Source organism: Phoenix dactylifera, chromosome 7, assembly GCF_009389715.1.
Source record: "Phoenix dactylifera cultivar Barhee BC4 chromosome 7, palm_55x_up_171113_PBpolish2nd_filt_p, whole genome shotgun sequence".
Taxonomy (NCBI): Eukaryota; Viridiplantae; Streptophyta; class Magnoliopsida; order Arecales; family Arecaceae; genus Phoenix; species Phoenix dactylifera.
Window position 1 is genome coordinate 4480946 of NC_052398.1, and position 108277 is coordinate 4589222.

The window sequence follows — 108277 nt, forward strand, 5'->3', positions numbered from 1 at the left end:
AGGGCAGCATGGGGGTAGCAGTGGTGTTCACCTGCTGGCCTAGGATATCATCTGCTAGCCGACCAACAATGGTGGGCTAGGGGTCCACTATCTGATCGAGCGATGGGAGATCCTCGCGACTAGATTGATAGTTAAGTTTCTTCTAGAGCTGGAGAGTCTCTAGGGCTCTTTGATAAGGGTTAAGTTTGGGTATTCGGCCAACTCGGCAGTCTTTCGCACTGATCGGCACAACTTCTTCATTTGGAGAGAGATCTACATCTGCGCCTCGATGGTTCTCTTGGCGATTAGATAGGAGATCAAAGACGGATGTGTTATCGATGTCTTGGAGGGCAGATGACTCTTTAAGGTACCACTGCGTGGTTGGCCTACCTTGCTCGGCCCTGGTTGGCTGGAGGGGCGCAGAGTTTGCGATCTGTTTGTACCAGGAGAGCAGAAATGGAACGAGGACCTCGTTTGACGGGACTTACTCAGGGTGGTCAGAAGGTTTTTGGTTTGGCAAATTGATGGGGACTGAATTTGGAGGCTGCGCATCCACCCTCAAGTGGCCTTATTTGTCTGAAAGGTGGCATGGGGGTGCTTGCCTACCAGAGGCGTGCTGGCTTGGCGAGGGATGAGTATCCCCACAGCGTGTGTGGTTTGCCTGGAGGTAGAGGAGTCTCTATTCCATGTCCTCATCGGATGTCTGTGGGTTGCTCAGATCTGGGGGTGCGCCTCAAGCTCCCTCGACCTTCAGCAAGGGTGGACGTCGACTGAGGATTTTCTAGACTTTCTAGAGGTTTCTTCACGGAGGCCCAACCTTGAGGAACCGGGGAACAAGGCTGCCTATCTGGCTTACCATTGTTTGCTAGATAGGAATACCCGGATCTTCAAGGATTGTAGAGCATTTTCAAGGATGGTGGCAGACAGAGCTCTACTTCATGTGGTGAAGACTATTGGTACTATTGTTGGCGAGGGAGGGTACAGTGGTGGTGTGAGATTTGTCATCAGAGACTATGATGCCAGACTGATGGCGGCCGGGGTTCGGCGGATCTTCGACACGACTGTCGTCGGTGCCGAGCTCAAAGCAGCATTGGAGAGCATCACCTATGCGAGGCGTGTGTTGGGTGCAGACCACATTTTTCTCGAAAGAGATTCGGCCACGATGAGAGTGAGTTCGGGGTTGTGGTTGCGCTGTTGGCGGAAGGCCGTTGCTCCACGACATCTGTAGACTTTTGGGAGAGTGTGGCTTTCTATTGGGCCACACATATCTACAAGGAGGCGAATAATATTGCTGACTGAGTCACATTCTTTGCGGCTTACTACTCTGAAGGCTTCATCTGAGAGAACGACATGTCCACGCCTTATCCTTTATGCTTTTTTTTTTAATTTTATTGGTTGTACCCATACTTATTTTGTGTTAGCCTCCATTGTATCGAAAAAAGAAAAGGTAAGAAAATGACTCAGGAGTTTGTTGTCTTGACTCGTCGATGCGGGGAAACTGGCGTTCGTTCGGTGCCAGGTTTGTCGTCTTGGAAGGAGACAGCCTTTGCTTGAATCACAAGCATGGAGCTTCCTCCAATACTTACCGCTGTACACATGGATTGGCTCACTTGGCATTTGCTCATCCCTCTTTTTACGTCAAGTGTAGAAAAGAAAATCCTAGGTTTAAAATTTAGTAGGACTGAAGATAAAGAATATAGGCCAGATATTTTTGGTATCTTCTATAAGCCAGATTGTTTTGGTATTTTCATCTTCTTACTAGCTGCTGAAAATATCCATGACTTCACTACAATTTCTTGTGGAAAATAAATGGGTCAACGCGGATACTTTCAATAAGAAATTGACACTAAATGGTACCCTCTTGAAGCTAAAATTTTGTGTGTGTTTTTGAATTGTAAATATAAAATATCTTGCTATTGTTATCCAAACTTGTAGGAACGACTATAGCTTATTCTTAGCTCCTAACTTGAATAATGATTTTATTTTAAAAGACCTGAATAATGATTTTATTTTAAAAGACCTGAATAATGATTTTTCTAGTTTGTCTTTCTACATATAGCTGATAAAGACGAGAGGAAAGACACTGCTTCATTTATATGAACATGTTATAGTAGTGTAGAAACTTAAAAAAAATAGTCCCTTCAAAGATAATCTTGAAGAGATGCTAGCATGAATGCTAAGAAGAGAACAGCCTCAAGTTTTAGATTGCGAAGTAATTAAAATGTAAGAGAGACATGCATTTCCTCGAAACTTCATGTTACAGACTTACAGATCAGGAGTTATACCTTGCCAATGTGATTTACTTGCCTCGAGAGGTCGTTCTCGACTCACATGAGCAGGGGCGCCACATACAATTGAACAGAAATAAAAAGGCAGAGTTTATAAAACTATCACAAAGAAAATAATTTAACAGGCATCAGATTTATTCGAGTATCTTTCATCTCTAGTTGACACCTTTCTTCCACCAGCGGCAATCCAAGACGAGTCATTCCCCAAAAAACAATAGCTAACAAGTTGGCTGATTTGCATGGAAACAAAAGCCTCGGCATGCAGTGATCTCAATTAGCCAACAAATATGTACCCCTACGTTCCGATCAGAGCGATATCTCACATTAATCGTTATGAAAGATGAAACTACGACGACATCCTCATAATAATTTCATAGAATCACAAAGTAATATTGAAAATAGAGTGCGCACCTACTAATTCATAATGGTAACACACACAGAAAGCAAGAGAAGTCAAAACAAAGTCGTTGAAGGCCATTACAGATGGAGGGTCAAGTCCAGCTCCATTTGTTTATCCTCATCTGCAGTGTCAACACCTGTACTCTCCGCCGGTGCCTTCCGCTCGGTAGATAGAAGCTTGACGCAACCCACAGGAACAGCTACCTTGTTGCCGTCGCTGTTTCCTCCAGCAACATTTAGAGGCTTCCAGCTGCTTTTCTCAGGATTCGCGTCAGGTTGACGCGCCGACTTCCCCTGCTCATGGCTGGGAGCAGTCAGACGTCGTAAAAATCTCTCCATACATATAAGATTGTTAAGGTTAGACAGATGCGTCAACTTGCTCTGAAACATCTTTTTGGCCTTGCAAAGCTACATGAACACTCCGGGTTTGGAACAGGTTGCTTAGCGGCACCATATATGTATGTGCCTTCTCTTAAAGAGGTCCCTCTTCAGAGATGATGGTCTAGGCTTTGCTTCATCAAAAACAAAACAAAAGCCATGTGTCTAGGCTTTTTGCACATCCCCAAACCCCAAGAGACATCTCATCGACACGATTCGAGCCCCTCAGAGGGATGGATTCACTACGTGCAGGCTGTGATGGGGTCATGGAAACATCCTACGTCCCTTTCGCTAAATGTGAACGGATCATGCAACTGGCTCATGCCCCTACCACTATTGTTCATACGGCCAGGAGGCCCGAAGTCTCTCTCTGTGACTGGGGTAAGGCTGCGGTATCGAGTTATCATGCAAGCAAGACTGGCTATGGTTTCAGATGTGATCCGTGCATTGGGTGGATGCAGCACTCACCATGAATAGAGGTGTAGGAAGGACTGGAGTAGCAGTGGGAGGTGCTGATTGCTGGTGTTGGCTCGAGCTCTGCCCGAGATCTTTGACCGCAGAACTCCTTTCCCAGATGTGGGAATAGTGATGCTCGCTCAAGCCCTTCACCGTGGGAAACCTTCTGCTGCATTTTGAGCACGCAATGGGATTGGCTGCTTCATACATGGCGCGGGTTTTGGCTCGGGCTTCTTCCTTCATGCTCCGAAATCCAGACTTCATCTCAGCGGGGAAGAGAAAGAAGAAGTTTCGGAGACGAAGAGCTTGGAGAGGAAAGGAGAGTTGGTATGAAACGAGGTGGCATGAGGTAGGCTTTTGTACAAGAGGAGGTGGTCCACAGGAGAGAGAAGAGTGAAAAGTGGTGCTGGGGAAAGAGCATGGGACGCCTCGTGGCATTCATGGTTCTAAACTTCGTTTTGGCATTTTGGTGAACCAGTCCAATGCGTTATCCTACTCAAAAGATAAAAAAGTGTGATAATTAATTGTTATGTTTCTAACTTTGGCATTATATGCTCTGCACCATAACAAAAAAAATAAAGTGAAAAACCGATGGGCAGATGCATGAACCTCAAGCTAACTTAGCATCTAATTAATTCTTTCTCAAGAATAAAAAAAGAGAGAATTTAATTAGCAATATAAATGGAGATTGGTATAAATTTCAGAGCTAGGCAGAGGATTTTCTTTTCTTTCTTAAAACGAAACTTCTATAGTTTGAGTTAAAAATGTAAATGTTCTGTTAGCAGATATATTTGTATTGTGGTACAACTTTTTTAGAAAAAGAACAATATACTCAAGCTATAAGACTATTTGAAATAGAAAATTGAAAATATGTTCCTGAACAGAGAGTCTTTTTTTGAGGGTAAAGAAGCATCAGTTAGAAAATTGCCATCTGCCAAATAGTCAGGGATTGAGACAGCAAATCGTTAGTCTTTTGTGTAATAAAATTGCTATTTTTTGAAAATAATGGTGAATTTACACCAGTCATTTTAAGAGCTGACAAATATATGTTAGTTTGTGAATATAAGAAAAGGTTATTACATTTAATTTAATAGAAAAATTACAACCAACTTTGTCTATAAACCATAAAGAGGAACTTGCTCTAATGGTTGCACCCCTTCGTTTAGCAATTACAGACCTAGCGTTTGAGCCTCGAATAGTGTGTTCGGGATATTTATTTGGACTTGGATAATTATAGGGCTCGTTTGGTTCGCGAAAAAAGAAGGGGGGAAAGTGTGGTCAATGGAAAAGTAATGAGATGTCTCTTGTTTGGTTGGAGTTTTCAAAGGAGAGAGATGGAAAAGTTGTATTCCCATGAGAATATGATTCCCACATTTCATGGGAAAGTCTTTCCCATGAGAAACATGAAAAAATAACTTTTCCATGAGGCGGAAATCACTTTATTTTTATTTTTTTCCAAAAAGGCCCTTCAGCATTAAACAAGCATTAAAGAGGCATTAAATACTTAATTTTTATTAAGGACATAATAGGAATTATACATAACTTTCCCAGGAAAGTGGATGACCAACCAAACATAAGCATTTTGGAAATTTGTCACTTTCCCATAGTCAACTAAACATGCCAAAAGTACTTTCGTAGGCATCCTCTTCCTAGGAATTTGTTTTCCAGAAATCATATTCCTAGAAAGAAAAATGCTTCCCGCGAACCAAACGAGTCCATAGTGTAGGTAGGCCTCTCTCTGTTTTCTTAAAAAAAATTTAGTCTACCGGCCACTTGGTTGGCCAAGAGGAACACTACTACTCTAGAATCTAAGAGTCAGGATGAAAATATTTTCAGGATTTGAAGAAGAAACCAAGAAGAATTTTGCAACTAGTTTATAACCAACCCGCCATTTCATCCACAGTTTGGTTTGTTGCTTTTGTTGGATGTTTTCCTACTGGGTTGGTTTTAATTTGCTAAGGACCCTGCTTCGGTTGCCTATTAATTTTCTTCTTCTTTGTTTGCTTCGGTTACCATGTTAATTTCCCTTGTGTAAGTGGAAGTAACAGCTCCATCTTGGGAGGTTGAAGGCATTTTTCTGCGAGTTGTCTGCTGGTTTCTATCCTGGAGGATGATCTTTATCTCTTTATGATGCTTGAGGGGGCTTTCGCTTAGAAAAGTATAGGTTTGACAAATGATGCATTATGTACGTGTTTCAGGAATATAGAAGTAATAAATCGAAATAGAGTTTAATTTGGACATGAAATTTTATTGTTATCATGATACTTTTCAGTACTAAGAGAAGTAGGACATTAGTTTTACGTGGAAACCCAAAGCTTCCGCATCAGAAGAATGTAAGACCTTCAATTTCCAGATCCTCATATGATATATACTACCAAAGCAAAGTGTACCTTTCATTGCACATTAATAGCTCTTTCTGATATTTGCATGGAAAAATAAAAACGAACACTCAGATGGTAGCTATACATTGAGCTGGTTTTGGCTTTATTTGTCATAAGTGCAAAAGGTGCACAAGTGAGATTGGCCTTGACGTCCTAGCATCCAATGTGATTTTGTGCGGAAATTAAAGCCATGTTACCGAATTTCATTTTCAATATATTGGCCTAAATCAACCACTACAGAAAAAATAGTTTTTTCCGACTGTGATCTGCCGATACTAAAAAAAGCGTCGACAATTTAGCCACCATGTCATAATTTGCCGACGCTACTAAAAAGCATCTGTATATGACGATGCTTATAAGCGTCGGTATATGACGACGCCTAGCGTCGTCGGAAGCTAAGGTTGGTGGAGGCTGGATTAAGATGACGTTTATAAGCGTTGTCGGAAGCCACATTAAGATGATGCTTATAAGCATTGTTGGAGGTCAATTTTACCCTAAATTCCTACCCCGCCGCCCGACCCAACATCCCTATCCCCATTGTAGCCCCCTTTTTCCTTTTCAGCGCCCAAATTGCTAAGCTCTACCTCCGGCCTGCGCTGAGCCCTTGGTCCTCTCCGGCTTTCTCCTCCTCTCCCTCTCTAGAGCCCCAACTTCCTCCTCCTTCCTGCCCGTATCCATCACCGATCCGCGGTCTTCTTCGAAGTTCCGGCCGACCACCCTCTTCCGGTCAATTGCCTCCTCCTCCATTGCGGATCTCAGCTGGCCTTCTTTCGAGGTAATATTCCCCTTTTGATACTTGGATTTTGTCCTAAAATCTTAGAAAACCTAGAATTTCTGAAAGAATGCTCCATTACTAACTAGAACTAATATCTGACTTGCCTCATAAAGCCAATCAATCTATACTAGCCAAGGTAGTGAAGTAGAACTGACATCTAACTTGCCTTATAAAGACCATGAATATTTACTAGCCAAAGAAGGTACAAGATCAATCAGATTAACTTAGTTCATATATATTGAGCATCCCAGTAAAAATATTGTTTTTTTACAAAAAAAATTGTTGGTTGTAAGAGGTATCAACCAACCCTTTCCTTTAAGAAACTCTTAATACAAGTTGTATGATCTTCAATATTAGTAGGTAACCTGCAAATAATTGTATAAACTGAGTTTTTGAACAACTGTATAAATAGTTAAATTTTTTTAAAATATTTTTTTAAAAAAAAAATAATTCTAGCAACGCTTTAAAGTGTCATTAAAAGCAGTATTGCTGAATAGCTCGATGCTTAAAAGTGTCGCTGTGTGCCGATGTTTATTAGCGTTGGCAATTAGTGACGCTTAAAAGCGTCAGCAGTTGCTCACTCTTTTTCGAAGCATCAGCAAGTAAAATTTCGATGCTTATATTGCCGACGCTTTAAAAAACGACGGCAATAAAAATACCGACGCTTATAAGCATTGGCATATGCATTAAAAAAATGTCGAAAATTTTTCTTTTTCCAGAACCAAGATTTGTTAAATATTCCTTGTGGTTCTACTATGTAATCCAACCTAGGTACATGTTTTAGCATTGAAGTATTATTTAATGCATGAAATTGCAAGCACCAACAATTGTTCAATTTTTTGTGTGGACTCTCATGTCAATTGCTGGGCCACTGGGGACAATATCAATATAAGTCTTTGAAATATAGACGGATCAAATCTATAATCTATTCTTTCCCAATATTTTGAAGATATACAAAATCAAAAAAAATTGGAAGTTTGAATATCATATTTTGAATTTGTAATAACCTAATGAATTTTGCTGGAAGAGAATCCTAAATGATAGAGAGATTTGAAGAAAACAGCAAATGAGATTGCAAGTTCTCTGGATGCAAATATAAGTTACTCCTTTTTAAGCTTGAGTTGATTCCATCTAACTCAATGATGAGCTAATTTATCTTCCAAGATCATGTCTGATTTTCCAAGTAGTAGTTATCAGGATGTCTTAGATCCTCATTGCCACATATATTCTACTTGCTTTAATCATTCCATAATTACATGAACTATTGTATATGGCCATCGAACAATGTCTGATGCATGCATGGTACACTAATCTGCAATCTAAAATACTTTGGAGTACTTTAAGATCTGTGCAAGATGTGATCCAATGGCCGACGTCATAAGAGGTTAATCGTTCCTTCTTTCGCGCGAAAGATACAATGAAACCATAGCAAAAAAAAAAAAAAAAGATACAATGAATAGCATGAGCTACATGCATCCCTATCCACTGTAATGACAGATAATTATGGAAATTTAGTGATCCACTAAAGTAAATATTTGAAAGTTCGGTGTTCAATATACCATAGTTGTAACAAGAGCTCATAGAAAGCTTTTAACAACGTGCTTACTACCCTTGCCTCCTTGCCCATAAACTCCTACCTAGCCCTTCAACAATTAACCCAACCAATCTTCCATTGCCTCTCCCTTCCTATTCCCAATCCTTAGACCCCTCCTCTTCTCAAGATGAACTGCAGCGACCATGGGCGCCGTTTCCCTTACCATGACTTCCTTGGCGGCGACATGCAATACCTCCACTTTGGTGCTCGCGATGAGCCACAAGTCTCGGCACCTCCGGCAGCTTACCGTTGTGCCTACTGTGATCGCTCCTTTGTGAGATTCCAAGCCTTGGGCGGACACCATGCCGCCCATGCAAGGGAGATGAAGAGGCAGTGGCAGCAAGAGGAGAAGGCTGCCGCCTCATCAGATTGCCCAGGCTCAGTTCCGAGACCATTAAATCACAAGGGGCGGGTCGCTGCTGGTGGTCGCGAGCAAGGGAACAACCTTGCTGCTTGCAACGCGACGCCTGCCGTACCACTGAAAGCAATGGCTTGGGAGTCATCCATCAGCGTTGGGTCGCAGCACTCCCAGTTGGTGGATTACATGGGGGTGCAGAGCCAACGCATCAGGGTGGCACTGTGGGATATAAAAACCACGGATGGCTCTTCTGAGGAAACGCTCATCGATCCAGAGGCCAACTTAAGTGAGGAGAATAATACCGGGAGTCGGGAGGTCGCCTTGGGCTGCTCAGAAGAAATAGATCTCACCCTGAGGCTGTGACTAATTATTTTTTTTAAAGAAAAAATAAACTTCTAAAAGAAAATTTTTGTGATCTTTTTAAGCAGTGGTGGAATCTTTGTTTCTGCAGTTCGCGAACTCAAATTATATGTAACAGCGCAAATATCTGTTCATCTTAGTTTTTGTGTCTTTTTATTTTCTTAATGGAAGTGGGTTGGGCTCTGCTTAAACTCTTTTCTCCAAAAGATTCTTGTCTTCTGTACCAAAAAAAAAAATAAAAAAATAAAAAAATCTTGTCTGAATCCTTTACCTGTGTTATCTTATGTTAATAAACCCCTAATTTCTCTTCTAGGAATTTCATGTACTCTAATAGTTTGATAACATCTAACGGCATTACTCTATTTTCTTGCACTTTCCTTCTCTCCTCTTCCTATTAGGCTAATTCCGTTGAAGGAAGATGAATGATGAGCCCAAGCTTTCATTGCTAGAGAGTAAGTTTTGATCTATGGCAACCCTACTTGTCGGTGTGGATGTTCAGGAACTCTCACTGGTCTTCAATAGTCTTGTTTATGCTTTCATCTAGTTGACTGCTTTGCGCTTCTTTTTCTATGAGGAACTTTTTATGGGGAACTGGTACTATCTCATGTTGAGTTCTCAAGTGTCACTCTTATTACATTTCGATAACAACTTCGTTCTGAACTTGTTGAGATGATGCATGCTTTTATATTTAAGGAAGACGAGCGTTCGCTCAGTTCACTTCATATCAAACAGCGAAAGGAAATGCTGATAGTAGAACTCTTCCCACTAAAATGCATCCAGTTCGAAATTTTGAAATCCAACAAATATTGAACTGATGCATGGTATCTTGCCAAGAAGACGATCACTATTACCAATGAGGTACGAGTTGGTGACTGAGAATTGAACCCTGAAAAAAATGCAATCAGATCTCCAGAAGAACTGATAGAATTAGTTCAAAAAAAAGAAGAAAATGATGAGGATTGGGGTCAGAGGTAAAGGCCGAACATTCTCGGCCTTAAAAGAATAGTTCGAGTGGAAGCTTTTCCCGATCCAAGCCTATCGGATCTCGTTACCATCTCCATTCCCCCCCTTCTTCCGAGACTTCCAAGGGTTCTATCATGTCGAGAATCCGCTGGGAAGGTAATCTGAACGATTTCTGTTTGTATCGACGTCAGACTTTCTCTGCCTTGAAGAGAGGTGGGTTTTGCGCGTTCCGTATCGCCTTAAAAGAATAGAATATTAGAAATTTCTGCGTATTTTGCCGCAAAATCGATTGTTTAACGGTAGGATGATTCAGAAAGCGGGAAACCGGTTGGTCTTGAGAAGGAAAGTGGATCGCAGATAAGATAAACTGGCTTATTTTGGGTCATTGTGGTTAAAATGGGTATGAAGATTAGTTCTCCCCCAGCCCTCCTTTTTTTGCTTAGTAAAATATTCTTTCATCAAGATTTGAGTTCATCATGAGTTTTGATAGAAATTTAAGGATGCAATCCGATATTCTCTTGATTTTGTTAAAAATAATTTGGAGGATCCACATATTTGGATAATTGTGGGAAAGAAAAATATGGGGTGGCTTGCTTTAATTTTCCGATGTGATTTGGATTTGGTAGTGTTTGCACGAGGACTTGTGCATACGTATGTTTACTCCTATATCGGCTATACAATAGATAGAATCCATATATTTATATAGAACCATGAAACTCAGATAATATCTTGTGGTTGTACTTTTTGAATAAGGCTTTGGATCGTTACAAATACTATTAAATAACTTATTTCTCATATGCTGATCCAATATTAATCTAGAGCTCGCATCCACCTATTCATTTAAAGAATATATATTAATTATACTAAGTTATATTCGGCTTTGGACCGAGCTAAGGTCATGTTTCCCCTATTTTATCTTTTATTTCATATAGAAGTTCAAGTTCTACCAGATATTCTCAATCAAGTTCTATAGAATGTTACTGACTATTTCAAGAGTTTTAGTAAATGTAAGGGCCTATTTGGATGACTGAGCTAAAATTTTTATGGAATTTATGAGTTGGGTTAGTACAACTAGCAAAATTATAGGATTACAAGTTGGATCAGACCTATATTCATAGATATTCTGAATCTTATGGGATTCAGGAACAATGCTTGGTAAATAGGGCTCCAGTATTACTGTCAACGAGCTTTTTCCATAGTTTTTATTTTGGATTTGATAGTACTCTTGATTCAAAAGACCTTTCTATGGTCCAAGATCGCTTTCTTCCCTCCTAATTATATCAAATCAAAGAAACCGATAGTCATTTTTTAGTATCGAAATACTTGAGGGTGTAGATAAGTATATTTACACTCACAATATACTTTTATGCAGCCCACCTAGTTGGACCGTAATGGACTAGTGTATTCCTCCATTAGAGGAGAAGACAGAGAGGCCTAACAGTTGAGGTCTTTTTTTTCTCCCTATGAGATTCGGGTTGGCTTACTCCAAAGCTACCTCTAGGTATTTATGAATATAAGCCTAGCTCAGCTTATAATTCTATGATTTTGATGGTTGTACTGATCCAACCTATAAATTCTATAGAATTTTCAACCCAATCATCCAAATAGGCTTTAAATGTTATGCTATCAATTTCACCTTAGTTAAATTAAACTAAGTTGCTAGGATATGAAATATTAGTAGCCCAATATGCATAATTAAAAGTTTTAGTGTAAGGATCCAAGAATACAAAAAATAAATAACTTAGAAATCGAGTGGTTTGCAGCTAGACACAATATTGAAGCTTCCCCTAGAAGCATATTGGGATTTGATGGGTAATTAATGCTGATTACTGTGTATAATAAGATGTACAAACCTACCCATGTACAATTTTTGTGCAGTATTATTTCTACCCACTAAAATGGAGTTGAAGGGTTAGACTACACGAGATGCAAGTGGATAAAATAGGTCGAAAAATCAATCCAACTTACATTAGAATCTTATATTATCGACCACTTATCCAAGAAAAAATATATGATATTTTGCCAACCATGTGATCAAGATGATTAGAAGACTCGATATAGATCATCCTAGTTATTTCAAGTAGTTTTGAACATGTTGGAAGAAGATTCTCTATATCGGAAACTAAATTGCACATCAAAATTTTTGGAGACCGTGTCTTTCTCTCACAATCTAAATGATTTGATGTATGCGGTGATCGAGGGCATATGAAGATACCAAATTCCAATTGAATTGAAATCTTTAGGAGGAATCAATGAAACGACATCAATTCAAATCCTGGATCTTCGAATTGAGAGAGATATTGAGAGAGATCAAGAATTCTCACTATTTCTTAGATTCATGGATCAAAATAAAAATTTACATTTTGGAAAAGATCTTGATGGGGTATAATTCACCATTCAAGAAAAATTAAATAAAACAGTTGAAGACAAAGTTGATATAAATGTTGAGATCTAACACTAAAAAGATTCTAACAAACTGTGAGCTCTTCCAAGTAAGATTTTACTAATATAAATAGAAAAATTATGATTAATTTTATTATTAAATTAATAAAAGAGATCTAAAACTCTATTTATATATATATTTTTATTTTTGTTTATTCTTTATAAAATGCAAGTTGAGCAGGTTGAATTTTTTTTTTTTTTTTTACCCCATCAGATAACTATGTACCCTCTTATATAATTCTTCAGACATTTTTGTTTTTATTCATCTTTCCGTTCAAATGTTCTTATCCTACTGTATGGTTTCCAGGATAGGTTTCTTAGATATTGCTATGTGAAGATCCCTGAGACCGGTCCATTTCCATTAAGGTCCGCTACGGCTGCATACTGGTCCGGCACGCGGTTGTACCTTTCGCGCCAAAAAAAAAAAAAAAAATCCTCTTCCTTCGCGCCCTTCCACCGTTTGATCACCCATTGCACAGATCTCAAATTGAACAGTATATGATCCAATGGTGGATGGGCGCGAAGGAATGAATCCTTCTTTCGCGGAAAAAAACATACTTTGTATGTTTTGTGTTTCACGATGTACAGCCGATGTGGCCCTGATTTTATAGCAATAATATATACTTAGATTTCCATCGAGGATTCGACGATTCGTCGGTGCGGTGGGACTGAAAAGGAGTGGGAAGCCCAGCGAGCCGTGAAGAAAAGGAAGAGAGAGCCCTCAGATCCCTTCGCCCTTTCCCTCCGCACTCGACGAGAGATGGAGTACCGAAAAACCAAAGATCAGGTAAAAGAAATAGATATCTCTCCCTCCTTCTTCTCAGTTTCTTTTCTTATATTTTGGCATCAAATATCAAGAATGCGATTCAAGAAAGTGTCTCGGAGGCCCTATTTTTCCTTTTCCTTTCTTGTTTTCGATCCGTCAGGGGCCAAGAGACGGTTTCTTGGGTAAAGAATTGGCGCTTCTTAGGCTCCTGTTGTTGGAACTTCTTGAATTGCCATCAGGGTTTCTTGTCGGGGTTCTTTATGAGCATTGGAGTTGCTTTGGTGTGTTGATGTGAGGCACTTATTAGGCAACTAGAGAGCTGGAATTTGTTTAGTTGTGGTTTTTTTGAGTTTCTTGTTTTTGATAGTTTGCAGATCTAGGGGTTGTGTTTGACTTCGTTTTCTCCGATTGGAGTGCACGTCTACATTCTTTGGTTGGATGGCCTTTGCTTTGATTAACTAGGGACAAATTCGAAATTCTATTCTGTTTATTTGCCTGAATGATGCATTCGGTTTGTTTATTAGTTATTCCTTTGTTTATTTGTTGGTCATTATATGTCGTTTGGTGTTAGTTGTTTATTTGAAGCCTTTTTCTGGGGATAATTCAGACTGCATGCTCTTTTTTTGATGTCACCTTTGATTTATTCAAATAAAATCTAAGTAATACTTGAATCCTATGATGTATTTTACTTGAATATAGGTATTTTCCTACTTTGTTTTTTTTTCCTGAAAATTTGCAGTCTATGTAGATTTTAGGTTGAGCTGTCAGTCTTTCACTTGTACACGCACAGTCTAGTTTGTTGTTCTGACGTTCTTGGAATAGTTGTAGAATTATGTACCTGTCTTGGTTAAAGCTTCATTATCCTTTTGTAGTGATTTTCTTTTAATCACATCTTCTTGTCTTCTTATGTTCTCAGATTCAAATCTCACCTTTTTTTTTTCTTTTTTAACACACTAATTCACCTATTGGTTAAATTCAAGTCCAATGATTTTTGCAGCAATTGTTCCTTATTTCTATCATCTAGGCATGTTTTTTGTGTAAAGGATATAGATTAGTGATATCTGTTTTTATTTTTAAGAGATAGATTTAGGGGAATCAGATAGACGAGTGGAGAGAGATAGGTGGAAAAATAAATTTTTGGTAATGGAGGGGGAAATAGAGGGAGGCATGATGGAGAAATAACTAGGGTAAGAAGGTACTGGTGCTAGTTCATGATATGTAGATTTGTGTGTTCTTTTGAGCTGTTCTTGTAAGAAAGATCACGATGATTATTATAAATCCTATCCTCTAGTAACCACAAGCCATGATTTTTTATCAAACTGAAGCTTTTTCATTTTCTGCTATATAGTTTTGAGGGCTTTACTAGTGATTTTTGGTTGATCCTGAACATAAAAAATTTGTGGTATGATATTTATAGGAAAACTATGAGGATGCATCTCAAAAGGATATAGAGAGTCTACGTTGGACGCCTCTTTCTGGTGGTATTGTTTTGTTCAAGCTATATTTCTGAAGCCATACCTGATAAGTTAATGCCCTGTTTTGGTTTCCAGCTGCATGTCCTTATTATTTTGAACCATGCAATTGCCTTTGTTTCTGCAGTGGTAACTAACAGCATGCCTAGCTCTGTAGGTGGCTCAAACAAGTCTAGTTGGAAGCTAAAGTAAGACCACTTCAGAATGTTTAAATTATATGATGAGAGAAATAAAGTGACCATCTAATATGATTTTCTTGTTGTACTCATTTCTTTGGCAGGTCAATTGTTACACTTGCATTAACATTGCTGACGAGTTCACAGGCAATACTGATTGTGTGGTCCAAAAGAGCTGGAAAGTATGAATACAGTGTGACAACAGCAAACTTTTCGGTGCGAATAGCAGTGCAGTTAAATGAATAAAGTTGCAACTCCTAGTTGACTAGTTCTTTCGAAATGAAGAGATGTTGGATGATAATTATATCTGCTTTTTTGTATGCACGCGCCCGTGTGGTGAGAGAGAGTAGTGAACTTGGAAGTTTTTACAGCTCTTTGTGACTGCTGTATTCATTTCTGTTCTTGTTGACTAGGTGGAGGCTTTAAAATGTGCATTGTCACTTTCAGCCCTTGCTAGAATCTGGAAAAGTCAAGGTGTCACGGAAGACAACAAGTAAGCTCGTCCATTACTGAAAGTTGTGGTCCTTTTCCTGATTACATGTTCATTTTCTTTAAAAATTTAAGATCAAAGAAAAAAACATTGCATAGAAACCACCTATAAGAATGAAACATCTTACTATTTTATTTAGTCTTTGGGCCTCAACATTTTTTATATATTAACAGGTAGCAATCGAGGTTTATCAAGTTTATTAAACCTTGTATAACTTACTAAAGCATCTTATGATTTTTTTTTTTAAGTTTTATATGAAACTTAAAATTCTTACAATATGCTACAAGTGGCAATCAATTGTTTTGTCCATAGTATTTTTTTTGTTTAGTTGAATGAAGTGATAAGAGAAACAAACTGATGGTGATGTGCCATGCTCCCTAAGAATGTAGCATTGTAAGCACAGAAGCAGCATTCAGGTTTTACCATAAAGCATACTTAATCTATCCTATTAAATTGTAGCATTCTCATTAAGCTCTATCGAGACAATTAAGTACTTTCATAAGCAAGATTTCAATACATCTCATTTTGAAATCAATTGACCTGTTTTAACTGTTATGATCGAGGCTAGTTGAATCAGTACCATGATCCAAACTGGTTGTGTACCAGGTTGGTACATTATGGTACAACACCATATTGTACCAACACATGATATGCAGTTGCATACTGGTCAGGTTAACATGGCTACCCGGTGCTTTTTGGTTGGGGAAAAACAAAAAAAGAGGAGAGCAGCGAGGCCGATAGCTAGGCCAGAGGGTGTCAATGATGGTGACAACATGGAAGAGGAGAGCAGCAAGACTTGAGGTGAGGTGAGTGTCGATGGCATCAACTATGCAGGAGAGGAGAGCTGCGAGGCTGAGGACATCAAAGGAGAAGAGGTAAGGGATGCCAAAGTCATCAGTGATGGGGTCGGGCAATAGTGGGGTCGAGGTCGGGAGGCAATCATTGACTAGAGAGGTGGCAGCACAATGCAGCGGCCATTGAAGTGCAGGAGGTGGGGGCTAGGGTTTTGAAAAGGAGAGGGGACGAAGCACTAGGACGAGGATTCTGGATAGCCTGGAACCTTCCTTTATAAGGAGGGGTTGGTTTGGCTAGGTGAATTGAGTTAGAATCGCCTGAAACCTTGCAAAACTGATTGGTTGGCCTGGTTCTAACCGGTTCGCCCCTTGCCCCATTTCAAGAGCCTAAACTATCCTTGTTCTTGGCCAGTCCAGTTCGATATACCTTGAATCGCTCAACTTGGGATGGTTCAACTAACCTTAGCTATGATTCTACTTTTTTTTATTTTTATAAACATGTGGTATCTATAGGCCTCCTTTTTTGTGTGTGTGTGCGCGTTGGGGGAGGGGGGGAGTGGAAAAATTATTGTATTCATCATATAGGTTCATGTGTTTATGTGTCCACCAACAACTGTATGGTTGATCATCTTTGGTTTAAATGAAAATTTGGAATCAGAGTTGCAGTTATGTGAGATGATGAAAATTTATATCATAGACCTCTCCTTTGGTCCATTAAAGTTGTCTTTACTTGATATGTTGGTCTGCTTGCTAATATTTTACTGGATTCTTTATACATATTAAAACCTTACAAGTTAACATTCTTATCCAAGTGTCCAACTGTGGATTTTTAGTTTAGAAGTTAGATTAAATGTAATGTGATGTTAGTTTATCAATTAATCATCTTGGATTTATGTTTACCATCTTGTAATTTTCAGGTTAAGTACATCTTTTGACGAAGTTAGTGTTTATCCTATTCCTGCAATACTTTACCTCATTAAGAACTTACTACAGGTAAACTATTTTACAGATGCTTCTGATGATTAAAAAAGAAATAATTTGCAGTAATGAACACCATGACCCATTCATATTTTATTGCTACCAGTATTACATCTTTGCATATGTGGACGCCCCTGCTTACCAGATATTGAAGAACCTAAACATTATCAGCACCGGTGTGTTATACCGAATCATCCTAAAGAAGAAGTAAGAACTTTATTGTCTAGCGGGATGCAGTTATTTATTTCTCTGATGAGTGACTGCAGTTGCGTGTCTCTTGGGGGGGAGTTGTAACTCGGGCTACTTAATAGTTTCTGCATATTATGCATAGAAGTGTTTTTATTTTTATTTTTTATTTTTGTTGTTGATAGCACTGATACCATCTGGTTGCTCTGAACTTTCATTTACTGCAGTGTGGAAATTGAAGCCCCTTCCACAAGCATTTCTATGTGATAAACATAAATCGTGATTTATTTCTTTGAACATACTGTTATGAGAGTATCTGCATTATAAGTATAACTTGTGGGAAGGTTGACATTAGGTCAGCCTTAGTGTCGAGGGTTGAAGTATTAATTTCGAATCGCTCTATACTGGGCAGCGTACTGGCAGAGAACCAATTCTCGATACACCTCTTGATGCCATATTGTACCGACATATGGTAGTTGGTGTCACCTTTGTTATGTTAGCACCAAGTAGCATACCATGCATCAGTATAGTACATTATGTGTTGGAATCATGTTGCACCGATCCCCAACCAGTATGGGTATTGGTATTTCGACCCTTGATCGTTATATTTATTGTTGTTATCATCAATAGTGATATAGCATCCTCCATTTTATATATTGTTACTGCTCTCTTACAAAAGCCTTGGTTAAGTTATTAGCTGTACATGCATTCTTGTATATTTGTTTAACCCCCATTTTGGATTCAGGAAGGCTGAAAACTTTTAAAAATTTATGAAGTTTTGATTGAGGTATCAGGGGAGACCAATCTGATGACGAAGTTAATGTAGTTTCTTGTACGCTGAGTAATTTCTACACATCAAGATGAGGATTTGAACTGATAAAACGAAATCTCATGCGCTTACCCTGTACACAATCTTGATTAGTAGGGCTTGATTATAAAACTTCTTATTTTCTCTCACATTTGAGGAATATGCAGAACTTTTAATAAATGAGCTTTCCTTTTTTTAAAAAAATAAATTCTCTTCCGATTTGTGTTGATCAATTATTTTCCTTTACTTTTGTTGCTTCTTACATCCTTTCTGTCCTGTTACCAGGTGATCTGTTTTCTGACCAACTGTTAAACCTTAAGTTCTAAAATTGCTAAGTGTGCTCCATTTATTAATTGTTTTATTTCAGGTTAAGTGAAATCCAGTGGGCAGCTTTTATTCTTTTATGTGCAGGGTGCACAACAGCTCAACTCAACCCTTCGTAAGCATAATATCTTATTTATTCATATGCTGGGGTTTGTTGTGATCCATAGGTCCTCTAGCTACTCTTATACTTAAATGATAGTTGTAGCCAGTCGCAAAAGCTCTCTCTCTCTTTCATTGACTATAATATCCTTGTGAGTAGCATTCTTCAAATTTTGGGTTTGTTAACTCCATAACCTCAGACATTATCTTTCATGCAGTTCTGATCATGTTCTTCAGACTCCTTTACCAGGTTGGGTGATGGCCATTGTGAGTTATAGATATTATGGAGCACTTTTTTTCTACTTGAAGAATTCTCTTACCTAATTATTTGGACTTTATAATAGTAATATCTAAAATTTCATTACCAGGTCATGGCACTTCTAAGTGGCTTTGCTGGGGTATACACAGAGGTATGCTTAATAAGGTGGATGTGAGATATTGCATCTTTGCTTCTCGTCATATTGTTTGAAAAACTGTATGCAATCTCCATCATTGGCCAGTTACGATATATTAATTTTCTGCTATGCAGGCTATTATTAAAAAGCGCCCTTCAAGAAATATTAATGTGCAGAACTTCTGGCTGTACATCTTTGGAATGGTTTTTAATCTGATTGCAATTTGCATTCAGGATTATGATGAAGTCATGAACAAGTGAGCATTCAAAAACATTTCCTCTATTTTTATAATTCATCATTAAATCTTAACATGCACACAATTATCTTGAATTTGCTAGACCTGACTTATGCCTTGCCATACAGAGGTTTCTTTCATGGCTATTCATTTATCACAGTTTGCATGATCGTCAATCACGCACTCAGGTATCTTGTATCAAAAGACGAAAAATGTAGTTTCTATATTTTGCAGTTATCTGAGTTCTATCGGTTTATGTGCAGTGGCATTGCTGTATCAATGGTTATGAAGTATGCCGATAACATTGTTAAGGTAAAAAACATTGGAAGCTGCTTTCTATTATGTATCAGGTAAAACTATTATATTAATTATGTTGGCTTGTAGAGCTTTGCATCCCAAACACATGGAAGATGCCATCTTCTTATAGTTGATTCACTAGCTTATCAATTTAAAGGATGGATTGAGGGCTTCCTTGCCCTCATAAAAACATGACCTTGACCTTCCAGCCAGTGGCTTGCTTTTTGTTGTGCAGAATGAATAATGGATTATGCTATGTGCTTAATGACAAGATTTGGACTGTTTGGCTTTATTTCATTGATAAAAATCCTTTGCATACTTGCAAAAACAATGCTGTATATGGTTTGCGGAGTTCCACTCACATACTTAAAGATTGGTGCACCATTGCTTCTCACAATCAAGCTAGCAATCCTCTGCTAGTATTGTACAACATTAGTTTTCACTTTTCATGAAATCTCGTGATGCAAAGTTTCAATTTTCATTTAAGATATTACAAATTATACCTGATCTGTGGCCCAAATATTTTCTCATAGGTATATATAAGTTTGAATGCTTCTCTCTTTTTAGTTCTTAATAGTTCTTAATGCGTGAAATTAGAAAACAAGGATAATTGCAGAAGCGTAAGCTTCTTTCAATTGGAAAGAAACAAAAAGTGGTTTCAACAGAAAATGTCATCCCTCAAACTTCTTCCTCTCCCAGCAAGCTAGTCCGCCATTTTGTCAGCACAATGGTGAACATAATTAAACCTTATGCCTGTAAGTGCAAGAGGTGATATACCTGCAATTCAGCTAGCATTAACCATCTGAGTTAGACCATCATCTTACTCACTTTTGAACTGCAGAAGAAGCTATTCGAAGGAGGGAATATGAGCCAATTATGTATCTCTGCTTGAACTTTGTGGTGTCGTTTTTCCTGACTGCTATATGCTTGCATTATTTACAGGTCTATTCAACTTCAGTAGCAATGCTTCTGACAGCTGTTGTATCAGTGTTTCTTTTTGGCTTCCATCTTTCCCTTGCCTTCTTTCTTGGATCTACGTAAGCATCTGAACTCCAGATCCACATTTTGATTAATGGTACACTTGTTTTTCATTTTGACTGGGGGGAGAGATTCTGTAAACCTCAAGGTGCAAAATGTTCAGAAAGTATCTCCACCCTTGTTATTGGACCCAAATCCAAAATCTACACTTGATGTTAGTGGTTGAAGTTAATTGCATGTTTTCTTTCAGGGTTGTTTCGATCTCAATATATCTACACTCTATTGGGAAGCCACAACCACAAAAATGAGGTTTTTTGCACAGATTTTGGTGGTTGAACGGAACTCTTTCTACCTCATCCTAAATATCCTTATCTTGGTAGAACTGGGATTTGTTTCAGAAGGCCAAACAAGCATTACAGAAGCTGTTGATGCTAATGGAAGTGTCATCACACCCATATAATCAATTCTAGACCTCCCTTTGTATCAATTCTTAATGCATCAAAGTAATCGGTACAAGTGGTCTGGAAGAAAGCTGGACTTTTAAGTCCTTATATTCTTGCAAATGTGCTGCCTAAGTGCTGGTTCGTTTCAGGCTCTTGGCCCTTGATATTCCTCCGCTGTTTCATGACACTCAGAACCACTGTCTTGGAAATTTAATTAGACAAAAGAAGGCAATGCCTGCATAGTCCTGTATATGGATTCTTTAAGTGCTGTGTGATTGTGTCAAAATTTACTGTACTCAGAATATAATGACGCTCATTCTTTTGGACCCCAACGTGGTGAGTGCAAATGAATTCACCATATTTTACCATATAGAAATTGTTACGACTCTCAAATGAAAGTGATGGGCTGCTATACTCCACTGGGTCATTTACAGGATGAAACACTCAATAAATGCTCATCCTTATAATGATATTTTTCCAGAACTGTTTTCACAGGTACATCTGAACACAAATGTAGTCTGGTCTCTCAAAGGCCACGAATCAAATACAAATTTCTACTGAATATTTTTAATTATAAATGAGAGGGTGGATCTTGGTGCAACGGTACGGGGAGGTTATGTATAACTATTTCCAGTCGCATGCACTGGGCTATCCTAAATAAAATTAGATGTGGGAGTTAAAACTGTTATTTTACTGTTTAGACCTAATGAGCATTTGATGTACTGTTTGGTGTGATGTGACAAGACTTTTTCAGAGTTATAGACCGTAAGCAAATAACAGCTTGATAGCTAATGCACTATTTTTTTTTCCTGGATCAAAATTTCCCGTGAAAAAATTTTCTTGTTTATGCGAACAAATTATCTACCAATGGTTCCCGATGCATTGTTTCAAATGCAATTTTTTTGGATGATACTGCCATATCAATTTCTTTTTTTTTTAAAATAAAAGGTTGATGATACTGCCATATCAATGACTAGTATTTATGATGCATTTTTGTAGCTGAACTGCCAATGACAGCTGGAAATTGAAGGTTCAATTGATCCAAATCAATGCCAACTTTGTGATGCATAAAGTTGAAGAAAACATCTAGTTTTTATGTGTCAAAAATGTCTATTGCTTATCGTCAAAATAGAGGTCTATCGCTAAAGTACTTCAGTGCGTAGGGAACAGAAGCTGTTACGAATTGATCCAATAAGAGGATTGTGAGGCAATCAAATGGCCAGCATTTTTCTTACCCCCCCCCCCCCCCCCCCCCCCCCAGCAAAAAAAAGACCAGCCTTTTCTTTTCTTCTGGTATGAAAGATTTTCCAGGAGTATTAAATGTTAGTCATCTTTAACAGATATATTTCAAAGACCAAACAAGAATATCCCCCTCTCCATGCTCCACTCGTGGCTCAATGATTTCACTGAATTGCAACTTGCAAGTGAGTGCACTTTGCTCAAGATAGAGAGAGAGAAAAAAAAAAGAGAGAGACGGCAATGGATTGTTCTTCAAATTTCTTCTTATACCGAGGATATTTACGCTGCTGCTTCATCTTTGGTTGATAAAACCACAGGGTTTGTTGGATCAAAGGCGAAATTATTGAAACCCTGAGGCTTTGGCATGGACCTGTTGATCTTGACAGCTAGATTGCAGTACAATTGCCTTCAACACCTGGCATAAGTAACTGGACAAGACACGTTATTTTGCTTGGCATGCTTGAAAGTAAAGCCTCACCGAACCAGGCCTCACCGAACCAGGCTTCAAGCATTGGCATTCTTGACCACAACTGCTCCAGCAATTTCAAGAACTTTGCTTGGAAGCAACATGGGAGACAAAACCAATATATAGATGCCCCTACTCTCTCCATTTCTCAAGACAAGAAGAAACAATACTTTCGCGACCTCCTGACCTCGTAGTAATGGCCGCCTCCACCATCAAGCTCTCCCTTCTCCTTTCGATGTGCCTTATTACATGCTTGGCTCTCCCTCGAGACTTCTCCATCATCAGCTACACGGAAGATGACTTGAACTCCCATGACAAGCTGATCGAGCTTTTTGAGTCCTGGATGTCGAAGCACAGCAAGGTCTATAAGAGCTTTGAAGAGAAGCTGAGGAGGTTTGAGGTCTTCAAGGATAACTTGAAGCACATTGATGAGACAAACAAGAAGAGGAGCAGCTACTGGCTTGGGCTCAATGAGTTTGCGGACCTAAGCCATGGGGAATTCAAGGCAACGTACCTTGGACTGACGACTGACTTGCCAGAGAAGAGGGATGCCGGTTCCAACTTCAGGTATGAAGATTCTACGGACTTGCCCAAGTCAGTGGATTGGAGGAAAAAAGGAGCAGTGACCCCTGTGAAGAACCAAGGCCAATGCGGTACGGGCTCATCACAAAACAACCATCTCTTATAAATCCAGAACCTGTCGGCAATTGAGCTTCTGTATCATTTAATTCATTTGTTATCTCCAACCAGCCGCTGCTTTGGTTGCTAATACGCGAACAAGATTTAATTTGTTCCAATAGATCAGGGCAAATTTGAAGGCATTGGAATGTACTTGGATATGGATTGGTTGCAGGTAGCTGCTGGGCATTCTCAACAGTGGCAGCCGTGGAGGGCATAAACCAGATCGTGACAGGGAACCTGACATCACTATCCGAGCAGGAACTGATCGACTGCAGCACAGACAACAATGGCTGCAACGGAGGGTTGATGGATTATGCATTCTCATTCATAGTCTCCAATGGTGGACTTCACACGGAAGAGGCCTACCCTTATCTCATGAAAGAAGGCACTTGTGAAGAGAAAAGGGTAAACAAGTGCAAGCTTAGACCTAACCACACCCATCAACTTTTGACTGAGTAGTTTGGTTGGTCAGCTTAGAATCTATATTTAACTAAAAATAAGGGTTAATTATCACCAGTGTTGCGACCAGCCTTTTCAAATCCTCTCTCACTTTCATTCATGTTAGCTTTAATTAGATCTTGACCTCCATTTTTTGTAACTACGTTTTGAAACATCTCCTTCAATATATCTTATTCTTGGAAGAATACAGTACTCCAAAGAGCCTAATTGTTATTGGTTCTTCCTTCTCTAATATTTCGTTTTTAGGCTGAAGTTGAGGTTGTCACCATTGCTGGCTACGAAGATGTACCAGAGAACAGTGAAGAGAGCCTCTTGAAGGCATTAGCCCACCAGCCCGTCAGTGTTGCTATTGAGGCTTCGGGCAGAGACTTCCAGTTCTACAGTGGGGTGAGTCTTGCCTCCTTTGCTTGTGATCATACGCAACTTTCCTTTCGTGGGAGCTAAGAAGAGATCGAGTTATGGTTTTCAGGGGGTTTTTGATGGGCCTTGCGGAGATGCGCTGGATCATGGGGTGGCAGCCGTCGGGTACGGAACATCCAAGGGTCAGGATTACATCATCGTGAGGAACTCGTGGGGGCCGAGATGGGGTGAGAAGGGATATATAAGGATGAAGAGGAATACTGGGAAGCCTGAAGGTCCCTGTGGAATAAACAAAATGGCTTCTTACCCTACTAAAGATTAGTGAGGGATGTCCTCCTCATGTGATCCCCTGAAAATGTCTGATTTTATCTGGTCTACTTCATATTTGTTCTAAATTCTTTTTTTCTTTTCCCTTTCCATGGATGTAATTCTCAATTGTTGTTCTCCTTCATGAATAAAACAGGCTAAGCCATTAATTGAAATGGAGAAATTGCTTGTGATGTTTGAGAATAGATGGAATTTTCATTTGTTTTTCATTTTGAGAAAAAATGGCTAAGGTATCGTTAACTAAATGTAGGAAAGTGAAAGGCGTCATTTTATCCTTGCTTAAACTAATATTTAGCGATGCCAATGAAGGTTGTGATTAATATACTTAGAAAAATAGGCCTCGGTCCCATCATCTAGTTGTTGCGAAATTGAATTCTGAACCTAGTAATCCGTGTTCAAAATTTATTTCGTATTCATTCAGAATTTAGTTTTTAATTCAAAATTTCATTTTTATGAAAAGTTGATTTAAATTGAAATTTGTTTGGATGTGCTAGAAGGAGAGAAACGCCAGACTATTCCTTGACAAAAGAAGATCTTCAGTTGTGCTGGAAGGATTGTATTTTTTAAATGATTGATCCACTTCCTATGACCATAACCTCCTCCTGGATTTTGGAAAAATATGGTTAAGAGTTAGAAAGACAATATCTAGCCTTTTTGTTACTCGATGTTTTGCCTATGTGCTTTCTTATACTGTTTTTTTTCCTTCTATGCGCTGTCAAGCATTCTACTACTAAGATTATCAAAAATATAAAATTGTTTTTTTCTCGATTCAAAACATAGACGGCGAAAAAATATAAAAGTTAAGAATCCAAACTTGATAATAACCTAGTCAAAGAAACCCAAATCCAAATCTAGATACACTAATCTTTTATGAGTATTGATCTTCCTTGGATTGGATCCTAAATGGATACTGTTGCACCCCTAGCAGGCTAGAAAGCTTTTCATCTCAACAAGACACGGGCACCAACTAATATAAACATATAAAATATCTGCTTTTCTTAACCAATATTAACTGCTCTATTCAGGATTTCAGGCAACATTCTTAATATATCTATGAAGACCCGTGGTGTTTAGTCCCACATCGGTTATTCGTTGGGTAGATCTTGAGTACACTCAAATAATACCTTCCAATTAGCCATTTTGGGTGAGGTCTTGAATTGTTACAAATGGTATCGGAGCGGATCCGGCCCATAACTTATGTAGATTAGGGGATACTGTAGCACGGATCTATTGGGGCGACTCTTCAGGGTTTGAACGGGGAGAGTATGTGAGGATCCGTACGGATGTGTGTTTAGTCTCACATCGGTTATTCGCTGGATAGATCTTGGGTCCTTATACAGGATCAAGGAACCCAAATAATACCTTCCAGCTAGCCATTTTGGGTAAGGTTCTGGGTTGTTACACAATATCAATGGAGACATTCTAATATATTTTATCAATGCATAGACTGTGCATGTAATCTTGTTATTTTCAGTATTTCGGATGATATTATAATATATCAGTCGCTATATATTAACTGCGGACTTCCATACCGGTCTTCTTAAGAACCGGATATCGGCGTATCGCGGCTCATCTCGATATCGGCAGTGGCTCACGTGCGAGTCCCGGCCGGATTCGGGTTCATGGACTCGTCTCCGGATTGAGTTTTTTTTTTTTTTTTTGCCCTTTTGACCGGATCCAGAATCTCATCCGGCCCAAGCCACCCCTACTAAAAGTCTAAAACCCTAATTCTCTTCCATGCCTCCCCCCCCTTTCGCGCTTCCGAGGCGGCGATAACTCCCATCGGTTCCGTTCGCGGAGTCCGAGTCAGGGCGGTGGCGGGTAGTTTTTATTGGTCCAGCGGCGATTTGCTGCGCAGTGATCCACCTAAGCCTTCCAAGTAATTCACCTTTCTTTGTTCGCCAATTTTTCCTTTTCTAAGCTTTAATCTGAATCATAATATATTGGTCTTTCTATCTCTGCAAGCTACCTGGAAAAGTTTCACCTTCTGCTTGTTAATATCTTAAATTTGATTTTTTACTTCCAATATTTGGAAATCTTGAATATATATATATATATATATATATATATATATATATATATATATATATATATATATATATATATATATGGAAGAATTCTGGTTGCTAAACCTCCGTGCACAAGCAGGGAGGACTGAAGAAACTCTAACGAATTCGAAAGTGAGGATATGGGGGTGGAATTGATGAGCAACAACGACATGGCTGTTTCTGAGATGGACGACGGCTACCTCAGTGATACCGAGGCCTTTTCCTCTGTCATACAAGCCCTCGACGGTGTTCGGATGGTAAGAGGATTGGAGAATCTTGAAGGCTGCGAACTTGATGAACAGTCATGCCTTAATTTGTTTTAAAAAAACCCGCAATGAACTTCTATGCAATTGTTGATTCTGTACTGAGCACCGAGAACTTTGTTTGTTTTTTACGATAGTGAGAGATATCATTCATATAGAGTACGGGAAAAAAGAAGTAACACTAACCTCTACCTCAATGAGGTGGTAATTTGATGACTTCTAAGAAAGGGACAAAATCAAGGTCTCAGTTTCCTTTTTTTTCTGAAGGAAGATGCTGAATATCCTACAATGTGAACAATGCACTTTTAGGAACAAATTTCCAGCTACATGGCATATGGTAACATGTTTTGACCTGCATATGTCATCGAGGATACGGCTATAATAGTTTCGTGTGATCATTTGTTTTCCAGTTCTTTTTCCCATTATACTTATAGAAGTAAGATGCATCATTGCCTGGTTTATGTAGTTATGGAGAATGGTTGCATGATTTATGTTTTGTTGCTTATAGTGTTATCATCTGAGAATGCTGTTTACTGCTGATTGACCTGTCCGCATCATCAATATCATGGATCTTTATTTTTTTCATAGAAGCAGATTAAGTTGCATTCACATAACAGCTTTATTATGGTGGAATTGCATCTGTAAAACATTAATAACTGTGCATGTTTTTTTTTATGGTTGCTCTAGGCTCCAAATTTGATAGCCGAAAGTGACAGAGATCAGTATGACAACCTGCTTGGCATTGTGGCTCCAGTTAAGAAAATGGGTCCTGATGAGGAGGCTTTGCTAGTGGTAGGTCATTTATGTCTGAGCAATTCTTTTCATGATTCATCTAAAGTTTATTTTTCTTTCTTGCTTTCTCTCTTTCTTCTTGTTGTTCTCCTCCTTTTTGTACCTGACTTTCTTCCCTGGTGATTTTCCAGCTGGCTTTGAAGGCACTTTCAGGAGCTGTCTCCAAGATAGACTGTGTGTTCCACGGCTCTCTATTGAATAATGTATGTCCTGGGGTGTACAAATGGAGATTCTTTTTATTTCACTCACCTATATGAACCTCTAAACTCATAAGAGATGTTTTCCAGATTTTCTCGATGTGCATTTGGAACTATGGCTTGGATGCTAGAAATGCACTTTTAGAATTAATCACTACCTTGGTATGCACCTTGATGGCAGATTATTTACGTCTATTGTTCTGATTGAGAATCCAATATTCAATTTTTTTTTTTTGTTATATTAACACCAGGCTGCTGTACCTGACAAGTTTCTCGATGGTTGTTTGCACATGCTTGTTGGCAATTTTCTGCCACCTCGAAGGCTGCGAGAATCAATTAGCCAGTCACGATGGCTCACAAGAAAGAAAGAAGTTCATAGTCAGCTGCACATGGCGTTGCATTATATTGCTGAATTGGTGCCTCTTGCTCCAATGAGGCTGAAGGATGTCATTGATAAAAGAATGCCAAGATATACTGATCCCAAAGATGTAAGTTATGAAACTGTTGAAACCAACTTTTATTCTTAATAAGCCTTAATTAATATATTTATGATAAATAAAATAGTTTTTTTAGTACAATTTATCTAAGTTAAAATAAAGCTTTAAAAGTAATATAGTTGGTCAAAGTTAAAGCGATTTAGATAGTTGCAAACTTGCGATAACATTAAATGGTGGTGCAAACATCAGAAAGTTTCTAAATGTCTTGGTAAGGGAGCAAGTTTCTATAGCTGTAGTGACACTCGATTGAGGAAGTTCTTACTGCTAAGACTGGTACTGATGGCTATGTTGTATCTTGCAAGATGACTGAGGAATGAAAGTTGCATGAAAAATAGATATGAGAACCCATATGCTGCCTGTGGAGTATAGACTAAGAAAAGAAACTATTTACACAAGGAAGTACTTACATGTACAGATTGTTAGATCTCTTTTGTAGATTAGGTATGGTAATACAATCTTATTAGGTGCACATAGCTGTCCATACATTATTAGGATGCACTTCAATCTGTCATTTACAAGTCAGTGCTCATTCCAGGGCATGATATTTCCCATTTTGTGTTATTGGGTGTGGCTATATGATGGTCACTGACGTGCCTGGGTTGTAGGTATCCTTGAGCACCTAGCCCACTATTTATTTATTATGTCTGAGGTGGGCACATCCTACTGAGCTGCCTGGAATGTGTGCATTTAGATGCTTCTTAATCCTCATTGCTTATGTCTGGTATGTTTACTCATTTAACTGGAGTAGCTTATCCATCTCAACACATAGCTTTTCTCAGACCTTACTATCATTATGTACTGACTGTTTTAGGATCAACATTAAATTGTATTCATATGCTGATGCAACCAATGTGCTACATGAATATTTTTTAGTAAATCTTGTTAAAAGCCTCATGATATTGTAAATCACTGCCTGCAGGTGATTGTAGTGTTTATGGAATGCATGCTAGGACTGGAGAGTGATGAAATTGGAGAATTCCTTGGAAATATGTTGCTTGCGAAGGTGATGGATCTGCTTACAGACTTAGATGTAAGTTATGATCTTGCTGGTGATTACATTAGAATGATTATCTTGCAATAAGTTAATGATCTTACAAATTCATCTTCAAGTTTTGCAGGTAAATATAAGCTGGGAAGACATTCTACAGGAAGACCATAACAAAGGCATATTTGACATGGAACTCGAAGAGTGGGAGGAAAATACAAATAGCACTGGGAAAGATGGCATAAAGGTCTGACTAGATGTATTATAAAATAACTTGAAAATATAGTCTAGAAAGGGCGGTCCAGTGCATAGGCTCCTGCCATTTGAGGGGTATAGAGGGTCAGATATACGCAGCCTTACTCCTACATGTGGAGAGGCAGTGTCCGTGTTTTGAACACATGACACCTAGGTCAAGGTGGAGCAACCTTACCGTTGCGCCAAGGCTTATCCTCTTGCAGAATGTAGTCTAACTTAATTTATTCTCTGAACTTTAAATATGTTCTGAGTTAGCATTGCCTATTTTCAGCCCCTGGAAGAAGCTAATGGAGTTCTCAATGGCAATGTATTTGCTGAGAAATTGGACGTTTTGATGGTGATTGTGTGTGAGCATCTTAAATTATGTGCAGATGGTGGCCGTTTGTTGAAGGTGAGTTTTACTGGTAATATTTTATTTTCTTCAAGGCAATGTTCAATGTGCTCTTTGGTAAAAGGATTATCATGTAATCACCAAATTGGTTGTTCAGATGACTAAATCTAGATAAATGACTTTTGTTCCGATTTTGTTCCAGATTAGTTATGGGTGTAACAGCGCTTACTGTTGCAAATTATCAATAATGTTGCCCCGAATTGGGTTGTATTACTGTCCCAAACCCAGTCCAATGAGCTTTGTCTCTTGCTTGACTTGTGTTAGAATGGGTACGGCCCATATGCAGCAGAATTGGGTCAGGCTGGATTAGATTGTCCTGGTGGGAGAAAATCTGTCAGCCTTACTTTCTGTATATAGCTCAAGCAGCACCTATTACTGTGCTGGTTTGAACTGCCATATGTTTCCACATGTCAGTTGCCTTGCTACTGATTTTTTTTTTCCTTAAAAGAAATGGAATTTTCATATAATAAGCAGCTGTTGCAAATAGCTTGTGGCAAATGGTTTGCACATGCATTGCCCACTCTTAATACCACAAATCAGTAATCCTTGTTCATATTGGCATTTATGAAGATGTTTAGTAGAGCTACTGTAGTAGCAGTAGTCAAATGTGAAATTGGTCAAATGTTGGATTAGCCTACTCTGATAGTATTATTCTGCTAAGTACATATGTTTGTTGCTTTCTGGTAATTATTCTTTTAACAAAGCTCATTCATCTGAAAGAAGATTGAGCAATTTCTAATTTATGTGCAATATGAAGTGGAAGTACTCATGCTGCTTCCATGCTCCTTGATATAAATTTTAGAAAGAAATTTTGCCTGAGCAATTTTGATGGTAGAGGCCCTATAATATTCCAGCTCATGTAGTAGGGATTAAAATCTTCCTTGCATAGGCATAACCGACACTTTTATTTATATTACATGTTATTTTTTTACTGAAAAAAGTAACTGATCAGATGACCCATCTGCTGGTTTCTTCTTGATGTCTTAAAGCAAATTATTTTATTCTTTTTTTAATACCATATCTCTCCTTCAACTTAACTTTCTTTGGTGAGATAGGTATTTGATATGCTTACAGAGATCTTTCGGAGAACTATCATGAATGCTCACAAGTCGAAGTTTGCTCAGGTTATCAGGATTTTAATTACTATTTCCTTTTGTAGATGATAGTATCTGTAAGCTTGTCACTTCCCTTGTTTCTATAACAATTATGGGTTCTTGACTTTCTCATGACACAATCACTGGTTTGTCATTTGTTGTATCCTTATACTTTGACTTGGTTGTTTTATGCAGTTTGTGATGTTCTATGCCTGTTCATTGGATCCTGAAATCTGTGGTCTGAAATTTGCTGTTCTGCTGACAGATATTTTTGTTTCAAAAACAGAGAGTCCAATGTCCAGGTAATCCAGAATAATTGTAATACTCAATATTACTTTGAGTTATCAAATTGATTTTATAATGGTGTAAACTGGAGCTCTAATTTACCTTCTGTCATATCTAAAATGAACTTATATGCTTTGGTATTTCTATAGAACAACCACATCTATCTCACAATGACTTCCTTTGATTTAAACTTCTATTGTAGAGTTTGTGCCTCTATGCTTCACCACTTGGTTTTCTCAGCTTCTCTTATCAAACTTGTTAAGAGAGATGGGGCCAAGGTTGGAAGGATTTCTCTCAGCATGGCCACTTACATTGTGCAAATTACTGAAAAAAAAAGTTTTTAGATACATGGTGTTTTCAGGAATGAGCCTCTTCACTAGGTACTGTCAAACTTCATGATAGGTTGTCAATTCTCGTTCTGCGTACAGTTTCACCGCTAGTGCCTTACAAGTAATTCTTCATGGTTAAAGGGTTGATTGGTCCCTTGCTCTCCAAAGGTGCCATGTATCACTTGTTTGGACTTCACAAGTGTATTTGTGCTTGTTACTGTGTATTCGTTCCCTGACCTAGTTTGGCACGCACATTTCCATTATTTCGCTCCTCTCTTTGTGCCTATGGCTGTCTTCTTGTTGAATGACTATCTAATATGTAAATACTATTTCATAAGCTTCTCATGTAACTATATGCAAACTAGTAAAAATTTTTGAGTTTATGCTTGCTTGCTGGATAAGTTTTGACACTGCAAAAATTGCTAGGTTACAACTCTTACATTGATCTATCTATCAGCTTGCCTTAACAGTGTCAGATGTGTATCAACACGTGATTCTTTCTGAGCGACTGAGAATTTTTTCTGATTATATATTTCAAAAGCTAAAACTTAGAATGCTCTATCTGTTTGCTTTTTCCAGCTGCCTTCTATGTGCCTTTCAGTATATGCCTCTCCAACATAACAGAGTAGGACATTAGAGTATCCTGCCGACCCTTTTTTGCACTTGTATTTCGACATGTGTGCAATGCATCTGTATATGTGAGCCAATTGGCTGAAATGGACAACTCAATATATCATTAGATGCAGGCAGTCTTGTAAGTGGTGTGTGGCATAGAATATATGAGCATCAGAGAGTTGAATATTGCAGTGGATGTATTTGCTATGTTATTTCTTACTTATTTCTGATTATGTTATGAACTAAAGATGCTTGCATTGTTCGCTCGCTTTGTTAAATGGAAATATCGATGCATCTTAAAATCAAAACTGATACATTTTGGTTTATTTTTGCTTCTATTGTTATACCAAAAAAGCACAGTACATGATTTGTTTTGGGTACCTTAATGCAGAATGAGTGCTGTTTTATATCTTGCAAGTTATCTGTCCCGAGCTAAGTTTATTTCATCTGTCATGGTTGCAAGTATACTTAAAAGGTTAGTAGGGGTTCTATTCATTTATTTTTTCTCTTTGCTCATTCATGCTTGTTCATTCAGTTTTCATTTTTATCTAATTCATGATTTCACATATTCAATCCCTGATCAGATTGGTGGACTGGTGTTTTGAGTATTGCCAACTACACAGCATTCAGGAGAAAATAGTCAAGCCTGAAGCTCATTGTGTCTTTTATTCTGGATTTCAGGTAAATTATATATCTCAATAGACATTTTTTATAAATATACAGCACTTTAGATGAGCTCAAGATATATGCTTAGCTTGGAATTCATATCATCCTGCACCAAAAACAAATCATGAGGTCTCATTGTTGATCATCTTGACATTTTGAAGTTTTAGGATGCCTGTTGTGATATCTGATGAAACCCTATATGTAGAATATGTAGATAGGAGTGGTAGCTGATAAGTGGTAACCGTAACGGGTGCTATTGTGGTGTTTGAGTTTGAATTTCTCTCCAACTGCATGTCTGGATTGGCACAATTCAAAAAGGTGACATTCAATATTTGAAAAATCTTGGATTGTGTCCTCGGTGCCTCTTAAATATCTCCAACTTTTCTCAAGTTATTTGCCAAATGGAAGGCCTTGTCTAATATTTTCCATCATGTTTGATATATCAAAGTTCATCATGTTGATCCAAACAACCTGCTCTCCTGGATACTGTGTTATGGTTTGAGGGAGTCTGTGTCCTCTCTGCAGGGCCAGTTGTAGCATTTGATGGTTTCAACTTCTGTGAATATTAATTGAACAAAACCCTTGGTCATCAAAGCATAAAAATTGGTACTATATCCTATATGATAACTTGATTAAGTGCAGAGCCAGGGTTTAAATAGTGGCTTCCATTTTTCAAATGGCCATTGTAATAGCTGTAGGGCACCTTCATTACACCATTAAGATACATAAGATCCTCTTTGGAACAATATTATGCACACATGATGACCATTATAATGCCACTATATTAGGGCTAAAAACAAATCGGATGTGGATTGGATACTGGTATATCCATATCTCCATTCATATTTATAATGAATATGGTTATAGATATGGGTATGAAACAGATATTAAAATTAGTATCCATATTTGTTCTAAATGGATATGGATATAAGTTGGATCTTACTTATATCCATATTTTTCGGTCCTAATACATATGTAAGTTGGATATTATTCAGATATAAATTGAAACTTTAGTAGAATTCAATGATGAGATATAACATTAATTATATAATCATAAAGGATGGGAATAGAATTCACTATGTAGATTGCACATGACATGCAGATGACTAAGGATCTAAGGCATGATTATTAAACCCACACATAGATCGACCTAGTCAAGGGTCCAAGTCACTAGTCTAATCATGATTGTTTAAAAGATTAAAAATCAAAAATTATTTTAAATAAAAATATAATATAAAAATATTAATATTTTTGTTTCAAATACCTTTATTACTATTTAATTATAGAATAAATAAAAATAATCATGAATTGTCTATCATTAGAGAGCTTGCAAGAAAAATTACATATAAATATTGGAATACATAAAAGTTATTAATATTTTAAATATTTTTACCATTAAAGCTTTGAAAATATCATAAAAAGAATATTTATTTTTTTTATTTTTATCAAAGGGAAAAGGATTTATTTTTAGAAAAGATAATGATTAAAATATGAAATATCACAGAGGACATCAAAAGATTATGTAATAACCTGAATGTGAATAAGCAAATAAACTGCTTATACAAAATAAAAACACATGTTGGAGTCTTGTGGTTGAGGGCTTGTCATTCAAACCAGAGATCAATAGTTCGAATTCTGGGTTATACAATTAATTTTAGTGAATATTTTACTGCATATTCAGATCTGAATTCAGAAAATCTTTAAAATCCAAATTCGGATTGGGCTGTGGCAAGATTTATAATAGATATCCGAATTCAGATCCAGATCTGATTGGATATCAAGATTTCTTTCTAAATCCGGTCTGATCCGGATTTGGAAATGGATGCGGTCAGATTTTATCCAACCTTTTTCAGCCCTACATTACACGACATTTATGATGGGCATTGTTTGAAGTTTTCGCTTTTTTTAAGAATTTAATACTCACTTTTATACCAGATAAAATTAGTAGTAGAATACAAAATACTTTTAAATAGATATAGTAGTCATTTCTTAGTAATTCTGCTGTGATGTATGTATATTGTCGATTGTCCTTCACTTCTGCAAATGTGCTGCTGGCTTTATAGATCTTGTTTCTCTGTTTGCTATCATGTTCCCTGTGTTTTGCTAGTCCTAAAATCCTTCTCCTGTTTGTTTTTTCTGCTGTAGGCTGTGATGTATGTCCTCTGCTTTCGCATGAGGTCAATAATGGATGTTCCCAATCTCAAATCACTGCTTTTTCATATGCCTCTAAATTTGATCTTGTGTCATCCCTTGGATCCTCTAAAGGTGAGTGGAAGTTTCGATCTATTGACTTGGTATTTAAGTTGGCATTACCATATATGCACATATCTCTATGAAATACCAAAAGTACTTGCTATGAATGAGATATTGAACTGAAATATGTCAACTTTGTGAATGCTCGAGAAATGAAGTTTCTGATAAAGTAGCCGCTAGCTTATATGACAGCTTCCGGTGACATTGATTGCATAAATATCTTCTAGACCTGCTGCAGGGATCTGAAAGTCTATGCTTCTCTCGTCCACTTTTGTCAGCAAAAATTGCTACAATCCTACAAAAATTTCCTGTATCTACAATGCAATTTGTAGACCTTGTCAATCTTGAGGTCATTCTGAATCCTTTGCCTGTGTTCCGGTACAGGTATGCTTGCCTTCGATAGTGCAGGAGTTCCTGCGCCAGGCCAAAGCTGCTAGATTGTTCAACATGTCAGTGCCTTCCCTCTATGACAACTTACTTGAGTCTGAATTCTCAAAGGCTTTTGGAGGGATCGGGAGGTTGGACGTGTTCTTCCCATTTGATCCATATTTGCTAAAAGAATCTGACAGGTCTGTTCTCTCATCCTTCCAGTTATTAGACAATTGGCAAATATCTTTGCAAGATACAGGGGTTCATCTCCACAATGGTTTTGACAAATAATTCTAATTACGTTGCAAATAAAGCACACATATTTTAACCAGTTTTTTGACTGATTATTTTGTCTCTTTCTGCTGAAATTTAATGAGTTTGAAGGTCCATGTTTGCGTCGAGTTATTGTTTTTTTGAGATGTCACTGTTTTGAATATCTTAAAAAATTTCTGAACTGTTTGAAAGACTTCTCTCCATGTTTCTCACATAAAAAATTCGCACTTAGTAAATTCTTGATCGGTGTTACTTTCCAGTAATTCAGGGTTCACATGTTAATCTCCGCTGGAAATTTGCCATAATATACCAAACCAGCTGTTTATGTTTCTTCAAGATATATGTTGATTCAACCATTCTCTTTTCGAAGGTTTATGCGACCAAAGTATGAGTTCTGGTCCATGGTAAAGACAACATATAGTAACTGCAACAGTGCAGATGAGTACGAATACGAGGATCTCGATGCCCCAGATTTTGCAGACAATGTGGAGAGATTCGAAGGGCATGATAATAACGACCTTGACAGTGAGGATGATCTCGAGTACTCCATCAACAAGATGTCTATAACTCCCAAGCCCGCCTTCCAATATCCTGCAGCTGCCAACTTCCATATACCCTCTCGAATGCCCGCCAGAATCAGACCATCTGTGAGCCCCGCCTGGTAGATCCATTCAATATTTTGTTTGATTTATTATTCTCCTCGAGACAGATAAGGGTCACCAAATGCTGCGAAACGGGAAGGAAGTAGCTGGTGTAGGCAGCTGGCCTAGCAGTCGGCGGCATGGAGCTTGTACAACTATTTGATAATGTAATCCGGTCCAATTTTTCTGCAATTTGTTGCAGTTGATTAGTTTTGTTGCCTTGTAAAGTAGGGAGATGGGAGTGATGTCGATACAAAATCATTCTTCTGAAATGTATATGGAAGTTGATCCCTAACCAGTCAGGATTAAGGACAAGCTCTGAAAGTCGAATGCCTTGAAGAGAAGCTCTGCAGAGAGTCAGATTGAGAATTGCAGATTGAAATGTTTACTGATTTAATGGTTTTTAATATAGTTGTGGTTTGGGGGGGTCACTTTTCACCTGTTCTTAAATCGCAATAAACTCAGAAAGAGCGCTTTTTGTAAAACCATTTGTTTCTCTCCAAGGTTTCCATAAGAAATCACTCAGCTGTCGTGCTTGTATTTTCGTTGCTCCTTTCTGTATTTGCGTCGTTCATCGTGCCACAGAACAATGTGAACCGGGGCAGACGGTTAAGTGAGTGATTTTTCTGGATTACCAGAGCATTTTCTCTTTCCATAATAATAGGCTCTTTTGGGTTGAAAACATTGAAATGCAGAGACTGATTTGATCTATCCATCCTGATCGTTTTTGCCTCTCAAGTGATCTCAAGTCATACTGCATTCTATATTGGGAGGGGAACGGGGATTCACACGGGACTGCTTGGGCTGGGTGGTTATAGTCTTGGGCTCGACTTGGGTGACTGCATGCCTCGTCCATGCTCGTCCCGGCTCATTCTCAACCCAACCTGTAAAAATATTGGGCCAGCCTTGTTGACTATACGGGCTCGGTCGAGGTCCATGGGCTGGCAGGCCCAATGTTAATGCTTTTTAATCCTATTGTTGCCTGGAGTAGCTAAGCCAACAATATTAGCATGCGATTAACAGTGGAAATTCACTTTCGGAGAAAAATTTGCAGTGGAATTGAATGCTCTTTTTTCTCTTTAAAAAAGCTGATTTCCAAAAGTGAGGCAGACGAAACGAGAACGGCCCTTCTAATTAAACCCATCAAGATTCTGTCATTCGGTAAGAACTGCTGATGTTTCTATGATGCTCTCTTCTTCATGAAACGATTTGGCTGAGCATTCACTTGGAATCGATAGATTTGTGGCTGTCGTTCACTTGGGCTGCATTTGGAATCATTCCCTTTCGAGATAAAATTTCCTTGCATCACTTTATTGACTTCTAAGATTTTCAAAAATTAGTTTTCCTGCATGCATGGTAGAAGGAGCTAACAAAGAAGATTATTTTATCACAGGGGAGCTTTGAAAGAGAGAACCCATCTGGGACTAACACTTCACAAGTTGAAGCCAAGATGGACTAACAAAATTGGGGCTACGGAATAGGGCATAGCCCTTCCGTGATGCTCTTACTTTTTCCTTCTCTGGCCTTCCTGTTAGGACCGTAGGCGCTATCATTTCACTAAAATCCGCAGGTAATAGTGAAGGCTTAATCATGGTCTTTAAACCGACCATCCCAAGCGTTCCCCCGATGTTCGATTGCGACTTGGCCCACACCGGCCTCCGCCAACCATTCTCCCCCATGATACCACTGTTAGAACTGTAGGCGCTACCATCTCACTAAAACCCGCAGGTGATAGTGAAAGCTTAACTATGGTTTTTAAACCGACTATCCCAAGCGCCCCTCCGGCGTTCGATTGCAACTTGGCCTCCACCGGCCTCCGCCGCGGGTGAGCCTTGCTGATTTGGTTTACACTGGCCTCCGCCAACACCCCCTTCCCTCACGCTGACACCCATGTGATTTTATGCTTGGTCTATGGTGCAACCATCTACAAAATTTACCAGGAGGGTATTTGGTGTACGTCGCCGAGTACCGAAGCCAAGGATCAAACATAGGCTATTGGAAAGGACACTCCAAGGTATAGAATAAGAGATTGCCTTGTTTTGGCACCCTAATCCTTGCGACACTGGGTCAGGCAGGAAAGAAGCAATGCCCTTAATGCTTTCACCAAGAAAAGTATAATAACCATTAACACTACTACCACTATAAAATGGGATATCTGTGACACAGTAATGCTCCAACACTTGCATGGTTTCTGGTGTCTAGAGCTGTCTTGAGATTAGAGAAGTGTAGTCCTCGGCATCTTGGGCCCAACAAACCATTAGGCTTCAGGATGGTGAGTCGCTATAGGGAGTCTTACTTGCCCATAAAACGTTGTCTTTGGAGAAAATATCAAAACTGAGACAATTAGACAACCGGTTATCCTGAAGTTCCTTTCTTTTTTTTCTTGTGCTTAAGGGTCTTATGAAAATTGGACCCCGAGGAGATAGTACGAATGGGAAAGCAAAATGGGATGAATCAAGATGTGGAGATGTGAGGCAGATCTTTATTACTCATGGAAATGCCATAAATTCCATCCAAGTGTTGTATGACCGCGACGGGAATTTAACGCTTGCAGAGAAGCATGGAGGTGAAGGAGATTACTTTGTCGGTGTGAGTAATTCATATATTCACATTCTCTTACACATTTCTTTTAGCTATTTTATTCACCAGTTTCTGGTGAAATTTATGCATTCACTTTTAGCAGGTTTACTGGAGAATCTTCCAGATTGTTTTTATAAACTTGCATAAATTCTCCAATGAGGGTCTCAACCAGCAAAGCGTCGTGAAACAGTTTATGATGGTTAATGCTATTGTTCTTTATGTGCACTGTACAACATTCTAGGATGAGGAAATTTTGCAATTTATAGTTAGATATACATGATCGATTAAACATTTGTCAATTAAACCGGCTTGAATTCTTTCAAGATGCCGATCAATTGCTAATTCTATGATTTCTGCTCTTAGAATCTGATGTTTACAATCTTGGATTTAGCCTTATACTTGCCAAACATCTTTTTAAGAAACGGACATAAGTAATAAGTGTCTATGTTGGCCAAACTTGCTTATGTCATACATAAATATTTCAAAGAAAAGCTGCCATAATCTATCCTTGGTCTAAAACTATGAAACTTTTGATTCATGACTACCTACTTTCTTTCTGTATCAACAAAAACACCTTCATCTTGCAGTGATTCCAATACTATATATATATAGTTTATGTCTATCATTTGTTTTGTAAATAATTTTGTGATGAGGGTGTTCTCCATTTCATATTCGAGACGACTGCTTTACATAGCCCTGGAATAATTTTCTTTCAAGTTATTTACTAAGACTACTTCGTACATATGTTGTTCTTGGAGTTCTACTTTACCTCAAATTCTGATAAATTCTAATGAATTACGAAGTAGGATCCATGCTTACTTTTAAATTCCCTGATTTTGCTTATCTTTTCATTTTCAGATCAATTTTAAATCTTGCGAGTATTTGACATCCTTAACTGGATATTATGGGCCCATCAACCCAAAAGGTAAAGGTTCAACGGTAATACGATCACTAACATTTGAAAGCAACCGGGCCATTTATGGGCCATACGGCCAAAAAGAGGGCACCCTATTTCGTTGGGACTTCCAGACGGGCGTCAAGTTTGGTGGATTTCATGGACTTTGTAGTGATGATTATCTCTCTGCCATCGGTGTATATGTTAAGACAATGGCGAAGCCCTAGTTCAAGCCTGATCCCCCTTGATATAACAATACCATACCGCATTTGCCGGAGTTTTCAGCCCCCACTCGAAGTTCTCCTTTCCTGCAATGATTCAATCTCAAGCTCCGATTCCATACATTTGAGATATAATGTGGTCACTTTGTATATGTAAATATTTTAACTTGCGAGTTACAATGTACTAAAGGTAAGCACTTCATAAGAAAATGAATACCGAAGTTAGTCTGTATATGTAATAATATGGTTTATACGTTTGCCCAGCCAAAAGCACATGTTTTCTTCTGAGGACAAAAGGCTCTACGATATTCCCAATCTATAAACGTACATATGTAATACAAATCAAAGATTTCCCGGGACAAAAGGTTTTCTTTTTCTATTAAAAGGAGGTGTTGTTACACTTGTTTCTTGATCCCATATTTTTTTCCTGGATGAGAGAAATATGGATTGTTATGATAATACTGGGCATATGTGATGCAAAAAGGAAGTGAAAGTTTATATTAACCATTTTGGTTGATATACATGAGAGAAGCATGCATGCGCATGATTGGTGGAGATGTCCTCCCTGCCAACTTCTGGAGTCACTTTTTAGAGCCCCTTTCCTTGTGTTACTCCATAGATTCTCACATCCGTTATTTACCGCCATTCCGTTTAAAGTGTAATTATCTAGTTCTCTGTAACAAAACATAATTATCTGTTGCTATTTGTAATTGAGTTAAATAAACTGGTTAATTGGTTATCCCTCGATGGAAGAATGTGAAATTTGGATGTATCCTGTCTAACCACTCCCAAGACCCAATACCTTAGAAGGTATGGTGGCCAAATTTGTTTGACATTCGCTGAATTGAATTGTCCCTGTATTTTGATATGGAATCAGAAAATATCTGCTGCAAAGACATGTTCTTGATTGTTTGAGAAACATATAATATAATATAAACATCTACACATTTTAAGCCTGATCCCCACTTCCATCTTCTGATACTTCTCCAGTTCATTCCCTCTCTCGTTCTCCCCCCATCTCCCTCCTCCAAACCCTACCCCCTGCAACCGTACCTCCACTTCCATCTCCTGATATTGCCCTCCTCTCTCCTCCCCTTCCTCTATCCTGCCCGCAGCACGGAAAGAGGATGATTATCTTTTATTTCCGGCAACCTCCCAATGTTCCGACCCAGGAAAGGAAGGAGAGGAAGAAAATTTACGTTTTAGGTCAGCAGCGTCCTCCCTTTCTTAGATGACGACATAGGAAGAGGACGGTTATAGATCTCCTGTAACAACCTCCCAATATTCTGAAAAGAAAACATAGGAGGGACAATGCTCTCTGGATAGCCACATATCACGGAGCGGTGATCTTCGCACCTCGCCGCAGCTGGGATAACGTAGTGACCGCACCTGCAGCAGACATGGCAACGTAACCGCAGACATCCACTTGGCATACTAATACGTGCCTATAGACTGATATAGTCTATTTTTTTCATGCTTTTTTTTCTTCCTTCATCAAGAGAGCTAATGCTGTCATCTGCCCCAGCTACGGTGAGGCGAGACGACCGCACACATCCGCCTGGCAACGTGCAGAGTTTTTTTTTCTTTTAGTGGGCCACGTTTCATGACTCATTCATTAAGAAAAGCACTGTTTCTTTTTTTTTTTTTTCTCTGCCTGTTGTTTCAGTGGGAAGGCATTTCACAGTTCATTCATTAAGACATGTACTATTGGGCTACATTTCACAATTCATTCATAAATGTAGATATTGTTTGCTCCTTTTTTTTTTTTTCCTTTTATGCTTTTTATTTTTTTCCTTGTTTCAGTAGGCTACGCACTCCGGAAGCAATGCAGACCATTCACATTTAAGGCATGTACGGAAGAGGAATCGGCACTGTTTTTTTTTTATCTCACCAAACCTTTCAAACTAGCTGGATGGCGCCGTGTGTAGGTCTGTGATGCCGACATCTGGGCGAACTTCAGTGTAACACTTGTTGTTCCGGAAAACCATAGGGCTCTCCTTTAATGTATTGTATAGATTATTGGTTGATTACTCTTCAATAAGATGATGACCGAGTAAAGAAAGTTTATTATCACAAGAGAAGGAGTTACTTTGGTTCTAATTAAAATGTACACGTGGCCCAAATTTTATCTTGTTTGATGCATGAAAGGCAGAAGATGCATTTTTGATATGCTTTAGGATCTTTTCTAAATCCAAAGTGAAAAATTATAGATCTTCCAAAGATTTCATTCAATATAGTCCAATAATACACCATTGGGATTGTCCTTGCAAACATGGTTGATGCCTATAATTGCAATCCTCTTTTTTTATGCTGATGATCCAAACCCATCTGTGACTAACACTTCACAAGTTGAAGCCAAGATAGACTGTGAGGCCCACTAGTCCCACATCAGAAAGACTCAATGCAGAGCCTGGGAATATGAGGCGGGTGTCTCCTAATCGTGCAGACGCGTTTTGGGTGGAAAACAAAATCGGAAAGGGGTGAAGGACGCTTGCGTGAAGCCCCGGAATCGGACAATAGCTGGCAGGGGAGCCCCATGTTTTCCTCCTCATGTGGCCCTCACGTGGGCACTGGATGCCTCACGTACCTCGCAGAGGCGGGAACATGACATTTGGTATCAGAGCCGAGGACAGCTCTTGTCCGATGGTAGAAAGGATATGAGGCCCAATAGTCCCACATCGGAAGACTCATTCCAGAGCCTAAGCATATGAGGCGAGTGTCTCCTATTCCTGCGGAAGCGTTTTGGGTAGAAAACAAAATCGGAAAGGGATGAAGGACGCATGCATGAAGCCCCGGAACCAGATAATATCTGGCAGGGGAGCCCCATGTTTTCTCCCTCATGTGGCCTCCATGTGGGCACTGGGTGCCTCACGTGCCCCGCAGAGGCGGGGGTGTGACATAGACTAACAAAATTGGAGCTACATAATAGGGCATGGCCCTCCCCTTATGCTCTTACTCTTTTCCTTCTCTGGGCCCCGTCCCCTCACCCTGACAACCGTGTGATTTTATGCTAGGTCTATGGGGCAACCATCTAGAGAATTTGTAGTTGGTGTATGTCGCCAAGTAGCGAAGCCAAGGATCAAACATAGGCTATTGGAAAGGACACTCCAAGGTATAGAATAAGAGATTGCCTTGTTTGGGCACCCTAATCCTTGCGACCCTCGGTCAGGCAGGAAAGAAGCAATGCCCTTCATGCTTTCACGAAGAAACGTATAACAACTATTATACTACTACCATAAAATGGGCTATCTGTGACACAGTAATAAGGCGTTCCAACACTGCATGGTTTCTGGTGTCTCTTTGGTAGCAGAGCTGTCCGAGATTAGAGAAGTGCAGTTCTGAGCATCTTGGGCCAAACAAACCATTAAGCTTCAGGATGGTGAGTCACTAGAGGGAGTCTTACTTACGCATAAGATGTTGTCTTTTAAAAAAATATCAAAACTGAGACAATTAGACGGTTGGTTATCCTGAAGTTCCTTTCTTTTCTTGTGCTCGACAGAGTTCAATATTGAATGACGAGGTTCTTATTAAAGTTGGACCGCGAGGGGATATTCTGACTGGAAAAACAGAATGGGATGAATCAAGTTATGGAAATGTGAAGCAGATCGTTATAACTCATGGAAATGCCATAAATTCCATCCACATGTTGTATGACTTGCACGGAAATTTAGCCCTTGGACACAGGCATGGAGGGGATGGAGATAACAGTGTCTGTGTGAGTAATTCATATATTCACATTCTCTCACACGTTTCTTTTAGCTGTTTTATTCACTAGTTTCTGGCGAAATTTATGCATTCACTTTTAGGAGGTTTATTGGAGAATCTTCCAGATTGTTTTTATAAACTTGCATAAATTCTCCAATGAGGGTCTCAACCAGCAAAGGATAAAAATTTAAAAATTTAAAAATGATAAAAATAATCTTAAATGACATACCATCCATTCAAGGATATAAAAAAAAAGGTATGTATCCTCCTTCCCACTCAAGGATAATCCTGACTTTTTATATGAGGTTAATGGTTTAAAACTAAGATCGTTAATTTAACTGGATGTAAATATATGTATTAGAAACTATTGGGTGTTAGTGTAATAAACAGGAATATTAGGAAGATTTTTGTAATTTACTCTGAATAAAAATCTATACTGGTCAAACTTGCTTATGTCACACATAACTATTTCAAAGAAAAGCTGCCATAATCTATCCTTGGTCTAAAACTATGAAACTTGTGATTTACGACTACCTACTTTCTTTCTCTATCAAGAAAAACACATTCATCATCCAATCATTCCAATATTTGTATCCAAATATGCACACACATAATCTATATATATATATATATATGTGGTGTTTATCTATCATATTTTTTGCAAATAATTCTGTGCTAAGGGAGTTCTACATTTCATAACTAGATTTTGCAAGATCAATCAAACATTTGCCATATTAACCAAATGCATTTCTTTCACATTTTTTTTCCTGAGACAGTTGCCTTACATAACCGCAGAGTAGATGCATTACTTCACCATTTCTTTCAAGTTGTTTACCAACACTACTTTCTGAATTGTTCTTGGACTCCTTCTTTACGTCAAATTCTGATAAAGTCTCATAAATGATGAAGTAGGATCCATTCAGCCAAATCCAATTTGATGGAATAAGACTTACAATTCATGCTTACTTTTAGACTCCCTGATTTTGCTTATCTTTTTAATTTCAGATTAATTTTGAATCTTGGGAGTACTTGACATCCTTAACTGGTTATTATGGGCCCATCGAGCAAAAGGGCCCACCGGTCATACGATCGCTAACATTTCAAACCAACGGGACCACTTATGGGCCATACGGTCGAGAAGAGGGTACCCCATTTCATTTCAACTTCCAGACGGGCGTCAAGTTTGGTGGATTTCATGGACGTTGTAGTAGTAACTATCTCACTGCCATCGGTGTATCCGTTAAGACAATGGCGAAGCACTATTTCAAGCCCGATCCCCCTCGATATAACATCACACCGCATTTGTGTTCTTCCACGGCAGAGTCGCCAACATGTGTTCCAACTCCTGTTCCAAGACGCTGACGCTTCGATTCCTTGTACTCGTGATATAATGTGGTCATTTATATTTGTAAGTATTTTTACTTATGAGTTATATGTAATAATATGGCTTATGGATTTGTCCTGGTTTCTAAAATTATATATTTGTCTTTGCGTGGCAAGTCAGTACCAAAAGCACATGTTTTCTTCTGAGGACAAAAGCCTGTACGATATTCCCAATCTGTGTACATATATATGCAATACAAATATATAGATACGAATAAAAGATTTTCCTGGACAAAGGGTATTCTTTTTCCATTAAAAGGAGGTGCTGTTACACTTGTTTCCTGGTCCCATGAATTTTTCCCTGGGAGACCGTGCTCGGCGCATGAGAAAAATATGGATTGTTATGATAATACTGGGCATATGCGATGCACAAAGGAAGTGAAAGTAATATATGAACTATTGTGGTTGATATACATGAGAGAAGCATGTCCTCCCTGCCAACTTCTGTGGTCACTTGTTAGAGCCACATTCCTTGTGTTACCCCTCTATCAATTTCCTCCATAGATTCTCACATCCGTTATTTACCGCCATTCCGTTTAAAGTATAATTATCAAGTTCTCTGTAACAAAACATAATTATCTGTTGCTATTTGTAATTGAGTTAAATAAACTGGTTAATTGGTTATCCCTCGATGGAAGAATGTGAAATTTGGATGTATCCTGTCTAACTTCCCCCAAGACCCAATACCTTGGAAGGTAATGGTGGCCAAATTTGTTTGACATTCGCTGAATTGAATTGTCCCTGCATTGCGATATGTAATCAGAAAATATCTGCTGCAAAGACATGTTCTTGATTGTTTGAGAAACATATAATATAATATAAATATCTACACATTTTAAGCCTGATCCCCACTTCCATCTTCTGACATTCCCTCTCTCGTTCTCCCCCCTGCAACCGTACCCCCACTTGCATCTCTTAACATTGCCCTCCTCTCTCCTCCCCTTCCTCTAGCGTGCCCGCAGCATGGAAAGAGGATGACTGTCTGTTCTTTCCAGCAACCCCCCAATGTTCTGGCCCAAAAAAAGAAGAAGGAGAGGAAGAAAATTTATGTTTTAAGTCAGCAGCATCCTTCCTTTCTTATATGATTACACGGAAAGAGGATGGTTGCAGGTCTCCTGCAGCAACCTCCCAATATTCTGATGAGAAAGAGACACGGGAGGGAAGAAAGGCTGTTGTCATGTGGCCACAATGCTTTTTTTTTTTTTTTTTTTTTGTAGAAAATAGGAGGGGAGGGGGAGGGACCAACCCACCCGCGTAGCAGCCCCCATTGGGCCCCCTTCCACCAGGGAATGTTCGATATAGGTCGCAGGTTTCGCGTGCCTTTCCCGACCCGTGGGCTCACCCCACTGGGCTCACCGCCACACGTGTAGGTACGTCACCCTAGCGCCACCTTGGTACAAGTGGAAGGAAAGCATAACCGCCAGCAAGACATCCGGGCGTGGAGCATCCGGTCCCCTAATTTAATCGACGCCCGTGCGTTTCGAATCCGGATAACTTGGAAGGAATTATCGCCCCCTTACCACTAGGCTACCACCCACAATGCTTTTCGGGTAGCCATATATAACGGAGTTGTGATCTCCGCACATCGCCGCGGCCGGAATGATGAAGTGACTGCACATACAGCAGACATGGCGATGTGACTACAGACATCTGCCTATCAGCAAGATGGCACAATCATGCATGCCTGTAGACCGATATCCTCTATTTTTTTGCGTGCTTCTTTTATTTGCTTCATCAAGATAGCTAATGTTGTCATCTGCCTTAGCTACGAAGAGGCGAGGTGGCCGCACAGTCATGTTTGCTTGCAGAGTTTTTTTTCTTGTTCGGTGGGCTACGTTTCACTGCTCAGTCATTAAGATATGTACTATTTTCTTTTTTTTCGCTGCCTTTTGTTTTAGTGGGAAAGCATTTCACAGTTCATTCATTAAGATAGGTACTGTTGAGCTACGTTTCACGATTCATTCTTTAATGTAGGTATTGTTTGCTCCTTTTTTTTCTTCTATGCCTTTTATTTTTTTCTTGTTTCGGTGGGCTATGCGCTCCGGAGGCAATGCAAACCGTTCACATTTTATTAAGTCTAGTATGGAGGAGGGAAGCTGATTCACGATTCATTCATCAAAATAGGTACTGTTTTTAATCTCACCAAACCTTTCAAACTAACTGGATGGCGCCGCATGTAGGCCTCCGATGCCGACATTTGGGTGAACTTCAGTGCGACACTTGTCGTTCCAGAAGACCATCGGACTCTTCTTTAAAGTATTGTATAGATATTGGTTAATGACTCGTCAATAAGATGATGGCAGGTTAAGGAAGTTTATTATCACAAGAGAAGGCGTTGCTTTGGTTCTAATTAAAATGTGGAGTGCCCCAAATTTTATCTTGTTTGATGCATGAAAGATAGAAGATGCTTTTTGATATGCTTTGGGTTCTTTTCTAAATCCAAAGTAAAAAATTATAGAACTTCCAAAGATTTCATTCAGCATAGTAAGTGGAAGACAATTCTTTGCTTCCACTTCATAGTACAATAATATACTACTTGCGAAGCCAAGATAGACTAACCTCATTGGGGCTACAAAATAGGGCATAGCTCTCCTTCATATATGGACCAGGTTAAAGAGTGCAGAGACAAGGTTCGAACTCAGGACTTCTACTCTGATACCACGTTAAAATCACCACTTGTCCTAAAAAATTAAATTAATAGGATGAGATAGATTTATTTATATATTTTGCAGATCGATTTATTTCTATGTTTTATATTTTTTTATATTCTCTCACCCCGACAACCGCGTGATTTTATGCTTGGTCTATGGTGCAACCATATAGAGAATTTAGCAGGAGGGTAGTTGGTGTATGTCGCCAAGTAGCGAAGCCAAGGATCAGACATAGGCTATTGGGAAGGAAACTCCAAGGTATAGAATAAGAGATTGCCTTGTTTTCTTACCCTTGTCCTGGCGATACTGGGTCGGGCAGGAAAGAAGCAATGCCCTTCATGCTTTCACAAAGAAAAGTATAATAATTAATAACTATTACACTACTACTATAAAATGCGCCATCTGTGACTCTGTAATAACGTGCTCCAACATTTGCATGGTTTCTGGGGTCTCTTTGGTAGTAGAGTAGTCCGAGATTAGAGAAGTGCAGTCCCGAGCATCTTGGGCCAAACAAACCATTAAGCTTCAGGATGGTGAGTCACTAGAGGAAGTCTTACTTACGCCTAAAATGTTGTCTTTGAAAAAAAATATCACAACTGAGACAATTAGACGGTTGGTTATCCTGATGTTCTTTTGTTTTCTTGTGCTCGACAGAGTTCAATATTGAATGATGAGGTCCTTATTAAAGTTGGACCGCGAGGGGATATTCTGAGTGGAAAAACAGAATGGGATGAATCAAGTTATGGAAATGTGAAGCAGATCTTTATAACTCATGGAAATGCCATAAATTCCATCCAAATGTTGTATGACTTCGACGGAAATTTAGCCCTTGCACACAGGCATGGAGGGGATGGAGATAACTTCGTCTGTGTGAGTAATTCATATATTGACATTCTCCTGCATGCACGTTTCTTTTAGCTGTTTTATTCGCTAGCTGCTTTACATAACCCTAGAGTAAATGCATGTTCTTGGAGTCCTACCTTACCTCAAATTCTGATAAATTCCCATAAATGATGAAGTAGGATTCATGCAACCAAATCCAATTTGATGGAATTAGACTTACAATTCATGCTCACTTTTAAACTCCCTGATTTTGCTTATCTTTTTATTTTCAGATTAATTTTGAATCTTGGGAGTATTTGACATCCTTAACTGGTTATTATGGGCCCATCGAGCAAAAGGGTCCGGTGGTCATACGATCGCTAACATTTGAAACCAACGGGAGCACTTATGGGCCATACGGTCGAGAAGAGGGTACCCCTTTTCGTTTCAACTTCCAGGCGGGTGTCAAGTTTGGTGGATTTCATGGGCGTTGTAGTAGTAATTATCTCGCTGCCATCGGTGCATATGTGAAGACAATGGCGAGGCACTATTTCAAGCCTGATCCTCCTAAATATAACATCACACCGTGTTTGTGTTCTTCCACGACAGAGTTGCCAGCATGTGTTACACCAAGTTATTCTCGACGTTATTCTGCTCCAGCAAGTACATGAACTCCTGGACCGTCCTGATTCAATCTCAAGTTCCGATTCCTTGTACTCGTGGTATAATGTGGTCAGTTTGGATATGTAAATATTTTTACTTATGAGTTACAATATACTAAGAATAAGTGCTTCTTAAGAAAATGAATGCCGAAGTTAGTCTGTATATGTAATAATATGGTTTATACATTTGTCCTGGTTTCTCAAAATTACACATTTGTCTTTGCGTGGCAAGTCAGTGCCAAAAGCCCATGTTATCTTAGGCTATATGATATCCCTATATATATATATATGGATACGAATAAAAGATTTCCCTGGACAAAGGGTTTCCTTTTTCCATTAAAAGGAGGTGTTGTTACACTTGTTTCTTGATCCCACGAATTTTTCCCCGGGAGACCGTGCTCGGCGCATAAAGCGTCCAAGGCACGGCAATGGGATGTCCTCCCTCCCGACTTCTGTAGTCACTCTTTAGAGGCCCTTTTCTTGTGTTGCTCCTTTCTCAAATCGTCCCCGCATCAAAACTCTTATCCTGGCACAACTAATCGGACGGTGGAGAAGCCACAAATTTCATATGTCCGCAATCTCTAGTTGCGGGCCCATCCTCTCGAGTCAGAGCATGGCCCCGTTTCGGCGTACGCAGCTATCGTCCCTCTCGTTGAAGGGAATACCCGTCCGGCTTCAGCAACACACTCCTCCGATCCCCGCGAACCCGGCTGGATTGAGTCTGGTGGGGACTCAGAAAAAGCCTTAACGTACCGATTCATCGTGGTGAGTAACCGACCAGAGCGTGGAGGTCAGATTAGTTCGCGGTGACCGGACCTTCATATTTTGCGGGGAGGTCATTTTTACCTTCTCCATGGTTTCACATATTCAATTCCTGATCAGATTGGTGGGCTGGTGTTTTGAGTATTGCCAACTACACGCCATTCAGGAAAAAATAGTCCAGCCTGAAGCTCATTGTGTCTTTTATTCTGGATTTCAGGTAAATTATATATCTCATTAGACATTATTTGTAAAAATACAGCACTTTAGATGTCCTCAGATATATATATGCTTACCTTGGAATTCATATCATCCTGCACCAAAAACAAATCATGAGGCCCCATTGTTGATCATCTGATATCCGATGAAACCCTATAGGTAGATAGGAGTGGTAGCTGGTAATTCGTAACCGCATCGGGTGGTATTGTGGTGTTTCTTCCTTAATACGACTACTCCATCAACAAGATGTCAATAACTCCCAAGCCTGTCTTCCAATATCCTGTCGCCAAATGCTGGGAAACGGGAAGGAAGTAGCTGGTTGGGGCAGCTTGCCTAGAAGTCGTCGTGTGGACCTCGTACGACTATTTGATAATGTAATCCGGTCCAATTTTTCTGCAATTTGTTGCAGTCGATTAGTTTGTTTCCTTAACTTGTAAAGTAGAAAGATGGGAGTGATGTTGATACAAAAACGTTCTTCTCAGTGTTAGTGCGGCCCGGAGCTTGGGGCCTGGGGCTGCCTTTCGACCATGAGCTTGCTAATGCGGCGCCAATATGCAGTGTTGTGAGGCATGTACAGATATCGAGGAGACCATCGAGCATGTTCTGATGCAGTGCCTTAGGGCTCGAGAGATATGGCGGAGGTCACCGGTCCTACTATCCGACTCGGTAGGTTCGGTATAGGACCTAACTCATGTACTAAGAGATTCCATGCGGAGCCCTAGTTCTGCTGAAGCGGAAATTCCTATAGCATACCTGTTCTACCACATTTGGTTGGACAGGAACGTTGGTCTGATTGAGGGGAAGTGGTCGCCTCCGAGGATAGTGGTGGTTAGAGCATTACTACATGCGAGGGAGGTCATTGCAGCTGCCTCTGTGTTTTTTTTGGGATGGCTAGGGATATCTCGGGTACTCTTCACGCTGTTTTAGCGCTCCGGTTTGTCCTTGTTGCTTGGGTACCTCCACCCCTTGGCTATCTCAAAGAAAACTTCAACGGCAGTAGATCAGTAGACGGTGTGAATGGAGGGGTGGAATTTGTAATCAGGGACCACCAGGGCAGGATGTTTGCTGCAGGAGGGCAGCGCATGCCAGGACTTACAGTAGTCGGAGCAGAGCTGCGGACAGCCTGGGAGGGTATATTCTATGTCGGGCATGTACTTGATGTCAAACGGGTGCACCTCGAGGGGGACTCATCTATGGTGATCGATTGGATCCGGAGGGCAAACAGGTATGGTGATGGTCATCCCCTTATCCGGAAGACTCGCAGGATGGCTCAAATGATAGACAATTTTCAGATCGTACACGTATTCAGGAAGGCGAACAAAACACCAAACTGGATCACCTCCTTTGTCGCCTGGCACTCCGAGAATTTTTTGTGGACGTCTACATCAGACGCTCCTCTTTCTTTATTTTTGTTACTTTCTCGTGATCTGGCAGATTGTACTCATGTTCGATCTATATGAAATGAGTAGTCGTTTCTACCAAAAGAAAAAAAAAATGTTCTTCTGAAATATATATGGAAGTTGATCCGTACCCAGTCAAGATTAAGGACAAGCTCTGAAAGTAGAACGCTTCAAAGAGAAGCTCTGCAGAGAGTCAGAGAATTGCTGATTGAAATGTATAATGATTTCATGGTATTTAATATAGTTGTGGTTTGGGGTATCCCCCCCTTTCACCTGTTCTTAAATCGCAATAAACTCAGTCTAGGCTACAGTTTCTTGAATAGGAATGTGGTCTGTTAGCATATTGTACCAAGCCTTCAGCAAAACATGAGCTCTGCAGAGAGACTTGAATCCTTTCATGAAAACTGAAGCAGGATGAAAATGGTGCTCCATTTGGAAATGCCGGATTATACTTTCAACTCATGCAGAAGTGGGGGCGCTAGAAAGGAAGCGGCCAGAGGCTGGGTGGCCAGATAGCATGCAAAGATCTTTCTGATACCAATTCAACAAAACAATAGACTGCTTCCTCACAAGTTTCGAGCTAGTCATACCTCGTATATTATCATTTGTAAATGTGATCACATGTTTCAATGTCATTGCAACCAATATCTTAGTAACAAGTGTCTTGCCTGTATTTATGTTGCTTTACTTCCATAAGCCTGTAAACATGCAAAAGATCATTCTGATGTTAAGGTTAGCATCACTATTGGGTTGTGTCTGAGGTAACCATTTCATTCTACCATCTGTACCAAAACAATTGTTTATCACCATTTTCAGTACAATATCAACACTCAAAACTGCAAAGGCTATGGGTTAATAGGCACCTGGAGAAGAGGGAAACAAAAGAACTAAGTCGGGCAGGAAACCATATGATACAGAAACGGGATCTACAGTCCAATAACGCAGCACAGCCTAAATTAACAATATAAATAAATACATATCATATCTACACATATCATAACGTATGATGAGTCACTTCGGCTTGCTTAGACAAGACTACCTTTTCCTTTAAGAGCCTCAGAGCTTCACCAATGCCATCCTTGAAATCATAAAAACATAGTAATCCAAATGAGATATTCCATCCAAACATTTGCAGTTAAAAAAGGCCATCAAGAATGAAAAATAAAGCCAAGTTCTTTCTTATTGTATCTTGGTATCGCAAATTGGCCTGCATACCTCTGAAGCAATTCTCTCAGCAATCTTCGATGCTTGTGCTTTGATCTCAGGACATAATGCCAGTTTTATGGCCCTGGACAGGGCAGCTGCAGCTTGATCGATGTCTGCAGCAGCATCTCTTTCTGGAACGAGATGATGCTTTCGTAATGGTTCCGGTGCTACTCCTATCCAGCAGAGCCTCTCTGCCCAGTAAAACTGGTCCAATAGGAAGGGGCATACAATCTGCATGCACAAAACAGATCATCAACCATTATGTATGTATGAACCTGCATCACAAGTACGTATTGGTTAGAAGCACTAGAATGTGTTTCATTAACCATGTAGTTTTTCAGGGAATAGAAATAATAATAAAACATACAGTTCACTTTTACATAATACCAACATGCTTTGCCAGATAAAAGCAAACAACTGTAGGAACTGAAGTAAGATTGCTACCTAGCTTGTGTTTCATAATTTTACATGTTAAGATACATGAAAAACAAAAGGATGTAAAACCCTGATGGGCTGGGGTAAAATATGCCAAATACAACATTACCCTCAGCTGTACACAAAGCAGCCAGCCAGTGCAAGGCCTGGCCACAAGAAAACGAAATTAACTTTGGTTACAACAGACTCTTAACCACGTGTTTAGGCCCTACCACATTATCATATCAAACCACGTGAGCATGGGACTTCACCACAATAATGCATTCATATACTCTAAATCTTGCATCATAACAAGAATTTCAATAATAGTGCTGCATACACCTAATACCACCAATACTTGGCACCTCAAACGAGTGTAAAACAAATGTTAATACTTCTGAAGCACCTCACTAAACATCAACGGAGAACCTCTAATAGAGGGTAATTGACTGCCGGATAAAGCCCCAGATGATCGCACGGTTGAAATGCATCTTATATCATTGCATGTTAAGATAGATGATCATTTCTATTTCCGTGAGCTTGAAACACCTAGTGAACCAAACTAGCCTTAAACATCACATCAGTTTGGAGGTATAAAATCCACTAAGCAACTTCCAGCAGTGGCAGTCAAAATGTACAGTGCCAACGCTTGACTAAAACATGGCACGGCTGCATGCTGGTACATGTACCACTGTGTGCCAAGCACTGGCATGGCACAACAAAGCATAACATACCAGCACCATGCTGGCACAGCACTGGGATGCAGAACTTAAACCTTATATTTAATCTATCCTACACAATATAGATTATATGAATCTAAAGTTGCATACATGCGAATACAATGACCTGCTTGTATTGCCTGAATCACAGTTGATAGTCAATTTAGATGTAATATACCAGCATCATCAAATTTCCTAGACAAAAATTCCCACTAAATATGGAAGAGGAGGGGTGTTGGGGGTGCGTGGGGGTGGGGGGGCACAGGGGAATAGTGGGATAACTGATGTATTTAAATATGACCTGAGGGATTCCAGCTCGTAGTGCTGCAGCAGTGGATCCACTGTTGGCAAATGAGGCAGCATTAGAGGGAAACACATTACTCCAGAAAAACTTTTTACAATGAGCAAAGTGTGTTTGACATCCCTCACCTGCCTCCATGATGCACTATAGCTGCACATTTTGGAAAGAGCCAGCTGTATGGGATGGTACTGATCATATCAAGCAACAAAACAGCTATAAATCTATATAGAAATGAGATAGGCCTCAAAGAACATCATCTTACATGGAGACATTAGTAAGTGCTTACCCAGAAAAGCAGTAGAGCTGGTCATTGAAAAGTAGAATGCCACCTTCATTGCAAGTAAATTTCCATGACTTATTTGATTTTGATGATGCACCACAAATCAACTGGATGGCATCATGTAATGGCTCATAACCAGCCGAGAAAAGGATGAAACTGTGATTTGTGGTCTCCAAAACTACTTTGAGTACCATAAGAAATGCATGAGGATTTTTAATGAAACCCATGCTGCACAAGACAAATTTCATCTTAGTAGCTTTAAGAGAAGAAAAGAAAAACTTCAAGGAAATTACTTCTTATTGCATGCTAAAGATATCGGAAAACAAAAACATAATCATTGAATGCATTGTTTGCAAGTCCAAACCAATGCCGAGCAGGTATTCTTGACAATTTTTTCAATCAAAATTATAGATGGTAGGATCAAAATAGGACAAAATTATACGTGATCATTTTATTCTCTGCCACAACGTGGTAATATTTCATAGCAATAAGATCTTGTTAGGAGATTGCATGGGTACTTTGTCAAGGAAGCAGTTTAGGTCGACACCAGTGGCAAGTGTAACAAAGAAAGGTAGGGTGGAGGGGGAAGCATGGATGAGGTCTGATGCCCCAATTTATCAGATCATTCCTCATTTGTGTTGGGAACGAATGTGACAGACAGGTGGCGTGGGATCTCATCCACAATCTTTTTGTTACAATCGCCAAGTATGGCAATCCAAACCCTTTCCTACGGTTAAGTCCAATTAACCATGGAAGGAGCTCAATGGATAGAGGACATTCTGCATTTCAAAAAATAAATTCCCTGAAACTAAATTCCAATATGCGGCACTACTCATTTCATTTGAGGTTTTTTTTCCCTGTTTTTTATGAAGGGGGGAGGTTAGGTATAATGTGCAAAATAATGCAAAATCAAGGATAGGCAGTTAGAAAGATCCAACAAAGACAGCCTTAAAAGATTTCAAAAATAGCATCAGGCAACAAAGACCAGTAGCCTAGTTCTTAACTGAATGTGTTATTTCAAAAAGGAAAGAAAGATCAAATCCCTTTCATATTTTTCTTTAAATCATATCCTCTAAAACATGTTATTGGATAAATAAACAACGAAATTGGTTAATTATAAAATAACAGTAATCCAATAAAGTAGGATGATTCTGGATCTTTAAATGACTGTTTACCTTTTTCTTTTTTGAACTTCAAAATGTACTAGAATTTTCATCAATTTAGGGCATGTTTGAATAATCCTGTGCAATCCAATATGATTCACAAGAATACAGGCCAAACCAGGCCCATATTCATAGTATTCAAAGGCATTTTTTCAGAGTTGGCCAGCCCGAATCGCATAAGGAGAAAAAAATGACCTCACTAGGTCTTGTTTTCCATCCTATTGGAATGGACTGAAAGAGGTTCAGTTCACATGCGTTGGGCCAGGCCTCATATTTTATAATAGTAGACAAAATCTACGCACATAGTTTGGAAGATATGTGCTGGGTGGGCCGAACCCGATTCCTGCAGGATTTTCAGCCCCATCCTGCAGGAATATCCAAATAGGCCCATAGAAATTTTTCCTTCCTAGATTCATCCCAAATTTTTGCTCCATACTTAACTAAGCATCTTGGATAAGTCAGTCACATGATAGATGTTGGAGGATCTGCTTTCAAAATGTTAAGTTATCTGGCCTATAAAACAAATACAAGTTGAAAAAGATGGAGCATTAGAAAGATGTAAAATCTGATTCTCAATGGAAACAAAGAAGTATGCAAAATCTTAATTGTGAATTTGAATCTCTAATCAACAAAAATTGGCTTTAGTTCTGGTTCTAAGCTTCTTGGATTCTAACCCAGGTTTGCCTCTGAACACATCTGTTTAGATTCTGATTTTGATCAACATAGGGTCAAACTCCAATCCATTGGCACCTTCACTGATTGCACTAGATCTCATTGCAAAGCACAATCTTAAACAATAAAAGGATTAAAACGAAAAGAATGGTCAAAATATGAAATTCAATGTCAAAATTATTAAAACAATATGAGCATAATATAACAAAATTCCAACCGAATTACCAAATAGTAAGTAATGGTAATGAAATTACCTTCCGATAGAACTAAGCCCTACAAATATTGGTGAACATGGACTTGAGGTCTTTGTGAGAAAATGCTGTAGATCAGCATGATCTGTGCATAGGTTGTCCTTTTGAACCAGACATGTATAAGGATTTGGGGACAATATCTCCCGGCATTTGGTACATGAAAATTGCCACTCCATAGGTAGAAACCAAAAACCACAAGCATGAGCATTTGATGGCCAGTAATCTGCTAACCGACTAGTGTTACTCAAATTGATCAAAAATATCTTAATTATTGATTGCCCAAATATCACAAAAATCAATGCAGTGAGATAATAAATGATGACTGCAAAATATCACACAAGAAAAAGGAGGAGGGGGTGCAAAGATACTAGAACCATAACTAACAAACTAAGCACCATTATTTGGGGCCCGTCTTGCGACTTTTTGTTCCCCCAAGGACATAAGTGAAATAGATATTCTCAAGAGAAGAACAACATAAATAGCTGCAATTTTATGCCATGCAAACATTTAATGATCACTTTGCATCCTAGTTATAAGAATTTGACAAACTATACTCCTGGTTGTATGCAAGACCATTCTACAAATGCTGCAAAAAACCATATGTGCAAAAGCAACACCACCTTAAAGAATAACAACATCGACAAATATCATACCAGTAAATTGCTTATAAAAATTTGTAAGCTAGGAAATCAGAAACAACAAAGACCAATTGCAACTACAACTTTCTTGAACACATCCTTTCACAAGGAACACTCTTCGTTACAAGGACACAACTATCAGCAAATTGTTATTTGGGATGCCACCTGGAAGGCATGGTGAAAAAATTTGCCAACGGCCGAGTCTTCGAGAATAGTGCTCAGCCACCGAGATTCAACTTGGAGAAAGCCCTCATCCAGGCAGCTGAAGTCACCTACTCGCCTTTTGTTGTAGGGCTTTCGATAACTCGGAACACTTGGGACCCCACCTCAGCTCCGGCGGCGACGGCGACCAGGATGATATTCATCACTTGGGAGTCCGCCCCTTCGAGCTTCCTCAAAGTGAACTTCGAAGGCAGTGTGAGCGATGGTGACAGCAAAGGCAGTGCCAGTTTGTGATCAGAGGCTCCGATTCTCGCCTCGTTGCTGCAGGAGGAGTCGGATCTATGACACCTCTATCCTTGGAGCCAAGTTGAGGGCATCTTGGGCAGGGGTCAGCTACGTGAGGCTTTGCTTGCGAGTGGATCTTATCCATTAGGAGGGTGACACGACTAATGTCATTGGATGGATCTGCAGCAGACCGCAGCTGCGGAAAGACACCCCTTGCTGCAGGACATTCGGCAACATGCGAGGGATTGTACTACCTTCCGAACGAGTCATGTTTATGACGGCGCCAAAGAGCTGCTAATTGGGTTACATCTTTTATTGCTGAGCACTCCAGTAAAGTGTTATGGACTAGTGGTGTGACCTTGCCACCCCCCCTTTTGGGATATTTTATTTTCTGACTCCTTTGGATGTACTTATACTAGAGTTGTGTGATTCGTCCGTTCTATCAAAAAAAAAAAATTGCACATGCCCCGGCCCAGCAAACTTGCACCATTCCAATGCAAGCTTGGAATTGTAGTACACTGCCTTCTTCTCACTTACCACCAAAGTCCATGTTTCCTAATTTCTGCCACAACAAATTTATTACATCTTAAACCAAACAGACCAAATCAGGAATCAAACTAAAACAAATAAATCAGGTGGAAGGCAAAAACCATTCTCTCCAACACTGCGATTAGAATGTCTGCAAAGTTTGCATAGCAGCCAGCAACCAATTTCATTTTGGTGCAGGGTGAAAGATTGGGAGGGAGGTGTGACAAGAGCTGAGTAGGGTGTCATTCCCTTTTCCTGGAGAAGAGGGTTGGATGGATGGATAAAACAAACTAGTCAAAAAAATGACTAGAGGATGATGATCTTTTAGATACAAGGAGAGTGGAGGCATATAGAGAGATAAGCACTGGACTCCCAATTTCTTTTCCAGACATGTTGCCTGTCTATATCGGAGCAAGAATTTGACAAGACCTTTAGAGAGAAACAAGGGTTAATTGCTGAAACAACATTGGTCACATGAATTGAAATTAACAAGAAAATAACAACGATACGATAAGCATAGAAATTACGAAGATCTCTAAGAATAAGATACCTAAAGAAGATACAACAAGCTCATAAGATAAAGGCACACAGATGTTCCTGAACTCTCATAACCATCAAGAAAAGAGCACCTACTCATAGAAAATTTTTATTATTCTCTTGAATTAGATCGCATCTATTCTATCATATACTGCCAACTCACTTAGTGTTCCTGTTCGTGCGGCATATACACCCATCCACATTTTCCCTCACCACATACGCCTTTCCCTGCCCCATATCTCCACATTTTGCATTTCCCTGCCCCACATCTCCGGTTTTTAAAGGCATGTGCACAGGGTAGCTCAGTTGATTAGAGCATGTGGCTGTTAGCAAGGTCGAAGATTCAATTCACTCCTCTAGCATTTTTTATTTATCCAGATGGATCGTGATCCTTTTTTAAAAAAGAAAAGAAGAAAATACATGGACCGATTGTGTCACACTCTAGTTAACGGTAACTTTGAGATGACCAAGGGTATTTTTGTAATATTGCATATCTTCAAAGATGGTACATTCATGTCAACAGATAAGAAAGAAACAAAGTTTTAACTTTCAACTGATAGTCACATATCTGAAAATCTTTCTTCCAACTAGTCCCAGCTATCTTTTATCATTTACACATGGCTAACCTGTCCTTTCTTCTAAGAATCATATCCTTTATAGATACAAGGTTCCACATACCCTATCTTTCAAATTATCCAAGGATCCTGCTCTATTCCATATAGATAATGATTTATAGCTACACCTGATATATTTGGTTCGACATCGACCATAACTTGCACCATGTTTGTGAATGGAACCTCTTATTTGAGATTTTATTCATGAAATACTGATAGCATTACTAATGCCCTATTCAGGATTTTCTGAAGTTTCACTCATACATGATGATGTTGTATAGAATGCTAAAACCAGCATAGCTCCATCTTGACATTTTGAAGTTCTAAGTTTGAAAGGTGGTTGTTCATATATGATAAGAAATGCTGAAGTCCAACAAACTTCTGACTTCATATTTCTCTTAACATTTAAAGAGAATACTTCAAAATAGGGGGATAGATTATGACAAAAAGAAACAAGCAGTGTCAGACTAATTTGTCCAGTAAACAAGCCACTGAAGAAAATTGCTCTTTAATAAGATCAAGGTTGAAAATTAATCAGGAAAAAAAATCCACGTACAATAAAAGATCAAAGAACTGGCAGATCATTTTAATTAACCATGCTAATATAATCAAGTCCAGTTTAAGCAGCTAAGACAAAAGGTATAAAATGAGCTGCATCAATAACAGAGACCAAATTTGACGACATACAGTTCAGGGAGGAACAAAAAAAAACTACATAGCCAGATTCAACTGTATTAGATTGCACAGGAAAAAAAGTTATGAATAGAAAAGAACATAAGAAAACAATCTCTAAGAAACTGGTTTCAGTATGGCAATGTACCATACCAACCAATTGGTGCCAGCACAGAACTAAGAGTTGTCCCATGTGCCCATATGGGATAATACCAAGGGGCCTACCAGTATTGGTACCTTGACAAAATGGTATAGAATGGCTTGTATGCCCTGGTACTTCAATCCATGCAAGAAAAAATATAAAATAAAAAGGCCAGAGAACCAAAACTTAAATAACAAAATCATCATCCATCAGTAGCAAGAGGAAAACAGAGTATAAACCAGTACGGGGTCAATCAATAGCCAGAATAAATATCTCTTACAGTAACAGAGTTAACCAAAAATAAATAAATTATTAGCCGAATTAACATAGCATGATTTCAATCAAGAGTCAGCTGTTCCTACTTTGTTATAAGGATAAACCAAGAGAAACAAGACTCAACCATCTACACATTGGTCTTGTTAAACTGTATACGGCTATGAAAGTGTCCTATATCTGAAACATCTTGGGAAAAAGAAAGAAAGTTGTCAGCATCCACTTACTTTTGTGCAGTTCCTTGAATTCAACTATTAGTAAATTCTGGTTAATCCTGGCAAAACGATTTCACCGCATGATTGAAACATGCCTATGTCATTACCAAACTGTGATGAATATGTTTGTTTATAATTGAATATTATTTTGCATAAATGTTTCTTGGGTGCTTCTAAAATTTTGTAAAAAAAAATAAAGTTGCGCTTCCCTGCTGCTGCACTAACCTTGATTCAGGCAACTATTGGGTGCTAATATAACCTATTTGAGGAAAAAACTACCTTTTTTTTTCCAAAATATCACTCATGAGCTGTTTTTTTAGGGGTCATTTGGATGTAGAAGATCTTATCGCCTGATAAGATCATTTTTTGGTGGGGAATAGAACTTATATTGTTCTAGAATCGCGATTTTAATGGGCCAATCACATTTTTTAACGGGAAGTTAGTGGGGTGGAAAAACCACCAATCATAAGTAACCCTTACTTTTTAGGGATAATATAAATCTCCTCTCAGGTGGATCATATTATTCCTTCAAAATAAGGATTCAGGGCTTCAACTGGCAGCCAACAGCAAGTTTCTCCAAGGTTTCCTTTCATTGCTTCTCTTCCACCCTTCTAACCTCCTGCAAGCGGGAAACCACCGATCATGGATGCAAAACATCCAAACAGACCCTTAGTCAACATGATATCCGTACCCTTACAGTATCAGAAAGCAAGTGAAGCATTCAAACTTCCTTATGAGAAACAAACCTGATGCCATTGTTGATCAAAAAGTAAAGATGGCCTGACAACAGAAAAATTGCTTCCAAATTCTTTCTTTAGTCTTTCTTAATCTATCTTGCTCAATCAATCTTTTAAGCTTTCAACATAGCCCAATCCTTTTATATTTGTCTCACATGGACCAAAATAAACTCATCATAAATACTCTGCACCCACAGTATTCCACCCAACTGCTGTCACAAACAAATTAGAAGTCATCTCCTAGGATCAATCCTTAAAAAATCAAAATAAAATTTATTGTTCAGGACCCACCAATAAGTTCACTCCAACCTTGTGTAAAACAAGCTCTAGCCCATTTCAGTGCCAACTCAAAATGTCGCCCATAGGCTAAAGACTTGTAAACAACGATATAGCTAGAGATATTGGGAAATAGCAATCATACTATATATTCAGCTAATATATCCAAAGACCTTCCAAGCATCATGTGTCCATGACTACTCCATGTCTTATTTTCTTACTATCAAATAGTCAAAGATCAATCACCTAAGATTAGTAAGAAAGAGCAATATCTTGCATGAAGTTAAAAAAGGAATACCTGGGCACTCCACAATTTCCTTACTGAACCCATACCTGTTTAGCATAAGATAAATACTTAAAATTTCAGTGACTATGAATGTAAAAGAAGATATTAGTCTGAAGTATTAGATTCGAGAAAAGAACAGCATTACTATGAGCGCCTTTTTAAATATCTGCAGATATTTTCAGCAGTACGCGAGGAATAACTAATTGTCAGAAACAGGATGCCAGGACGTTTTACAAAGTAAGGCGATTCTTTTATCTCCCATGAATAAAACCTACAATTCAGATTCACAAAAAAGGGGGGACAAATATTAAGTTTCGCAAGATTGATACCCCCTAGCCAAAGTCTAGACTGAAGCAGCAGATTAAAATGATGCACCAGTTAATTGTTCCTAGACATTATATCCTCCCTCTAGTCTTTCTAATCACTTAAGACTACTGAATATTGAGGAATATTGATCCCTTAAGTTTATTGTAGGGAAATAAAGAGCAGGCTTGTCACTTGGGTTCTAAACATAACCTGATTCTGGATTGAAACTCTGACCCAACTCGATAAACCAACATACCCATGTTTAGGTCGACCTGAATTAGATATTTTCCACAATAAGCATGATATAATACGTGTGTATATCTCCCATAGTCCTACTCTCCTGATACCCTTCTCTCCCAATCCCAATTTTCTCTTCTCCACCTCTAAATATGTGCATATCTGCGACAGTCCTGCTCTTGATACCCTTCTCTCCCAATCAAAACCTTCTCTTGTCCACCTCTAGTCACTCCACATCTGTCATTGACTTCCATTTGATCTCATATACTGCTAAGAGCCTCCAACATAGTACCTCCCATGCTCTCTCTCTAATCTCTCCTCTACATCCCTTGACCACCCCCCTACTGTCGACGCACCACACTGGCCACACCATGCCAAATCCTAATCCTCATCCAACCCATATATTTCTTTCCTCCCACTGCCCACACCACCCCCTCCTTGACTCCCCCACCACCGCTGTTTCTCCCCATCTGAACACAGGACCCAACAGATCTGGTCCCTATACCCGACTTTCGCAGCCTTGCCCAAACGGACCCTAAACCTACCTATTTATCCAGTTAGGTTTGCAGAATGGTTTAGTCAAACCTTAAGGTTACCAGGTCAAATCCAGATTGCAATTTAAAATGATTGGTAGGTTCACAAGTCAAACCCTACCCAACTTGAACCTGCCCTATTACAAGCCCAACATATAGAATAGATGATATAATGGATGACGTATATGCATATTCCAAATTGAACCCTCCTTTTCGATGGTTCTTACATATGAACCCTATGAACAAAAATGATACAAGCATTTTTTTGTTCCTTTCCCTAAACTTCAATAGACTATTTTGTAGAAGGAAATGTATTGGAGCTATCATATCCCATGTAATTTCCCCAGTCTTTATCTCTCTTGAAATTCATCACTAACAAAACAACTAATTTCAAGAAATAACGGCTCAGTCCATTAGACAAGGAGGCTAAGTAGTAAGAAAAAACACCATTATTGCATGTTGATCTCCATATAAACTAGTAATTTTTGGATCTTGTCCTTGTCATTTACTTTATTCATCATTCATAAGAGTAATTTCCTGACAAATTTGCCATCTAAAAACTATGTTTCCATTAATGATGCAGGAATCAGCTTTCTTTCTTTAATTTGGACAATAATCTTCACTTTGTCTAGAATTATTTTCTTTACATTACTGGGGTAGAAAGAATCATTATGGCAATCATGCCCAACTCACATGAGAAGCAAAGTAGGTACATAACAATACAATATAGTAGTGTAGAAAATTATTTTGACTGATGGGTCCATAAGAAAATAAAAAGCATTTGACTCTGCAAGGAAACTATAGCACCCAATAATGATCCTATTCTTAAATAATAATATTTCCTTGGACTGTTGCCTTGCCTCTAAAGGTAACAACTCTTCCATCGAGCCATTGCAAATTGGAACTTAAAAAAATAAAATAAAATCAATGCATCACCCAATTGTTTCACTATTTCCCCTTCTATCTTCTTTCATCTAGGTTTAAACACTTTCTCCTTTTCCCTTCTAACTGGAAATTTAAAATGAAAAGGATTGGAACTCATTGAAAAACAATACAATGCCCTGGAAGTTAACTCGTAATTTCGACATCTCTCAGCTCTCATAAACCTGAAATTCACCTTCAACAGAACATAGCCCCCTCCGTAATGACAATAAGAATATTAACACTACTAGGTACCTAAGAAAATTCCCAACAAAACACTTCCTTGAGCAAAAAAAGCTAATGACACTAAATAATGAACAGGAAATACACATAGAATGAATAATGCGGCAGGAAAAAGACAATACATTTACTCCCTTCCCAACAAATGAATTAAGCATGACGAATTTCGCAAACAATCTGGACAATTACTGAGTTACCAAATTCAACATTAACCTCTGAAATGGTGGGAATAATAGTGATCATAATGAACCCCTTTTCGATGATAACATTAAATAATTGTTAAAACTTAGGTTATAATATCTTAATTAAAGGAAATTAACATCCCAAATCAGTTGATTAATTTCTGAGCATAACAAGGCAAATTACCGAATATATCTTCTTTAATCAGAATGTAGTCTTCAGAATATATCTTCTTTAATCAGAATGTAGTCTTCAGAGGATGTCTCCTTAAAGTTGAAAAGTATGTGAATCTTACAGCAATAATGGTGATGGTATCCGAGCATGCCACATAGGGAGATTTGTTACTGGATCCTGCAATTGTAACAAAAGCAATCATTACAAGAGCAACTTAAAACTTTTTCGAAACCCACCAGACATGCATCCCTTTAAACAATGAAAAAATTATGTATAAGAACAAATATTCAGCAGAAAAACATGTCACTACATAGTTATACCCACTGTGAAAAGAATAGGACTAAGATTCAAACAATCACTTCTCCACGACCCCCAATCTTCTGTGAAGAGTGGCCACATCCAGTGCATGACATCCTTCCAGCAAACCTATCAACATGTGAAGCTGAGAATTCACTTTCATGCAAACAACTGGCACTTTCAATAATTTAATACAACAAATTGATTGAGTCTTAAAAAGATATTCCAAGCATGAGGTTTGCATGGTTGACTGAATATAGAGAAGCAACACAATAGAAGAAATAGAACAAATTTTAGTTGATTCATCTAAGAGTTATTTAATAGTTTTGTGGAAGATAATTGTATTTACTATATTAAAGCACAACAGCACACCAGGGTTTAGGCCTATAGGCAACCATAACAACTGAGTTCCAAGTTGAAACAAGGTTGTTATAGGGTAGAGAAGACTTTTCATATGTTGACCAATGTTCGCTACAGTCCATTTTATGGTTGGGTTCATGCCATTAATGAGTAACTTTCTATGTTAAAGTGCACCAGATTTTTCAAGCATAAGTTCATTCATCTCCTGAAGAGAATATCTTCTCTATTAAACAATGCAAACTCTATGGGGTGCTTCTCCACCTCGCGAGTTCAACGTGACTGTGAACCCCAGCCCCTGGATGATTCCGTGATTGTTTTTGGCTTTTTGCATTCTTCTTTACCTCTTAAATGTGCCATTTTTGGAGGAGTCCACCACACATCGCAGTTTGATACAGTAGAATTTTCATAAATGACGATCAAACCCAAAAAACAAAAGATATAATATATGTAGATAAGAGTATAGGGAAAATCATTTTGAGCTTTACACAAGCCTATAAGATAGTTGGAGCTTAAAAGGATGAAAGCATATGATCACAATCAAATCAACTTGGCTCGAGGATTGAAATATGGGTACTGAGGGTGGTGTTGATTTTTTCAAGGAATAGTAAGGCATTGACCCTTAACATGACTCTTGGACAGGTGGTGCATACCGGTAGCTTACCGATATGCAAATTTGAGGTGCAATTTTGTTTTTTTATTATTATTTTTCAAACTTTTGGGATTTTGATATGTAATATGGATATTTAAGTCAATCTTGTTTTGTTTTTCGTGACTTGCACTATGGATATGGATTAAATTGATGTTCACCTGATCATCTGCTATATCGATCTCATTAGAATTTATTGTCTCATAGCACAATCAACTATTGCAGTGAATTGGCACTAACACAAGGAATAAATCTTGTTCCATAGCCTCTATGTCAAAACTTATAATTATTTAAATAAATGGATGCAAAATCTAAAATATCTGCAGGCAAGAATTTCAAGATCTTTATTTCCATCCCATGAGGGAGCAGGGGTGAATAATTTTTGGTCAAAAGTCCTATAGATTTTCCATTAGAATTGGCATTATTTTCATCAGATTTCCATATTTATATGGTTGAATATTTTGGCATATTTCCTTTCATTATTGAGTCAGATAATTTTGGTATTGAATAATTTTGGCATTTTTGTTGATTGATTTGTCTTCCACAGTTCCCCCTAGGTTAGCCAACATGAATCTTCACCCTTCTATAAAAAAAATTGCAATTGCAATCAGGACGAGCCTGGTATCGACTCGTATTGGTCTGAACAATTGGGATGACCGCTTTGTCACATTCTTGCGATTTAAAAAACAAAATGTTGCCTTGGTACCAGTCAATGCTGATTGGGACAATGAATAAGTCCCAGTTTTGCCTATTTTCATGACCCAACACCCATCCTAGTGTCATCTTCGCACTAGAATGTTTCAATAACAAGGGTACCATCTCATTTCGAGAATATTTAAATTCTTGAGTTTGGCTGATATTGTATACCATTGGGAGAAGCAACAATAACAGAGAACGTCACAAAAGCATCACCCAACCATCAGGAATGGTTGGGAGCAAGGTTCGCCGTACCGGTACCGAACCTCGTACCGGTGCCGCACTAGTATAGGCGTACCGAGTGTCGGTACGGTACGGTACGCTCGGTACCGACCGTACCGACATTGGTGTACCGATACCGGTACCCATCGGTACGGGTACGGTACGCTCGGTACCGACCGGTACAGCGAACCTTGGTTGGGAGTGTATGCACAACGCTTCCATGCTAGACTTTAGTTAAGTAGTGATCAGATGGAAACTCGGTGATCTAAATAAAACTGCCAAAAAATAAATATTTATTAACTAATGCTACCGATCGTTTAGTTAACCCTATTTTAGCAACAATCAAAAAAATCTCATTTAGAATGGTTTAATAGCACTTGTGGCATGGTGATATAGTCTAATAACTGGGATGGGATCACTTACAAAGGATTGGATTGCCCATGATAATAATAGTCAAATCTTTGACCACAGTCTCGAGCTATGATTTAGCTTATGATATCATATAGAGAAATTGCTAGGGCAAATTTCATTAGGCATAAAACCCATATCCACACATGTTACAGTAGTTCACATCCAAGCAACAAAACAAAGTACTAGGTTACAGTATACAGGCTTTGATATAAATCAATAGAAACGATAACAAAAACAAGGACTGAACTTATACTTCTGTAACATCCAAGTAAGGGAATACAAAACTATAAATAATTACATCTAATTGAAAAAAACAGACATGACATACCGTGTTTGCAGAAGCTTCATGAAAATACTTGTATAGAAGAGGACGTTTTTGCTTGAATTGGCATTCAAATGATGAAGGTGCGCTATAGATGAAATGAAAGATGTTAAAACAAAAGGGCAAACATAAATGCAAAATGCAATACATAACAATCCTTTCAGAATAAAAAAAAGTTAGACAGTTCTCTCAAACATGCCAACCTTTCGGAACCAACAAAAATGGCAAAAACCTTTAATACTCACTTAAGAGGGCCTATTAGAGCACGATGCAAAACGTATAAAATGGAGGACTCAACTTAAGAATATGATAGCAAAACTAAGACATTTTTGCATAGAACCCATATAAATTACACTATAAGAATAGTTGGCACCAAACTTGTCCATTATAAGCTTGGACATAAATGCAATATATGGACATGATACAACATGGACACAATGATATGGCATGTATTGAAAAAAAAGGATATGAAATGCCGTGGGGACTCAGAATTAAACATTTCTATACATAACTTTCTTTTCGTATATTACAAATTATAACTTTGCTCAATTTAGTAAGAGTTCTGAAACTTCAGTTATAGTTGTAATTTGTGATCAATGTTGATCAAACAAGAATTCCTGATTTATTTATTCAGAAAGAGGCTAATGTTGACACAACATCAAAACAAGTATAAAATATAAAGAACTAAAGATGAATGAAATTACAGGTAAAATTCAAACATAAATCATAACTGGAAGTATCTAGGACATACCTGGGAAGTATCTGAAATTCTGAATTATATCTAATTATCTATGTCATATCTTTTACCAATTGAAACTAAAACCAATGCTTATAGGAAGTATGCAACATGTATCAGTCATATCCAATAGGTACCCAGTATTGTCACTGATAAGGATGTATGCGTGCTTTATATGTTCATGAGTCAATACAATATTATAGTTATAATCCACAAAACTGACATATTTCAAATCCCCTTCTAAAAGAAGCGGAGTCCGTTTGATGGACCTACTACTAGAAATCAAGCTGCGAGAGTAAGCCAGGGACAATTCTGTAAAGGTTTTGGACAAAGTTAACATGATCAAAACATATGTATGATAACTAGGATTCAAATAAACAAGATACAAGGTCAAAAGAGACTAAAATCAAAATATAAGTGAAAAATCAAAAGAGGCCTTAAGAGCATCTGCAAGATATGTCGAAGCCCATATAAGAATGCACCTTTAATTAAAGATGAAATAGGGAAAACCAAACCAGACCACATTAAAGTATGGGTGAAGACAGTAGGCAGCACCGACAATGGTCTAGAAGTACACTAAGAAGACTACAAGAAGATAATAGGTGGTTTGTTGCGACCATAGTATGCTGAACCGGCCGATATGGTCTAGAAGTACACTTAGAAGACTACAAGAAGATAATAGGTGGTTTGTTGTGACCATAGTATGCTGAACCGGCCCGTACTGGTCGGTTTAGCCCTTAGCGAACCGGTCCGGTGGCCTACTGGTACGGTTTCGCCGTGGAAACCGGTACGCGCTGGAGCCAAAGAAGAAAAGGAGAAATAGCAAGCGAGCAGGGGTGGGAGGGAGAAGCAACCGCTGCGGACGCCTGCGGAGGGCCACGAGGGGGCGGCGGAGGCCGCAGAAAAAAAAAATGGGGATTTTTAAGTAAAGTCGGCTTTAATTTTGGGATTTTTAAGTGAAGTCAACAAACTCTCTGCCGACTTCACTTAAAAATCTCCAAACAGCGGACGCGACCTCGGCCTTCGCCGCCCCCCCCCCCCCCGGCCTCTCCTCCCTCCCTCCCTCCCCCGCTCGCTGTTTCTCTTCTCCAACTCCGGCTCCGGCTGGGCTCTCCCGGTACGGGCCCGGTACCGAGACAGCACCGAACGAGCTGAACCGGTCCGGTCGCCGACCAGTATAGCTTTCAATACCCATTCAGCATACCCTGATTGTGACACAATTCTTATGATAATCTAGAGATGATTGGTTAAAAAACATTATGTGCACTGTTCACCAGTTGAAATGATAAATAGTAGAGTTCAGCCAAAATGATATCAATTCAATAATTAGAGAACATGCATGTAGAACCAATGATATGATGAGACGAAACTATAATCCATCCAAGAAGCAAACTTTTTTTGCAATACGACAACAAATAAGCCAGCACCTTCTAATGAGTAGCAAGCAAAATGCAACAAAGGTTCGGGCTGATTAAGGAAGTTTATGAGAACATTCGTCTCTAGCTATATAGCATAAAACAAATTTATTTAAGTTCATGCAATGCAAAGAAGCCAAACTAAGGATAGCATGTACAAAACGCAGCTCTAAAGACTGCAAGAATGGATGATAATTTGTACATGCTATAGTGCATGGCGAAAATCCATCCCAAGCTAAAACGATTCAAGCCGGGCCTCACGCCCAGGATGACTTTAATCAGCTCTGCAATCCTCAGGCCAATCAAAAGCATTGACCCAGCCCCAGTAGTTAAAAGTTAACCTTGAAGGATCTTAATCTTGATTTCTGCACCTAAAGTAACAAATCTAGCCCAAAATGAATTTTTAATACAATATCAAATCTTTCTTTTCCCAACACCAGCAATTCCCACACCTTCCCAGTGCACTCCACATTAAAGCAGAATCTTTTTCTATTCATAGAACCATACAAGAAATATGGCATGATAAAGGGCTTTCTTCTCACATCAATGTCACGCCAGCCACTTTGCCAGACACTAGTTCTCATTATGTAAGCAAAACAGATTCCTAAAGCATTTCTTCCTATATTAATAGAATTATAGAGTTGAAAGGAGAAACGTAAAAAACCTAAAACATGCCTGAATAATCATAGAAGACACTACCACACAGTGGAAAGATTGCGGCAGAATATACAAGTGTACCATAAAGCATGCAGCATTTGTTTACCATGAAGCATATACTAAGCATTGCCAGTAACAAGCAGAAGACTTTATACCTGTAAGGAACAACATAAGGAGCAGCAATAACACATTGAACTTGAAAAAGCTCCGCAAGATTCCATCCTTCCTGGAACAAACATCAAGTAGTATGAAATCATTAACAAGCTGCATGGTCATCAGTAAACAGAAGCAATATAGACATCTCAACTCAGACCAGCATGTCAAGCCAATATATAATAAAAGAGAATAAAAAAGGCAAAAGGTGCATGTTTTAATCTTTTAACCAATACCAAAGCAAAGAAATTGATCACTATAAAATCACCCTCCGTGCTCGGACAATCTCCAAAAACTCTTTCAATTGCAGATAAGCATTCTTTCCTGTGTTCTTTTTGAATAATCTTTTTGTGTAGAGAAAAGGACACTTGGTCAGAATCTGACAAAAGAAAAGCACCATCAAACCACCCTGGTAGAGTGCTATCAACAAGTTTCTTACTGCAACTGCCAGTAATAAAATTGACTGGATCCAATTATAAATGGTATCAAAAGATGATAATCAGGTTCTTCCTGGAGATCTAACCTGAGATATTCCCATCCTGATGAGCAGCAAGCACAGGGGGAGTGGAAACTGGAACATACGTAATATTTTTTGCTTCCAAATGCATACCTAAAGTCTGTAATTTAACATAAATTCAAACACAGGAGATGGACATTCAACAAGATCACAATTGGGGCTGTGAGAGTACAATCATCAAGCACAAACCTGATGAGCCAAATGAGTGATAAACAGCACGTGGTACCATTGTTGGTCGCAAGCAAAAGCTGTAGCAATGGCCTAAGAGAAAATAACAAATTGCTGTATAAAATGTGATCAAATGTTTGAAAATAGGTCATCCAGACAGAATTTTGTTGCCAAATACAAGTAATGGGGAATGAACATTTAGAATGTCCTGCAAAACTACTACAACGACTGTGGATTAGAAGCCTATGCATTCCACTTTCAGACTATAAACATGCAATAAGCCAACACAGATTTTACATTCGTATGAATGGAAAAGAAACCTGAAATAGGCTGGTCATCATCTAACAAACTATAATAGAAATGGAATCGCTCAACAGATTAGGGGTATCAGTCCATCAATTATATAGAGCAACCAGTATAACACCTTAGAAAAATTGGAACAATAAAAACTAGAAAGCCAGAAATGATGTTTTTATTCCAGGTCATTCATATATAGAGGTAAAATTCACTAGAGCACAAAAATATAATGCATAGGAATTCCAAAGGCAAGTCAGAATAAAATGTAAAGGTCTAAATCCACAAACATCAATCCTTGATTCCAGCATCTAAGCTAGCCTTCCTGATAGTGGTAGCGCAAAATGATTTAGAAGATGAGACAACGTTTTACATACCGATAGGATGGTGGGATATCCCACTATCTTGAGTGTCCAGACGAGCCAGAAAATGTACCAAGGCCCATCTCCCCTTCCATAGAAAATGCTAGATGACCCCATCCCACGATATTTAAAACCATGAGATGAGGTCTATGTCAAATTATCAGAGCATGTTACATGACCATTTTGAGGATTACCTATGTCTACTTTTTTGAGCGAATGATAGCTTATCTATTTGTATTTCTTCTCTCCTTTTAAAAATTAAAATATGTTAGTGCACTAAACTCCAGTGCAGCTATAAAATATTTTCAGTTACTATAATTGGATGGAACTTTGCAAACATTGCTTCTGAAAGTAGAATTAACAAAATCAGTCAGCGTGTTCCAATTTCAGTAATTTAAGGTGTGGTACAAAGTATAAACCTCCTTCCAGTCCGATGTCAAGATTTGTTCAAACAATGCAAAGATTGCTCTTATAAGTGGATGCATTGTTGCGTATCATATTCATTTGTCTATACCGGTTTTTATTGTCAAATAAGATAGTACATTAGTACTATTTAGTATATTAAATTTTTCTCATATAACTTGTATTTTTCTGATTACTAGGTCTCGACGATTTATAGAGATGTATAAACTTTTGTGGGAAAAAAAAATAAGCTTCAATACTTACAAATTGAAAAAAAAAAATCATTAAACAATGAGGATTTCTTTTCGGTAGCTAAAATTAGGATCATTAGTTGCTTGTACACAACAGAGATGAAAAATGTACTTAATTGTACGTTTCAAGTACGAGTACTGCAGATGGCAAAAATGAAGCATCTTATGTCAGCCTGTGAATTAAAGCTTAATGTTGGGTTATGCATGACGTCATTCTGATGAAATAGTTCATTGGTTTTTCTTTTTTTTTTTTGGGGGGGGGGGGGGGGGGGGGGTTAGAATAAATAGGTGTGTTTCCGTAATACTTAATAATTCATAGGCACACTAGGTAAACTAAAAATAATAATTTGTGGCAGCCACCAGCAAAGAGAGAAAGAAGCCAATTAGTGGAAGTGTCCTTTGTCTTCAGGACGCACAGACTTGCCCATTGAAATGGATTTCAATGACAGTTTTGTTGGTTATTTGTATTTACATGCAGAACAGCTAGTACATGCTGGAAGCTCATTTTGAAATTGTTTCAAGGCATAATGCCATTGTTTTAAATACCTGTTCTGAAAACAAGTTTTGACAACTCATACAAAGTCACGAATACTAAGCCTTTTTTTCATTTCAATATAACGTTCAATGTATCGATGCAAAAATCTTGGCAAATAAAGAGTTACGCAACAGCACATGGCACATGATGGACGAAATCAATAAAGCACAGAGTTTTGTATTCTTTCCTTAGACAAGAGTGAGAGCCCTCCTCCATTTTTTTAATAATCATGATTATACCACAGAAGTCCATCCTCCAGTATCTGTTTGTCAGATGATCTTCACTGATTCTATCATGCCTTTTAAAAATATGAAACTGCAGGTTATTGAGACATACTAGAAATGCAATGAATGCACAAAGAGTTCTTGCCTGCATCCAAAAGTCCTATCCAAAACCAAAACAACAATAATTGTAACCCTTTTCACCACGCAATGCTTGAAAATTGAGATAATCTAATAATCTATTTCCAATAGCGCAGCCAATAAACTAGGTTCGACGCTCTAGCAGAAAGAAAAAGAAAAAGAAAACCATATTTTTGTCAACAGAACTGCACTTCAAACTAGAAGATCATTGCCACCACTAATAAATCCTAGGCTAACCAAGATTGAGAAACAGAAAGCCCTCAGAAGAATCTGAGAAGTCTATCTGAACCCCTAAAAGAAAGGAGAAGAAAAAGGAAAATCAATATTTTCAACAAACTGGAGTTTGAAGTATAAGACCACTAACACCACCTGCGCTCCCCATGATCTTATCAAGATTCTAAAACAAAGAACCTGAATACTCTGCCAGAAACCCTGACAGAAAACGCTGATCTTTTCAACCCTGATATTTTCAACCAACTAGTTTTAAAACTATAGCAATAAGTTATTAACATAGACACCACACAACAATCCAAGAACTCTGTCCTGTCATTAAAAAAATGAAAAATAAAAAGCACCTAATATTTTCAAACAAACTGGAATTGAAACAGTAAAGATCATCCAAGAGAGAGAGAAACTAATCTTTCCAGCAAATTAGAATTCAAACTAGAAGACATTAGCACCACTTGCAAACCCATGGCCCAGTCAAGCTTCTGAAACAGAGACTGCTCCCAAGAATCCGAGAACTCTGCCCGGATCCCAATCCTTTCAACAAACTAGAATTGAAACAATAAAGACCACTCAAGAGATAGATAGAGAGATAGAACTTAATGCTTTCAACAAATTAGAATTCAAACCAGAAGGCATTAACGCCACTTGTAATCCCATGATTCAATCACGAATTCCACCCGGAACCTTAACGGAAAGAAAAGGGACAAAGAAAGACCCTAATCTGCCCAATAAACTAGAACTCAAACTACCCAGAGTCCCTGTTCAAGAACCTAGTAGATATTGCAATTTCTAGGGTTCTTGATCGATTTCTAGGGTTCTTGATCGATTTATAGCTTCTTCCTCGACTTCTTGATCCGGTGATATCGTAACAAAGAAGAATGGAGGAGAGAGATTAAAGATGTTCAAAAGAATCGAGAGAGATAGAGAGAGGCATAGAGAGAATACAGCAATGGGCCAGACGTCTCCTTTGGTGCCGAAGGCCATGAAGACAGCTCGAGGCCTTCGACTCTCCTCCATCTCGCACTTGGCTCCTCTCCCTTTTGCCTTCGCCCAGAGCTCTTGGCGGTGGGTCTTGGGGCTTCGGGGAGGGGGAGGCTATATATATACGATGAGCAAAGGCTCGGATTTCCTGCGGACGTCCATCGATGGCCACGCCTAGCTTACCCAATTAGCCGCGCATCCTGGGGAGGCATCATGGCCAGCTGAGAGTTTCGATCACATGAAAATATTTATGCGTGCATCTCCAGCTTATTCGGCCGGTCGATTAGTTTTTTTTTTTTTTTTTTGAAAACAGGTTCTTCATGCAATACGTATACAAATACATCCAATAAAATCAAAAAACACTAACTCACGGAGTGCCAGTGGCAGCTCCCCTCTCCCCCTAGAAGGTGTACCCTGAATGGTGAGCCACATAGGCAGCCACCCAGTCGACCGTCGCATTGGCTTCTCTAAATATATGTTTAGCCTAGACGGCCAACCCATCCCTCCTCATCATCCCTATATCCCGGACCAAGAGGTGGTCTATGCTCGCACCCCTCGGCCCCTCCTGGATCCATCCGATAACCGTGGCTGAATCGTCCTCCAAGACAATCGAGCTGGCCTGCAACACCTGCCGCGCATGTCGAAGACCCGCCCAGGCAGCTCGCAGCTCTACTCCTGAAACCGATGTGCCCGCCGGCTAGGTTTTGCCAGTGGATTAGGAAGGATTGGTTTGGGTCTACCTTGACCTAGGCCCAGTCCGAATGAATTCGGCTGTGGCGCAATTCGGTCCCTGAAAGTGACTAAAATAAATTAACAGACCCGAATTTAGACCTACATATGTTAAGCCTGATCCCATTGGTCAGTCCAACGAATTCATATCAACCTCATTGAAGGAGCTCAATTATAGCCCCGTAATGTTGCTCCCCCCCTCAATGAAAAGAGTTCGAACGCCTACCTAAAACCAAAGAAGAAAAAAGTTGAGTCAGGACCCAAACTTTTCTGTCTTGCAGACAGAATAACTGTACTTCAAATACGTAGCTCGTTTAAGTTATATGCATAAGCTTAAAGTCAGACCCGAAATTTGAATACAATTAGCTAGGTCAGATAGAAAGTAGGACATTAGGTTGAATCAGGATCCCCGTACTGTTTTTTCTTGGTACATGGGAGATTCCCATACTTGAAACCACCAATGTTCGTCTCTTTTTCGTTTATCAACTATATCCAAAGAACCCAATCCCAAGTGCTGTAATATCGCAGTGCGAAGCCAAGGATCAAACGTAGGCTATTGGAAAGGGAATTCCAAGGTATAGAACAAGAGGTTGCCTTGTTTTCTTACCCTTTTCCTTGCGACACTGGGTCGGGCAGGAAAGAAGCAATGCCCTTCATGCTTTTACAAAGAAAAGCATAATAACTATTACACTACTACTATAAAATGGGCCACCTGTGACAGTGCAATGACGCGCTCCAACATTTGCATGGTTTCTGGTGTCTCTTTGGTAGTAGAGCTGTCCGAGACTACAGAAGTGCAGTCCTGAGCATCTTGGGCCAAACAAACCATTAAGCTTCAGGATGGTGAGTCACTAGAGGAAGTCTCACTTACGCATAAAATGTTGTCTTTGAAAGAAAATATCACAACTGAGACAACTAGACGGTTGGTTATCCTGATGTTCTTTTGTTTTCTTGTGCTCGACAGAGTTCAATATTGAATGATGAGGTCCTTATTAAAGTTGGACCGCGAGGGGATATTCTGAGTGGAAAAACAGAATGGGATGAATCAAGTTACGGAAATGTGAAGCAGATCTTTATAACTCATGGAAATGCCATAAATTCGATCCAAATATTGTATGACTTCGATGGAAATTTAGCCCTTGCACACAGGCATGGAGGGGATGGAGATAACTTCGTCTGTGTGAGTAATTCATATATTGACATTCTCCTGCACGTTTATTTTAGCTGTTTTATTCGCTAGTTTCTGGTGAAATTTATGCATTCAATTTTAGGAGGTTTATTGGAGAATCTTCCAGACTGTTTTTATATACTTGCATAAATTCTCCAATGAGGATCTCAACCAGCAAAGTCTCATGAGACAGTTTATGATGGTTAATGCTTTTGTTCATTATGTGCATTGTAGAGCAGTCTAGGATGAGGCAATTTTCCAATTTTAGCTAGATATACATGATCCATTAAACATTTGTCAATTAAACCAGATTGAATTCTCTCAACATGCTGATCGATCGCTAATTCTATGATTTCTGCTCTTAGAATTTGATGTTTACAATCTTGAACAGTGTGTGGTTTACAATCTTCAAGTTTTTTCTTTTTTCCTGAGATGGCTGCTTTACATAACCCTTGAGTAAATGCATCACTTCACCATTTCTTTCAAGTTGTTCAGCAACACTACTTTCTGTGTTGTTCTTGGAGTCCTACTTTACCTCAAATTCTAATAAATTCCCATAAATGATGAAGTAGGATCCTAACAACCAAATCCAATTTGATGGAATAAGACTTACAATTCATGCTCACTTTTAAACTCCCTGATTTTGCTTATCTTTTTATTTTCAGATTAATTTTGAATCTTGGGAGTATTTGACATCCTTAACTGGATATTATGGGCCCATCGAGCAAAAGGGTCCACTGGTCATACGATCGCTGACATTTGAAACCAACGGTACCACTTATGGGCCATACGGTCAAGAAGAGGGTACCCCTTTTCATTTCAACTTCCTGACGGGCGTCAAGTTTGGTGGATTTCATGGACGTTGCAGTAGTAATTTTCTCTCCGCCATCGGTGTATACGTTAAGACAATGGCGAAGCGCTATTTCAAGCCTGATCCCCCTCGATATAACATCACACCGTGTTTGTGTTCTTCCACGGCAGAGTTGCCAACATGCGTTCGACCAAGTTCTTCTGCTGCTACACCTGCACCAAGTTCTGCTGCTGCAATACCTCGTGGGGCATGTATATCGTACTGATTCAATCTCAAGCTCCGATTCCGTGTACTCGTGATATAATGTGGTCAGTTTGGATATGTAAATATTTTTACTTATGAGTTACAATATACTAAGAATAAGTGCTTCTTAAGAAAATGAATACCAAAGTTAGTTTGTATATGTAATAATATGGTTTATACATTTGTCTTGGTCTTCTAAAATTACACATTTGTCTTTGCGTGGCAAGTCAATGCCAAAAGCATGCATGTTTTCTTCTGAGGGCAAAAGGCTATACCTATACATATGTAAGTAATACAAATATATAGATAAGAATAAAAGATTTCCCTGGACAAAGGGTTTTCTTTTTTCATTAAAAGGAGGTGTTGTTACACTTGTTTCTTGATCCCTTGAATTTTTCCCTGGGAGATCGTGCTCGGCGCATGAGAAAAATATGGATTGTTATGATAATACTGGGCATATGTGATGCATAAAGGAGGGAAGTGAAAGTTTTTTTTTTGTTTGGTAAAACAATAGGAGGGGGGGGGGAGGGCCGGCAGAATCCCACCCGCATAGCAGCTCCCACTGGCCCTCCTTCTCATAGGAAATGTTCGATGCGGATCGCAAGTTTCCGCTTGCCTTCTCCAATCCGTGGGAAACTTCAATGGGCCATCTACGTATAAGTACGTCACCCCAGTGCTACCTCAGTACTGATGGAAGGAAAGCATATCCATGCGGTCTTTTGGTTTAATCGATGCTCACGCATTTCGAACTTGGACAACTCGGGTGGAGTCCAAAGCCCCTTACTAAAAAAATAAAAAAAAAAAGAAAAAAAAGAAAAAAGGAAGTGGAAGTTTATATGAACTATTGTGGTTGATGTACATGAGAGAAGCATGCATGTGCATGATTGGTAGAGAGAGTTTCCAAGGCACGGCAATGGGATGTCCTCCCTACCAACTTCTGTAGTCACTTTTTAGAGCCCCTTTTCTTGCGTTACCCCTCTGTCAATTTCCTCCATATACCACCATTCTGTTTAAACTACAATTATCTACTTCTCTGAAACAAAACATTAAGTACGAGACCAACGAACCCATCTTTGACTTCATATCAACCTTATTTCACCTGCCATGTTGACTAGTATCAATGTGGCTCATTTGGCAAACTATGAGTGGACGCACGGGCATACCACATCTTATTATCCGTAGGCAACGAATGAGACCAACGAACCCATGGACAATGAAAGTAAAGATATTGAAAACACATAAAAAAGTATTGATATGAGCATCTGAACAATGGATTATATAGTCCACCAAATTGCAGCACATCATAAGTTTAAAATGGTGCATGGCATCAAAGAAAGTTATAGTGTCAAATTGAAGGTAAAAAGATTGTTAGGTGCATAAGTAGTTGGCTATTTTATATGCTTCTGGGGATGTTAAACATGCTTTAAAGAGTGATATGCCATGCACAAAATGGAGAAAGAATGGGCATTAAACTATATTAGCACCAAAGAGACTATAATTAAGTTACTCACCTACATGTCAAGTGAAACTATAATAAAAGAAGTATTTAATCACTGGCAACTTGGTCTTATAAAAGCTGTGGCTTTTGAAGACTTATTAGCAGTCTCTGGAATTTGGATAAAGATATTACAGAAGGAAAATAAGGAGTGATAAGCTTTTAAATTCTTATTAATTGATTTATACTACTCAATAGTCACTAATTTATATTCATGGCCTAAACCACAAAGAAGTATTAGCTCATTTTTTGTAACCTTCCTTGAGTACCGTAATTGAGAAACATTACTTTGTAGTAAAAAGTCCGATTAAAGAACATTAAACTTCAAAAAGAAAAATTATTCGAGCTCATAAATCATCACCATGCCTTATCAATAGCAAAGCAAGGGAGGCTAGACTGACTCGCAGTTGTTGCACAACTTCTTAAGATTGTCCTTATCTGAAGCCTTATTGGCCTCTTGCTTCTCCTTCGAGCTGGGCTTCCCCGATGGAGAATAATTGATGAAACCCTAGTCCTCAAGAAAATCAAACACCCTCCAAATCGATCCTATATCCCCAATCATGCCTTGCTGAGCCTCTGTAAAGGTAATCTTCCTTGAAGGATCTATTTTGAATTGTCTGATGGTTAAGTATTTGTAGTTCTTGAAATTAACTTTCCTTCCAAAAACACCGGCAGGATCTTTCGCTCGGTCTCGTGGATCTAGCTGAAAGAAAACCACCCTAGATGAATAAAACAACAAGGAAAATTATTGAAAAAAGACATTGCTAGATTTTTAGAAGGGGAGAAAAATACTCCAAGGGAAAATTAAGGATTTTGTAAATTAAGAATACTCAATGGGGGACAAGAATGGTAGGTCTTGGAATTTGACTTACTAGAGCAGTTAGGGAACGTGATGGTGTAGGAGGCAATGGGAGACTATTCCGGCTTCTAGGGTTTGGCGGTAATAAGGAGTTCATGGAGTCAGCAGATGAAGTCTCGGATTTGATGGTGGAGGTGGCTGGAAGAAGGGGGAGTACGGAGGATGGGGTTATTCATTGACAATAGCCTAGGGGTCTGGGCGGGTGGTAGAGGCATCGCCATGTGGCTGAAGAGGGAAGGGGTGGATGAGGATTTAAGAGTCAATGAAATGACCGATGTGCTAACATATAAAATTTGAAATTTGTCTTACTGATGGATGCGTGATAGTTCTTGTGCAGGTGCTAAACTCGCGTTACACTTTCGTTTCTTACTTTTCTCGCAAACTTATATTCGGCATCTTCTAACCGACTTTAGTATTTTTTCAATCGCTTTTATCAAATGAGGAAGCATATGCTGTCAAATTCGATCATTTGTTAAATATAATGAGTGTTGAATGGAAGTAGCAATTTACTCTTATCCAATCGTATGCTTGACCCAAACCAACCCTAATGGGGCAGGTTTTACCTGACCCACAACTAATTCGAAGTAGGTACATATAATGGTAAAACCTATCCAGAATCCAATATGGATATATATAACTCTTCATAAATCTTCTCCTGAGACAAAGAAAGATTTATATATATAAAGAAATAATTTTTATAGCCAGTCCTAATCCGTCTAAACTACCCTATCTAACTCTATCAGCTCCGCTCCACCCAAAAACTCTACCTGCCTCATTTTGTTCTAAGGCAAGTACAGAGTGGGTACGGATAATAGCCTACTCAACTTGTTGCCATCCCTATGCATGCATGAGTTGATTCTATAGCATAGGAGGATAAAGCTGAGTTATAGCTATTTTAACTTGGCATGTTTGTAACTGAATTATGAGAGGCTCGTAGAGGATTCAAGATCCTTTTGAGTATTCTTTCAGTACAACAAAATTTGGATAAAGGGATATCTAGCAATAGTCAACACATAACTTAGAGAATTTGTCAAGCTTACTATCCAATCTTTGGATGCTTGAGGTTTGAAGTATCATTTACGATCTTTTATGCTCTTTGAAATCCTAATCAAGTATCGCCAACCACCCCTCTTCTTTGGTGGCTGGGGTCTCTATCATGAGATCATCTTGATTGGGGTTCGAGTTATCATGAATTCGCTTTAGCGAGTGCTCGCGGATTGGCGCCATCCTCCTCCTCAACTCCTCTTTAATAAAAAGCAAATACCGATTAAACAATCAAGTACCAACCAAGTACTCATCCATACTCTACTCATCTGACCTCCTAGTGAAGGATTGTACACATTTTATCTATAAGCTTATGGTATGACAAGTCCACCCCCCTTTCTCTTATCAAAATAAGCAAATAGATAAATTTTGAGAATATTTTTCTGTATAGGGTTGAAGCTGTAATAAGTGATTCATAAAATGTGCAACTTTGGTTTGCGACTGAAGCAAACTAATGTTATAGAATTTCTTCGTGTTTTGGTTCCTCTTCACAGTTCGCAAACTTTTGATAGACACTATTTATGAATTAAGGTTCTATGTTGAAAGCCAAGGCCTATAAATACGAATATTAAGTTTTGAAGGTCAAAAATATGAATTAATTGCAACACATTCAAGAATATATTGATGGAATAAAAAAATTATTCATGACTTTTAAGCATCACTCCCTAATGTACACAACATCTAAACAATAGACTTCATACAAAAGAATGCAAAATTTGGATATATCTCCCATTACCCAATACTTAGCCAAATTGAATTGTCCCTATATTATTATATCTAATCAAAAAAATCTGCTAGTCACCTTGAGGCCTTCATCCCTTGACATGTTCTTGATTGTTCGAGAAACATATAAACAATGATTTATGAATGTGAAAAATGAAACTCTACCATAAATGTTTGGATGGCTACAATTTCTTAGATCCTCTCAGCTACCAATGACTAATCCAGTCACCTTCAATCCCCATTGCTCGTGATGGGTTCACACTCCCCGTAAAATGAGAGGCTGGTGACAGGTCACGAACTCGGGATTATTTAAGAAATGATAAAAAATGTAGTTTTGAAATTAAAAGATATTCCAAAATTATTTGGCTCAAAAATTCGGAACTGTTTTTAGGGTTGCAGGATTACGACGGTGCACCGTACCAATCATATGCGTGCATTTCTATAGATCAATCATATACACTAAATCAATCATATGTGCGTCTCTGGGCCAATCATGCGAATGGGCGCATGTGATTGACGTTTAAAATTCTGCAACCGCGATCTTGGTACTGCTAATCGGACGGCGAAGAAACCACAAATCTCATGCGTTCACAGTCTCCGGTTGTGGGTCCCATCCTTGACCGTGGGGCCTCGCGAGTCAGAGCTCGTCGCCCGGCCCCGCTTGCACGAGCCGCCTTGGCGTACGCAGTTATCGTCACTCGCGTTGAAGGAAATGCCCGTCCGGCTTCAGCAACACACTTCTCCGATCCCCATTGCGCTGAGTAGAAAAGCCCGGCCGGAATGAGCCTGGTGGGGACTCAGATAAAGCCTCAACGGACCGGTTCATCGTGGCGAGTAACCGAACCGGACCTTCACAATTTGCGGCTTTTAAATGCCGTGAAGTGCCTGGATCTGTATCTGTTCCTTCTGGTCTTTGTGGGTCTCTCTCTATCTTGACGGAAAAAAAGAGGTTATTTGTTGGAGCAAAACCCTAAACGCCATTGGAGCTCGCTCCGAGCTCCGTTTCTCCAAGAAGTATCAGAGCCAGTTTTCTTCGGGGTCGAGGCGGCTGCTGAGAGCATCGCGAGGGACGGCTTCTCGAGAAAGCTAAGTTCTTTCCTCTTCTTCTTTTCTGGGAGCTAGGGTTTTTCCTTGAAATAAACGTTAGGGTTGTATTCCTGTAGGGGGCATTTCTTTCGATCTCAAGAAGTTGGTGCCCTGGGAAGATCTCTTAGGGTTTTATCGGTCTTGGAAGCGGGTAGTTTGGAAGAGGGAAAAATTAGGTTCTGTTTGAAATTTAGTATCACCTCTGGGCCAAATCTTTGAACGTTTCCATGTTTCATCAAACAAGTTAGAGATTCTCACTTAGGCTTTTGCGGCGAATCCGGTTGTAGGAGTGGAAAGAAAGATCAGGTATAGTGATCTACAGTGAGGAACGGGAATCAAATTTCTTCGTGCCTATTAAGACCTGTCTTTTTCCCTTGTCAGGTTTATTAGTTTTTATAAAGTTCGTAATTTCTTGGTTCGACCTGTTGAAGAGTCTAGTGTTCAAGATGAGCGAACTGAAAGATCACAATGATCCGGTGCAAGATATGCCCGAACTTCCTAGCAACGAGCACATAGGTGCGGATGTTGAAGACGAGGACCTTCAGTCTCTGCTGCAAAACCCTGTAGATGAGCAAAACTCTCAGTTTCAAACAGAGGTTAATTTCATTAACGACTCTAGGTTCTCAGCAAATCCTCTGGAACCTGACTCAGCTGAGCAGAACATCAGAGAGACTGCCATACCATCAGAATTGCAAAATAGTGCTGAAGTTCCTATTTCTAGGAATCAGACAGATGATGATACTGAAAAACCTGGGGATGAAGTTCCTGTTTCTATGAATCAGACAGAGAATGATTCTGAAAAACCTAGGGATGAAGTTCCTGTTTCTATGAATCAGACAGAGAATGATTCTGAAAAACTTGGGGATGAAGTTCCTGTTTCTATGAATCATACGGAGAATGATTCTGAAAAACCTCGCGATGAAATTACCGTTTTTATGAATCAGACAGAGAGTGATTCTGAAAAAACTGGTGGTGAAGTTCCTGCTTTTAGGAACCAGACAGAGAGTGGTTCTGAAAAAACTGGCGACGAACTTCATGCTTTTATGAATCAGACACAGAGTGATTCTGAAAAAACTGGTGATGGAGATCCTGTTTCTCTGAATCAGAGAGAGAACAATTCTGAAAAGACCAGTGATGAAGTTCCATTCTTTATGAATCGGATGGAGGATGATTCTGAACGAAATGATGCTCTTGATGTCAAGAATGAAATGGAGAGTGAGATGGTGAACACATCATTAGAGGATGGCAGTAACTCATTGGAATCAGATGTGAAGGCAGCTCATTCAGAAGATAATTACAGCACGGAGACCCCCTTGAAACAGGAAAGGGCTGAGGGAGAACAACCAGCTCCCATCGAGAGTTCTAATCAGTCTTTTACATTTGACTATTTCTTGGATGGTGATGATTCTGGGAGCGAGGAAGAACAAGCTGCTTTCATGAAGGAGCTGGAGAATTTCTTTAGGGAGAGGAGCATGGAGTTCAAGCCACCTAAGTTTTATGGGGAAGGGCTGAATTGTCTCAAGTAAGTTTCCAATAATTATCTTCAACCTTTCTTTTAATCACTTTGCCCAAGTTTTCGCTGAAATAAGTTTCTTCGAACTTTTCTTTGGTCAGGTTGTGGAGAGCAGTAACAAAATTAGGTGGTTATGACAGGGTAAGCATGCTACTGCTTCTTCTATATATCATTTTACCACAAAAAATTTCTGCATACTGCATAGCATAACTTGTTTTTTAGCAATCATCATCCACCATCTGAGATTGAGGTATTTGTGTAGGGTGGTGCATGGGTTATCTTTATGATAATTTTTGGAAGCATTGGCATATTATCTCACAAAGAGTATGCCTGTTAATGATATTTGTGTAAAATGCCTCTGGAGTGGAATATGAGTTAACTGGGGTATCGGTGGCTGTGTACAAGAGATTTCTTTTGCCTCAAAACTTTTTTCTTATCGATGGGAGCTTTAGGTGCTGGTGCTTTTTTTTTTCCATATTGATCATGTGGAGCACTGGCAACCAATTATTATTTTGATTGGTGCTAAGCCATTAGTTCTTGAATTTTAAATTTATATGTTGGCAGAGGTAAATTGCCTGGTCTTGAAAGAACTCCCAGTTTCTGAATATTTGTTTGGATATACACAAATAACACTATGATTTTGTAGATGGAATATATGGAATGCTGAGGAGGATTTGGTACGATCCGTAGTTGGATGTTTGCACACATAAATTAGTGCATATGCCTGTGTCCTGTCCTGCTAGCTGGATGGCAATTACTGGTTTTTTTTAACCCTCTAGAAGTGTTCTTTCCACGAACAATCACAATTTATAGCCACTGCTCATGCATTCATTGCACATCTCTAGGTGGTAGCAATATGCTTCTCATTGCCATCCTCTTTCTTTAGCACAATCCTACTTCCTTTCTGTGTTCTTTTCAAATCTGTTTCCTGTGGAAATGTGATCATGTATCTACATTTTAAAGGAACTATCAAACGAATATGAAAATTTGGGAAGGTAAATGGCAGTCACAGGACATATATGGCCTGTTACTTGCTATAGAAATTTCAGTATTTGATTTATCTCCATGCACTTAGTCCCTATATGCGATTTCTGGCTAAAGCCATTTTCTTCAAATTGTATCTCTAGGTGACATCATGCAAATTATGGCGTCAAGTGGGAGAGTCCTTCAAACCTCCAAAGTAAGATTTTATTCATTTTGTATGTTTCTCTATAATTTGTCTTTTGTTTCTTTTTTACGTGTGCATCTGTTTGCATGCAACTTAGATGTTCATATCCTGAATATTCACAAGTGAATATGAATCATATAAACCATATTAACAGCTGAACTGACCCAACTGCATTTTTTTAAAAAAATTCTGTTAGGATTAAAATACTTTTTCTGCATATAAAGTCCTCTAAACTGTTTGCGAGTTATTGTTAACTGGTCAAACCAATAAAATTAGAATTCTTAGGCCAATTGGAATGACAAAAATCAGACTGGTTGCTTCTAGGGTTTGTTGATCAAGCATGCTGTTATTTGCTAAGATGTTGGGCTGGAGGAGCAGATTGCAGAGTGACATTATACTTTTGTACCTTTTGTGAAATATTCTTCTTGCTCCTACAAGTATAATTACAATCTGGAAACAGTCCTAAAAATACCGTACCTATGTTGGATACTTGAAATTTTGTAGCATTCATATAATATAAATCAAGAGGCAAAAAATGTCAAAAATTATGGTAAACAAAATGTTGTTCATAGTAAATATGACATGAACAATATGTAAAACTAATTACAATCTGGAAACAGTCCTAAAATACTGTGCCTGTATTTGATACTCGAAATTTTGTAGCATTCATATAATATAATTCAAGTGGCAAAAAATGAAAAATTACCGTAAACAAAATGTTGTTCATAATAAGTATGGCATAAGCAATATGTAAAACTATTCACCAATAGGATACTTATACTAAACACTGCTAGTTTGTGTGATATTTAATCAATGGAAAAATGTTCAATAGGGGATAAACAAGTGCAGCAATGAGGAACAAGAAGGAGGGGCATCAGAAGTTCATATATTTTATAATGCTGCTTGACCTATAAGTAACTATGTAAATGAAGGCTCAACGAAAGGTATAATCGCTTCCATAGAATGCTAAGCACAGGATGATAGAATTAAGTCTTTGGTTGCTTGTTCTAGTAATGATCACAAGTCTATCTTTCTGCAAAGTTCTGTTTTCAAATCCTACAGTGGCCTGATTGACCTGCGCTTGAATAATTAACTTTTGGTAAAAGGGGACAAATTGTTTGCTTTTAAAAATTCTGTTTTAGTTACATAGCTCTACACTAGTTGAGAAATCCAGCCACTCTCACCCATTGCAGTTGTTTGTTTTCATCTCAACCAGTCCTCTACAGGACAATCAAAATTTCAGAATCTTGAACAAAGAAGTAGCATTAGCTATAACTGTTTTCATGCCCACTGACCTCCTGGATGGCATTGTTTATGCAGGACCTGTACAACAGTCTCTTGGTCATTTCGAGGTTTCTATGAGAAGGTAGTTTCTTAGACAGCAGGCTTGTTGAAATACCCTTGATATTCAAGATATGATCAAAGTTTTTACTTTCTGCACTGTGAGCATGAAGTGATCCGTGGAAAATTTAATTAAATAATTGGAATTTTGAAGAAAACAGAATTCACCATAACTCAATGAGAAACATGCAGTGTTTAGAAGTGTTTCTCATTATGCGTTAATCATGACTCAACATCAATATTATGTTACACTAAGTGTACAAAATGTTTTTTTAATACCTAAACAGCTTTTGTTTGTATAGTAAGAATTTGAAAACATGTTTATCCATAACAATATATGGCTGATATTGGATGACCATGTCTGTTCCGAATCCATGATTGTCCATAAATGACTACGTCACACTTAGAGCCCACCCTCTGCTTTGCCAAATGTTTAAAACTATAATTCACCCTGAACTCATATCTATGCAAACTGCAATCTGCACTTTGGTTGTACCTCAAAGATGCTATAAATACAGCTGGCTTGGGCTTTGCTTGAAAGAACAAGCTTAAGGCTTGCCTTCTTTTAGTTAGTCATAATATTGAGCAATTTTGAATCTTTTCAATGCCAAATATTTAAGTTTTTTCGCTTGACATTTTCAGTATAACTTGCAAATATATTGAATTCAAGGGGTTCTTTCTCATATTTTTGAGGTTAAGAGGCTGTCTGATTAGTGAATGTAGCTATAAACTATTATATTTTCTTATGCAGAAAAGATGTTACTGTGAATAATTGGGGCTTGTATTTAGACATTCATGTTTATCTTCATAAAGTATTGCAATAGGGGCCTTTTGGAGGCTTTGGCTCATCAAAGGTCATTCGTGTTTTATCATTCATGGGTGAATATTCCCTATTTTAGCTTCAGGAGAGGAAAGATAAACCACCAAACTTCCATATATGAGGAAAGAGTGATATAACTTATTCTTGTATTTCAGTTTTAAGATAGGTGCTAAACTGTCAAATCAGTAGAATCTTGTGGCTATATATTATTTTTTATTTTTTAATCACCATCTGGACTGTATAATGTTACTGCATGCTGTCATCTATCCTGTGGATTTGAGTTTATAGTTTATCAGTTCAGGCGGTTATTTCGCCCCCTAATGTCTGTTTAACTCTACCATCATTATGAATCGTATGGTACTGAAGGATTATCAATAACAAATGTTAATCCTTCTTCTCTTTGTTAAGTATACTATAGCTTGTGCTCTGCATTTTTATGATCCTACAGTGTTCCGATGGTTACCCTCTTATGATTTATTTTGTTTTTTGCCTTTCACATCTATTTTGTCCTTATTCTACAGGCTCTACTTGAGTATGAAAAACATAAAATTCGTACTGGCGAGCTCCAAATACCTATATCTGATCTTCCTGAGGCTATGGTTATTGATAACCAGGTGAATTTCTTTCCTTTTGGATTGCTTGAGTCCACCTTTGCATTGTTTGGATACAAAGTGCTACTGTTATTGTTGTTATTTATGATTGCCATTATATCAGTGTGAGGCCAGCTTTATCGATCATTCTTCAGCAAATTTTCTTGAAGAACTTAGGCTTTTGGGTGCATCAAACTATTCACTTTTTAGCTTTCATCCAGGGAAACATGGCTTCTCTCTCCTTTTCTGTTCTTATTTCAACAAATCAACCCCCTCATTTTACCAGGATCTCTTATAGTTGCTGTTGAGATTTCGTCATCTCAATTGATTTTCCATTGTTCTCTTTCCTAAGAGCAACTTTTAGAGCCACTTTTGTTGTATATAGCTTAACTATTTCTTTTGGTTTTATAAGCAGTCTGTCCGAGCATGTTCATTTATTGTTGCTGTATTTCATGTGCTTCACTTTATTATACATGCCTCCAAGTAAAATTGATGACTTCATTTATCTTATATTAATTTTTCTGAATCTTTACTAGCACAAGTTGCTCATGTAGTTGCAGTATGGCAATTGGCAAGGGTGAGGAAAATGATTGTATTAGCCATTGAGACTGTCTTTTTTTCCTTTTTGATTCCATGGAATGCCAATCTGCATATGCTGTGCCTCATAGCCCTTAATATGGATGGGGATACTGTAATAGTAGCAGGCCAAAAGTTCAGTTACCTGGTTGAGCAAGCATTTACATATTAGTATATCCAATCAAAGGAAAGATATGGTCTGCTGCAAGAATCATTTCGGCAGAAAATGAGATCAAGGCCATGTTTAAGATTCTCCAAAACTGCCTGGTGGCCTTGTTTGGACATTCAGAATGGCTTTCTATTGTTTTTTCGTTTTTTTTTCTATATTGTTAATAGCTGCATGGAAGGTCTTTCTGCCTAGGCTTGAACTTAAAGGTTGTCAACCTGATTGTTACAATTTAACTAGACTTTCATGGATCTCCTACTTAAAAATGAAACTAGGCATCTAGTTCTTGAACTATCATTTGAATCTTTAGAATTTAAGTATCATAGTTGAATCAAAGAAGAAAAGTAAATTCCAGACAAACAAATCATTACAAGATAATGAGCAATGGAACTTTGGAGTACTCACATTTTGTCATGACATATGTCCAGATACAAGTAGCACTCTAATAAGAGTTTTTGATCCACTTGGTATAATGTGAATAACCCTGTATTTTAAGAACCTTGCTAAATTATTTGAGGGCACAGTACAATATTTCTAAGTCGTTGTGGTGCCTTTTTTCCTTGTAGTCCACTACTCGAGGACTGATGTACCTAGTGCTTTTGAAATAAGAAATATCGTCAAGGTAGGAGATTTTATTCATTCTGATGTAAGTAATTTAGGTACAACATGTACGCATTTGGTACTTATATATGTGGAGTTGTTGAACCTTAGTCCTAGTTGTTTGACTAATTATGCTTATACATAGGCATAACGGTATCATTGCTGCCTGTCTTTTAGTGCAGCCAACTGAACCAGTTGGAACAAAGATAGAATATCCTCATTTTCAAGTTGTCTTCAATTTTGAAGAAGTTGAACATCCATCTGGGCTGTAAGTAGCTTCTTTTATTCTGGACAAAGAATGAGCAGAACATATGTAGGACAATATGTTGAGCAAGCCGAACAAAGGGTATTGAATGAAAAACATTTTGTCAAATTTGCCAATTCACAAAGTGAAGGCACAATGGTGGTCATAAAGAGCCATTCATGCTAAGGTCATTTGTTAGAGGTAATGTAAATGAAACTATTATCAACCCTAGGAAAATGTCTAGTTCTTGAGTCTTAATGAGATAAACTTGTAAAGCCATATGCCTTATCCTAGTCAAAGAAGCTTTTTGAGCGTGATTTCTTTAGGTTTGGGACTTGTTCTCAGGTTACAGAAGTCTTTTAGTTGTCAATGGTGAGAAGGAAGTTTCTTTTTACTGAAGTGCTTTCCCCTGCTTCCCAAAGTGATGTTAGCTCACATAAAATCTGCATGGTATATTAAAGATGATGACCCCTTTTCAGGGTGTGGTTTGTAGGATATGTTGTGATTGTGATATCCTTGTGCATTTTCCAAAGTTGGGCTCACTTATCAAGCTGCCATCTACATAGTGTATTCCTTGCAAATTAATCTAACATATTTGCAATACCACATAAATAATTTACTAGAAAGACATATCAAAGAGCCTACCGTTTCATCTATGTACTTTAAAATCAGCTGATGTATCATAAGTAGAGTGTAATTGTGTGGGAATGGTCTTAGTTGATTATAAGTCATAAAAAAGGGAACGGCCTCATTTTAATTAGTTTTATATAGCAAAATTGAACAAAGCTCCCATTTCTGCTCTCTCTCTCTCTCAGTGGAAGAGTTTTGCAGTTTCGTGTTGAGGAATGCTCCCTTGGTCATGAATTCAACCTTTTTGATTGCGAGGATACTGCCCGTTCAACCTAAATTACAAATATATTCTGTTCCAGTTACAGAATGATCCCTCTATAATCACCAAACCTTATCCTAACAATATAATCCCTTACAGATATGATCTCTGAATTACACCTTTTGTTCCTGTGCTAACATTTGACTTTTGGAAAGTGTCTTTTTCCATTCGATGCATCTGCTTCCTTGTTGTATTCTTCATTTATCTTGTTCACTTTGTCAATAGAGTCACATTAGCTAAGGTTGCAGATAGTGTGGTTGGATCGAATGGTATTTTCTCTCCACATTTGCTTCATGAAGGTAACATCAGTAAAATTTTTTATACAAATAGAATCCTGTGAATTGCATGGTTTTAAAATACTGCATTGTGCCCATATTGCATAAGGATCTGCCTAGTGATCATTACTATATTCTGTTGACATTGGCACACAGGCATGGTTACATAACATTGTTTGCATATACACAAATTATTCTTGAAGGTACTCTAGGAGGATCATTTCAAATTAACACTTCAAAGTTTCTTCTCTAGTGCTGGGTAGCAATTTCAAAACATACAACCATGAGTCCATGAGTTTTGACTCATCTAAAGTACTCATGGTACTAGCATCACAAATTTGGTTGGATAGGCACAATTGTGTTGAGGAAGTTGACCCAGTTTACAATAACAATACTAATGGAAAATTAACATTAAATTAATTCAATGGAAATTTTTAACAAATGGGTGAATTTTATCTGGCTTCATGATTCTTGTCATCTTTGCAGGGGGGTGGAAATCAGGCATCGGGCTCAGGTAGGGCCAGAAGGGATGCTGCAGCTCGTGCTATGCAGGGCTGGCACTCTCAGCGACTGCTTGGTCATGGTGAGGTGGGGGACCCAATAATTAAGGTGTGTAGACATTCGTTTATTTGTCAAATGCATTTGTGCCCACGATCTTTTTTATTTGTTTATATATTAAATCGTTTTGTTTGTGTGTAGGATAAGAGTTCAATTTCTCTTCTGAAGCGGGATAAACATCTTAAAAGCAACGGTATGGCTTCTCAAGAGTTCTACTTCTTGATATCACTAGCTTCTTTGTATACGTATTGCTAACAATTTGTTTAGGGGCACACAAGAGGAAAAAACCATCAAACCTGGAGCCTGAAGCTAAAGTTGGACGTACAAAAGATATTCAGACACAGTTAAGTTCCTTCGTATCCGCGCATTGGTTTTTTCTTCCCTCTTACTTGATGAACTACTTGTGCTGCCTTTTATAATTAAAGATCTGATAGTTCTCAGTAGACAAGTAAATTTGAGGCTGTGCCGGTTAGAGCTAGATACAATATTTTTGTTTCAGACTTAGTGAAGGCACCTCTATGTTTTCTACCCGAATATATTCAGAATGTTGTCATAACTTAGGGCACCATAAATTGTTTGCTAGTGTAGTTAAAAATTTACTACCTCATATTTTTTTAAGGTTAATATTCGTAAATCCTTGATCTGGTTACCCTTTTGTAATGTATCTGAAGTCTGAACCGTGTATTAGTTTAATATATATTCTCTTTATATTAGTTGATACCCTTGTAACTCAAGTCATGCATTTACAGGAGGGAAGAGCAGTTACAAGCTAGATTTGTCCATGTCAATATCATTGCCTTAGCATGAGTCTAAGTATGAGGTTCTTAGTCTTTTTATGTTGGCATTCTTCTCGAATTTTTAAGATTGTGACCTAGCATGGGAAAATGGAACCTTTCTTATATAACACATTTCTCTCTACTTATTCAAGGTTTCGTATGGGTGGAGATGTGTTTGGGTGAACCACGAGTCTGACTCTAGCTTCTCAGTAATAGTTAGATTTTTGGTTGGGCTTTCTGTATTTGTGCTAGAATAGGTTGGGTCTTGTTTTCCTTCCAATCGGATGGCATCTGGTCATTGGTGCCTCTTTAGTTCTAAGCTCTTGTTTTTTCGCTTCCAGACCAGATGCAAAGTTAACAGGTCTGACATTTGCACTTGGCTTTATTTATGCATTCAATCAGGTCTTAAACTGGATGCCAAATCATTTTTGCCTTGGTGAATACAATCCTTTATTTTCAGAGTGACATTGAGAATTTCTTGGGAATTAGAATGCAATAGGATCTCAAGTTCAATTGTCTAGCAGAGACAGGAAAAACTGGAGGTTTTTTTCTCCTTCCAATAACAATCAGAGCCTGTGTGTGAAGTTCCTTCTGGATCTACGAGAGGGCTAGGAAGAGAGCAGGGAGGGGAAGAGAGGGAGGGAAGGGGTGGGAGAGTGAGAGAGCAGGAAAAAAAGACTCCATCTCCCCTACCCTGCTCTCTTCTCGGCCAATCCCGCCGTATCTGATGGGAACTTCCTAAACAGGCCCTCGTGGTTGATGGAAACTTTGGAGTTATGAAGGTCATTACTTAGTTGATGCTATGCTTTTCCAAGGATATGAAGTTTTACAATGTTGCTGGCTATTACAGTTCATTCACAAGCTGTGACTACTAAAAGTCTTCCTAAACTCTTCATCATAATCTTTTGTTAAGACTGTCAAGTTTGAATGTTGGTAGTTACTCTGTACATGGGTAGATGAAAACACTAAGGACCTGTTTGGATAATCTTATTGGATTCTCAGGGTTGGAAACCAGATTTCTAGGCCTACAAGCCCAGCCCATGTTAACTAGACCTTTTTCCCGGGGAGGAAAAGAAGAACTGCTGAGGTCTTTTTTTTCTCTTCCTATAGAGTTCAGGCCATCCCACTCCAACATTATTCCTGGGTATTTTATGAATATAGACCTAATACAGCCTGTAACCTGTGATCCTGCTGGTTGTACTGACCTAGTCCACGAATCTTACAGGATTTCCAGCTCAATCCTGTAGGAAAATCCAAACAGGCCTTTTGTTGTTAAGGGATGATAGTGGCATGGAGTTGCTCATATCCTCCACTGCCGGTCAAGTTTAAAGATGTTAAATGAAGAATGAAGTGCATGAACAACTCTAAAATGAGATGGTAGTCTATGACTTTTTATAGGCTGAATGCAGAGGACTAGGAATGATATTCAAATCACATGCGATACATATTGGGTACTAATACTCATTGGATATTTCTCAAATACATGTCCGATGGCGATACTTGAGTGCAGAATCCTCTTATTCAAAATTGGAAAAAAAGATACTTTGGATACTTCTCGGATACACTCAATATACTTCTCAATACCTCTGAAAATGAGGGAGAGGATGCTTTTCTTTTCTTTTCTTTTTTGATGCTAACTTTTTAATGATGAATGATCAGTTTGTAGCATGTAATGTTAATATTTAAATATGAAGTTTGGATTGAGGTTAGAATTTGAATGTTGATTAAATGATAAACTTATAAAAGTTGATATTATTGTATAATGGCTTACTATGCTTTATAGATGTTTCTTCTTATTTTTTTACATACATACATATGTATAGATACTTGTGTATACACATGTATGAATATATAAATAGACACATATATTTATTTATTGACTATCCTAGCTGTATCATGTCCTGCTTTTTCAAGGTTTGATATATTGGCATATCTATATACCTGTAATGCTTCCTTGGAAGTGGTTTGCCTTGGATATTGCTTACTCGAGATGTTGATGGTGTTGTTAATATCTTCTTTGTTCTCCATAAGGCTGCATATAAGCAGCAGATAATATTGCTAGGGAGGGTGAGGACTGACAAAATTGTTCTTGATCTAGGAGCAAAGACAAAGTCTTCTTGATTCATTTATTTCTATCTTTATGTCGTCTTTGTCATTTTTCTCTTTAAAGTTTAAACTAATCCCATTTTTCTGTTTTAATAAATATCATAATTACTTATGTTGATAAAAAAGGCTGTCTAAAGACTTAGCTTGTGCTGGGGTTCGTAGGGTTGAATTCTTTGATAGTTGAGAGGAGAATGCATTCATAGATTTGTCTTATCCTCAACTGGGTTGTGGACAACATGTTTGTCGTGCTTTTTTCATCAATGCTTTTATAGTTTCTAAAAATATGTTAGTTATTATACCGTTGTTTGGAAATCTCTTGCCTTACCTGTTGATGCTGGGTTCAGAAAGCATAATAAGTTTGGGCTTTCTGTTGGCAGAGGGGATACAACAGTCGTTGATGTTGGGGCTCCTGCTGATTGGGTGAAAATAAATGTGCGGCAAACGGTAAGTTTAGCTTATATAAAGAGGGACTCTGATTTCTTTCTGATCTCCATATATATTTACTCTTTTGCATGAACTGCAGGATGGATCATATTCTTCTGCAATCCATCTGTAATTACTAATTAACAATAAGAGCATGCTCAGCACTTTTGATTTCAATTAACTTTTATTTACCCAAAGCAACTATATGTTGTTGTGTAGAAAGATTGCTTTGAAGTCTATGCTTTAGTTCCTGGGCTTCTGCGTGAAGAGGTAAAGGATGAATACTGTTCTCTGTTACTTTTTAAGTTGTTTTTTTTAGCATTGCTGTTGTGGTTGGAAAAAAGATTCTATCTCGCCAAAGTGTCATGACATGGACACTGACAACCACAGTGGTTTGTATGAACAAAAATTTGTGAATATGTTGCTTGAATCTCTTGTTAGCAGATCTTATAATTCTTGACATAACTCAATCTTGGATGAACTCAGGTACAAGTTCAATCAGATCCTGCTGGCCGTTTAATCATATCCGGAGAACCAGAGCAGCCTGATAATCCTTGGGGTGTCACGCCCTTTAAAAAGGTTGGTATATTTATAGTTTCCAGGCAATCTAGACCATAACTTTCGCCAAATTTCGGTCAATGAAATGAACATCTTTTGCAGGTCATTACTTTGCCTTCTCGAATTGATCCACATCAGACTTCAGCAGTGGTCACCCTTCATGGCCAGCTGTTTGTACGTGCACCATTTGCTCAGTCAGATCGATAGCACTCTTGGTCTTGCTTTGAAAGTCCACTGTCTAATATAATGAAGAAATAGAAAGAAACATATGAGGATGTTCTGCAGGTTTTGCCTTCTGACTTGTGCGAAACCTAGTTAGAAATAATTTTTGTACTAGCAACATGTTAACTTGGTACCTTTTTCTCAATACTTCTAATTTTTCTTTTCTCAGGCCTTTGAACTTGTCGTGTTGCTGAGATGATTTTTATAGTTTTTGAGTTCATGCACAAATTTGAACGTACTAATTTGTTTGATCCAACAGTGTGGTGGATTCTCGCTCATGAACCTTATCTTTGAGCTGAAACTTGCTAGTGCAACTATGTTAGGGTGAAAAAATATTAGGGTGAAAAAATATGTATGTACCTGCCTTTGACCTGAGAGAGCCTTCATGTAGTCATCTACTGAAAAATGTAGCCAGATTCTAGTTGGTTGTCATTTGGTTATTGCATGTTGCTGCTACATTGGGTGAGCATTCAAATGAAACAGTTCCTGATCATAACCTGATTTTCTGTTCTGGATAAGCTAGTAAATGTGATCTTATGTTCATTCTGATGTGTAAGTATTCTGGTTTGTTACCTAAGAGTGGGAGATTTGTAGATGGCTGAAGAATTAACAGCTCACGGGACTGGTTTCCAAATACAGGGCTGTCTATTGTGGTCTGTGGCGGCGTTGGTTTGAAAAATTGTGGTGGCGCTCGCCCCTTTGCTTTAGAGCAGGAAGGGGAAAAGAAAGAAAACAGCTCAAAGTATGGAAGTGGAGGGGACCCAAGTGTATGCAACTCCATTGGCTAATTTTTGTGTTGGAATGCAGTAGCTGTAGGTCCAGAAAATTTATTCTAACTAAACAGCAGTGCTAATACAGGCTGTTTTGGACTTGTCATGACTTGGGGGCTGTTGAATGGGAGTTCAATATAATGGTAGATGGCAAGGTTTGCCGTCTCGATACCTGACTTCGTACCGGAGTTACATTAGCACGATGGCGGTATGGTATGGAGTTTTTTTAGCATATTGAGTGTTGATATTACCATCCGTACTGTATATCGGTGTTAAACTAGTACAGTATGGTACGTTCTATATCATTCGGTTTGGATTAATAGGGCATATCATGGTAGATGGTGTATGATTAATATTTGCTTGATCAGATGATAGTGTCATAACAGTAGGATTCACAACCTTAATTGGAGGCAAGTTTTGAGAATATTATCAACATCAAATTGGAGGTTTATCGGATTTGAACAGTTTGATTGTGGAGCAAGGAAAGAGTCTTGCATGACCGTGCTGCAAGTTCTTTATGTATTTTTAAGTCTTCGGATGGTATTTCTGCATTGCAAGCCAAGGATGTTGGGTTGAAGGAATTGTGTTGCTTCCAAATAGGCTGGATCAAAGCTGATAAAGCTAGCAGTGTGTCCTTGAATGACATACTGCTTGGGAGGTAAAGGGCTGCAAACGCTTATAATTCCCTTTGAGCTGTCTTTGCTGAAAGGTGCGACCTAGGTGTCGCTTCAAACTCAAAATGGTTTGTTTCTTGGTAAACATGTTTTACGTTCTAGGTTTGACCACCCAGGCTTCTCTTGTTCGTTGGGCTACGATTTTTTTGTGCTATTTAACTGTACATCGCTTATGACTAGAGCGCCCGGCCCCGAAGCCTGACTAAATTATGATAAGCTCTATTTATGACGCGGGTTCGGCTTCACTTGGACCAGAGATGAAAAAGGATGTAAATTGCTTTATTTTTTTTGTGCCTCTGCACAGGAGCTTGATGATGCTAATTTGCATAGGTATAAATACTAGATAAAAAATCACGTTCTTTGGGGTGTTTTTATGATTCTGTATTCAGCAGTTGTTGCAACCCGGCACCAAAAAAAGAAAAAACTCAGCAGAGTTATGCAGTTATGTTTGCTGATAAATGTTTTTGATAAGAGTATGCTGTCTTATTTCTTCCCTGTTTAAAGTCTTTATCAAGTGGTCAAATTGGAATAATGTGCCTGTGTAATATTAATGATCACTTTCTTCTAAATCCATTTTCTTGACTAATTCTTGTTTCTTTTCCTGTTTAGAGTGAGTACTCCAGCGGTTGAATTCGAAGAATGCATCTATTTTCACAATGATCAATTTCTTTTGAATTCATTTTCTTGACTAACTAGCATTTATCTCTTGTGATGTGCCGGGTATGGTCTTTTTTTACCTTTTTCAGATTGTTCTTGAAATGTAATCTAGCAATGTATAAATTATAATAAATAGAAATCTTTAGTAGTTGATTTTTTGTTATATTTTAAGTAATTAACTTTAATGGTGGCCAACTAGAAATCACTAATGTCGATGTCTGTATGGAGAGAGCTTTATACAAGTCAAGTTTTTGTAGAGAAATTATTGTCACTAATACTAGTATTATACTAGTCTTGTTAGATACTTTTTTTTTTCTCCTTTTTCAGCTATTCTTGAAATGACAATGTAATAAATTGTAATAAATAGAACATTTCAATAATCAAATTTGTTACATATTGGGCTCTGAGCTTAAATAATAGTCGAATACATTAATACTGATTTCATTAATATTTGTTACGTACTAAACATTAAATTTTAGTGATGATTGAGCATATTAACGCAGACACCATAAATACTGGTGGTGTTTACGTGACATACATAAAGCTCTATACAAGCTGATCTTCCATTTATATATATATATATATATATATATATATATATATATATATTTGTAATAGAAATAGTAAAATTTTAATGATGGTCGCGTATATTAATACCATTATTATTAATACTGGTGCTCGGTTGGTGGATAGAGAGCTATGCACAAACTAAGTTTTCATGTTTGATGCATCTTACCATATAAAATGAGTACCTTCTTTCTTTTTTATAACTGTTTTTGAAATATAATATAGAAAGTAATATGGATATATACTGGCATATAATATAGAAGGTTTCTATGCCCTTAGGAGGAAGCTCCCTTCCCAGCTCGCATTTGGGTCAATCGTTTGTCAGGAGTCTAATCCCCTGGTCTTTTGTGAAGAGATGTCCGTAAAGTACAATGTTGGTTGCTGCGTCTAGTTTAGAGAGCCTCCTTCACCTCTCCTCTGCATTTGGAGTCCAGAGACCCTAAATCGGAAGGCCTAACGGGCATTTCTAATGCTAAACAAGTCTAAGGATGCAACAGGTGGACTTAGAAACTACATCGTGGAATGGCAATTCTTTGTGGGCATTGGTGATGCATGGGATCAGTAGAGCAGCTTAATGTGAACCATCATGAGCTTCCAGGAATGTAGAAGACTAGGTCTGGCATGGCAGGGTCGGGATGGTATGAAGTTGATGGAGGAGACTAGGTCTGTGCCATTTAAAAGGGGGAGTGTTCCTTGGCCCGTATTGAAAGAGGGGGGATGGCCTCCGTACGTAGCGGAACTCCAGTGCGAGCCTCTAGGATAAGGAGGGATGGCCTCCGTTGCTGGAAAATCTTATAGAACAGATACGAAGTGACTAAGTGAGGGGAAGGCTACCCTTCTTCTTCTTTCTTTTCTTTTCTTTTTCTTTTTTTCTTTTTTTTTTTTTTTGGTCAAAACGGTATTTCATTCATATACCTCTAACGTGAATACAACCAGACATATCAAAGAAAAGTAGACAAAATAAAGCATGTGGAACGCCCTCTAAACTAGACCAGAAAGCCTCTCCAGTATGCCGGGCAACATAAGAGGCGACCCAGTCTGCTGCACTGTTCGCCTCTCGGTAGGCATGGGCAATCTGACAGGAAGTCAGCTCCCGTACCAAACTGCGTGTGTCCCGTATCAGAGGGTGACCATCCCCATATGTGTCCACACCTCGTATCAAGTCAATCACTGTAGAGCAGTCACCCTCGAGAATAAGTCTGTCGGCCCCCAAAATCCGCCTCAGGCTACCCTTCTTGGTTCCACCACAATTCCACGTCATTTTTCTTTGCAAGCGGAGCGAGGGTGGCGGTGGTGAGCCGAGGGCTTGGGAGATTGGGTCAGGTATGTACACAACCTGTAAGAATTTAGTTTGTCCTATATCTGAATTCCTGTTATATATCTTTGTAAATTAAGTTCATCGATGGCTAGTTTTTGCTCACTGTTTTCAGTAGCCTTGTAATTATCACCTCTTGAGCAATGGACAAGAACTTACCGTTTGAATACTTCAGAACTTGGCATTCTGGCCAATTGTCGCAAGCCAGCTGATATTATATAGACATCCTTCAGTTAAAAGTTCATACGTTTTTTTTATTTTCTTTCTCGTTATTGTCAAATCGTGAGTCTAGAAGCGTTCTCTCTAGCATCCAGAACGTTATGGTTCATTAGTTGGATCCTCATGATCTTTCAAAGCTTTTAGACCACATAGCTGCTGAGTGGATTACCAACTTGGGAGATCCGGGAGCTCGATCTTAATTAGCAGTCTAGGGTATCGGTCCCATCTAATTGCTTGATGGGTTATCCTTATTAACAATAAATGGTTAATTAATGAAGTGCAACGAGTAATTCTTTTCATTACCAGATCCTTCTTTGAAAATCACTTTTATTATAAATTTTCCAGCTACAATTAATTGGCAGAAAGACAATTGCCTTTTCCAGCTACAATCTTCGTAGCCAATCCATTGGAAATTTGAAGCCACGACTATATAATATGTGAAATCACGAGCACAACACCACTCTCCAAACCAAACCCACAAAACCAAATATCTACCTTCTAACACCCAGGAAGACAACATAGCATTTTACTGCTGTTATTTCATATGGTTTTACTTACCTTCGACATCAACCAGGCTCCATTGGCCATGCAAGTGATTTCAAAATTATCCATTTGCGCGAATTCCACCACCACTCCTTCTTTTTGTGTTGATTCCATCATGACCTCCTGTACCTCTTTGACGATGACCGCTACCACCGTTTCCACCACCCCCATCACTGCCACTACTACCGCGACCAATCTTATTTTCATTACCACTTTTGCCACCATTACCACCCCCACCAGCATTGCCACTACCATGATTACTATCACCTCTTTTACCGCTACCACCACCATTGCCGCTACTGCTGCTATCTTCTCCTCCTTTATCATTACCGTTACCATGGCCACCACCATTGCTTTTGCTGCTACTACCACCACCGCCACCATGGCCTCTTCCACTACCACTACCTTTACCGCTGCCGCCACCGCCACTGCCATCACCATTGCCTTGGCCTTTGCCACCACCACTACCATTACCTCCACTTCTCCCACTACCACCACCACCACCTCTGTTGCTACCATGGCCACTTCCACCCCTACGACCACCACCTCCACCACCATTATTATTACCGCCGCCACCACCGCCGCCACCATTGCCACCGCCACCATTGCCACCGCCGCCACCATTGCCACCGCCGCCACTCCCGCTGCCCCATCCCCATCCATAACCCCCACCACCTCCACCACCACCTCCACCCCCATTTTTTCCACCGCCACCGCCACCACCACCATTACCACCAACACGTTTGTTACGACCAAACCTCGGATCCACTTCACTGTTTGATTGAGCTCCAATTCCCATGTCAAGGCTGCTGCTTCCGATGGTGGTAGTAACTGTGTTATTGTTATGATCGAATGATGATTTCTCTTCGACACGGGCCGCAGCAGCACAGACCACCAGAAGGGAGGCAGCAGCTGCAGCAAAGACAAAACCCCACCAAGGGGTCCTCTGAGAGAACTCCATTGCCCCTCTCTCAGTCCTCTCCTAATCCAATCTATTACTTCTTCATTTAATTAGCTCGTAATACTTCCTTGGAGCCACGAACACTCCCCATCTCTTTCTTTTATACCAGCACAGTGGTGGCAGTGGTTGTGGTGGTAATCATGGGGAGAGCTTGGCAACAGGGAGAGACCGGGAAATGTGGAGGTGTTAAGTCGGAATGGAATTGGTGGCATAGCTTGCACTGCACTTCATCCCTCCGCGTGCATGTGGATGACTCTCTCTCTCTCTCTCTCTCTCTCTCTCTCTCTCCCTCTCCCTCCTCCCTCAACACCCACACCCCCTCCCCACTAAATCAATCACTCAGGCCCCATCAATGACACCATGCTCTTATCCTGGTTTCGTAGTGTGATCCACCTCCACGGGCTGCCATGCTCTCATTATCTTAGCTGTGTAATCCCACTATCTCTGGTGGTCACGGCGCCTTGTCCACCACTAGTCCACTACAATCTTCTTTAATGATGTTTCAAGATCAGTCATAATCAAAGCTGGTCAAACATGCCAGATTAGTACTCAGGCTTATCATTTCGGATGGATTAATTAATAATCACAAAGTAGAAGTGATCGTGGTCCGAAGATGTCTTCCAATGAGTTGATAGGATGGAATGCAGAAATTACGTTCGAAGGCGGCTGGGTTAACGCAAGCACCAAGAGTTTGGGAATTGTGGCATGGGTTAATGCATCCGATGTTTTTCGTGTTCTTTTTTCCTCTAATAAAGGAGTATTGGGAGAGGAAACCCGACGAGGCTCAAGTAGCTTCACCCATGGGCCAAGAACTGAGCCAGGTTTGGATAGGCCACCCTAAGCAATAGTCACTAGGCCGCAGAAGCACGAAGCGTGACTTCAAAGTGAAGCAAGTACTGATCCAAGTATACAGGCAGGAACAAGGCTGATATGACGTTGGCGTGACTTGTACTATATATTCTAAGGTATATTCCTATTGGGAAAACGAGAAACACAATGCAGCGGACAATATTGTGCAAGTAGAATGAATAATCAAAAGCAGATGGAACAGAGAGAATGATAGATACGTACAGAAAAACGTGAGAATCCAGCGATTGAGGGTTTGCAAAGCCGAAGATGTTTAGACTGGATTGTTCCCTCTGAGGCTGACCGGTTGAACCAGTAAACCAGCTAGCCTGGATTGTTCGCTTGTGCCCGCTCGAACCCAGTGATGCTTGTGGGCACCCCATGATCTTCGCTCACGTAAGACTGCTTCGAGTTGCCCGGCCTCCGGCCGTTATTTTATCAATATTGCTGAAACACAATCATCGAATATGATTTAATATAAATGATCCAACTAGCTTTCAAAACGGCCTACGATAGAGGTCGGAGGAATTTAGCCCCCCAAAAGGATTGGGGTTTCAGATCCTCGAAAAATTCCTTTTCTTAATACTCTTATTCTCCCTTCATCCATGTAACACTCGACCATTATGGATCAGATTAGAGTTGGGCAACGGGCCGTGCCGGGCCGGGCCGGCCCGGCCCAGGCCCCCCGGGCCAAAACTCTAAACGGGCCGTGCCTGGCACGGCCCGTGAGGCACGGAAGGCAAGCCCGGCCCGGCCCCCGGCCCCTCTATTGGTGGGCCGGGCCGGGCACGGCACGGAACGGGCCGTGCCAGGCACGGCCCGTAACGCGCGGTAACGGGCCGTGCCAGGCACGGCCCGCAACGTCTCTAAACGGGCCGTGCCTGGCACGGCCCGTAACGGCTCCAGACGGGCCGTCTGGAGAGGGGGGAAGAAAATAGCCGTTTCCAACGGCTATTTTCGGGAAAAAGACGGTTTTGCCCCTCCCAACAGTCCTATAACGGCTGAATTGAGGGGTATTTTGGAAAAAAAAATTTTTTGGGCTTCTATAAATAGCCCATTCCTCCCTCATTCTCACCACACCAAACCTCTCATTCTCTCCTTCTCTACTGCTATTATTTCTCTCTTCTAAAGTGCTCTTCTAGCAATTTAATTTTTAGTTTGTTCAAGTGCTACACAAGAGGAGGTTCCTGTTGAGAAGAGAAGGTCGCTTCTGTTGAGAGCACAAGAGGAAGCTCGGAATCTCGGCGCTGCCTCTGCCCTCCGACCCTCTACTCAATTCCTCCTTGCGGTTAGTTTTTATTTTTTGAATTAATCATAGATATGTCATCTTTTGAGGAAAGTCAGTTTGGCATTCCTGTTTCTGAGGGGGAAGAAACTAATCCCCAACCCCCTGTTCCTAGTTCCTCTAGAACTGGTGAACCGAGTGAAGGTCAAACCTCTTCTCGTAAGAGGACTAGTACTGTATGGAATGAATTTGATAGAGTTATGGTTGAGGGAGTCTGGAAAGCTAAATGTAAAAAATGTGCCAAACTTTATAGTTGTAGTAGTAGTGGGGGAACAGGGCATTTAAAAAGACATCAAGAGAGTCATAGGATGCATGATTCTCATGCTCAAACTCAAAGTAGCCTTAATATACAAGGGGGATTACTTGTAGGTAATTTTGCATATAATCATGAAAATCAAAGAAAAGCACTTGTAAAATGGATAGTTAAGGATGAATTACCTTTTAGTTTATGTGAATCTTTTAATTTTGAAGAATATGTTCAATTAAACCTACAACCTGCTTATAAAAGAACTAGTAGGCGTACATTTAGAAGAGTAGCTATGACCAATTTTTTAGCAATGAAACAAAATTTAATTGAAACACTTTCTACTTTAAATGTAAAAATTTCATTAACTTCTGATATTTGGTCAGCATCTGTAGGTAGTAATTCTTTTATTGCCATTACTGCTCATTATATTGATAATGATTGGCAATTAAATAAACGTATTCTTGCTTTTCGTGCTTTTGATTTTCCACATTCTGGGCAACAAATTTCAAATATAATTTATCAAACTGCATGTTCATATAATATTAATGATAAAATTATGTCTATTACTTTTGATAATGCATCTAATAATAATTCTGCTGTTGTATTATTAAGAGACTCATTGCATCCCATATTAGATGGAAATTTACTGCATATTAGATGTGCATGTCATATCTTAAATCTTTCTGTTCAAGCTGGCATGGGCATGATTCAAGATGTGATTTCAAAAATTAGAAATGCAGTTTCTTTTATTCATGCTTCTAGATCAAGACTTCAAGAATTTAAGGAATTATGCATAAATCATGGTAAACGTTTTAAAAAATTTAAACTTGATGTAATTACTCGTTGGAACTCCACATATAGCATGATACATGATGCATACCCATATAAAAATTTATTAAGTGCATATATTAATGATCGTGGATTAGGATTTACATTGACTGAAACTGATTGGAATAAAGGAAAAATTTTGGAAGATTTTTTGCTTAGTTTTTATAATGCTACCAATGTTCTTTCTGGTATTTATTACCCTACTTCATGTTCATTTTTACAACAAGCATATATAATTAGTCAAAAATTTGCAGAACATAGATATGATGATGTTTTAATGCCTATTATTGACCTAATGGAATCTAAATGGAATGAGTATTGGGACAGGATATGTCCTATGCATAACTTAGCTGCTGTATTTGATCCTAGAGTTAAATTAAATGGCGTGCTAATTTTACTTGATGCATACGCTGAAAATATGAATCAAGATGCTGAATCTGCTAAAGATGAGGTAAGACAACTTCTTTATGATATTTATGCTATATATGATGAAAAAATTCGTGGATCTAGAACACAAATACAAACCTCTATTCCTCCTTCTAGTAGTTCTCGTTCGTCATCTATTTTTTCATTCATTGCACAGAGAAGACACACACATGCTTCAAGTTCCTCTTCATCTTCTTCATCTTTAAGTAGTGAACTAGAATTTTATTTACGAAATGATCTTCAGTCTGCATATGATGAAAATCAAATAGAGAATCTAGATGTATTATCTTGGTGGAAGAGTGTTAGAAATCAATATCCTGTTATGTCTGCAATTGCACGCGATATTTTAGCTGTGCCGATGTCCACGGTAGCATCGGAATCCGCTTTTAGTGCAGGTCGGCGTGTTCTTGACGAAAAGAGAAGTAGGATGACGGGCGAAATGGTGGAGATGCTTCTCTGCTTCAAGGATTGGCTGGATGCTGAGGCAAGACTTCAAGATAAAGGTGGACATAATACAACATCCTCTGATGATGATGATACAAACACTACTGAAGACTGAAGACTGAAGACTGAAGACTGAAGAGTGAATACTGATTCACTGAATCACTGATGATTAGTAAGATTTCTTAATTTTTTATAATTGTACATTTTTATTGTATTCTGGAGGTCAGACCAAGGTCCAAACCTCGGCCCTTTCTTAGTTTCTTATTGTATTCTAGAATCTAGAGGTCAGACCAAGGTCCAAACCTCCCTTCATGTACCATTTTGATTGAAATTAATAAACTGGTAGGGGTCTATGCCAAACCCCCCACCATTAAGGTGGCTTTATATTCATAAATCAAGATTTCTTAGTGTTCATAATTTATTAATGTATTAAAAAAATTTTATCGGGCCGAGCCGGGCCCAGGCCCGGACCGTGCCAGGCCCGCATGCCAGCCCGGCCCAGGCCCTTATGGGCCGTGCCGTGCTGGCACGCGGGCCGTGCCGTGCTTGGCCCGCGTGCCTAGACCGGGCCGTGCCGGCCCAGGCCCGAAGCGGGCCGTGCCTGGCACGGCCCGCTGGCCAGGATTCGCTAGCCCAGCACGGCCCTATCAAAGGGGCCGTGCCAGGCACGGCCCGTCACTGTAGCTGGCGGGCCGTGCCAGGCACGGCCCGCTTCGTGCCGTGCCGTGCCGGGCCGTGGGTGGCCCGGCCCAGTGCCCATCTCTAGATCAGATCATCAAATTTGACAGTCATGGCTCTTTGGTATGTGGCTCCCGCATTTTTGAGCCCGAACAGCATGATTTTGTATGACTTCAAGAATTACCTGCTCGTTGGTTCACCACTATGCCCATGCCCATATCCATGTTTTTCGCGGCTTTTGGATTGCTCTTCTATCAAAAAGATGTGCACTCTTATGAGTTCAAGAATTACCCGCTCGTTAGTTCACCACCATGCCCATATCCATGTTTTCCACAGCTGACACCCCTTTGGATTACTCTTCTATCAAAAAGATGTGCACTCCTTAAGACTACTCTGCCCGCTGAAGACAACATAATATGGTATCGGGCGTTGATGACTGCTCGTCTCTAAAAAATTCATTTGGCGTGGGAGTACGCCAACAGTGTCAGCCCACCATCTCTAGCAATTCTGCTTGTTAACAAGCACCACTGTTCTTTAAATCTGTTCGTTATTGCAAAACAATGAGATTTCTATTATAAAAGCAATAATACAAGCATTTCAGGCACAACTGCAAGGCCCATTTCCCTCGTACAAGTTTTGCACACATTTCAGCTTCTCTGAATCTGATGTGGTGGGAAAGAAAGAATCTGATGGAGCAATTATAAGCAAATTTATAGCATAGTTTCAACTATACTCGATTGTAAATAAAAAAAAAAGGTCAGCTTTGTGAATTTTGGCCATTCCTTCCTTGTTTGTAGAAGAAACTCAGTACCTTTCTTTGGAAACAATCCCCTCTAACTTGACCATCAGAGATTTTTTTTTTTTTTTTTCCTAGTGAACGGTGAAAAATCCACCCCACATTTCATTGAAATAGTGAAATAAGACCAAAAAGAGGATTTAGAGAAAGCATAACAGGGCATATCTGTACAGAAAAACAAGTCCCCTGTAAGCAAAACTATAACCCCAAAAAACAAAGCCTCAACCGGTATTTACAGAACCAAAACTCTGAATAAATACCCTCACCCTTCCCCTGTAACAAAACTCTCAATTTCTGTAAATCATCCCCTACCTCCCAATGGATAGAACTTGTTACCAAGCAAATACTATGCTGATTCCCACAGGACACGTCCTGGTGCTGTTAGTTAGTTCCCTCCTTGCATAGGGAAGTGGATAGGGGTGCTATTAATTGGCAGCACCTCTACCCACTTCCCTATACAATTTGTAATGGAGTTCCACAAATCTGAGATACTTCATTCTTTCTTCATAAAAACAGGGAATTGCATTCTAACTATATCTTCCAATAGATGGCTACCCATCTATCCCAATCCTTGGGTTTATGCTTCGGAATCCAACATTCTCTCCATTTAGTCCGCGAGGATCTGATAGATCCCCGGCTGCCTTGCACTCCAAATCTCTGCTTGATCGTATTCCACAAAGGCTTGATAAACTGATATCTCAAGATTATATGTTCCCTTGTTTCTGCCACCCTCTTCCATGTAACACAACTCTGGCCTCCATTCCAACCCCCACGCCTTAAATTATCAACAGCCATTTGAGTATCGAAGAAATTATAGGATTCTAATTATTGGAGAATTTAATGGATTAACAGTTTCTCTTTCATATGTTTAAACAAATTTTGCATAGTTCTTGGAGGAGTTGATTGTGCGAAGGAGATTGCAGATGACTTTTGCTACAAACAACCTCACCATGATTCATTGGAAGGTGCATGGGAATGGGCCTGTAAAACCTCGATGGACAATGCCGCACATAAAAAAGAGCATCTTTATATGTAAGTAGATTCAGTGCTATCTGAGATTAGGCTAGTTCCTATTCGTTTTAATGGAAGAAATAATGTTTTTATATTGTCCGGGATGAGTGATTGCTTAAGTTTGGTGCTGTAGTTGCTTAATCGAATCATGTGGTATGCGGGATTAATTGGAGCAAGCTAAAACCACAGATCCTTTAGGTTTACGAACTGTAATTGTCCTGTGAATCATGATTGGAGACTTCATAGGATTAGGTGCAGAGGAAGGCCATGGGCTGGTTCATCGCCAAGGGCAAGGGCGGTGGCAACGATGCAAAGGGGGAGTGTTTGTTGGGAGAGGGGGAGGAGAAAGATGTGGTATGGAGTGGAGTAAAGCCCTGAACATCCTGAACCCTAAAAGATGAGGGCAGTTTAGTTATAAAACATGTCTACATTATCATGTAGGCATTAAGGATGG

At 39.0% G+C, this 108277-nt stretch overlaps 9 protein-coding genes across 21 annotated transcripts; 8 read left to right on the forward strand and 1 right to left on the reverse strand.

Moving 5' to 3' along the window:
- Positions 1-13023: 13023 nt before the first annotated feature.
- Positions 13024-21206, forward strand: LOC103702282 (CMP-sialic acid transporter 2). 5 transcript variants are annotated; one of them, XR_005512476.1, is made up of 15 exons: positions 13024-13160; positions 14557-14620; positions 14739-14799; positions 14892-15003; positions 15201-15280; positions 16989-17064; positions 17156-17256; positions 18411-18482; positions 18685-18733; positions 18835-18876; positions 18996-19117; positions 19225-19284; positions 19360-19446; positions 20336-20430; positions 20622-21206. XR_005512476.1 is itself a non-coding variant. In XM_008784623.3 (15 exons), the coding sequence occupies exons 1-15, from the start codon at positions 13134-13136 to the stop codon at positions 20677-20679; spliced, it is 1068 nt and encodes a 355-aa protein (XP_008782845.2). In that variant the 5' UTR covers positions 13024-13133; the 3' UTR covers positions 20680-21206. The 5 variants fall into 5 exon arrangements, 4 of the variants coding, with proteins under 4 accessions (XP_008782845.2, XP_038983922.1, XP_038983921.1 ...); XM_008784623.3 differs by having other exon boundaries at positions 19360-19408; XM_039127994.1 differs by having other exon boundaries at positions 18411-18455; positions 19360-19408.
- A 1445-nt stretch (positions 21207-22651) lies between these two features.
- LOC103702281 (cysteine protease XCP1-like) lies at positions 22652-24501 on the forward strand. The gene is made up of 4 exons (XM_008784622.4): positions 22652-23172; positions 23373-23605; positions 23906-24046; positions 24129-24501. Exons 1-4 carry the CDS (start codon positions 22716-22718, stop codon positions 24339-24341), a joined length of 1044 nt encoding a protein of 347 aa, XP_008782844.1. The 5' UTR covers positions 22652-22715; the 3' UTR covers positions 24342-24501.
- A 1542-nt stretch (positions 24502-26043) lies between these two features.
- Positions 26044-36839, forward strand: LOC103702280 (RNA polymerase I-specific transcription initiation factor RRN3-like). 2 transcript variants are annotated; one of them, XM_039127991.1, is made up of 16 exons: positions 26044-26225; positions 26495-26651; positions 27345-27449; positions 27581-27652; positions 27737-27808; positions 27898-28134; positions 29063-29173; positions 29262-29375; positions 29655-29774; positions 30830-30898; positions 31064-31170; positions 32489-32572; positions 32682-32778; positions 34909-35028; positions 35401-35585; positions 36029-36839. In XM_039127991.1, the coding sequence occupies exons 2-16, from the start codon at positions 26535-26537 to the stop codon at positions 36321-36323; spliced, it is 1905 nt and encodes a 634-aa protein (XP_038983919.1). In that variant the 5' UTR covers positions 26044-26225; positions 26495-26534; the 3' UTR covers positions 36324-36839. The 2 variants fall into 2 exon arrangements, with proteins under 2 accessions (XP_038983919.1, XP_038983920.1); XM_039127992.1 differs by lacking the exon at positions 26495-26651 and having other exon boundaries at positions 26045-26225.
- A 1647-nt stretch (positions 36840-38486) lies between these two features.
- Positions 38487-40226, forward strand: LOC103702279 (jacalin-related lectin 3-like). Its single transcript, XM_008784618.3, has 3 exons — positions 38487-38571; positions 38694-38888; positions 39738-40226. The coding sequence occupies exons 1-3, from the start codon at positions 38569-38571 to the stop codon at positions 39999-40001; spliced, it is 462 nt and encodes a 153-aa protein (XP_008782840.1). The 5' UTR covers positions 38487-38568; the 3' UTR covers positions 40002-40226.
- Positions 40227-43273: 3047 nt separating this feature from the next.
- Positions 43274-45269, forward strand: LOC103702278 (jacalin-related lectin 19-like). The gene is made up of 3 exons (XM_008784617.4): positions 43274-43374; positions 43495-43710; positions 44706-45269. Exons 1-3 carry the CDS (start codon positions 43372-43374, stop codon positions 45060-45062), a joined length of 576 nt encoding a protein of 191 aa, XP_008782839.2. The 5' UTR covers positions 43274-43371; the 3' UTR covers positions 45063-45269.
- A 2899-nt stretch (positions 45270-48168) lies between these two features.
- Positions 48169-49427, forward strand: LOC103702276 (jacalin-related lectin 19-like). Its single transcript, XM_008784616.3, has 3 exons — positions 48169-48267; positions 48389-48604; positions 48850-49427. The coding sequence occupies exons 1-3, from the start codon at positions 48265-48267 to the stop codon at positions 49225-49227; spliced, it is 597 nt and encodes a 198-aa protein (XP_008782838.1). The 5' UTR covers positions 48169-48264; the 3' UTR covers positions 49228-49427.
- A 2876-nt stretch (positions 49428-52303) lies between these two features.
- On the reverse strand, positions 52304-74772 carry LOC103702275 (sterol 3-beta-glucosyltransferase UGT80B1). 5 transcript variants are annotated; one of them, XR_005512477.1, is made up of 16 exons: positions 74538-74772; positions 71180-71251; positions 70997-71090; positions 70710-70852; positions 70476-70546; positions 67519-67600; positions 64883-64984; positions 64680-64735; positions 61980-62014; positions 56606-56825; positions 54523-54744; positions 54365-54424; positions 54218-54276; positions 52812-53033; positions 52636-52674; positions 52304-52459 (listed from the first exon to the last, which is right to left on the reverse strand). XR_005512477.1 is itself a non-coding variant. In XM_026802674.2 (16 exons), exons 1-16 carry the CDS (start codon positions 74607-74609, stop codon positions 52442-52444), a joined length of 1548 nt encoding a protein of 515 aa, XP_026658475.1. In that variant the 5' UTR covers positions 74610-74770; the 3' UTR covers positions 52304-52441. The 5 variants fall into 5 exon arrangements, 4 of the variants coding, with proteins under 4 accessions (XP_026658475.1, XP_038983924.1, XP_008782837.1 ...); XM_026802674.2 differs by having other exon boundaries at positions 54237-54276; positions 74538-74770; XM_039127996.1 differs by having other exon boundaries at positions 52347-52674; positions 74538-74770.
- Positions 74773-76043: 1271 nt separating this feature from the next.
- On the forward strand, positions 76044-77682 carry LOC103702422 (jacalin-related lectin 19-like). The gene is made up of 3 exons (XM_008784862.3): positions 76044-76145; positions 76267-76482; positions 77136-77682. The coding sequence occupies exons 1-3, from the start codon at positions 76143-76145 to the stop codon at positions 77544-77546; spliced, it is 630 nt and encodes a 209-aa protein (XP_008783084.1). The 5' UTR covers positions 76044-76142; the 3' UTR covers positions 77547-77682.
- Positions 77683-82415: 4733 nt separating this feature from the next.
- On the forward strand, positions 82416-96066 carry LOC103702274 (AT-rich interactive domain-containing protein 5-like). Of its 4 annotated transcripts, none has more exons than XR_603280.4 (13): positions 82422-84253; positions 84346-84385; positions 85372-85424; positions 86733-86778; positions 88095-88187; positions 91400-91522; positions 91613-91664; positions 91739-91814; positions 94731-94797; positions 94996-95046; positions 95263-95355; positions 95437-95619; positions 95726-96066. XR_603280.4 is itself a non-coding variant. In XM_008784612.4 (13 exons), the coding sequence occupies exons 2-13, from the start codon at positions 83178-83180 to the stop codon at positions 95539-95541; spliced, it is 1875 nt and encodes a 624-aa protein (XP_008782834.2). In that variant the 5' UTR covers positions 82422-83037; positions 83113-83177; the 3' UTR covers positions 95542-95830. The 4 variants fall into 4 exon arrangements, 2 of the variants coding, with proteins under 2 accessions (XP_008782834.2, XP_026658474.2); XM_008784612.4 differs by having other exon boundaries at positions 82422-83037; positions 83113-84253; positions 95437-95830; XM_026802673.2 differs by having other exon boundaries at positions 95437-95830.
- The last annotated feature ends 12211 nt before the right edge of the window (positions 96067-108277 follow it).

Bases quoted from the DNA above. Each gene is read 5' to 3' on its own strand.
- LOC103702282 (XM_008784623.3), top strand. From the start codon at position 13,134: ATGGAGTACCGAAAAACCAAAGATCAG. The intron at 13,161-14,556 runs GTAAAAGAAATA...TGATATTTATAG, and splicing joins ACCGAAAAACCAAAGATCAG to GAAAACTATGAGGATGCATC. The intron at 14,800-14,891 runs GTAAGACCACTT...TTTCTTTGGCAG, and splicing joins AAGTCTAGTTGGAAGCTAAA to GTCAATTGTTACACTTGCAT.
- LOC103702281 (XM_008784622.4), top strand. From the start codon at position 22,716: ATGGCCGCCTCCACCATCAAGCTCTCCCTTCTCCTTTCGATGTGCCTT. The intron at 23,173-23,372 runs GTACGGGCTCAT...GATTGGTTGCAG, and splicing joins GAAGAACCAAGGCCAATGCG to GTAGCTGCTGGGCATTCTCA. The intron at 23,606-23,905 runs GTAAACAAGTGC...TTTCGTTTTTAG, and splicing joins GCACTTGTGAAGAGAAAAGG to GCTGAAGTTGAGGTTGTCAC.
- LOC103702280 (XM_039127991.1), top strand. From the start codon at position 26,535: ATGGGGGTGGAATTGATGAGCAACAACGACATGGCTGTTTCTGAGATG. The intron at 26,652-27,344 runs GTAAGAGGATTG...TGGTTGCTCTAG, and splicing joins CCCTCGACGGTGTTCGGATG to GCTCCAAATTTGATAGCCGA. The intron at 31,171-32,488 runs GTAATCCAGAAT...ACCTTAATGCAG, and splicing joins ACAGAGAGTCCAATGTCCAG to AATGAGTGCTGTTTTATATC.
- LOC103702279 (XM_008784618.3), top strand. The intron at 38,889-39,737 runs GTGAGTAATTCA...TTTCATTTTCAG, and splicing joins AAGGAGATTACTTTGTCGGT to ATCAATTTTAAATCTTGCGA.
- LOC103702278 (XM_008784617.4), top strand. The intron at 43,711-44,705 runs GTGAGTAATTCA...TTTTAATTTCAG, and splicing joins ATGGAGATAACAGTGTCTGT to ATTAATTTTGAATCTTGGGA.
- LOC103702276 (XM_008784616.3), top strand. The intron at 48,605-48,849 runs GTGAGTAATTCA...TTTTATTTTCAG, and splicing joins ATGGAGATAACTTCGTCTGT to ATTAATTTTGAATCTTGGGA.
- LOC103702275 (XM_008784614.4), bottom strand. From the start codon at position 74,609: ATGGAGGAGAGTCGAAGGCCTCGAGCTGTCTTCATGGCCTTCGGCACC. The intron at 71,252-74,537 runs GTATTCTCTCTA...ATTTTCTCTTAG, and splicing joins GAGACGTCTGGCCCATTGCT to GCCATTGCTACAGCTTTTGC. The intron at 70,853-70,996 runs GTTAGATCTCCA...TTCTTTTGTCAG, and splicing joins TCAGGATGGGAATATCTCAG to ATTCTGACCAAGTGTCCTTT.
- LOC103702422 (XM_008784862.3), top strand. The intron at 76,483-77,135 runs GTGAGTAATTCA...TTTTATTTTCAG, and splicing joins ATGGAGATAACTTCGTCTGT to ATTAATTTTGAATCTTGGGA.
- LOC103702274 (XM_026802673.2), top strand. From the start codon at position 83,178: ATGAGCGAACTGAAAGATCACAATGATCCGGTGCAAGATATGCCCGAA. The intron at 85,425-86,732 runs GTAAGATTTTAT...TTGTTTATGCAG, and splicing joins GAGTCCTTCAAACCTCCAAA to GACCTGTACAACAGTCTCTT. The intron at 95,047-95,262 runs GTAAAGGATGAA...GGATGAACTCAG, and splicing joins CTGGGCTTCTGCGTGAAGAG to GTACAAGTTCAATCAGATCC.